Raw genomic sequence first — 121,896 nt, 5'->3', positions numbered from 1 at the left:
CTAAAATGCTGTTAAATTACAGAGGTAAAGCCATCATCAATATATATTTTATTTCCACAGTGTCACTTTGTTCTTTTCATTATTGGTTGATCAGTCCCCTTGAACAGAGAGTGGTAGGGGAAAACAGTTTTGAAGACTGGAATATATTCTGGGTTTGATTTACAGCAGAAGTCTGATGCCTCCTTGATGTGGCCCCTACTGTCATAAACAGATAGACAAACATAAAAGTGGGTAAACAAATATCAGGGGGTTTTATGACATTCACAGCTTGCCCCAAATGTTGTTCCAAATCCTTCAAGCACATATTTATGTTCCCAAGTAGGCCAGATGTTGTTTTTTTGTCCAGGTTACCATACAGCCAGTTAAGCATTTTTTTACTATGTGATGTACCGTGAGAGGGTTTTCTGTGTGAGATGTGCCTCTGGAGCCCATTGCCTAGATGTATACATGACTCTTCATCTGAAGGTCAGGTGCAGAGCAGAAACACAAGGGCGATGGCTGGCTGGCTTTTGTCACAGCAAGGGGAATGAGGTGTTTCTGGCTGCAGTTTCCCTGGCCTAGAAAAATTGTCTGGGAAAGCCTCTTCTCATTTTCCCCCTGAGAAGGACCTTTAAAATTCATTGCACATAATGTGCTGCTGGCTGTTGGCAGAAACCCTGGGAACTTCAGACAAGTGAAGCTTGCAATGCTGCAATGGTTTAGGCTGCAATGATCACGACTGCAGGGGAATACAGAGCGAAACAGTGCATTGTGCAATATGGTTTCTGGGCAGTGGCATGGAGATCATGATGGAAGTCTTATTAAACATCCCTGGATAAGCCACACTAATTGAGATTGGTATTGGACTCGTTACCGGGAGCTTCAGAATTGCTCACAATGCAGCATTGGCTGTGGGTAGCCAAGTTAATAAGGAACATGACTTCAGGACAGAACTTGCAGCAGTTTGTACAGAGGATGAAAAAGAGGCATGTTGTAAAGGATTTGTTGCCTGAACACACATCTCTTCAGGAGGCAGTGAAGCGAGTCGTCCTGTTAGTTACATTTCCATCCAGTTGATCTCTCCAGAGCCTCCTGCTTCACTAAGGGCATGGGCATACAGCAAACCATTAAACGTTGTCTGCGCAGACATGATGTACGTCATAGCCAAGACCTTCAACTCTAAAAGCACACACTCCTGTATACCTGAGCTAAAGAAGCAGCTGTTTGGACTTAGCATGAGGTTGTGACCAAAAAAGGAAACCACCACCATCTTAAGGGCTTGTAGTTCTCTCTGGGTGCAGGACGGAAGTCCTGACTTGGTAGTAGCTGTTGAGAACACCATTTCTAAAATAGCAACTCCCTGTCAAGACACTGCTCATTCCTTTTTCATCCTCCTTTGTGTAGCCAAGGTAAGTTGCAAAGGAGAGGGGGGAGCCTGGATTTCTCCTTTGATTCTTTACTACACCTTCTGACTAGAATTCCTAGTGAGGTAATTGAGTGGAAAAGTTAGTGTACTTGTCCTTTTCTCATTCTGTGCGTTCTCATCAGCTGTCAGAATTAGCAGAAATATATCCAAGGACCAGATTCTTGTCAGGAGCCAGCTTGGAGAGTCCAGTGAGCCAGCTGTGCCCATTTTTCATTCCACTGAAATAGCACACACAGCGGAAGGCACCATGGTGGCCCATGCATTGGGAGGGTCATCTGTGCTTTCCAGATGTGGCCCTAAGTTTCCCCCTCCACCTCCAAAAAGGGAGAAGAAAGGAGCAGGTTGACATTCTTTGGGGTCTCCGTTTTTGTTTTTTTTTTACCTTCTTGGGTTGGCTCAAAAACAGGCCAGGGAAGACATGTTTTATGTCTGTGGGTGTAGGAGGAAAATCTGAAGGAAATACTGACCTTCCAAACAGATTCACTCTCTTCTTCCTTGTGCTCAGGAAGACCATTTCCCCAAATACAGCCAGCAAATGTCAGCTAGGAGAGAGGTTCCCCAGGGAAAGTGGGAGAGAAAAGGAAACAAGGAACACTGCCTAGGATTAGGAAAACTGAGAGGGGTCTGTACCAAAAAAGCACCAATATAGTCAAGCCATCTCTGCATTTGCTTAGTAGCTGCCTCTAATCACCACAACCCCATGCTCTTTTTGACCCCAAAGAAAAGCCACAGTAACACGTTCATTTTCTAGGTTCTTTGTTATTATTTTCAAGAGCAGGACAATCATTCAAGCTCTTAAATTTGAGTACTGAAAACAGGTGGTTGTAGAACAGGAGCACCTTTCATTTGTCCTTCACATGAATTAGAAACCTGATAATTACAAAAGGGGTGGATCTGAGTGGAGTTTGTTGCTGGTCTAAGAGATGAGAAAGTTGAGTTCTGGCTCTGGTTCCTTCACTGGGTTTGGGTGATCTGTTACTGGGGATGGGAAAACCCAGCCAAAACAGAGAAGAGACTGATGGGCTTAAATGGGTAGGGGAAGAGATAAAAAGATAAAACAGTTCCAGAGAAGGAACATCACAGTATGTGCACTCTGTCCATACACATGCTCTCATGCCTGAGAGTGTCAGCAGTTCTCTGTAGATCAAGGATCATGGAGGCCCCTGGAGGAATATAGTTTAGTCACCACAATCCTCAGTTCTGTGCTAGGGTTCACAGTCATTTTGCCAAGCAACTGTAGTGGTAGTCCTTGGAAAAGGGACTGAAGCAGAAAGGGTCTTCCCTCCCCTGTGTTGTCTGTTGAAGATACAAACCAATGTGTGCGAAAGCGCATGTGAAATAAATAGAACAAGAGAGCAGGGATGTTATTTGGGGACAAACTGGGCAGTTTAGACCCGTGTATGTCTACAGGTTCGCGATGTGCCTGAGGCTGAGGGGGCTGCAGAGGTGGAAGGGGACTCCTCATCTGTTGTGTCCCCTTGTTCCTCCTTGTGGAGGCCAAGGCTGATGTGGCTCTGCAGGGCTGCTGGGGTCAGCCATTCCTTGGGGAGGCAGCTCTGGAGGAAGGGGATGCATGAACTGAAGTAGGCCAGGCGGTTCACCCAGCGGGGGATCTCTTTCCCACATAATATCTGTGGAATAAACCGAAAAGGAGCATGGTTAATAGCACCAAAACAAGTGTATAGGCAATGTCATCCCCATCCCCACCACCACCTCAACAGGGCAAATTCCCTGCTACGCAGACCAGAAAGGAGCATCTCCTGCAGTCAGGAACAGCTGTAATTGCCGATGTCCACACAGCTCCCTGACATGCACAGGGTCCCCCACCAGCTGCAGGCCTTGTCAGCATCATAACAGAGACCAGGAAAAAGAGTTAATGGCCCTCAGTGGCTTTGGTGACTCTGTTCTCCAAGCAGTCCATGGGTAAAAGAACAGGCCTGCTGGTGCTTCTCAAGCAAGACAATGTCATTCCTTTAGCAAGTAGCTCAAAAGGTCTGGAAAAATATTTAAGCTGATGCGGGACAGACCTTGAGGAGCCCAGAAGCTGAGTATGACTAGGTAGATGGAGATGCCTGAGAAGCTGTTCTTGTTGCTCCCTTTTCTTCTTTGGGCTGACACAGTGGTTCAGTCAAATTATAGTATCTGGGGGTCCTTTTCCTATCCTACCATACCACCCTCTAATTTCTCCTCATATTGTATTTCCTAATATGGTGGGAAAAGCAACCAAAAAAAAAACCCAGCCTGGGTTGTAAGTATCTCTGTTCCATCGTAGATGCTCCTGGAACTTATTTGGATTACACTCTGCTAGCACAGATACTGTTTTCCAAGGTCATATCAAATTCAGCATGATGGAACAACTTGCTTCATACTGCAGATCCTCTCTTCTGTGGCTTTTAACCATGCAGACACACAGGTGCCAGATTTTAATAGCTGTATCTGGCTTAGACCACATGAAGTATGTTTCCCTTTATATTTTATTATGTTCCTTACCAGACACAGAAGAGACACAGGGACCTGATCAGCAGGCATGCCTCAAGAGCCTCTCTTTAGTAAATTTACTGCCTGTGTATATAGGCAGTATACCTACACTGGTATACTAGACCCTAAAGTCCATAGTAGGTTCAGGAGTCATATTACCTGAATTCTCCTTCCCTCCCTGTGTTGTTTCCCATGAAGCAAGAGAGACAGAGAGGAAACTCCACCAACCAGACCTTGTTCCACAATTTACATTAATTAGTGGTTCCAGGGTTGTCCATATTGTACCTTTTGCCAATACTAAATTACTCTGCTCTTCCTCCCACCCTCTTTCTGACTAAAACCACACTTAATTTAACACTAAGTACTGCAAAAACTCAAAGGGTGTTTGTCTGGAGTCCACTAAGAAGATGATCTGGTGAAAAGTCTCTTATTGGCAAAGTAATGTAGGGCTTAGAGGTTTCAAGAAGTTTTCAGAGAGAATGGAACATTTTCTAGAGGATGAGCTGTGCTGTATTACAGCTGATGAGCAGCTGGTTCTTTCTGCATATGGCCTGGGCAGAATGCTCCAAGTCCCACTCCAAGTCACCTTGAGCATAAGGGAATTAGCTTGCTCCCACAGTGAGGTGTGTCCAATGAGGTGTGGAGAAGGCAGCAAACCTGTGACTGTGCTAATTTGACTACAGAACTCACTTTATTTTGACGCACATTGTTTAAAAATCAATGTGTGAAATTGGAGACATTATCATTAGGTCTCAGAGAATCAGCAGAGCCATTTAGCTGCTAAAATTACTTGCAGGCATAAAGTGTTCTTTACCTAATACACTCCAAGGACTTCTATTTCAGTTCATACCAATGCTGCATTCCACTTAACCTTAGACACAGCTATATGATCTGTATTTTTGAAAATTTTATCATACTTTATTAGCAATTTTTTATCACCATTCAAATTCCCTGGTTTCCATCGCTGGAGCTATTGACTGAGCCCAAAAGTGGATAACCTCTCCACATATGCTTGAGACTCATTCATAGAAAATTTGCTGATCCGTTTGATTTTCTCACCAGACATATCAGACAATTTTTCACAAGAATACTGTTTAAGTCTGTATTTGATATGTTCTACTCAAACATTTTCACCTACACTACACTACACCTCCACTGACTTGAGCCAAAGTCACAAATTGCACTACAGTTCCCCTCAGATTTTGTAGTATTCCTCTTCTTCTTCAGGAACTTAGGGATATTGTCATAGAAAATTATTCAGTTGAGGCTCCTTGTGATGTATGCGTGTGAGTTTAGTTCTCAAGCAGTTTGAAGTTTTAGTAAAGACTTCCTCACAGATATTAATAGATAGAACAACTAAACCAGGCTATGATTCTTTGGAAAAGTAGCTGAAACAACAGAAAAGCATAAGGCAAGATAGCCTGAAATGGAAACACTGGTTTTAAGAGTTGGGTTTATTTTCTAAGCAGATCCCCTAGCAACTGAAATAGCACTTCCCAATGTGGAAGAAATGCTGAGATGTTTGCCTTTTTCTTATAGGAGCTTCTTCACCCAGAATGAATCAATAAGGCAAGGAAAAGCCAGAAAAAGAATGAAGATGTGTGGGCATCAGGCCAGTGATGGCACAACAAAGGGCAGTTTGTGGAGCTCCAGGATAACGATGAAGTCAGATTGGTTTCCTTTACCTCAGTCTTGCTTGTCACGTCACCTCTTGTCAGTGTAGCTTCATTACTATTCCATGGCAGAACACAATGTTCAATAGGAGTAAAAGGGCAATAGCAGGGAATGCTACCAACACTACAATCTGCTTCTGTACTTTTCACTCCTTGCCATAAAGCATATTGTGCTGGAGCATCTGGCAGTGCTTAGCTAATGGAGAAACATCAAATGAACCTGGCTGCCATGGGATTAAGCCAATTGAGTTTAAATAAAACAGCACAAGCAAGATGAAGTGGGTGTTTTCCAACTGCATATGATGTCACAGAAAAATCTACCTACTGCAGCTCTTCTGAGAAATTCTCCACAGGAAACCACTCACTAGAATGATAAATTCACTGAATGCTGTTACCACCCATTGTTTCAATCAAGAGAACCCTTTTTCAGATGTTTTTAGAGTTCAAGATTTCACATGGCTTTTTTTTCTTCCTTGTCAAATAAGTGGGGGTTTTCTCTGTTGAAGGGAATTAATTTCTCTGTGCTAGGTCATGTACTAACTCTGGCAGGAGATGTAAATAAATAATCAACTGTTACAGGTCAGAAATTGGAGCAAGCACAACTTCTGATTGCCTGAGACCAAGTTCTCATTTCAGGCACTTGGGCAAAGGCTGCAGGTACTTGCAGTTTCCACTAAGCAGCACCTGCTAACAGAAAGCCAAGTCTCCCATAGCTGCAGCTTCTTCTGGAGACTCTGGGTAAGAATTATGAGTGACCCAGCCAGCACCTGCAGAATCAAGTGGAAACAGCTGTTTAGACATCCATGGCTGAAGCTAAATGGGCAGGAAAAATGGGACCTGACAGTTTGGGTGCTTTTTCTAAGCAGCTGTCAAATCCACACCAGGATTTCAACTCATCAAGAGATAACTAATTAGGGATATGAAAATATCTTCCAAGCATCCTAAGCTGTATCATTTTACACTAAACAGTCACCAGTTAAAATGTATAAACTGCCCTGCACTCTGTCCCCTCCACTAAGTGTCCTAGGAGCTACCTGTCCATGCTGGGCAAGATTTGAACACTTCCCTGTAAAGCTTTGCATTGGGCAAGGGAACAGCCTAGCAGCTGAGCAGTGTGGGCTGAAATGCCATCCAGCAATGGAAGATGCTGTCTCCTTTGGTTCTGTGGGCATATGCTAGACATTATCTGAGTTGTTCTAATAGGCTGAGCCCCTTTCAAAATACAGAGAAGAGCTGATGAGTTGTAGATCCTAAGAGAAAGCTCTCAAATGCAATAGGTTCTGTGCTGTGCTGGATGATGCAATTGGGGAGATTCAAGCCATGCATAGAAGTATAACTCAGGACACTGAGGATATTTTTTGTAAGCCCTCTCAGTGGCACCATGTAGTGCTCTAATCCATGAAAATCAAGATGAACAGAGGCAACATAACATTCCTCAAACAATACAAGCTAATTACTTCAATTCTTATCTTCAAACAGAGGCTTGGAGAAGTCAGCACTGAACATCTGCTGAACCACCCACTGCCTCTTCCACTTAGCAGCCTTGCTAAAGATGAGGTGGTGTCCACATGGGATGCATATCCATTTAAGCTACTGTACAGAATTCCCCTAGGTGTCTCTTAAAGAATGCAGAGAGGTTTTATTGGTATCTGAGGAGTCTAACACACACCTCAGAGCAATTTAAGAACAAAGGATTTAGGACTCCAGGGGAATCATTACAATATTTGCATAAAATGGCTCCTACAAGGTCTATACAATACATCATAGATTATCCTCATCAGAATTTCAGAATAAGGCCATTAGATACAAACCAGCACATCTGCCCAGGCAAGGCCTGCAGGCTATGTTAGAGCAGCCAAAACACAGAGGTAGAAAGAGAAAATAGCAATTCAATCTGTTTAGTTCTTTGACACCCAGAATAAACCAGTAACCCAATGCACAGGGACATCTTTTTTGCCACTTCACAAAACTAACCTGGTATCATAACTGCCCAGTGCTGGCAGAGCTAAGGGAGCTCAACAGGGAACATACCTATAGCTCTGCACCCCAATCAGTTGCTGCACATAGTGTGTACACTGAAAATATAATTACTGAGAGAACGTACATAACCACCTTCACACAACACACCTGAAGGTACAGTCTCACCTTGGTGGAGTTGGCATGCTAGGATCAATTGCTTGAAGCAGATTTGTAGTATACTTACTGTCTAAAAATCACAGTTTCTACTCTGGGGAATTTAAGTAGCACGTGTGAATCAATAGAATAGATGAAGTGCCACTGGGCTGTGAAGCTGCCTGCAGCACACGTTCAGCAGAGCCAGGAATGGCCTGTGACTTACAGAGGAAAAGGTATAGCTGAGAAACTGTAGATGAGGATAAATGAGCTCAGTAATGAAGCTGTGTTCTGGGAGGTAGCAGCCAAGTCAAAGGAATTTTAAATCATTTTACGCAACTGCCTGAAATGCCCCCATTCTCCTATGCAATCATTTTTTGTTCTGCAATGGGCAGGGCACTGCAACTCCTACACATCTTCTCCAGGACCATGGGTCTTGTAAAGTAGAGGTAGCATCTGCACCATTTATCTGAGACTAGGCAGGACTGAGGAAAACAGGAAAGCATTTAAATGAGGGACTAATACCCATGGTCTTGCTCCCCTTGTGAAGCTAGTTGGAAGCATGTCAGTCATCTCTGTGGACATGTGGTAGAAAGGCAGAGTTGTCTTTCTGCAGCAGTCTGTGTGCACAGTTGATGGGGTAGGTAGCTGTGGGTCAAGTGAGACAGCTGGCTCAGCACTCATAGCACTGTTTCAGCTTCACTGGCCAGGCCACCAGTGGAGAGACATAGTAGCTGCAATTGCGACATCTTGTTGAACCACATTCAGAGTTGAATTCTGAGTGGCATCACTGATTAGTCACATACCAACACTGGAGTATGGCAGTGCCCTCTTGAGCATTTGTAACAAGCTCTTGTTAGTACAGCCAACAGCTGCAGGGTGTTAGGGTAGGTAGCAAGTGGCCTCAAGCAGATGTCCATTTGGGGAAAACTGAGTATAATTGAGTCTGGGCCTGTCAATGACATCTAAAATAAAGAATCTCCCACCAAATGAATGAACAAATGCAATTCATTGCTATTATCATAATGGGTTGAAAAGGAATTGCCTTCTCCTAGCAGATGTTGTTTCAAGACCAGTGGCTGAGAAGAGCTAGTGCTGACCAAGGTTGTATTTTCAGATGTTGTGGACATGCTGAGCATGACCAAGCCAACCCATATGCATGGAGGGATAGACATTAAGAGTGTATTTTTTCTCCATAGCTAACCAGAAAAATTTGTGTTTCAGTCTCAAGCCTTGTTTCCTAACATTAGTGAGAAGCAGGTTGCTGCAGATGGGGATAGAATGAGAAGGGAGACTACAGGAACTCAGAGAAATGGAGAAAGAACTTCTGTATGACAGTGTTGGCAAGACTCTTATGGAAAAAATTCCAATCTCAAAAGCCTTTTAACATATTCAAACAGTTCATTACACTCTTCACACTTTTCATTTATTATTGGGCAGTGGTGGAAAGGACAGGGTTTTTTTTTTGCCATCTTCATTCATGGAAAGGAGGCACTGTTCTCAGGCATTTGCACACATACAGACTCAAAAGTTCTATGAGGGTGTGACTAGGAATGAACTCCCCAGACAGTGTGAACTAACTTAGCCCCAAGGTATAATGCTCATTTATAACAGATAAGGAAGCAGGGGCTTCAGTTTGGTAAGACAGATGAAAAAAGCAGGCAAAATAGCAGATAAAATAGATAAACCCACCACATTTACACCAGCCCCATGGAGCTCAAGATATTTTTCTTTTGTCAAATTTCCTCTTAAAATAACACTTCTATATCACTTTTTAAAATATCACTTATTCATTTTAATTTTTTTTTCTATATGGATCACATTGCAGGGAAAAACTTAAAATAGCTGCAGAGATATATACATTGTGACAAAATCAGGCCTTTTTCAAAAAATTGATGTGCTAAAATCTTGCCATTTAGGGGGGTTGATATCTATGTTCAAATTACCTGCCAACTCATATCATTCTCCTGCACAAATAGATAAATGGGGAAAGAAGATGGATTGAGATCTGAAAAGTGCATATAAAAAGTTATCCCAGTAATAATTTTTGTTGGGCTATTCAGGATAGCAAGGCTAGAGAGGTTAACAATTAGGAGGAAAATAATATTTTTATAGAAACCTTCCTTCTGAGGAATTTCCAAAGACTTAATAAATTTCAACTTATACACTACCTACACCTAGAAATGTTATTTTACTGTTGCAGAGACACCACATCAGGAATGCAATGCAGCAAGTTTTCAACTGCAGTCAAAACTGTGCATGCATACAGGCAGAAGCAAGATGAAAAATTACATCCACCTGAAACCATGAGAATAAATTTATGGATGCAGGGCATCTTTATAAATAAGCTTCTTTTAAACATATGTGGCATCTAAAAAACAAAACAAACACAGCCTGTTCTCCACTCAGCTAACAACATCCAAAGGCTGCTGCAATGAAGCAAGTCTTTCCATCCGCTTCACTGAGGACTGGCTCAGGCACCAGGAAATAAAGCTTTCCTAGTGTTCTTTCATGTCCTGTGGCTGTTTATTTGTTTGTTTCTTCATTTTCTTCTTTTATGTCTGTTGGGAGCATTGTCTCTCTTACCATTAACAGAATTGCACATAGGTTTTCACTCAACAAAACACCTAACTCCTCTGCAACAGAGGCAACCAAAAAGCAATTATTGACTAAAGAAGACATCAGCATTATTAAGGATTTGCTAAATACTGGTTTATAAAAGCTTTTGCTGCTTTTGACTGTTACTCAAATGCCACCTGAACCTCCTTCCTCTGGTGTTGAATCCTTTCTCTGTGATAGCTTTCAGGCTAAGGGGAGCTTCCTATATTTTAATAACTTGATGATAAGAAGTCACATGAGGAAGTGTGCCTGGCGATGGACCTGAAAAGCTTTAGTCTTGAATTATTCACTGATGATTAAAAAATTGCCCTTATTTGATCCTTATTTCAGAGAATTTGCTGAAAGAAAGCAGGATCCTGATGTAGATTTGTTATATGCTGTCAGTTTTGCTGTGCCTGAAAAAGGATGTGTGAATATTCAGAGAGAAAATAACATGTACTGACTACCATCTCCTGTCACTTCAGCACAGCTCCACACTCTCCCACAAGTAAAATACAATCCCTCTGTTCTACCGAAACTCCAGCCATATTGACAAAGGACAGCTGGGACAGTCATGCCATCAGGGAAGTATACACCAGACATAGCTGTACAGCCAATCACAGAGATATCTTCTGCTGCACTACAGTCACAAGAGATGCATATTTCCTGCTATCACACTGATACGCAATGACAATGTCTCCCTTGCTATTATCAATAGGACAGATCTCTACCAATAATACAAAGGAAGGGGTAAAGAAGCCTTGACACCCATCCTAGACCCAGTGATCTGCCTGCAAGCAAACTTGATTGCACCAGGATCATCCCCTGCCTCTCAAAGAGATTCAGGTGTATGCCTTCACCAAGCATTTCCATTTGGCATGCAGGTGTAATAATATCCCTATGGTGTCAACATCAGTCATGACTATGCTGGATGCTTGCTGCAGTCCTCACTAACCATCAAGATCCACTGTGCAGACTCCATCTGTTAATCTTCAGGGTATTTCCTCTTGGAGACCATCCTTTTAGGCTGATTTGAGAGAGTCCTGGTCACTTCAGGAGACTGGAAGATATTTACCTCCCAGGCTGAGCATTGTAGGGCTGCAGGTCTAGGACTCTAGGCTGCAAACTACTTAATTGAGACAGGGTTCATAATCCCTGCCTTCTACGATCCAGGCTCATCTAGGATGTGAAAGAATTTTCCAAGGCTGATCTCAGCCACGTCAAATGTTTAGAAGGATCTCTTTCCCTCCTTTGTCAACAAAGAATAGGCCCAGCTCACTTTGATAACCTCCAGATGTATTTTCGAAGACTACTTCAGCCTAAGAACAGGATCACCAGTTCTCCAAAATAATTTTCTCTTTCTAGAAACTTCTGAAGATTTTAGAGCTTCAAAATGAGCTTCAAAAACAACGAGGACAAAACTTCCAATTTAGGTCTCTCTCTTCTCCTGCTGAAATGTATCTCCCTGTTAATGTAAATAATTAAGGTAGGACAGTTCCCAGAGGGAGAGGCTGAGGGATTCCCTGCTTCAGAACATTTTGTGGCTGATATTTAGGAGAACTTTTCCTGAAATATAGGACAAAAATAAATCTTTAGTCCATCTTGCTCTCCTGCACCTCAGCAATCTTCTCTCTTTCAATTACTTGAACATGTCTCATCAGCTAGAAGTTCTGTTTGAAACCATAATACATCCTAGCAATAGTTTTATTAAAACTCTTAGATCCTTCTAAAAGGCTCTGCTTCTGAATACCTGGTTTACTCCAAAAATGTTAGTTCAACTCTAATAATTAGTTCAAATTTTAACCATGTATCTAGATGGCATCTTTGAGCCCTGTCCTTTAGATCCAATCATTTGGATCAAGAAATGCTGAGCAATAAGGAAACATTTACTATTTAAAGCAGTAAAGGTGTGAAAAGGATCAGTAGGTACAAAAGGAAGCTAGACAATGAAACACCAGTTTGTTTTGCCAAAGAGTTTTTAATTCCTGAAATCCAAATGAGGTTGCATGGCCTTCTGAAGAATGATCAAATGTGGTCACTAACTTCACAGTTGGGTCTGATGTTTTTAATAGGTTTCTCTGGATATAAGAGAAAGATGAGATAATTTGAGAAGCAAATAGGGATTTTTGACTGTGCTTCATCACCCCTCCATGATGTAGTGAGATCCTGCTTTCATAAACTCGGAGGGAATTCATACCAAACCATTCAGGTGTTTCTCAGTATAAACAGAGGGTTTTGATCTTTTCTAGTATTTAAGATAAATTACTCATACAAATCAAAAAGAGATCTTGCCTCTTTCAAAAGGATGAAGGAAAGATGAGATGCAAGAATAAAATCTTTTTCCTCTGCCATCCTCGGCTCCAGGATCAACAATTTCTAAGGTAAATCAAATAACTGCCTCTCAATTAATTTCCTAACTATAATGAGCATCGACTTCATATGTTATCAAAAGGCCCCATAAGACCCACTGACTTCATTGCTTTCTCACCACTAGTAGGGCTTTTGGGGACTAAAAGGGGCTGCCTTCCCTGATGCTTAGAGGCCACACTTCTTTGATAATGATGTGCTGTATGTCCTATAGCAAGGTGCTGCTGGGTTTTCTTAAATAGGGATAGTTGCTCGGCAGTAATCACATTAATGAAAGGAGGAGTACTTTCCTTGAGTCATTTCACTTATCTTGCAGTTATGGTACTGATTCTGAGGTGTTTTTCTCCCTTCCCCTGGTGATTTGTCCTTTTCTGAGATGTGTTGTAGCAACTGTTGTCACTCTGGTAAGAACACAGCTCCACAGCTTATTTTTAAAAATTTCAGAAGCATAGAAAATTGCTGGTGGGAAGTCAAATGAGTTGTCTTCTGTTTGTGAATGTGCTAAGAAGCAAAAGCTTTTTCAGAGTCTTTAAGATCCAGTGACAGGTGATCCTTACACTCAACACTGAGGAATATCACCAGACTGGGGAAGAACCTCAAAGCAGTAAATCTTCATCCTCCCTCTGACCCTCTAGTTGCTGTAATCTTCTGTGCAGAAGCTGGCCTCAGGCACTGTACACTCAGCACGTGCCCACCCACCAAAAGGACTCATATTCTTATGTGCCCAAACTGAAACCCTGTCAGTCAACCTTCCACTTTCACCTGTGTTTGGAAGTACAACCTGTGCCACGTATGCTTTTGCCTTTCCCAGGATCTGCCTTCCACAAGTCCAAATTCTGTTGTAGGCTTGCAGGGAAATCACGAGCTGTGCTCCTGCACTGAAAAAAAGCAATTTCACAATTCCCTGTGTTTGCATGCTCCTACCCTTACTTATGCCCAAAAAACAGACTTGGTGACAAAGTGTGTAAGTACAAGTCTTTCTTGGCATCTCACATCACAGTTTGTTGTGACCCACTGCTGCAGTGACCAGTGCTTCCGCAAAGCAGTGGCAAGGATAGGACTTAAGAGCTTCGGGTCCTCACAAGGGAACTTACAGTGCAGGAATTTCTTTGAGTTTGGCTTTTCCCTGCCTTTATGTCTTCATTAGAGCAATCTGTAATGTCTCCCATTTTCTATCTCACATCTCCATGTTCTAAAAGAATCAGGAAATTCAACAGTTCACATTATGGAAAGAACTAATTATTTTAGCCTTTTTTGTTTTGTTTTAAAATATTTTTCTAATGTTCAAAAGCCAGTATTTTTTTACCATATGGCAGAGTTTAAACACCCTTTTTCATCAGCCAGGACAACTCAAAGAACAAATATTTTGTAATTACTTGAAGAGCCCTTTGAATGTACTGCTGTAAGTATACACTGGGGAGGATTGCAGGAGACTGTTAGGAACAAAGTAACTTAAAATAGATGATCAAACAGATGGGCTTTTTCCAATCTTGACATAGTCCTAACTGAATTCCCCACTCATGCATAACTTCATCAGTATGAAACCCCACTAGAGTACTAAAGTACAGAATGATACATAAACTCAGAACAGGACAGGAAGTTCAGGATCTGATTATGATGACTTCACTGATTTTGCTTTCATAAATTGTAAGCATAAGTCCTTCAAAGGCATTGCCCATCCTCTTGTACAGTTTCTTCAGAGAGTATGGTACTACTTGATTTTGGGACTGTCAGCATAAGCAACATGAAAGGAGTAAGCTTCTTGTAGGTAAGTTGCTATTCCCAGTTGAAGGACTTCTTCATTTCAACCCACAAACAATTTATTTAAGAGATTTTCAAATACAAGTATAATGACGCCATGTTGCAGGAATCAAGTGGCTGAAGCAACCTTGACTAGATTTTCACTACTTGAATCAAGGTTCTCTCACATTTCCATACTAACAAAGATGATGAAGGTAAAGGGAGGCTGCAAAGGGGCATAAAAGTGGTGTGCATAGAGTGACCTTAAATTGGAGCTAGGCAAATATACAGGGAATGCATCAGATTTCTTTTTTATGATTATCCACCAGGAAATTCTGTCCTGCTTTATATCAGAACTTCCTTCAATACTAATCAAAATGCTGTGCAGATACTTATGTTTTCTGGTGGTTCTTCACTTCTTGAATAACCCAAAGTTCCTGGTGAAGAAGATTCCACAGGAAGAGACTCCTGATCCTGCAACATATGTTCTCTTACTGAGAAAGCTGCCATAAAATGGCATTGGAGGCAAAGTCTCAACAGCTGTAGCTGAAACTGCAGCATTCTTTGTTTTCTTTCCAGAGAAGCTGCTTTGTGAGTGGACCAAGCCATGCCTCTTTGTTCCAATAGCTGCTCATTAAAAGTCCATAGGGAACTGGCAAAGCAGGGAGAGAACTAAGTCTTGGGCAAGTTAAATGTGCTTGACAATCTGCAGTAGGTAGTAAGGAAACTAAGAAATCAGAACTAAGTGGCAATGAGAGAATAACAAAGAAAGCCCCCTGCATCTTACAAGTGATGTGGGCAGGAAGTTCAGAAGACTCAGAAGAGATGCATGGATTCAGGGAGAGGCTCAGCACCACAGCAGCACACAATGAGGCTGCAATTGCACTGCAAAGTGAGTTTTTTCACAGGTAGATAGTAATCAAAGGCATGCCCAGCCTAGCTGCCTGTGCTGGAGTTCCGTAGTCCAGGGATTTTTCAAGGCACATGGCCAAATGACAGAGTGGCAGTCATAGGTCCAGACATGCCCCTAACCATCAGCAGTCAGTCTGCATGTAACTCTTAAAAACTGTTACTAGTTATCATGGTGAGACCCAAGGCATCATCATATTAAATGTGAATTTGACACATTTGACGAGATGTAGATGGAAGATTTTGGAAGGGATGTTTTATTTGCTGAGAAAGCATAAGTAAAGGAAAAAAATCTGAAAATAAAGTCTGATTTCAGCAGTCTTTCTGAGGATGAGGAATCTGTCCTACAAGTCCTGGCAAACTGGATATGTGACTGTTGTCTCACAGCATGATCCTGAGGAAGCTGATCCAGGAGGGAGAGCCAGCCTTACATCTCCTTTCCCTTCCCTCTGCAGAATTGTGACCCCAGCCAGCAGCACACATGGCTACATTTGCCCTCAGTCTATATGACCAGATGGCATTTTCCTCCTAGCCCATGGTGCTGCCACAGGGACAACCTCTGTATGGACACTAATGAGCAAGCTCACAGCCAGCTGAGGAAATCAAGGTCCCTGACAGAGCTTCCTAGCACAGGGGCTACAACCAAACCTCAAGGCCTGCCAGACAGGTCTGTGTGAACACACATGGACTCAGACATCACCACTCCTATAAAGCTCTGTCCCTGGTTTTGCATGCTGAAACAGAACAATTCAAGCCAAAAACCAGGTAACTAATGCTGGCAGATGAGAGAGCTGTCACCAAAAGATCTCAGAGCCTTTTTGAAGGAAGCAAATAGCCCAGTGTGCAAGGAGACACAGCACAGGGATGTGACCTACCTGGCATTGCCCAGGAGGCTCAGAACAGCCATCACCTTAACTCTGCACAATGGTTTATGCCTGTAAGCAGAAAAGCCTAAAAGGCTCTTGGGAACAGAGCTGGTCATTCCCTCTTTCATGTGAAAAAAGCATTCCTCCACCTCAAACCTTCTCTGGGGTGAAAGGGCATTGTGGTTCCTATAGCATCACCTTTCAGATGGGCTACAGCAGCAGAGAGATCAAGAATTTGCACACAAAATCCTTGGCTTTTTTTTTTTATTTTATTTTTTTTGTGGCTGGACTGAGTTCCAGTGCTTCATTCTGTTGAGAAAAATTTCTACATATTTTCTTTTAGTTCTTTGGATAAGTTTTCCAGCTTAGTGTCTTTTAACTGTCACATAACATGAGTATGCTGTAATAGGTGCTAAATATTTTTGTTGTTATTATTACTCCTTCACAGATGACAAGTCTGAAGAAAAGAGCAATACAAATACCAAAGAGATGCATCTCAGAATTGATTTTTGGGCACAAATATAATTTCTGTTTTCTGGCCTATATGGTGACACATATCTACCTACACAGACTTGTGAGCCAGTCATCATGTAGCCAGAATGCTCTGTGCATTGTGATGATGCATCTTGTAGCTCTACATGGAAGGGACTGGACCTTCCCAATAGGGTGATTCTTTGGTTTGTTTAGTTTTACTGGGAACAAAAGGAAGAAGACGAGAAAGCACTTAGGCTGGGAAGTAAAGCAAGCATTCAAATGTTGAGAATAGAAACTTTTAGTTCTGCTTTCAGTTCTGTCTCAATAGATTTCAAGCAGACTTCCTCCAAAACGTCAGAAGTATCCCAAGATAGGCTATGCTACTTCTCACCCAGCTCCAAATTGCCAAAATGACTGTACTTACCAGAATGGATGGGGCTACCTATTGTAAGGCAGCCAAACATATTCCTCATGTTGCTGACTGAGGCTTATTGAATGGCTGGGACTTTTGCTTAGTGTCATAGCACCAGCTATTTTTATCAGAATTTCAGCTCCCATTTTCTGTATCTCTGTGCTAGAGACTATCCAGGACAATCTGCTTCTGGACCTGCTGTCCAGCTCCTCCAGGTTTGCATTTGTAATGCATTAGAGAGGGTTGATAAACACAGGCATATGGGAAGAGCAACAGCAACAAAAAAAATCCTGCTTGACTATGAAGAGCTTATTTAAACTGACATAAATCTTGAGAAAATTCTGCTCCTGGGAGCAGAAGTGTCAGAACCAGCCATTCAGGTTTTTGCTTTACAATCTAGACAGGTTACAGGGCGATGAATGAGCACACTCTGAGTCCACCAAGAAAGATATTGCTGGAAAACTTAACCCTAAACTCCACTCCTATAAAGATTCCTGCTAAAAGCATATTGAAAACAAAATTTAAAACACACTACTAGTGTTTCTATAACACCTCTTACTTGACTTGTGCTAGTACAGCTGGACAAGGAAGGGGCAGTGAGGGATACACACTGATGTGTAGCAGTAGAATCAAGGAAGAATGGCTGAGCTTATAGCTTAGAGACAAGACAGACATTTTACCTTTCAAAGTACATCGTAAGCCGTGACTTTATTTCACTGCTGCAGGTAAAGGATTTTGTTTTATCTTTTCCTAATAATCCCATATCTGTCTCCTGAATTTCCTTCATATTTTTTGAAGTTCCTATTTTTCATTTTAGTAATTTGATATTTTATTCCAAATTAGTAGTGTGACTAATATGGATTTACTCACTGAACTGCTTGGAACTTCATTCCAACTTCATTGAATTGTACCAATTCAATTCCTTCCTGTTCATTTTAATTTGCTAACATTTGCAGAAAGGACTCCATATATAATTAATAAGGATGGAACCAATAGAGAATCGGTGTTCCTAAGAGCCTAAGAATGTCCCTTGTAAGCTATTTGCTGGTTTTCAGATTCACTTGGTATTTTCTTACAAAATCATGCAGTACTTTTCCTGCACATCTCACATGGGATCCATGATGGGCTTGTTTGAGGATGAATGAAGACTTGTGGCAAAAAAGGTTATTGGCATAGTACCCTTGCCTCGTATGACAAAGAAAGGAAAGAGATGTGTAATCAATTAGGATGGGGATTCCAGTGGGAGAAATTAAAGTTTCACTGTTACTCCAGTCCTACCCTATTATGACAAATTATATTCTCTCCTTGAGTTTGCCATAAAGCATGTATGGAAAGCACAGGAAGAGTTTTTATGGAAGGTCATTTCCATTTTGTTTTTTTCCCATCTTTTTCTGACACTGGGTTATGATCTGGAAATCGGGTTCACACAAATGCTGAATATTCACACCCTAATTGAAGCACACTCCAACCAGCTCATCTGGGAGTTGAGAAGGAAGGCAACTTCCCCCCAGAATAATCACATTTTTGGGAATCAAAAATCAGATACCCCAAATCAGCAGATAGATGGAATAAAACTTGTGTTTCTCTGTGCTTCAGTTGTCTCTGAATAGAAATAACAGCTCTGTTACATAATTTCTCAGAACTCAGTGATATTAAGAACATGAAAGTTAATAAGCACCAAAGACGTCTACAAGAAAATCAATTCCTTTTTTTAATAGGTTTGGATGGTGCAGATTAAATAAAGAAAATGAACACCCACTCTCTGAACACTGCAAATTTTTGTTTCCTGAACATTGATAAACCATTCTTATGCCTTTGCAGATCATACACTATTATTTATGTTTTTTATAAAAGTCATGCACATTTGCATGCTAACCAGGTCTGTCCTTTCAATTCCTGCTCAGTGCTTGTTCAGTGAATCAAATTACAAACACTCTTATTTTCCCACACAGTTTAGACCAAACATGTGATAAACCTGCCACATCTCTACCTCCTGATCCCATCCCTTTCAACAGCAAAGGGCTTCCAAAAATATTAAGGGTAGAGACAGTCTATTTGGCTACGGGCTCTGATTTGGCAGGGTGTGCTGCCTGTGTGACCCCACGTCCTTTTCTGTGAACTTTACTACAGATCTGAAGCAGTAAAAAATGAATAAATAAACCCTGTTTGTGCCCACCTCAGCCAGAGCGGAAGAAAAGTGATTACAGTTCTTGTGCATCAAGTGGTATGCATTTCCTTTGTATTCCTTGCCCAGCTCTTCCATAATCTTATCCACGTCCTCTTCTGTGAAGTCTGTAGTGCCCAAGGCAATGGATTCTCTAATAAAAAACAAAATATACAACAGGAAAAACAGAAGGATACAGTGAAGAGTGTGATACATACCAAAGGAGAAGGAACAGATATTGGCAGGAAGGACAGGCTTAAAATATTATGGACATGCATATCTGAGGCCATCAGAGACTCTCATTAAGACAAAGGCACAGTAATGTCCACAGCTTTTCCACAAAGCAAGTTATCATACAGGTAACAACCCTGAGATCTTCTTGCACCAGGGAAGTCTCAGCTCTGAGCATCTGCTCCTACTTTGCCCATCATCCCAGAAGAGAAATGTCTATTACAAGAGAGGGGATTTTTTTTTCCACACCTGAGAGGGTCCCTGGTCCAGGAAGGAGCAGACTGAAAACTTTATGCAGAAACCTATTTCTTCTCCCAGTATTCACTCAGTAGCACTTGCTCTAAAATAGCCTTCAACATAAACTGGCAGTCTGGCAAGGTCAAGCTCCCCTGCCATGGGCTTTTCCTTGACCCACAGTCCGAGCATCTTGAACAACACAAGAATGCAGCATCCTCTCAGACTCCTCCAGCAGTCAGTCTGTCCCTTGTAACAGAGCAGCAATAAACACACGCAATGACTTCAGGTACTCTGTGTAGTATCCACACATAGGGGGTACTCATAAAAGGAGAAGTCTTATTTTTTCCCCTGTGTAACAGGCAAAACTGGGAGCACAAAAAATTAATAAAATGGGAAAAGAGAACTGCACTCATTTGTAAACGTGCTTTTAATTCCTGACAAACACAGCTCATCATTGTTCCCTGTTTGCTCTACACACTCTTTTATCCATCTCCAAAGTCCCTGCAGGGCTGCCTTTGTATCAGGATCATTTAAAGGATGGCAGTGAGGGCACTTATGAGGAGAGTAAAAGGAGGACCCAGAGGACAGGACTTCCCTGCTCCCCCTACACCAATGGCTACCAGGGTCAGAGGGGATGATGTAGAAAAGGGCCCTTACTTGAATTTAAAGGTCTCTCCAAGTTCTACCGCACTGCCAGGTGTGATCTCGAAAATCCCACTGAAAGGGTAGGGATGCCCTCCATAGGCAAACTCTGATAAGGAAAGAAACAGACTGTGAGTAATTGAATGAACGCCATGTCAGGAAAAAGTCTATGGCAGCTGTCTGCATGGCTCAACATCAGCACCAGGGGCTGGGATATTGCCATAATCTGTTTCAGCCAGACTCTGAAAGCTGTTTTCGCTGCCTGGTTACCTTTTGGACTAAGGATGCCCTCACAGCCTCTCTCTATCCTAGCACTACTGCTTTCCCACAGCCCCAGGAAAGCTCTCTGAGGATGTCTCTGTCCCCATCCAGGTGGCTGTCTTTCAACGGGAAGTTCTGCATTGAAGGCATCTGGATAAACAGTGAGAGGCTGCCAGTGGTGCTACTGAGCTGGAAGAAGCTGTTTCTAGAGTAGGGAGAAATCAAATCTTCCAGAGGGATTTACATGCAGAGAGTGGGAAGTCTTTGCAGAAGCCAGGCTGATTGTACTCTGCTGCCTCAGCATACAGATCAGGTCAGGCCAGGGGGTCCCTCTATGTCATACAGGCCACCTTGCATGGCCTGTGAAACACAGCCTGTGATCCTCCTGGTGTCACACAGGCCATCTCACAGGGCCTGTGAGAGCCTCTGTGCTCAAGGTGGAAATAGCACCAACAGGGGTTATGGCTACTGCATGGAACTGCCTAAAAGTACCATAAGTGAGTAGCCAAGTCATTCCCATTTAATGCTGAAAAAGGAAACAAAGTCTGTCATGCTAGTTCATCCTTCCCCACACTACAGATGTTTTCCAGATCCCTTGACTTTTGAAATGAGTGGCTCTAATCAGCTTGTACCCCATCCAGTCAATTTCAAAAGTTTTACATGACATTTTCCTTTCTTTGTAACTCTGCTGTTTCAAATCAACAGTTTCCAATATCTGGAAACCAAGATTCCAAAATTTCTAGACCATACACATTCATAAAGAATTACTGGAAAAAAAAAATCCTGACAGGGAATTAGCACAAACATCTTCAGGCCTTAAGACAACTTCTGATCGATCTCTGTTACCCCTCCCTCATTTCTCCCATTCTCTATCCCCCTCCTTCACTACAGAATGGCTTTCCAGCATTACTCCTCCTGTCTGCCATCCTGCTACCCACCTGCACAAGCTACATAGGCTGCAGTTACAGGCTGAATAAGAAGGACTAGATGGTTCATAATGGAACTGCACGAGTTCCTCCTAGACTTCACAACGGACTCTGAAAAGAGAATTGGCTGAGTTTCTCAATTTTCATTCCTCAAAATATTCCTTGCCAAAAGCTCTAAGTTTTGGGTGCTTTTCCATATCAGACTGGCCATACAGTTGTCCCCGTGTTCTGCAGGTAGTAAAAGGGAAACACTTCATACCTCTGCCGTAGATCTCGATGCCAGAGTGGAAGACACCAATCCCCAAGGTGGAGGTGTACTCGTTTATCCAGTACTACAGTAAGAGAAAAGCCACATTGGGAAGCATTAGTGGAAAAGAAATACATCTTGGTCTAGGGTATATCCTTCATCTCCCTAACTCCTCCTAAGGAGAAGGGTGATTTTGAAATTATCTTGAGACAAACAAATTGAGACTTTTACACACCAACAGAAGCAGGTACTGTGTTTATTTAGATGGATTGGATTAGCTCTCCAAAAAATGGTCATCTAACCCTTTCCACCTAAGGCACTAACCTGTATTAAGATAGAGCTGGACATGAATCTGCATAAACCCAGCCACTAGAGGATGTGTGATTATTTATCTATCTTCTCATCTAATACCTGACACTGAGTCAGTTTTATCAATTCACTTGCCTCATTTGATCTTTAAAAACCTCAGTAAGAGAATCCCCAATTGTTTTCCACACGCCTTGTAACATCACCTCCCAGCACCCCTATTTATTATTAGTTTGTTTGTAGGCAAAGAGATCATAGAGATGGGTGTTTGTTGCCCCAACAGGTCAGACAAATTTTCAAGAGGAGCTGTTAAGTTACTCCATTGCTCTGGAGCCCAGCATTCCCCTGTTACATTTAGAGCAGAGAAACACTGCAGTCCAGTGCACGCGTGTGATGCTCCTCACCAAGAACTGCGCAGGGTTTGTTTCCACCACACCGTGAAGGACAGTGCAGACACCCAAACAAGTCCCAGCTAAGCTAATTCCAGAGTGAGAAGCTGTACAGCCATGCCAGGGCAATGCTGCATTGGAGATGATTAGCCCTGCTCAGCATCGATGTTTATTAGGTCAGCTACAGAGCTGCACTGCTACAGAAATTATTTTATCAGGCACTGAGGAAACTGCCCATGCCTGGTATATTTACAGCTCACTTACAGCTGCTGTGCAATGAAGATATATCTTCTAGTAACTCAGAGCAACTAAATTCTGGTTTCAATCTACCACTGCGAGGAAAATGAGCGTTGTTCACTTGTTCTTGTACAAGGACATGACAGGGTCATTAAACTAGTATTCTCTTCTGGGTCTTGTAGCAGCTTCTTGTTGAACCAGAATAAGGTGCATCTTCCCTGTGCCTGGTGTCATTGAGCTGCCATGGTATGAGTAAGAGCCCCTCTGCTGTCAGGCAACCAGAGGTCTGGCATACTCCAACAACTTGCTTTCACTACTTGCTTATGTATTTATGATGACTGCAGTAGCTCTGTAAATCACTTGAATATGTTTTCTGCAAAAACACTGCTCCTGTGAAAAAACACAGTAGCTTTGATATGAAAGCCACAGTCCCAAGCCTGACTTAATGTATGGCTAATCTTGATATCTTAAACCATGTCCCGAGAAATGCTTGCCTCTGGTAGTGCAGCAGTTCAATTTCCCTCCAAAAAAGGCTATAATGCTTCTTGTTCTTTGTGAGGTTTTTTGGGTTTTTTTTTTATCCCAAATGATGTGTTGTTGCAGGAGGGCAGCAAACTGCCTGACCCCATCTGGACCTCTGCCAAATTTGTGTAACCTGCATTTACTTCACTTGAATTATGCAAATGTTTGCAAAATTGTCTTGTTTTTAGGGTCAGGTAGCTCTGAGCCTCTCCCAGTTGGATAGCACATTAGCAGCGAACCCTGGGTTGAACACCATGCCTGGTATTTAGATGCCCCTGCCTTCTGCTGCCCTTCCCCACAGTTCTCTGTTGCCTACTTCTCTACAGCAGGAATATCTCTGCTCTGTCTGGGGAAGAAGATAAGAAGTGGAGGCCACACATAACACCATGGTACAAAAGCCTGTCTCCCCTGGACACAAAACCCTCCATTCAGTTCCTGAATCTCCCACACCTCACAGAATCATAGATTTTTTAAGGTTGGAAAATACCTCTAAGATGATCAAAACCAGCCATCAACCTAGCACCACCACCACCATTTTCACCACTAAACCATGTCCTCAATGCCATATCCCCTCATTTTTTAAATACTTCCAAGGATGGTGACTCCACCACTTACTTGTACACTCTGTTCCAATGCTTGATAACCTTTTCTGTGAGGTTAATATCTAATTCCTAATATCTACTCAGCACCTCCTTTTACACAACTTGAGATAATTTCCATCCTGTCACTTGTTGCCTGAGAAAAGAGACCAACCCTCACCTCACTACAGCCTCCTGTCACATGGTTGTAAAGAGTGATAAGGTCTCCCCTGAGCCTCATTTTCTCCAGGCTAAACACTGTCAGCTCCCTCAGACTTGTGCTTCAGGCCCTTCACCAGCTCTGTTGCCTTTCTATGGACCTGCTCCAACACCTGAATGCCTTTCTTGTAATGAAGGGCCCAAAACTGGACACAAGATTTGAAGGGCTTCACCAGTGCTGAGTGCAGGGGGACAACCACTGCCCTGCTCCTGCTGGCCACACTATTGCTGATACAGGCCAGGATGCCATTGGCCTTCTTGGCCACCTGGGCACAGCTGGCTCATGTTCAACTGCTGTAGACCAGCACCCCCAGGTCCTATCCTGCTGGGCAGCTTTCCGGCCACTCATCCCCCAGCCTAAAGCACTGCCTGGGGCTGTTGTGACCCAAGTGCAGGATCTGGCATTTTACCTTACTGCACCTCCTATGATTTGCCACAGCCCATTGATGTAGCCTGTCCAGATCCCTCTGCAGAGCCTTCCTACCCTCAAGCAGATCAACATTCCTTGGTCATTCCAGATCAACACCAGCTTGGTGTTGTCTGCAAAGTGACTGAAGGGGCACACACAGGTTAACTCCTCAGATACTCTCAGGTAGTCTCAATGAGCTTCAGTGAAACACTGATTTCTCAAATCCTACTGAAACAACTCCCAGATGATATGGTAAGTAGGTTGTCTTCTTCCCTCAGGCTGAGCTGTCGCATACAACCAAAACATGCCCAGGTCACGCCAGCTGCTTTGCTTAGAGAAGTAACTGATAGGAAGAGAAGGGAGACCTTTTAAATTGGAAATACTCTTGCCAGTTATCAAAATCAGGGCTATCTGCAGAGCTTCATCTGCGTCAGTCTGTATTTCAAACAAGGAAGTTACACTGAAAGCCACTTGCAGCTATAGCCTTTTCTACTTCCATATTAAGGGTTATGTTGGATCCAAACAACAAATAATCAAACAAGCAAGGAAAAAAATCCTCCTTTTGATTGACTACTTGTTAGAATAATATTCTGAGACTTGACCACCTCATACATGCAGAGCAGTCTCAGATCACAAGCCTGCCCTGTCCCACAAGCTCTCTTGTTTGCAGCACAGAATTTCAGCCCCTGCAACCCATCCTGCCCAACTCCAGGAGCAGAGAGACAGGATTCAGGTCAGCTCTGAAAGCACAAGTGATGAGGAGGCTCCTCCAGATATAAAGAAGAGAGGAGCAGAAGTGTTTCTCTGGCTGATGCCAGGTGTTGCAAGATTATGACCATCACACAGACATTTCTGTATTTAAATGGTGTATTTTTCAGTATTAATTCCTTTAAATGAGCTATTATGGATTGAAGTACAACAACCTTAGCCATACCTGAATTTGAACTGAACAGGAACTATCCTGATTTAGTACTTTCTTCCAAATCCTTTCAATCACACAAGGGTGTTACTGAAGTGGGGTCTGATTTGCATCTTGGTTCTATTGATACAATACTGATATGATCTACTCACAAAACTGAAGTGCAAGGCAGCTCTGAATCATGGCTGTACTGTCCTCATCTCACCTCTGTCTCTAGGGTGCTGTAGAATCTGCCTCCAGTGTGTGACTGAACTCACAGTGAACGACTCACAGCACTTTGGCACAGCCCCCGGCTTGTCTCGGGAGGAAGCTAACCTAAAGTGAACATGTCAGTCACTTGCTGAGCTGGAAAAGAGAATCCAAGCCGGATTTGAAACCAGGTTTGTACACACATGCACAAGCTGGCCTTGTTTTCCACGGGGTTTGCAATTCTGAGCATAAGAACAGCAGCAACAGTCAACAAATACTCATCTCTGGAGTAAATTGGTTATTGCTTAGATTAAAAACAAAAATCTGCAGCCTGTTCAGTCAGATGAAAAAAAAAAAACAGGGAACTGAATACAGCAGTATCTTACAGGGAGTTGTGATTCATGCTTGCATTGCATACTGCGTGAAAAATTGTGCCCTAAACCGTACAGACAGGGACTTGGAGCATTCTGCCTCATTTTCATCTTCAACAGAGATGGAGAACAGCTCAGATGATAACAGAGGCATGGAGGAAGGCTAACCAGGCTATTATCACTTCATAACAGCAGCAGACAGCCCAGAACTCACAAGTCAAACCCAGAGAGGAACCTCTGCATTTAGTTTGCATTTTATTAGTTAATAGTTTTTAATGAAGGCCCCTGATGAAGTAGAATTTGAAAGCTTTCAGGTTTTATTCAGGTTTTCCCTGATTTTCTGTTGGTTTGGTTCAGAGACCAGAATACCTGGTGAGATAGTTTAGATTCTGGAAGGTAGTCTGAGTCAGTTCTTGTGTTATTCACTTCATTTATCTGTCATACAGAGGTAGAAGTAAAAGTCTTACCAGAGAGTAAACTATGCCACAACTTTCCAGAAAAGAAAGAAATTAAAAGTTTTATTGTATTGATATGCATCTTTTAGGTCTAGAATGGAGAAGCAGATGATGTGATACAGGCAGATTATATCATCCTGGGAGTTTTCAGAGCCAGAGTTCCCAGGAACTCATGCCAGAAACATGAGTTTCCAGATAGAAGAGGCCCATCCATGTAACCACTAACTTCCACCATCAACTAATATTGTACTGTAACATGGAAGTTTCTGCCACTAACTCTCTCTTCCCTACTTCAGACCTACTTCATTACTTTCCATAATGTATCACGAAAATCTTTTCTGCATCAGTGTGCTGAGTAGTTTACCTAAACAGCTCCCCAAATGCTGGGGACAAGACCTCTTTTATGAATATCTCAGATATTCTGAGCACTTGATACCTTCTCTGAGCAGTCAAACGCACTAGGCAATATTCCATTTATCACCCCAATACAGATTGGATGGATCTGGTGGAGTGGAATATCCACTACTGAACAGATGCTAAGCCTTCCTTCCTTATGATTTGTATGAACTTACGGAAAAGAAATCCACCAGCTGTTAATTAGATCTGATTTCAATAAATAGCTGCAAACTCAGAGTACCCAGTGTCATAGACCCTTGCTGAGAGCTCTGCTCTTCCCCAGCTATCACACACAAGCAATGTCTGAGCCAGGATACCAGGCTAGACAGAGCTTGGCTCTGACCCCATCTGGAGCTTTGATGTCCAGGTATGACCACACACTACTGTGACCAAGACACCTTTACCAAGGGTGGGTGCAGATGATGAAACAGTAACTAACTTCTCTGTATCTCCTCTCAAAGCACCATCTGCATGTCGTTCAGAAGGATTACTTCCTTTTCCCTGTGAGTTCACTGCCAGAGCTTTGCTTCTAGGAGAAGGGAAAAAAATCAGTAAAGAATGATATTTAGACATTGCTAGGGAGCAAAGAGCATGTCAACACAGGTCCCATAAGAGACTGTCAGCCCTACCACCTGAGCTTGATTTTAATCCTTTCCTTCTTGAGGGTCAAATCACACACTGTACTTGGCCCTTTACAGGCATCCTCCTCTAGGATGGGGAATCTGGCTTGCTGAAGAGACCCTTGGCTCAACAATTCCAAGTGAAGGACACCCAGGGCTGTGTTTGCCTCTGCAGTCAAGTCACCTAAGCAGCCTCATGAAGACATGCAAAGGACTGTGTGCACTAACAAATACTCTGCTCAGTCATATCTCGAACACCAAGAGAATGCTCTGCAATGCTAAATCTCAACACAAAAGGCAGTCCTTTTAAAGGCAACATCAGATTGTTGCAGGAGACCAGCTAGGGAACATCAAAGTAATGCCTCAGCATTATGTCCTGAGATGCATTGATCCAGAAATTTGAGAGGACAAAAGATAAAACTGGAGGGGAAAGCTAGAGAACAGCGTTTCAGGAAACCAGAGTTTGTTTCCCCAGTACATCTTTCTAAATCAAGATCCAGAATCTTGGTCCCAAAGAGATGGAAAGAGAGGGCACATAAAATTATTCCCCTAGTAATGCTTGCAGGGGTGAAGGAAGCTTTACTTAACTACAGACATGCAGGACAGGGGGCTTCCTGCAGATCCAGGGTTCTTCAGTCATATTGCAGTAGTGCTCATTTCTGTTCCATGGCCCCAGGCATGCACACAGTCCTGCAATATGTCCCAGTCCTTTTGCTGTTCACCCCTTCTGCCCTAGAGCTCTAGTGATAAAAGTTCACTATCATGTGGGATGACATCAAATTATACAGCATGGCTACTATTAGCAAGTTTGTTTTTGCAATTGAGTGAGACCCAGGCTCATTTCAGCGTGACCCATGTCTCTTACACTCCATTCTCCAGGGGTCCAAAGCTCATATATTCATCAATTCTAAAATGCTGTTTTCCAAATAATACTGTGAATACTGATAAGGTGGGAAAGGGTTTAAATACATGTGGGCAGAACAACTAAATAAAGCTTAACAGAGTATTGAGGAGTGATGACACAGATCTGTCATTGGCACTTCACACCTGGGAAAAGCAACCTGAGTGGGTCCTCACTCCAGCACACACAGAACATGGTTCTTCCCAGCTGAAGGATCATCTCCTGTACCAGATCCTCTTCACTGTTGGCAAAAAGCTATCAACCTGCACATCGTGGACATGGGTGTGAAAGCCCAACAGGTCACTCCAAATTCAATCAGCCAAAAGCACCAGCTTCAGTCAAGTATGCTAACTTTCAACTACGATTCCAGACAGTGTTAAAGAAACAAAATGGTGCAGTAAAGAGATCTGTGTTTGCAAACAGGCACAGCCTCCAGTTGCAGTAGGCAATAACTTTCAAGTATCAAGAAAAACAGTTCCCAGGGTATAGGCATTGGCTTGCTTGCAAATAACCTGACTGGCAGAACTGATTAAAGCTCAGGAGCTATGGGTTTTCTTCCAGGAGAGCCTTCTCAAATACTGAGAAATCTGCAGCTTCAGTGCAGCAAGAGAGCTTGATGTAGCTTTGATGAGGCAGGGATACAGGGTGACACAAGGACCTCTTTCAAGAACCCTGCTTCATACTCTGAGAGGAGAACTGGCTGAAGAACAGACATCTGAGGAGCAGAGTCACAGAAAGAAGAAAAAGACAATGCATCCTTTGGCATGTCTGCCTCTGCTCTGCTGCATTTTGAATGAAAGGAGCTTCTGCTAAAGATACTTCTCCAGCCTTCAGGTTAATGCACTCTAATGGAACAGGAACTTCCTGGGAAATGACAGCCTGATAGTTAAAACTGATACTGCTAAACATATTCCCTCCTGCAAAGCCACTAAGATATGGGGAGAGGGGACCCAAGGCAAGATGCTCAATTGCAGCCTTGAGAGGAATGAGAGGCCAAGTCTCTGTGGGACTGCAGCAGCCAACTCTATCTCAGCAGCTCTTCTATTTCAGCCAAGTTCCACTCTTCAAAGGATCTTTTCCTCTCAGGTTGGGTTAAATACAAGCTGTCTCCTCGGGAAATATTTCCTCAGAGCTTACTGTAGCTTTTCAGACATTATTATAACATGCATCTGAATTGCCTGATGCATGAGCTAACAATTAAACCTTTACAATCAAGAAGCATAAAGAGCTTATTTCAGAGGCTTCTAAAATGCTATGTGTGGATTAAAAACTGATGCTGCTGCTGAGAGAGATTGGAAATCTACTTATGATTCAATGTTGTGATGCAATGCAATTTTACTAGAAGAATACAGGGACAGAAGAAAATATTAATCATGCTGTGGAAAGGAAACAGTAAGCATTTCAGAAGTTAACTTTGTGTGCACTCAGAATATTTTTAATTAAAAGTCATAAACAAGATTTAGCAATGGGATACCTCCAGTGTTTCCACTTCCAGCCTCATCCTATATATATAGCCACATCCTATATGTGCCTAATGGTAGGCACAGTTCTAGCTCAGTATACTGGTATTACTTGAAGTCTCTTACATTTTCTGCTTTCTCCATTACTGTTTACACTTTCTACCCTGTTACACTGCTGGCAGGTGTTGTCCTGAGCAGAGCTCCCTTCCTGCAGCTACACCTGTGAGGTGTTTACAAGTTTACTGCTGTGTATTACTTTGTGCTTTACTGAAGCTACTAATCAGAAGGCATCTGACCCAGTGTGCTCTGCATTAAATACAGTTCTCTTGTTGAGAAGAGTCAACACTCATCCAACTCATGTTTCAGTGCTTGAGTGGGAACCTGCCTCACCAATGGAGACAATAGGACAACTTGCTGGCTAAAATAAACTATTTTCTGTCCCTGCAGAATGACCATCCCTGTCTCTTTTATTTGTAGCTTCACACAAAGCCAGCCCAGCAGGCCAAGGGTTTGTCATGCCAGTCATGACACTGATGGCCCATCTTGGTTGTCTGCGCACACAACATGGTATATATAGCAGACTGTTTACAGCATACAAGAAGCAATATCTCATTTTTCCAACCTTCACATGTTTCCCTGAACTTCATTACTGACTGTGCCTGAAGGAGTCAGCTCAGTGAGCCAGGGTGGGACTGGGGACATCAAACAGAAATCACCAAGGGGGAGTTGCTGGAGAATGTGCCAGTGCCAAGAGCCTGCCCACACAGTAATCTTATAAGCAACCCTGAAGAAGGATTATCCATACTATTGCACACCGTGCTATATGCTGTATCCCCTTAGTTCAGACAACTTTTATGAAAAATCTTCACCTCAAGTATATAAAGCCAGAAAAAAGGGCATCCATTTGCAGGATTACACTGAAATACATTCATTCATGGAATGTGCCTGAGAAACTCACACATGTTAGAAACTTAAGGAATTGATAATACCTTTGCTTTAGATGCATTCAAAATGACAAATTGAGAGGTATTGAAAAATAACAGTAGCAAAATGATCAGGGAAGTTGTAAGACTGACATATAAGAATTAATTAGAAGCACTAATAGCTTGGCAAAGCAATGACTGCAAGTGACAAATCTGCATACATTTGAAGGGTTGACATGAATTATGGGAGAATACTTCTTAAAAATGATACAAAAGATTCAAGTAGGAGCAACATACTCAGTTTCAAAAGAAGAGAGACTTTGAAACATACTCAGTTTCAAAAGAAGAGAGACTTTGACTAAGTGCTTAGAAGATTCCTGGCAGCAAAAAAAGAACAAGAAAACATTTGTATGACTCAAAGCCAGATATTGAGAAAGTCTGTGTGCAAGACAGAGTATTGAATGGTCTGAAATGTTTTGCTCTGCTAACGTCAAGGAGGCTGGTAACATTCTCAGCTGTGGTATTTCAGATGCTGTACACCTATCTGCATTGTAAGCCCTCAGCCCAGACTGTCAGTAAGTATGCTTCCCATCAAAGGATTCAGATGAGTTAAAAAAAAAAAAAAAAAGCAAGGGGATAAATACCCAACAGCTTGGACAGAAGCTGATCAAGAGTTGTCTGAACCACAGTGCAGGTGCTTTGGCTCTGGAACTAGATTGAGCCTGACATATCTACTAGGGTCAGCAATATGGCCTTAGGGCTCTCTTTCCTTCATCTTGAAGAAAGGATGTAACTGAGAACTGTAATAACAAATAGGGCTGTTAAATGATTTTTCAGATGTGGAGTAATGCTGGAGCCCTGCTAAGACCAAGAAACATTAATATCTTCTTTTCCTTGCTGGTAAGGATCCTTTGCTGTCTCCTGTGAACCTGTAGCAGTGTTTGTCTCCAAAGAAGAGGCTAACCCTATCCTGGTGCCCAGCATTACAGAAAGAAAACACATTCAGTGCATCCTTTGCAAACACACTGCAGTTGACACATCAGTCCTGCCTAGGCCAAAGCATCTGTTTTGTTCAGAGTATTGGGCTGCAGGTAACATGCACCCCGAGTCCCCCACAGCACAGCTGATTGACAAGCAGCTGTAGCATATCCCCAAAGTGCTGAAAAGCATAGCTCTTCTCTGCTTTGGCAGATTATTAGCAGAAATTTGAACTTCAGTCTTTCAAATCCAAGATAAATACCCTAATCACCAGCCATAGCTTCTCCATCAAAGTGATGCATGTGCATGTAAACTGCCTGGAAGAAGAGAGGGAAAGATTCATGCCACCAAATAAACCAGCAGCTGAGACTTTTCTACCAAAGATCCCTGCTCAGGTTCCTGCATTTCTCTTCCATGAGAGCAAAATGCTAACATGACACTGATTCTTCTTTATTGACTTGCCCTCCTTTGGAATGCTCCTGCCTGGGCAAACACAAATGCCTACTTTTTGGTTAACCCAGGCACACCAACACATACATGCCTGATCACCTGAGGCAGATTTCTTGTGATCTCTTCTTGGTTTTCTAATGAGAACATCCAAAACATTAATCTCTTTCAAGCTACAGTATAGTTTGAAACACCCTTCACCATGCTGTTTCTATTCATAAGTACTTCAGGATCCAATTCACAGCCACAGCCTTCAGAGCCTTTGAGGGAGAAAATTAATATCTATGACAAAACAGTCTGTCTGCTCATCCTGTTAACAAGGCTTCATGGCTTGGTGGATTGGGGAGCTCACTCCTTTTCCTGAATGGTGTTTTGTCTTCTTTTATCCTCTGACAGTGGCTCACACCTATCAGGTGATCCAGACAAACATATTAAATCTTCATTTCATATCTTAAGCCTTGATTTCCTATCAAGATCATTCTTCCTTTTCTCCTAACCATATCTAGTCGATAGCAGAGGAAGGAAGGATCATCTCCAAAATTTCCAGGCTGTGACCAGCCTGAAGGAATGGGATGCAATGGACTAACAATAAAGTCCCTCTTGTGACACATACGACCTTGAAAATTTTAATCAGCAGCATGCAGGCCAGTTACAACTTTCTTTTGTCAGAGATTACTACCAAAGGGAAGCAATACCTATATTTGCATTGCAATCCAATTTATTAATGCTTTCACCAAGGGCAACAGCCTCCAAGATACACAAGGCAGGGGCATCTAATCTCTTTATGCCAAGAGAGTATAATAAACTGGTTAAAATAATTTCTTACTTCTGCCAAGTTTCTACATAGCTAACTACTTGGAGAAGACTGAGGTAACAACAAGGTAATTGCAACTACAGCCATCAAAAGGGGATAAGAAATCCGCTTATGATATCACAAAAGGACTAAGAGCACCACAGGCAATGGAATAAATAGTTCTTTCTGTTCCATCCCACTAATGTAGAGCACACTAATATATTGTTTTCAACCTGTTGTGTAGAGAACCAAGGTAGACAGGAAACAAGTTTAAAGAAATCTGCAGGCTAGCAGGAGTACATTTGTTAGACAAAATGTTTACTGACATTTTCTATTTTTTCTTTCTGACATTTTCTTACTTTTTTTCTACTGACATCTTCAGTAGAAAAAAAAAAAAAGGTAAAATGAGAGGCACACAAACATTAAAGGAAATAAAATTATCACCCAAAAAGAAAACCAAGAGAAAAAAAATTATGGATTCAAACAGGAGATGGAAGCATATTTGAATATCCATAGACAAACTGATGAAGGATAGTTCCATAGCTAGGATGCCAAACAACTTGAGAGGTGTTCCCTGCTCTGCTATGGACATACCACAGACTTACTCTAGACCAGGTCAAAACTGAAATTTCATCAGCATGATACTATATTGACATTCAAAACTGTGATCCTCCGAATTCTTCATCAAATTCCCATTTACCCTGAAGTGTTTTACACCATCATTATCAGCAATCTGGATGGAAGACCTTCCCATTCCACTACATTCCACTACTGAGTGTGAGCTCCACACTCAGATAAAGAGAATCCCCAAAAGAGATGAAGATCCAAACTCTCCTTTCAAACACTGTTTGCTGCTGGAAGCCCACAAAGTAGGACTCACCCTGAGGTTCCTAATGGCAGGATTTGCAGCGTTTGCCAGGAGTGAAACCTACCCACAGGCAAATCTGGATCCTTATAGAAAAGTAAAAAAAGAATGTAAGATTCCCCAGATTTTCTCTCTACACAGCAAGGGCTGTGTAAAGTCAAAATTACATGTAAATTTTCACTCCATCTCACTGCCATTCACTTGCCAAAACCAGTTGTGTCTGTCCTGTGGCCAACAGCAGATCAGAAAAAAGCAGGGTAGCGCCTGTTAGAACTAAGGAATCTATACTCCATGCTGGCATTAGTGGCACATATTCAAAATGCCAGGTAGTGTCCATGAGAGAAATTGACTGCATGCCACTAACATTAGTTTGCTACTGGAAGGAGGAAAAAAAAAAAATCAATATTTGTCTCCAAGCTTCTGAGAAGAGAATCTATTCTGCAGCATAGATGGGGAAACCCTTTCACGATGTGAGCTGAGATTTTTTCCTGGAGAAGTTCCAGGGCCCTTGCCTGGCTGGCAGGGTGCCTAACCAGCTTAGCTTAGAAAAATACTGGGAAATACAGATTCCTCCCCCTAGAAACCTGCCCTTTTACCCTACAGTGTTTGTCCTGTCTTAGACAAAACTCTTCAAATACAGTGCTAATGTCATACAGTGTCTCATCTCTCTGCACTTCATACAAGTAAATGGGTACGTGTGCGTTTTTGCCATAATTGTATACTCTCTCTCTGGTCTTCCAGCACAACTACTGAAGAATCACATTGCAGTGATATCTCCAGGTTAGAATTTGAGGAATTAAACAGAAAGCGAGGGACCTGAATATAGCAATGGTAAAATTATGCTGTGCCCTGGAGATTCAAATGCATCTTCCCTCAAAACCCACTTCTGCTGGTCTGAAGAAAGAAAAAAAATAGAACAGTAAATCAAGGAACATTCCATTGAGAAGGGAACTGTCTCACAGAGGGGTAGCTGTATTATCTAGCTCAATGCCAAAATGGGTTGTTGGAATAATTAGCATCTACAAGGCACAAAACTGATACAGAAACATCAATCAAGGAAGTTCAGAGAGAAAATAGTTTATAACCCATGACCCAAGGGCTTCTATGCTGAGAAGATTATAGCACTATCTAAAATTACCAAAGATAGTAAACATGAGTAGATTAGGAAATGACTAGACATTTCTTATCGTTAGTATTTACCTACTGGATGCTGACAAAGTGTTTTAAGGATATTTTTGCTCCCCACATACAAAGATGCAACAGCATGATTAATATGTGCAGCATGCCACTGTGTCTAGGAACAAATTAAAAAGCTGTGGATGTCTTAACAACTCTGATATAATGTGCTCTGCTTTGGTTTGGCTGGGGGCTACAGGAGGTTTGTTTTTTGATTTTGTTTCCAAGAATTCCCTCTATCTTTATTTAACGAGCAGTACTGCATGTGCAGCTCTAAAAGCATTTAATAGATATCCCTTGCTGAAATGGCTGTTAGGAGCAGGGCCTGGCAAGGAGTCATCAACATTTGGTACTATGAAGATACTGTTTTGTGTGCAAACCACTTCAGATTAAAATGTGGGAGTTTGTCCCTTCACAGGGGCAGCCTCTGTGCTTGCTTCTCAAGTGTGTCATAGACACCATTGCACAGGGAGAGGCACAAACCTGACAGTGAAACTTCTTTGGAAAACACTAGTTTCCCTTTTCTTTCTTCTTATCCCCCCGCCTCATAAACAGCACAGCATGTGTTGGACTAGCATTCAGGCTGCCCGAAATATTTCCTTTCTTCTGGGCACAATAGTAATTTTACACTTGTATTAAAGAAAATCTTCTGTGCTAGTCTGCTGTATGTTTCATACATCTAGAAACAGACCTGAAATGGCCCAAGAGACTCAGACAACTGCTTCCTTCACAGACTTGCATCTTACAGTAGCTCCACATCTGAAATGTACCCAATAAGATCAGGAATTTAAGGAAAAAAAGGGAAGATAAGGAAATACTTCAATAAGACCAAAGGGGAAAATTTACTTTATGTGGCAAGTTTCCCTGGGAATATTCCTCCCTCTGTCTTCTACTCACCACCCCCATTAGTATTTATTTCTATAAAAATCCATTAGATATTGCGACTACATCTTGGCTCCTATTTTCTTCAGTGAAAAGAGAAAGGGTTGTGCATTTGTGCCATGGAGTGCAAGTGCTGTTGTCTGCCAGATCCCTTAGAGAGCTGCCAGATATTTCTCCTGCATGCAGAGCAGGTATCTAATCTGAAGTGTGACCAGGCTGATGTAGGAGAAAGACGTTAAGCACTGTGATGTCTCACCTAGCTCACAACATTCTCTTGTATCAAAGACCTCTGCTCTCACCTTAAGTTCTCTGCCTAGACTGGCCTTTCTAAGAAGCTTCTAGATGCCCAGATACCTATTGTACAAAAACAAAGCCTTATTTGGCCTTAGGAGGTGGCCCATTGTCAGCTTTCTCAAAAGCAGATTGCAACTCATTTCTGGAAGTGAAGAAGCACACTCCAAGCACATCCCCATTTTGATTACTATCTAAAATAAGAGCACGTGCTCTTAATCAGGCACTATACACAACTCATATTCCACAGTGACGAACCAGAGACCTAAAAAAGTCATCACCCTCTTTTTCCAGAGTGATCCATAGTGCAGAGCAAAGACAAAATCCCATTCAGTTGGTTTCAGCTTTGATATAGACATGACTTCCTTAAGTGATTATGGGTATTGTGCAGCACATACAGATTTCAGCTACCTGGAGTTGCTTTTCTGTAGGTTCACTCATGCAAGCTAAGGAATACAATTGGTCGTAAAGCCATAAATTAAGTTAATTATCCAGTAAAACATGAGAAAATAAAGATTTCTATTCCTATATAGCAAGGAAGTGGTCTGGACACTCTAGCAATGAAAGTCATGCAGGTGATGAATGGATAGGTCTGAGACCATTCAGTTCCCACTCCATATATCTGCCTTCTCTCGAGTTAGATGGATGCATGCAAGAGGTAAACAGATTCATCAAACAAATAAGATCAGCAGCCCAGCCTATCTCATCTTATGTGAAGTTCCATTTGCTCTATGAAGTACAAGTTCAGTAGAATTTTTTGCAATTCATTTTACTGTGCCTCCCTTTAACACCACAAAAATCTTGTTTAGCCTCTCTTATTGGAAGAGACCACAAAGGGACAAAATTCCCAAAATAAATAACAGAAAACTGCATCATGATTGAAGGACTGCTTGCATGACTGGGAGACCTCAGGAGGGGTTAGTGTCACCAGATGGAGTTCATAAACCAATCTCTCTTTACATGCTTCTTCTCAGATCTAGATGACAGGTAGCTCGTAATCTCTTTGGAGCCAAAACTCTTTCTCTGGCTCCTATTTACAAAGTGTCTTTGTGAAATATGACGGAGTCCCAGTTCAATGGCTGAGGCTCAGAGTTGGTATCACAAATGAATCATTAACAGCAGGACAAGTCAAACACCAGCACATTGTAAGCAGGAGAGTATTACCTCCTTCCACAGGAGAACATTGAGAAAACTTCACAAGCAAACAGGACATATTTGCTCATGCACCATATATGCAAAATAGGTTCAGTCTGTATGTGTACAACAAAGCCTTAGAGAACAGCAGTGTACAAAGCCAACAATCAGTCTCCTTCCACATATTAGTATTTTAGCTATTTTAGTAATCAAGCCAAGAAACAAGCTCAGTACTGCAGCATAGGTGCAGAACTGCAGATTGGTTCTTGGCAAAACTCCTTATAGGAAAAATTTTCTCCTAATCATCCTCATCCAGAACATGGTAACTTACACAAACATGCTGCTGAACCCCTAGGAATGCCTTTGCTTTCTGTGGCAATAATTAGCCTGCTCAGAAGACAGACTTCTTCATCAAGTAAACTACAAAATATGCAAATCTTTAAACTCTTAGCTTACTTTATCCTCCAAAATGCATTTGTACATGGTGAACAACAAGAGTAAGCACGCAGCTTGGTTTGCTACCCTGCAGCAGCATTGTCCAGGTAACCAAGCATGAAAACAGTGCTGGATAGAGAAAAACTAGCCAGCAACACACCTTTTTCCCCCTCTCTCTTTGTAAAAAAAGACCACCTACTGTGACATTAATTTCTATTCTGTGTAATTGTGTAGCCATGATTTCTACCTCACTTGAACTCTAATACCATGGAGTTTGTGCACCCCTATTTGCAAATACCTTCTTTGCTTTCCCTTCCAACTCAGTCCTAGCAAGGCATATCCCCCTCATCTGCTTGATCAGCTGGCACTACAGAACAGATGTGAGCAAGACCAGCATGGCGCCGAATTGCTGTGCAGGTGCCAGTCCTAAAGAAAAACACTCATCAGAGAAAGAATGCCAGCTAGGTTCAGCAGAGAGATGAGGTGGAGAATAACAAGATTCACATCACAAGAGACTCTTTGGAAGATAGTTGAAGTAAACAGGAATCAGTCTTGAGTTTTAAAGCCTTAAGAGCAGCCAAGATTTTGGAAGCATTCAGATGCACTGTTTCTTTGGCATGTGGAACTGCTTGGCATTGTGGCATTCAAATCTTAGTTCAAGTGCAGTCACAATAAAGATTTAGGCATCATGAACACACAAATTAGGGGTGGGAGAACCTGAGTGTCCAGCAGAGAGCATTCTTACTGATCATTCCTCACTCAAATTGTCTCAGGACCCTGTCCTTTCAAGAGCAGATGAAAACATTTGCACTTCTAGCTTCTAGACAGAAGCTAATAAAATAGAAGGATAGCCTCTCCAGTAACACTTATTTCTTCAATCCTTCCTCCACCAGGTCAGAAGAGAACTCTTTAGGGCCAAGTGATAGCAAAGCTGCAAAAGGAAAACTCAAACCTGACACCCACTGTTGCAGAAATAATAAATTGAATCTTTCCCTCAGTTTTCTTGCTTCCACCAAAATAAAACTGGTGAGATTCCATGCTGGAACCTTATTTTTGTAGGAAGTAGGAAGAATAAGGAAATCAGAAGAGTACCTAGCTTTTCACCACAAGGTAGTACACCGGCAAGCTACCAGCAAGGGCTGTTGATACAGAAGATAACATTTGCTCCGGAAAAGTGAATGGAAGAGAGAGCCACAGAGGCCTAGTAAAGAAGCAGAGTTCAAGTTCAGAGAAGCCCTAGAGCTAAATTTGTGTGACTGTGTTAAAAGGAAGTGTCATATATGGTTGTGCTGCTCCATCTCCCAGCTGTGGCCACAAGCAGGTGGTGAGGGAAGTACAATGAAATTGGATTAGATATATCCTTGGTCTGAAACAGTCTGTCCATTCTTATGTTTGTGTATTCTTTTCTGTGAATAAGAATAAAAATATGGAAAGGAAACCTTGGGAATACAAGGAGGGGAGGTATTTTAAAGATGAGCTTTCAACTGTCTGAAAGACTGGGCAAGCCTTATGAACCTGTGCAAAAGAATCTGCCTCACGCTTTGATAGAACACAATTTAAGCAAAGGTTTTGAGATTATGCTGTAATTGCCCAATTAGCTCTTGCGTGCAAAAGGGATTCTCTTCTATTTATTCATATCCAGCAGGGCAGAAATCCAAAGCTTTCTGCCCACTGTGGATTTGCTCTTCCAATTCATTAGGATTAATTTCTTCACCACCCACACAATTCTCTGAATCTCTTCCTCCCCTCCTGCCCCACTGCCACCTGTCAAAGTTATAATGATGATTGGTGCTCCTTAAAAGCAGCACAGAACATCTTTATCCATCTATTCACTGGCAGATGCTTTCCCCCCCCCCGCTCCTTTGCTAGACTAGCTCTTTCTAAAAGCCTGCAGTCTGTCAAGCTGTCCCCAGAGCACATATGTGCATGCAGTGTTTAACCACATCACCTCCTGTAACCCCAGTGTTCTTATCCCCCCAAAATGCTAAGTACCATTTTATTTTGTCGAGTAACAAGGTAAACAAGAATATTTTCAAATCTGTTAGCCATCAAATTAAATTATAACCTGTGTAAACAGGTCAGCATAAAGATTCCAGGGCTGTCTAGAGCAATTGTTTTTATTTCTACAGCAGAGGATAAATTTTGGTGGATTAACACAAATGTAATCCTGTTGTCAAGTCATTGGGCAGAACTGGGACTGGCTGTTTCTCCTTTACCTCATCCTATCTCATTCCAAAGCTTATACTGAGTCATGAGGAAAAAAGGGGGACATTAATTGTTCATGGTCGGGCTCATTTACCCCTGTTTACTAAGTGACACCTTTTCAGAAAGCCTCTTGAGTTGTATTACCAGAGTTGCTCAGTAAATGAATCGGTTTGGAGAGAACCAGTTCTGATCCTGTTGGTGTCACAGTACAGTCACATGAAATCCTAGTTTTCTTTTAAATGGGAAATCATGATAACAACAGAGGGCCTGCACTTGCATTTTGAAAAGACTGAGTACTGGAAGAGAGCTTCTGACCCACAGTTCCATTCAGTGCTGGAGCTATCTGAACCCCATCAAAGGAGAGCACAGGTAAACTGGGAAGCCTCAATAAAACACTTTGCTTTGAAATATCTATCATAGTCCTTAAAAAGAAATCAGACCATTTTCAGCAGCCACAGCTGGAGAAGATTAAAAACAGTCTCACAATCCTAACTCCACATCAAAACCCAAGGGACCGTACAACAGGTTACCTAATCATAGAGTCATAAAATATCTCAAATTGGAGGGGACCCATAAGGATCTTTAAGTCCAACTCCTTGTTCCTCCCAGGACTCTAAAACTAAACTATAATGACTAAAAATGTTGTCCAGACACTCCTTGAACTATGTGAGGCTTGTGCTGTGACCACTTCTCTGAGGAGCCTGTTACAGTGGCTGATTACCCTCTCAGTGAAAACCTTTTTCCTGATGTCCAGGATGAACTTCACCTGACAGCTTCATTCAATTCCTCGTGTCCTATCATCAGACAAGTCAGCCTCTCTGCAAGCTGGTGCCTCAGCTGCAGATTTGGAATAACATTCTTTTCCCTCTCTAGGGAAATAGTGGCAAGTACATTAGAGAAGACTGAGAAAGGATCATGACCTGGGGTGGAAAAGGCCAAGCAGATCCCTTGGGTATCCTGTTTCAGCCCCTTCAACAGCAACACAACATGGAGATACATTTGCTTTAAATTGTCAAGTACCATCAGCAAGGTCCAGGGCACAGAACTGCTCAGGGGGAGACAACGTATCCTGTCACAAAACACAGCACACAGTCCCCTCATGCTGCATTGTTTTCTTACCCACTTCTTCTGTGCCTTCCATCCCTTGAACAACATCCACCATGCTGTAACTTGTGTGTTTGCAATTCACACACTGTCATCTTGAATTTCCTGGGCTTTCCTGACAGAACTAAATGAAAAGAAAATTGAGCTCTGTCTTTCCCTCCCCCTTATTCACTCTCCCCTCACTTTTGTATATGCTGAAGTAAAAAGCTTCCTCTGACTCAGATTTCAGCTGTCACAGATTTCAGCAGTTTTCTCCTAGGAAGTCTGGATGCTAATGACAGAAATAGCAGCTGTCTCTAAATACTTCGTCTGTTGTCTGTGGTCAAAGGGCAGTGAAAGCCAAGGCCAGGAGCAGGTGTGGAGGATGGCTGCTTCAGAAAATCCTCACCCTCACCAGGCAGGCTCTGGTGAGAAGGGATTGGGACCACCAGCCCCTGACTGACAGGAAGGCCTGGGACAGTTGCCAGGGCAAGCAGGAGGGATTGGAGCAAGAAGGCTTGTGCTCACCCAGGTACAGGTAAGGCAGCCAGCTGGATGCAGGGCTGCTGCCCCTCAGCAGCCAGAAACCCTGCTGCTGCCTCCCATTCCTGTGGGAATTATGTCCACCCAGGCAGATATAGCCCAGGTGCCAAAAAGCAGTCAGAGTTTTAAACACCCAAGCATCCCATAAATAGGGCATCTTACAGGTGTGATGACACAAGGCAAAGAGACTGAAGTGGCTTTCTAGACATGCAATTGAGAGGGGAACTAGGACTAAAGTTTGGGTATTTCTATTTCTCAACATCCAGTGCTTTATTCAAAATGAAGGTTTGGTTGTTCTTGGCCATAGTCCAAGGACATGCTTTGTTGGCAGCATGAAACAATCTGTTTAGAGTTTTTTTTATCTCCACATGTTGAAAACACTTGTACTTTCCACTAAACATTGTGGTATCATTGAACACAATGTTATATTTGAACTTAAGTGAGGGGGGGTAATCTCCATCATTACATGCAAATAAGAATTGGTCTTCTACACAGTATCTTAGAGAAGAATGAAGGAAGATATTGCAGTTGAGACAGACATGACTGGGACCATCACCAGTCCCTTATCTTAAAAACTTCTCATGCCTTCTGTCTGCGGACCTCTCTCAGGCAACTCCACACAGCACTGACTCCTTCTCCCCTTCTCTCTGCAAGTTTTCTTCTTCCTTCTGCATGACTGGCTAACCCCAAGCTGTCCCTTACCCAGCCACCTAGCCCTGTCTGTCCCTCACATAGCATCTTCTTACCTTATCTGTCCCCTGCACAACCACAAGTCCCTTCCTCCTCACAGCACAGTCAGCAGATTCCCAGTCTCCAACATCAACTAACTGATGACCAGCTGCCCCACTCTTTTATAGCACCCATTCTCATTGACAAGAGGAGACAGGCAAGGCTGTCTCCACTTCTCAGCAATCAGTAAAGCTGTAATTCGTTGGGAAATATTGCCTTCTGCACTATCCTTACAAACTATCTTCCCACAGGAAGAGTGAATTTCACCCTTGCTGATTATTGATAATCTACCATCAGTTTACTCAGACAAAAAAAGAATCCCATCAGATCCACTGTAATTTCATTCACTCTGCATGAAGACATCCTGGGATAGAAGGAAGAGCAGAGAGGAACACAGAAGTACCTGAGGACTTAATAATTTCCTAAAGAGCACATTTTAAGTCATGTGTATCATCCTGTCTTAATGGGTTCACTTACCTGCAACAGCCAAGGCTTCCCACAGAAGGATTTTAAATGGTAGCAGGAAAGTGTGATATTGCCTCAACCACAAAGTGCTGGTGCCATTCCATTTCCACTAGAATTGTCCCAGCTAGAAGGAGTTGGGTGTCAGGTTCTCATGTCTGAATATTCCCAATAGTAAGTGCCTTGAGACAAGTTCAGTGATTTTTCTTCTTTCATGCCTACTCTTTGGTCTGTCCCTTCTCAGCCTCTGTTTCAGAATAGCACAGAAGCTGAATCAGAGTGCAGGTAAGTCCTACAGCTCCATACAACCTCAAGCATCTCTTTGATTCTAAGCAATGACAAACAGCAGTATATCACAGAGAGGCACAGCAGCCAGCCAACACTCACAAAAAATTAGTTGTGCCACCCAGGATTTAGTAGCCCAGCAGGTGTCTTTTAGGGAAGCTAAATACTGAGATATGTTCCTCATAGGTAGGTGTGCATAAGGGGCAATATTCCTATAACTGCAGCAGCATTCTCACCACATGCAATTGTACAGCACCAGTTCTGTTGTCCGACCCATGAAAGAAGCTTAACTTTCTCTTGTGTTTTCCCAATTTGCACATTTATTGCCCCTGATAGTACCAGGTCATCTGGTGTGGGTTCAGATAAGATAACTATCACTTCTGTGGGCTTAAATTCTTTGACAGAACAACAGCTTTACAATAGTGAGTGGCAGAACACTAAAACTTTCTGACTCGACTGATAAAATAGTTCTCCATGCTTCATGGGCAGTTCAGATGCTTGACACAAGGGATATTGTGAAGATTAATAATTAACTGACTGGAGAGACTGAGAGCTCAAGGACAGATGCTTCCCATCTCCAATCTCCTGGAGCTGAGGCTGCACTTTTCAGGAGGGGAGGGGAGCTGACAGGGTGAAAAGGTGACAAGGCTGGTGTGCCTCTGGAAGTCAGCAGCCTTTTCAAAGCTTGTATCTCTGCTTGTATCTCTCAAAATAGAAGAAGGTATTATTCTGCACGTCTCCAAGTTGCTTTCACTATCCCAGGCACTGAGGGACCAGGGCTGCAACAATCCCTGCCATTTCCTGGTGTCAGCTCACCTAAATGAGATGCATCATTAGAAGCTGCATTCATGTGTTTAATAGGCGTGAACATAAGCTTTAATGAGACACCTCTGAAACCTCAGGAGAGGTAACAGACAGTTAGAAATATGCTTCAAAATCCTCTGGGTATGAAAAATAAAATCCTAGTTCAGAGGTACCAAGTAGAGGATTTTTAACTACCTGATGTGTTAGAGACTATTAAATTGTTCTTTACACTAGCTTTAAAATTTCATCTGCATAAATTTCTTTGATCCATGAATGGCTTTAACTGCATTAAAAATGGTCGGAACAGAAGCTGCAATAGGCACCGAACTGCATATCTCAGAGTAATTACACATTACAAAGGGAATCCTTGAAACATTTCAATAACATGCCATATTACAAACAGCACTTGAAAAGCCACAGATGGATGTGTGAGACTCCTAGCATAATTTTACTGCAGAGATGAATTTGGATGATAGAATGTCACCTTTCCTCCAATCTGCTTCCTTGCCTTTCTCTCAAGAGTAGAGGGCACTTCAAAGAGAGTTGAAAAAAGTTTTAGTTGATCCTGTGCAGTTAAAAACTGAAAAAGAGACGTGTAAGATGTCTCTTCCTCCCCACACCTGTTCTCTTTTACCTCCCAGTTCAGTTCTCTGGTGACATGTTCCCTCCTACTAGCTATGCCTGAATAAAAGGGACAGAAGAGTACATGCTCAGCAATCAGGAGGATGTATAGCCAATCCAATTAACACAGTGCTGGGATGACCTCCTGTCTGTCCTCCCTTGCCCTCCAGGGGTGTCCTGCCTGTTTGCCAAGGCCTCTGGCTATCATGATGCAGAGCATCTCCTGCCAGTAGCACTCTGCCTGGGGGAAGAGGCTGAATTTGACCCAGACAATAAAAACAATTGAATTTTTTGTGGATCCATGTGGTTTTGCATTTTTTTAATCCTTCCAGAGGCTTTTGCTCAGCAGAAGTCACAGCTCTTGTTTGTATTAAGACACATAGGAAATACTATAAATCTTTTTTTCCCCCTTTCTTCTGGTCCCAAGAACACCCAAACTTGAACTGGACCAATTTAATTTGCTCTTGTTTCTTCTTGGCTTACACTGGAATTCATCTGTTCTGTTTCAGTTCAGTACAACCTATTCCTCAATGCCCTTTCCCCCAATATTCTTGCAGTAGCCAGCACACAAGGCACAGTGCTCCAGCAGCATAAAATAGGTCTATTCCACATCCCAAAGAGCTGCCAAAGAGAAGATAGCCAGCTGTCTTGAATAACGAGCAACCATAAAAATTAGAGTGAATAAAAGTACAGCAAATGGCACTGCAATCAAGAACAATGAATGTTAGAGCTGGAGACAGATGGTGGGTGGATTTCATCTTAGGACATGCATTTTTAGCTCTGGCCTCCACAGATTTGGAAATCTTCAGCACTGCCTTCCCCTCTTTCCACAATGTCTCCATCACAGGGTTGCTCGAAAAGTATAATAGCCCTTGAATTCTTAGTGCTGGAATTCAAGGGACAGACTCAGAAAAAAAGCTCCAGAAATAACTGCAGGCTAGGTACATAGGTAAGGAAGAAAGGGCAGAAAAGATCCTCTCAGCACAACAAAGCCTGACATCTGTCTAAAAATGCCCTGCTTGAAAACAAACCAGGAGGAGGAGGGAAGAGCAAAGCTGACCTCTTAATTCCCAGGAGGAGCAAGTGCTTTCTGTTTCTAATAACTAGGAGCCCAGACACTTGTCCAGGAGGGTACAAACCAACTTGCTAACAACCTCAGCCTGCCAGAAGGAATTTGAATCTCCATCTACCTTAGAAAGAAGCAGCCTGATTGCCCTATCATAGTGAATCTGGCGTCCAGCTTTCTCATTTCTTTGTGGTGAAGCAGTTTTAGAATTGTATAAAGTAGAGAATAGATTCCTTTCATATAAAATACATGCTCAGTAGGCCATAGAACATGTATGAGTAGCACCATAGCTTGGCTCCAGCCTGGACAACTTCCTGGAACAGCTAGGATTGCCTGGAAATATTCATTCTTCTGCTAAGTGAGCATTTCAAACAATACAGAAATATTTTCACACAAGAGACCCAGAACAACCAAATCCAGAGTTTCCTGCTGTCTGCTTTTCTGGCAGACCTGTGTGAAGGGGCAGTTGTATTTGAGTCCCCCAGGGGTTTTAACCTGGTCTCTGTCACCCCAGATGCATCAGCACACAAAATGGTAGAAGCCAAATGCAGAACTAGTACTGTTACTACCCCAGCACATAAGCAGCACTCATGACGGAACCTCTGCATGTCATGCCATCTCAAATGCCTTAAAACAGTCAAGGCATCTCTTCAAAGTTGATAGCTGTGAAAGAGGATCAATGAGGGAAAATACCTCAACCTTTCTTGAGAGAAATCCAGAGGTCAGCCAAATATCCTAAAATGTCCTTTTATATTGATGGTTTGATAGTAGAGCCTTTCATTTTCTAGATAAGTGATTTGCTAAAAATGCACCGAAGCCTTGCCTGAAAATACCCACAACCTAGGCCTCTTCTTATGCAACCAGAGCAGACAGCTGAGGCTTTTGCCCCAGGTGCTGCCCAAGAGTAAAGATTAATAACAGAGGTAATGACTTATCAGATTAAGTCAATGGTTAACCTCTGCTCCTCTCTTTCTGTCAGTTCTCACATTCACCAGGCTAGTGCAGAGCTGGGGGAGATGACAAATACAGGGCAGTTACAAAATCATCAGCTCCGAGTAATCCCAAAAAAGAGCAAGAGACACAGATGAGCCGAGAACAGATGTCTAGGAGAACACCGTGTACCTAGGGAAAGCTAACCTAAAGCAAAGCCTGTAATTCACTCTGGAAGGCTTCATTGGGCTCCTCATACACTCTAAACCACAAAGCAGCAGTCAACATCTAGGAAGCTTATTTTATTGCAGCAGGATTCAGTTTAAGTCACTCACTAGCAGATATTGAAGAAAATGGCAAAGGGGTTGATAGTTCCTTGTGGGTTTAGGTATGACCATATGGAAAGCAAAGTTAACAGATCCGTGGCTGAAGGTTCAGCAAACCATGTAATCAACAGCTTACACTGTGCCAGGTCCTCCCTCTCCCAGAGATGTGGATCTATCAGGAGTCACATGGCATTCATGTGTTGACACACAGAGTGAAGGCATTAAACAGGCTGAAATGCTTTCAGCATTTCTAGCATCAGACACTTGCTTCTGTAGAACAGCATTCCTACCCACCGGAGATCATTTATTTCTCCAAGATTTTTTTTCTTCCCTTATCATTGCTTTTCCAGACACCTTAAAATTATTTGTTTAAAAATTAAGTTACCAATTAAGACAATTTTCCCATCTTAGTACGCAGCCTCATATTTTCCTCTGACATGAGAAGTCTCACAGACTCACATGCTGATAGATAAAGCTCTGTGAGTGAGGAGACACTTGCTTTCTCTGCTCTGGATCTTTCATACTCAAAAACATCCAGCATTTCCCTAGAATGGTAACAAATACTTTTTTTCTTTCCTAACAGCTTGAGTCCACTTGTTAGAGAAAGAATCATTGTGAATTTTGGTTTCTTTCTTCCCCAGTAGAAATATAGATTTTTTTTTTTTGTATTGATTGGTCTCTGCCTCCCTCCCCAGCTTCAGCTATGTCATCTTGGGATAATGACAGGAACAAGAGGGACTGAAACAAACAGAGAATTAGAATACGGGCAACTCAGGTCACAAACATAGCTTTCAGCCCTAAGACACCCATTTAAATTCAGTTCATTGCACTAATGCACAACTATATACCTGCTGATCACCACATTTAGAAATGGATCTGACAGCTGTTCCAACACAGTAATGCTCAGCTCTCCCCTACAGAAGCTCCCACTGCATGTATAACTTAGTCCCTGTGGGCTGCCTGAGTAGGAAGCTGGATGACCAGCTGAGACATGACACCAGAGCAGCTCAACCTATACACTAGGGATGAGGTATAAAAGCCAGAAGGGGCTGCTTTGCTACTGCTAGCATAAATTTGTTAAGAGAATGACAGTCTCCAGTACTGTCAACACATCAGCTTTCATCAATAGTAAGAAGGGTTTGTTTGGTTTGGGGGCTTATTTGTTTGTTTTAAGGAATAGCCAAGTAAAATGAGGAACCTTGACAGCCTAGTAAGCCAGAAGCTAAATCTTGCTGACAGAAGTGTCACGTTCTAAAAGGAATATGCCTTTCTGTAAGGGGAAAACCCAAAAAGCACCAGAGAAAAATCAATGGAAACCAACTTCCATATGGTTTCAAGAGGAAACAATCATTTCTCAGAGCTGCTCAGAGCCAGGCCAGGGGATTGTGACTTTGCCTGTAGACGGAGTTAAAGAACAGCTTCCAGTAACAGCAAAAGTAACTCTGGATCTTCCAAGCTCTGGGTTAGAGCTGACCTTACTCTGAGCCCCTGGGCTTACACCTGAAATCCTGCACAGGGGTCTCCTGACTCTGCAAGATTTCAGACTGCCTTGAAATGAGTACTTTAGAGACACCAAGTCAGACTGTCACCTGTGGGAACCATCTCAAGAGCACTGATGTGGGAACTGTGGGCTAATGACAGGATCTGTGGGGCTTTGCTCCAGAAGAAGAGTTCACACATTTTTACACTGTTTTTAGCTTTCCTAGACTGTCCTTAGATTTCTTACCCTTGCTGATGTTGTGGAGCAATTTTCATAAGGCAAACAGGACTAACAGAAGTGACAACTCCCATGTTGCCCTGGATGAGTCAGTTCAAGTCAGTCTACTGGGCAGCAGAACACTGGTTCAGTGAGCTTGCTGATGGGATAAATGCCATGGCTGGAGAGAGCAATGCCCTGTGTACAGTCAAGAGACAGTTCTTCAGACATCTCATGCGTAAGCATACAGGAGCCAGTGACAGGGCTGCAGTGTTGGAGAAGATATGCAGTAACATGAACAGGTATCCAGCTTGTCACCCTGACAACATCCAAACATGTGTTCCCCTGATGGATAACATCTCCAGGCTGTTGCTAAGACAACAAAAATTCACATATTATGCATAAATGGGCTCACTTCCTTGCTGCACTTATTAACTTGGGCCATGCCACTTACTCTTTATCTTCTTAATTGATTGAAATCAGATGGCATGTTTGGATTCCTTCTTCTTGAAGGAAAGGACTCAGCTGCAGCTCAGTGTAATAGGTTTTTTTATCCTTTCTTCCTCCAATTGATTTTCTCTCTCCAAAAACACAAGAGAGAAGGGATGTCTAGCTGCATTTTGTCATCTTCTCACAGGCTTGAAGCAGGCACTGACTACAACTATACTCAGCATCACCAAAGTGCTTTTCTTGTCCCTCTGCTTCTGCATTCAAGCAGGGCAAGGGAGCAATCCCACTCTTCTACCCTGTCTGAGGTCTACCTGTTGTCACTCAAATGAAATTGATGCAGTCTAGGAGGAAAAATGAAGCAGAAACAAAGCCTAGTTTTCCTCACCTGCACACATTGCCAGGCTGTTCAGTCTGATTTATTTGAAACCTCTAATGTACTGCCATCAAATTTGCCAAAACAGCTTTTTATTTTAAAATTATTGATCTTTTTTTTTTCAAAGTCAAGAGCATTTGCACTGGGAATTGTTGTATCCAAGAAAACTGAAGCAGTCTGGACACACCTCTCATATCTTGGGCTCAGGACGCTGCTGTTATCCAGTGAGAGCAGCTTTTTCTACTCTCCTCTCTCATTCTGAGCAGTGGTCTATTTAGGCTCTCTGACCTTTAACCAAGAGTCTTCCCAGAGAGTTTTTGGGCCCATAACAGAAAGTACCACAGTATGACACAGGACTGATTAGGAACCCTGAACCTATTATGCAGCATATGCACAGTTGAATAATCTAAACACAGTTCTAGCAAACAAAGAAACAAATCCAACCAAACCAAACAAAAAACCAGCACAGAAAGCCCACTCAGAGCTCCAGCAAGATGCAAAAACCAGCACCTGAGGGCTGCCTGATCCTCACACTATGACCTTTGAGCAGCATTATGTTGGACTACTCCTACAAAAAAAGAGCATTTAGCACCCCTGTGGGATCTGCTGTAGCACTGTGGGGAGTCCATTTCCAGACACTAGGCCTCTGTTAGCTCACCATTTAGCTTTGCTATCCAGTACCCTGTGCTGGATATGGTTGGAAGACAGAAGAATGAATAAGAATCTGGGTAAGTGAAGAGTCAGTGATAAAGTAAAATGCCAAACACAGAATCTTTGAGCTTACCTCCACAATAAGCATGTCAAGAAGATTAAAGCCCCCCAGATTTTCCCTAGCCAGTTTTCAATCATGGGAGAGGGACTTCTTATGAGTTCTGACTGGTCACAGAACAAATAAGAATATGGTATACCTACCATTCCCTTCCAAGATCATGGCAAACTTTTGAGTGAGCTGTGTGTTTTGGAGAACTGAAATTATTCAGATTTGACTAGTAATTTTGGCCAGAGATGACTCACAGATATTTGAAGGAAAATCAAAGCATTTAATTTATATATATATTAGGAGTTGCCAAGGAGTTGCCAGAATTTAATTAAAATCTCCCAAAGGCAATATTTTGCTCTTTGCTCTCTGTTTGTTAAATACATTCAGTGTGGTCAACATATGAAGGAGGAAAAAAAGAAATCCCTGTGACTGTCCATTACTTAATCTTTCAACACCACAACTTCTACTATTGACCTAGAGCAACCGTTCAGCTCATCACAGCAAGAAATTTCACACCTATCAACTTAATTGACAAAAAATTCCCCTTTCTCTCCATGTGCCTTCCTGGAATACCAAATAAAGTCAGGTGGTGCTGTGCTTCTCCACACACAGCAGCTCACAAACAACTAACAAGCAGCGCAGAGATGAGGCCACCACCTGCACTAGGATTTTGCACTCTTCTGACTAAGCGAGCTAAGAGCCTCTGAGACTTTCACCTACACTAAGCACAAACATATTCATATTTTTCTGAGTAACTAGACTTATTCTTTCCTCCAGAGAGATAATGGCGTGCTCCACGATCTAGTCAATGCTTTAAATAAATCACAGAATTAAATGCTTTGCATGCAATCCTGTTGCTGTTTCTCAAAGGTTCCTTGTACTGAAGATAGAGGCACAAAGCATCTCTCTTCCTTCAGTCCATCTACAGTTACCTGAACATTACTTCCCTCTCCAGAAGGACTGACAAGTAATGTCAGTGGAATCAATGGAATAACTGTGGGACAAGGCTGAGTAAGAGGCCACCCCTCTTGTTCAAACAGACCCTACATCACTGCTCCCTGGCTCCCTCCCGAGCATTCTGCTCTGCAGCACATCTCAGGAGCTCATTTTCCTCAGCAAAAGGAGTAAGCAAAAATGCCAGTAGATCAAAACAGTTTTGTATGTTATCAGCTGCAAAGACAGGGGAAATTCAGGAGAATCTCAGCTGCAATAAAAGAAGGACAACAGTGATATGGATATCTTTGCCTCTAATATGAGAGCATGAATGTGCTATGCAATAAGCTGAAAATAAGAGAACTCCCAAACTTGAATCTCTGCCAAGCAAACTATTTTTAGTGGAATGTATTTACCTTGTTAAAGATTTAGGCCCGGGAAATAATCACAGTTACTTTTCTGATTGAAGTAGGCAACATTTTTTAATGTACAGTGACTAAATAAACTATTATAATGTAAACCACAAAAACTTAAAGTGGTGAGGGAACAGGATAATATCCTGACTAAAAAACATCAACCCTGTGCCTGTGATCTAAGTAAGATCTCTTCCAAAATAAACAGCTTATTGAGCCAGACTGGAGGGAAAAGAGCTGCAAGTTACAAAAGGGAATTTGATTTGTCCCTCTGAAGGCAAAGTGGTAACTGACTAATCTCAGCAAACTCAGTCATAGATTTTATAGACCTAGTTATTGCAGGTCTCCAACCAGCAGATGGTTTAGATTAAGTCCATACAAGAGCTGAATTTGGACAGGCAAAGAGATTCATCAATGATTAAACCCATGATCCATGTTGTTATTCTCTGTTCACATTTACATATTAAATCAGAGTTCAGTATCTTGCATATCTACTCTTTAAATTGCCCTAATTGAGCAGCAAAGTCCACCTGCCCTGTCTGTTTAGCAAGTGTCCAGATGTGTACAAGCTCTTTGGCAAGACAAATGATATAACCACCCTGTGCACTGGGGGTGAAGAAAAATTACTTTTGATGACAGTATTCAGAACACTTGGAAAACCCAGCGATTTTTGCTCCATTATTTTATGCTGAAGAAAACAAGCCTACAAATAGATCCACCTGCTTCAGCAATTTGTGCAAAACACCTCATTAAACAGCAGCACTCTTTTTCTTAAAGAAGCCTGCTTCATATACAATGGGTAAAAGGATAAATGGCTATAATCTTTGAATACACATGACTATACAGAGTGGGTATTTCATAGCTGCACAAAGCCCATAATTGAACTTCTGCCCTAGGGATAAGTTTTCCCGCAGTGTAAGTGCCTCCAGTTGCCATACGAGGGTCATGCTCTTTGTCAGGAAAGCAGAGCTTTACATCCAGTTAATTGTTGTTCCCAGCTGTCTTTTTTTGTTGATGTTGTTGTTGGGTTTTTCCACTGAGGCTGGTTTTCCAACAGTCATTCTAGCAAACGTGCTCATTTCCCAGTTCCCCCGCAATTCCCCACCACAGCGTAACAAAGTGCAGATTTTGCATGGCTACATTCCAGGCTTCGTGGTGTTAAAATCATAGCAGCAATCGAAAAGCATGTAGCCTCAATAGTCATAATGTATGACTTGAGCTACAGGTGACTCAGTGGTAGTCAAACAGATGCTGTATGAAAATAGAACGGTTTCTGTGTACAGACTGGTTAACGCATGGAGTCAGTACTTACACATGAAGATTTCCATGGTTTGCTAAGCAGCAAAAACTACTCAGTCTGAAGTAAACTGATTATCTCAATTCTGTTCACTGTGTCAGAGTATCCATCTCAGAACACAGTGACCATGAACAGCAAGCTCCTTCTGCCTTAATTACTTAAGGTTTCATCGTTGGTGTCAATCAATCAAACATAAAAAGGTTAAGACCATGTCCATCCATTATTTGGATCTCTCCAGCTCAGTGGTGAAATAGTCACCAATTTGGGATGGATCAACAGTGGCTATTGGGGAGGAAAGCTTGGGCCATACTCTGCTGCAGAACAAACTAAAAAAATTGCAAGGAAGTCAGTGGATATCATAAAAGGACAGAACAACTCCTTTATTTTCCTCAAAAGATTAACAATAAACTCTTGCGCATGCATTTACAATTTGAGTCTCTTTTTATCAGACACTAACTACTACCTATTTGGGTTACCAAACCTGTTGGTTGAAGAATATCTTAAGGGAGTTCACAGTTCAGGCTGCTAAGCAACTGACCAATAAACACTCAAGACCAAAGTCTTGGGAAGGATTTTATACCAACTTGCTCAATTTTACCAATAATAGCTCTGGAAGAGCCAGCTTCAGTCCACTGTACTTGTGCTTTTTGAACTGCTCACCAATACAGATACAGTCCTACCTAAATAACCCTTGCAACTCACTCTTCCTTCATAAAACAACCCACCTGTTTTAGTTCATAAAGGTCCCTTGATCCTTATGATAAAAAGACATTTGACTTTTACAGCAACCCACTCCTAATCTTTTTGAGTGTCTGTTCTCTGGATTTCCCCAACAGGGAAACCCACACTTTTCTGTGGGCTTCCTGGTAAAAGTTGTCACTGCCTGATGATAAAAAGTAAATGCCTGCTGTAATCTTAAAGGTCTGGCGCTGGATATTTAGAGCTCAGTCAGCACCTGGGCCTTGTAAGGTTGTCTTTTCTCCAGATAGGTTCATTAAATTGTGGAAGATATGAAAAATACATTTTTTTAATCATTAGTTGGTAATCAAAAAACAAAGGTGAAATATATAATCATCAAAACACTCCTCATGTGAACATGCCTCTCCTAAGCTTCTGTCAGACCAGCAAACAAATAGGCTGTGCCAAACCACCTTCTCTTTGGGGGTTTGTGCCAAATTTTGGACCTTCTGATTTGCTAGCATAGAAAACACCCACTCACATTCCCTCTTGCAAGAAGAGGTCGAGGAAAACCACTTGCTGCCCTGTGAGCTTTCAGGAAATATTGCTGAGCAGCATGTGCCCATGCACCTTTCTGTGCTGAAACTTCACCAGACAATTTCTTACTCTTGTTGTTGCAATTAAGCTTCAGAGAAAATTATTAATGAAAATCTTACACATATGATGAATTGACCCAGATTATTAGAAACTATGTCTTTATTGCAACTCTACAGCTGTTTCTCCTCCTTAGATGAAATCCTGACCCCCACCCCACAGCCTGGTAATGCTTGCTCACTCAAAATTAAAGGACAATTATCTCTAACACAGACAGAGATAACCACATTTTCTTCCTTAAGTGGGGCACTGGAAACTAAAAAGTCCTCTCCTCACCCAGTGCTGCTCCTGAAAAATCCTGCAGAAAATCTGGAACAATACCTGTAATCTGGCCCAATATGCTAACCACTAAAAGAAAAAAAAAAAAAAAAAAAAGCAGGGTCAGCATCATCTCTGACATGAGAGGATGATAGGCTTGGAAGAGGAGTTTGGGCCAAGGAAGAGAAGGAGGGGGAGGGAATCAGCCTCTCTGGGGATCTGTGCTTGAGTCCTCTCTGTACAGTACCTGCCCTCCAAGCATGAACTCCCACCCAGCCTCACTGCACCCCTTCTCTCAGTAGTGTTTCATACTCACCATGTCATAAACATTCAGAATCACTGGTTCATTTGCCATTGTTGATTGCAGTAGAGGCTGGATTAAAACCTTTCAGTCCCTGCCAGATGTGTGTTGATACCCCCAGGGTATGCTTTTACCCTGAGCCACGTAGAAGAAAATGCCTCATCCTACAGTCGCTGAAAGTAGGACCATGGAGGGAGGAGGAAAGGAGGGAATTCTCACGGTTTTGTGTGTGTGTGTGTGTGTGTGTGTGTGTGTGTAAAGTTGGTTGCAGGGAGGCAGGAAGGCCTGGGTTGGTTTTGCTGGTTGTGTAGGGTTTAATTTTAGCCCTCCACACCGTTACAGATGCAAGGTTTCTTCATAACTCTGTAGTGCACCTAAGGGTCTGTAGACTCATACACCACTGTAACTAGGCGCCGTCCAAGGTCTTAAATCCTGATCCACAGAAGACAGATTCTGAACCCAAACACAAGCCCTCTTCTGGCACCGTGAGCAAGGTGGGTGCAGAGCGTGCGGGGAGATTTCTCGGCAGAGCTGAGTGCCGCTACCGCAGTGAGCTGCCAGCAGTACGCAGGAACCGGGGGCACCAAGGCACGGAGAGGGCTGGGGCGGGCACCGAGCTCCCTCCCTGCCGCCGGCGGAGCCCGAGGGCACCCCGGGATCTGTCCGTGGTGCTGGGGTTGTTCCGCCAGGAGCCGGGATCTGCCCGCGGAGCTGAGGTTGTTCCTCCCGGAGCCGGGATCTGCCCGCGGAGCTGAGGTTGTTCCTCCCGGAGCCGAGATCTGTCCGTGGTGCTGGGGTTGTTCCTCCCGGAGCCGGGATCTGTCCGTGGTGCTGGGGTTGTTCCTCCCGGAGCCGGGATCTGCCCGCGGTGCTGGGGTTGTTCCTCCTGGAGCCGGGATCTGCCCGCGGAGCCGAGGTTGTTCCTCCCGGAGCTGGGATCTGCCCGCGGAGCTGGGGTCGGTCTCGCTTAGGCACTCGGTTGAGGGTTCTCTGCTCCTGGCAGGACATGGTGAAGAGGCTGTGCCAAAGCGATTCCAGCGCGGGGCTCGGCAGTGGGAGGAAGAGGAGGCTGGCTGCCCCCGGGGCAGAGAGGGGATGCTGCAATCCCCATCCTGCCCACGACGTGCAGGCAGAGGTGGCGTCGGCTCCGAAGTTAGAAGGCAATTCTTTGCGGGAAATGACGCGGGATTAACCGGACTGGGGCTGGAGGGAGGAAGATGCCGAGCAGGCGATGCTTCCAGGCAGGGTACGGGGCCAGGGCTGGACACCCGAGCTGTCTGTGCTCTGCTCTCCGCAGGGCCAGTCCTTATTTCGCCATCAGCTCGTCCCGAACGGGGCAGCTCCTACTGACTGACAGCCGAGGGAACCTACCCCGTCCTCTGCTGGCTGGATGCATCGCTGCATGGCACACGGTGGGAGGGCGGGGAAGGCACCAAGCGACCGGGCAGGGCCAGTAGTTTCACTTCTGGCAGCAGCAGAAGTGAAAGAAGCAGTAGCTTCTTCCTGGAGCTACTTTACACTCGTGTTAGGACCGTGAAGCTCTGCAATGTCTTCCCAGCAAACACTTCCCTCTAACCTGGATGCCAGAATCAATTATAAAATGCACTGCGGTAAAGTCACGTTCCTTTTGCTCCTCCTCTCTCTTTAAAGGGAGAGCAGAGTCTGTGATGGTGCCGGGAAAGAGTGCAGCTGGGAGAGGGGACAAGGGACTTCCTGGTCCCAGAGATTTACAGTGGTGTGGAAATTACCTTAAACGTTCGTACACAACAGACTTCTGAAGCAGGAGAGAAAAAAAAAAAAAAGAAAAAAGCAGGGATGACCTCATCTGAGTTGGAGGCGTATCTGAGGCTGAGGCTCTCTGCCAGCTCACAGCCAACCAGATCTGAATGAAAATTGCAGGAAGCCCGTTACATCAGCAAAGCCCAGCATGCCTCAGCCCTGGCTTCAGCCACATGGGAACCATCCCGTCCGGAGAAGGGCTCACCTCCCTTTGTCAGGAGTGGAAGGACAAACCATAGAGCTGCAGCCTTGTAAAGGACTTGTTAAACAGTGTGCAGAAGAATTTCTAGTGAAGGCAGGCAGTAGGGAAAGGAAGTGAGCCCATGTCCTGCATAGCTAAGTGCCATCCCAACAAAGTCAGGTTTGTTTTTTTTTCTCCAGACATTGCCAAAGGACACCCATAACTGCTTTGCCCTAATATGTATTTTGAAAGTGCAAAGCCACAGCTCAGTCTTGGGCATGATAACATGCAACGTGGCAGGGACCCCAGCACAGTAATTTCATCTGGACTAGTACTTCTATGGGTGGGCTGGACAATTTCACACACATAGTACAGGGACTTGACCAGCACTCTGACTTCACCCCCATCCCTAGCTCTCCAACCCACCAACTCAATCTGTGACATTAACCACCTGTCTCAGCAGCCTGGGTCTGAAGAAGCAGTTTGTGCAGGTGGGTAAAGGTGCTTCCTTCTCCTTACCATCTCGGAGCCCAGATATTCCTTAGAGGGTAGACTGAGCCCCCACTGTCATTTTAAAGACTAAGGACCAATGGAAATCTTCCTCTGCAAGAGGCTAAGCTGCATCATTCATGCCCTAACTTGTGAGACAAACCACCTACTGAAACCCAGAGGCTCCTGCTAAACTGTCACAGATACCCTGAGCGTCACTTTTGGATATGTGTCCTGCCCTAGAGAGGGTGATGTTTTAAGGAGACTTGTAGGAGAGGGAACAGCTGATATTAGGCTGATGTAACTAGAAAAGAAAAGCAGCACTACAAGGTCTTCCCAGACTTACCCACACGTTTATTTGTGAAATTAACTCCAACGACTGCTGTGCTTAGTGTTCACTAAAATTAATTTGAGACTTAGATCAGATACACATTCCAGAGACAGACATCTATAAAGACAGATATCTGTAAATACTTAGGATTTGGGAAAGGTGCAGGCAGCCACAAGATTCGATGTTTTGTCCTGTAAACATTTCAAAATTAATCTCGGGGGGAAAAAAAATAAGATTACCAGAATTCCACTTCTAAACTTTAGGGATAGAAGGGGGGGGGGGGGGGGGGGGGGAAATTAAAACCAAAACGTATCTTTAAAATAATCATATTGCTTCAAGAGATCAAAGACAGTTGAAATGTGCATTTGTTATTTAAAGGACTTTTGCTGTAGAAGAGACAGTAAATGCCACTTGCACATTAAGACCTGAATTCTCTCCCTCTAACTTGAAACAACTGTGAGAGCTACATTACAAATGTCATTGCCCCAGGCTCCCTTTCCTGCCCGTTCACAGAAAGAAGTTGCTCTACGTTGTGACTTAGCCTCATCAGTGTTTCAGTGAGCCTTTGAAAATTCCTTTCTTTACTCCATTCTATTCTAGACAACTTATTCTAGCTCCAGATAGAAGGATTCAGTCTGAATTCAAAGAACTCATTAGTATGAGTTGTTTTACAGTCACATAAACTCTTTACAAGGCTTGGTTTGCTTTGGGCTGTGTTGAAGCGTTTCATCAACAGCTCAGGCTGACACCAGTTGAGAAAGTGAACTGCTCTATTTCAGGAGCATGAGTACAATCCCACAGATAGCCTCGCTGCCTACAGGCACCAGAGCCCATATCTTACTTTGCAAAAACATTACAATATAAATTAATTGCAAATACAGAAGAAAAGGAGATTCTGCTTGCTACTTGTTAGAGCAGTTGGAACTAGAGTTTTGGGTTGTGTTTTGAATTCTTTTTTTAAGCACTTATGCTGGTTTTAGGACAAAGCAGACACTTTTTTTTCCATTTATATACACCTAAAGCTAGACAGCACCTTCATTCACATTTAAGCAGCTTCTTTCAAGCCCAAACTTTCTCAGATTCTCCACATTCCTAGCACTCCCTTTAAAGGGATTCATGTATTTATCTGTGGTCATCCCCACTTACTCTTATGGTATAAGTATGCATGCAATGTCAAGTATCAGTGTCTAGAGGAGACAGTGTGGTCTTATGTGTGTTCTTTGATTAATAAAGAGGTGAAAAGGGTTAAAAGGAAATTAGTGCTGCTATCCAACATGGACTAAAGAACAAGAATCAGGTAAACCTTAAGGAGTTACCTGGTACATTAAGCAAGGTAGTCAGCAGCTGAGAACTTCAGCCACCTCCTCCACATCCATCACAAAAGTGGCATTGCTGGGCATTGTAAACAGAGCTGAGACATTCCACTGGGGGTAAGAACAAAAGAACAGCCGTGCAACAGAGAAATAATGGCTGCATTAGAAGTGATGGCCTATCTGCAAGTTTGTCTACTTGTGTTGCTATTCAGGAATTCTAGTTTAAATTAACACCTTTCCTTAATCTACCCTCATGCACTTCCAAAGGTTCAGAAGCAACCCAGCAGGCAATGGGGCTTTCAAGCATGTTTCATAGCAGGGCTGCCCAGTTTAAACTTCAAGACACTGAATGGTCTTTTCTCCACATCAGGTACACCACCCCGGCTGTCCATTATATTTTTGGACAACTTGTCATTTTGAATTGTATAAAATGCTTCTACGCCTGTCAAGTTGTCATTATTATCCCATTCTGAGTACATCAGTCAAGAGTATCCTTTATAAACAAAATATAAAATAGCTGTTGAAAAACTAGAGATGATATTTTCTCAGATCCTTGAGAATGGTGGAAGGCATGCAAGAATGAAAAAGGAGTTGCAATTCCTGCTTTCCATCTACAGGAATAAATCACCACCTGGACAGGTTCTGGAGAATGGTAACCTTATATTGTGAGTATGAGAGGAGGAATTTTGATTAAGGAGTTTGAAGGAGTTTAATCTTACTTCTAACTAGGGCACTTGCACATACCAAGGATCTGACTGATTCTGGTCAGACCTGAGTATGGGCTATAGGAAAAAATGGGGAGAGAAAATCAGCACATGATGCTGGCAATGTGCTTTTTCCTTGTGTAATGCAGCATGTGAAATATTTAACTTTTCATTGCACCACAAAGGGAAAGAACAACACTCAAATTGGATTACTTCAATAATCGAAAACATTTCATCCGAGACTGTGCGGATTTGTAGCTCAAAGCTAGATGTATGTTAGTAGAAGGGAGGAACGAAGTTTAATATTTGCATTGAATTGCTCACTGAGTAAATCCTGGTTTTACATTTCATCTCCCTTCTCATTGCAGCTACACTTCACAACGTTTTCATATAAAGCCTTTTGTCAGGGAGCAATGAAGGCTGATAGCTCCTAACATGACTGACAGGGCAGGGTCTCTGCCCTGTCCAGATCTCTGTCCTGCAGGCCATGAGCAAGCTGTGCAGGGCAGGCCTGCAGATGGTCACCACATTGAGCCACAAATCCAGATCATCAGGCAAGTTTATAAGAATAAGGCAAGTCTAAGGTCAAGCCAGGACATCAGCCCATGGTGAATGGCAAGAGAAAAGATACATCATTAACCCCATGTCACAGAGGTATGTGAAAGCAAAGTGATCAGACTTCAGCTAAACAGCATAATCTGCTGTACAGTGAGGACCAAAGAACTGAAATGACATGCAATGCCACACTCATAAACAAGATAGGAACAAATATCCTAAGATGTGACCCAAAAACCCAGAGTCTGCTTAACCCTGAATGTGTCTAAGCTGCCTCCCTCTTGGACCAGGACAATAATTTGAGCCTGCCCAGAGCTACCACAGCAGAGGCACTGTGGTTCTTCATTCCTGCTGCAGTCTGACAGAGACCCAGCAATCAGCATGGTGGCTTGCAACAGCCCCAGATCACTTAATCTGCCTGATGTGCTCTGATGCATCCTACTGTGTTGAACACAGAACCTTGAAAAAAAGGCCATGCTCCTTCAAAAACATCCTGTTGGAGCCACTGAACATCTTTTGTATAATCACCTGTAAGTTAGATTAGAGGAAACCTGAAACCTAGTCTTATACTTGACATCCTTCTTGCTCACCACACAACAAAGCACTCAAGAGGCCTGGGCTCCATTCCCGAAGTATCTTATGCATTTAACACTGGGTGAAGACAATTGACAGAAAAGGAGACAGAAGCTCCAGCATTTGTTCCTAGACATATTCCCCCAGCTACTAAGCAACACTGTTCCAGCACTCTCAAGCTGTCTATTGATCAGTGTCCAGGGTCGTTTTCTAAGTCAAGCTATCATATTCTGCAGAAAAAATGATCAAAGCTAGTGGAAAAAGCTAGAGATGCATATACTCATCACAGCTTATTCACAGTATTTAGGTATTCCTTTTCCTATATCTAAACCTCTCTTTGCAGTCCTTTTATAGAACCTGAACTTTTATAAGGGAAATAAAGAAATCACAAAAAGTATTAAAAGGTGTTTCAAAATTGGTCCTAATTTTTACCTTTTCTATTACTTTTCTAAATTGCATGTTCAAAGTAGGGTAAAATGCAACTTGCAAGAGCTAGTCTTTACAGCTTGTTAATAGTAGATAGTAATTACAGGTGCTCCACTGTCTTTTTGATTGCATGAATTCCCTTACAAATCACTGTGGTTGGTTGCTGCAGGTTTTTTTTTTTCATAATACTACAATATAATTCCCTCTCCTTATTTTACTTGCTGCTCATGTTGGATGATTAGCCAGTACATACAATAGAATGCTGTCATTCTCTGGGGCTATTATAGCATTCCAACAATACAAGGAACCTTTTAGCTTCTAGAATAAAGCAAACACCACAGCCGACAGCAGGTGCATGCACAAGTGCCTTTTGATAGTTTCAATACTACTATTACCACCACACTACTATGACCAGCTTTAGCTGGTTGATTGTTTTTAGCAATTTTAACCCCTCATTTAAACTCCTGTTATTTTTAAAGAGTGAGCTATCAATCTACGCCTAAGCAAAAATGGTAGCTCTGTAACTCTCCAGGAGTATCTCATCACTTGTTTGGTTAGATACAGAGACTAGGCAGCTCATTCTCTTAGAAAAGCAAGAACGTATGGCTTTAGTGTTAGACTTTTAAGTTGATTCATTTGATATCTGAATCTGGATAGCTTTTTACAGCTTTACAAGGCTTAGTGATGGGTTTTGTTTAACCCAATAAATTCTGTAAGGCATGCCCAGAGAGCTCTAACAGGCCCATTCATGAAATCCACATGAGCAAACAGGCTGTGTCTAACCATTAGACATGTGTGCACTTACAAATGACTCAGTCAAACCACAACCCACTACAGTGCCTTCTCAAACAAAGCTTATATATAAAAGCATCATTAAACAGTGAAAAAAAGTCTGCTGATAAAGAAGAAAATCTAGTAGGATTTAGAGATGAAACTCAGTAGATCCTTTTCATCTCATTACTCCCACCTCAAATTATCATATAAGCCTTCTGTAGCACACATTCCAGGTACCAGTGCTTTTGAGCACAGCTATAATGTAAGCTGAAATTCATTCCAAAGAAAACCAGTAGTGGTGTCCCATCCCATCCCATCCCATCCCATCCCATCCCATCCCATCCCATCCCATCCCATCCCATCCCATCCCATCCCATCCCATCCCATCCCATCCCATCCCATCCCATCCCATCCCATCCCATCCCATCCCATCCCATCCCATCCCATCCCATCCACACTCATTGAGCTAAGTCCATGCTCTTACTTGGCAATGGCAAATGAGCCCACTGTGCAAAGGCAGCCTGTGGTAATGCATGTTTCCCATTTTCTGCCTATTCTCGTTGGTATCATGAGAGTGGCCCCATGTTTATTCACCATGTGCAGATTTTCACAAAGGACCTATCTGCTAATCTCTCACAAGTCTAAATGAAGGGAGATTTTGTTTAACTGTGCCAAAGCAAAAAGCTGTATTTGTTTCTACAGAGCTACTGAAACCCAAAGCTTCAGATTGAATACATTTGTTATTTAGGAAGACAGAAGCTATCACAGATGTCATGGGAATGTATTGGTCAGAAATTTATTATTTTAATAGATCTTCCCCAACTTACATTTATCAGCAATCCTGTGACACAAGGCAGATCGTCATCTGAACAGCAAAAAAAATCTGAACCCAGCCACCCAAAAGGTGAGGAGAAACAATCCTGTTTTGCAACAGTGATGAAGAAGGTTCAGCTGGAGGTAGGGCAGAGAGGCTGAGAGAAGCACAAAGGCCTCTTGCAAAGTTGGTGGAGTTCATGGATGTAAGGATATGTTTCTTACCTTCACTAACTTAATTCATCCTACCAGATTTTGGGATGCTGTTCCTATCCTGCATCTTTGCTAATATTTCAGTCTCTTCCTGCAGTTCCAGGACCATGGCTTTCCATAAACACAGCCAAATGGCTATGCTGTAGTAGCCACTGTCCAAACCCAAGCACACCAACTTCTTTCACCCAGTAAAGAATCAGGGAAGAAGGAAGAATGGGAAAGCAGCAGTTGTGGATCTTGAAGGCATGCATGGACAGAGTAGGCATCAGAGTCTTCATTCCCCTTTCCCAGGGCCATTTTTCTCCCCAGCAATCTTCCTGTGATCCACCCAAGGACAGAATCCAAATCTACATGACTTCTTCAGGTGGCAGAGATGATAGTATCACCAGTCCAGCAAAACTACATATGCTGCCTTCATTACCCTGCATATTTTTAACTCATGAATGCTATGAAATGCCACAAAGCACTAATGGTATGTCACTAACCACTTCAACTTCACCACAGAGATGGCAACTTCTGACAGGACTACTATCAGTAGTCTCTGAATCATTTTGAGATGAATCAGACTGTTCAAAAATTTAATAGTCATGCACCAGCTTTCTGCTTCCTTACAAGTTATGAGTAATACTTGTGTTGAACAAGGAACTAACATTTTGAAGAAAAATAATCTCTTATTCTCCCTGTTTTTTTCTGCCACTGGCTAATATCAGGGCAACAATTTTCAGACTGCTAATTAAAATTTTCTGATGAGAAGTTATCTTTAAATGATGGGGGGGGGGCAGATCATTACATTAATGTTTCCCAAGTAGTTTTTGTCTTTCTAAATATTCCTGGCAGGCTACCTGCTCCCCAAAGGGAGAGGATGAGGAGGCTAGGTGGCACTGCAGGCTAATGGACTTACATTATTATAGGAATTGATTAAGTGAATTTGGTGATCTTCTCAACAAGATCCATAACTAACATAGATTTCTTCAATCCTCAATCACAGAAGAAATTGAAGGCAAGGGGCCTAAGCACACAGTTTTGTAAGGTCAGTGCTGGAATGAAAAGCCAATGGGAGAGAACCCACTGTTCATCCTCGTAACTTCACTTGATGTAATGGAGTAAGGATATAAAAATACTGCTTTAGTCAATGTTGCTTCAGACATATATCAGTTTGTCAGTTCTGCCAATTCCTCATATAAGGATCATGAACACTAAAGAACACACACTTCCACCTACAGCCATAACCTAACAGAGAAAGTGATATTTGCTTCTTTCTGGTTAAAAAATACCTTAATAAAAAATTAAATAAAGTTTAAAATAAAATAATAGTGGTTTTCTTCCTTGTTGCCTACTTTGCCTAAGCAATATGTCAGTATCTGAGGACTATCTATGTTCCTATTAAGAAAAAATTATTTTATCAGTAAAGGTGTTATGCACATTATCATCCTGTTGGCTCCAAAAATATACACAACAATCTATTTCCATCAACAAAGAAAAAGCCCATAGCAGGCTTGCTCATCCCTGTGTTTTGCTCTGTCAGCATCACACCCAACACCTTCTCTCTGTTTCACCTGCTCCACACACACATGTGCATCTTGCTTATGACAGAAAAAATCTTTCAGCTTCTCAGATTTGACACACCTACTTCTGTAGTGTAACTTTTTTCCTGCTTTATGACTAGTGTTTTGATTGTCATGTGTTAAATCTAGCGTTACAATATGCCTTACAATGACACGAGGTTTGTACCTTTCAGTCTCCAGTAGACCTTGTCTAAAGAACCTGGGAATTTAAATTATGCCATCTGCTCTTTCATCTGCTTCAATAGGATAATGTTGTGATCCTTAAAGCACATCACACCTGCTACCTTGATTTCATATGCACTGTTGTTGCAGTGACACCCGAATATTTAGTAAAAATTTAGCACCATTGCACTTAAAGAGATAAAAGTTTAAGGTTATCATTAAGCTAAAGTTCCAAAGATACCAGGTATACCCAGACAACACTTGTGTCCTTCATATGTCTTACTGGAGTAGAAAGGTACTAACTGCCTCCTCAGCCATCCCTTTCTCCTGTCAGAGGGCTGTGAATTCCCAGACCAGCAGCTCTCTTCCTTTCTAACTCCTAATGTCACTCACCAGACGTAGGGAATGGCAGAAGGGGCAAGAAGTGTGCAAGAAGAAATAGCCTCTACATATCACCCCTACCCCTAAACAAGAATCATTGTCCTTTCTCATCAACAGGATGAGAAAATAACTTCTGTTTTCTAGTCTTATCTATTTTCCTCCCAGTTTCCTCTTGCCACACAAGACATCTTTGAGTCCAAGAGGAAATACTGGCCAAAGAACTCATGCTGATATGATGATTTCAACATCTCCTCTGCAAGGCCAGAGGGCAGCCCCTCTGGTTCTGTAACCCTGAAACAGCCAGAAGAGGGAGATGATGTACAGAGAAGCTGATGGGAGAAGGGGAAGGAGAGGGGAAAAGGCAGAGGCAGCAGCTGAAAACTGATCCTTGTTGAACCATCCACACCAGGCTCAGTTTCTTATCTGTTCCCAATCTCTGTTTTGATTTGACTATGAACTCTGCTTAGTCCTTACCATCTATTATTTGATGAAGGGTAGGGAACTAACTGGGCTGCTGGCAGAATATCTTTCTATTTTTAGAAGTGATAAAAAAATTGGTGGGAAAATACATCAACTGGGTTGTAAATCAGTTGAGTTGAATGGGCAGTCCTTGTTGATCTAGAAACCAAATATGTCAAAGTAGCCATGGAAATAGCAACTGTGTCTGGTAATCTTCAACAGCTACAAAGCTCAGTTACAGTACTGCAGCAACACCACCTGTGTTCTTTGTGAAACAGACTCAGATGGTGTGTCCTATACATTTTCTGCTCACCATTAAATAAGAAAGATAAAAATGGCTGGCAGGAAGCAGTGGCCCAGCACAAACCCTTTTTTGGCTTAGATGTGCCAAGGAAGCAAATGAGAACTACACTACCTTAACGCTATCATCAGAGCACCCTGGCTGGCAGACACACCAGCCTGCTCATGTCTGGGACACAATTCTGACTGAGAACCAGCAAAGACTGCAATTAATCTATTTATACCAAAGGGAAATGCTACTAGCTGAGTGAAAAATAAGAGAGAGTTCTCCCAGTGCCAAAGCAGCAGAACTAAGCTATGCAAGGCTCTGCTATAATACAAGGGCATGTTTCTGACATAGAAAGAACTATGGAGTGACTAAGCCAAGGGTATGGCCTCAACAAAAGGAAAACAATTTTAAAAGGCACAATGTGAAAATATGCTGAAATGGGTGGGTAGAGGGTAATGAAGGAGAAACATGATTAAGATTCATAAGGCCTCCCCCATCCTGTCCTGAAATTACCATCTGAAATGCTCTGGAGGCCCCTCTGGGATGGCAGAGACTGTACCAATTTCAGTACACAAAGATTCAGAGATTATAGGCCCAACACATCACCAGAGAATGAGGGAGAGCGCAGTCAGACAATGAATGGGTTTAATACAACATAGAGACTGCAACTGTCTGAAGGGCAAACTTACAGGTACAGATTTTGATTACCCCCAAAGGAACATGGATTTTTAGAAAATAAAGGGAAAGTCTAATTAAACTAAAAATAGTGGCAAGCACATTTTTCTACAAAGATGTTCAGGCTTTCATGAAATATATATGCAAATAGGTGTATATCCACATGTACATACAGAATCACATGCATTTAACAAACTTCTGACTAGAGCTCAGTGCACTGCTGTTCTCTATATAACACTTCGCTAGAATCCTTTGCTCACTCTCCTGAGTCTCTCCCTGGAAAATGGAGAAGGGAATTCACTTCCTTTGGTAAATCCCACTGAGACTGCATGGGAAAAAATGTTTCCTGGAAAAGGAGAACAAATAAACAAGCAAAAGATCCCAAACAACTAGCCTTTTGGATGAAAAAGACAGTCTTTACTGAAAACATATAGCAGTAGAACAAGTGTCAATACAAAGACAGGAAATCCTTGCAAAATGGAATTCCAGGAGATCAACTTATCTTCTTCCCCAGCTTAAAAGCATCACAACCTCATCAAGCATTAAGGCCTCAATGGATTAATTCCTTAGAAATCCAGGCAATACAACTCCCCCTTTAGCTACCAAGTAACACACACCCACATCACCTACTCAAAGAGGAATAATACTAATAATGCAGGGGTGTTGGCTGTGTTTTATGCTCTGGGCATACTCCAGAGAGGCTCTTGAAATCTTGCTATGCTGATGGAATTCAGCTTGGCCTCATTTGCAGCTGTTACCAAGATCCCAAATGGAATCAGATACAGGTTAGTGTTTTCCATTATACTGAAGTGCATTGCTTTTGAAATCTCTGTTAATCATACCCCTTGTACCTGGTATGAGAAGAGAAATTCAGGTGCTAGATTCTAAAACCTGTTGGGTTTAATGGAATTTCTTAAAATCTGATTAGTGGCATCTCCTGTCCCTACCACTCAGTTAAACTTATCCAGCTCAGAAATGCATCCTGACCCCAGCAGCTGAGGGACATTCAACAATATCCTTTGCTCCAGTTCAGCTGTGGTGCTGCCAAGATACACCTGTATCAGCTCAGAACAACTGAACCATCCATCTATGAAACCTGCTGCTAGCAGAAAGGAAACCCCCACATGTGAGGTCTTTCAGATATCCATAGGGTGTGTAACAGCAGAGAAGTAACCCTACTTTCCATTCCAACAGCATTTAAATCAGGCACATCCCCATCTCCCTTGTATTTACTTTATTCCACCACTCATCACTGGTGAAAGATGAGCCTACCTCCCTGGGACTACAATGCGAGAGGGAATCAATCATTTCTGTAGGAACTAAAGAATCACAACAGGACATAATCTGAAAAGCTCCCTGGAAACTGTCTTATGTTGTCTCATCACAGCTCTAGAATCTGGGAGGAAGGAAGCATCCAGAAAGAAGCAAATAGGAAATAGTTAAAAACAGAAAGTAGAAATAGTTCAAAACCACCATCCAGCAGAGTGCCAGACTTTACAGAGACTGGCTAAGGACCACAACAGCACAGAAATGGTCTCACAACAGCGGCTGTAAGTAGAGGAGGTAGGCAAGAGATGAGGGTTTAGGAGAGACAGACAGAATACAGAACTATGGGAATCAAGGTACAGCTATAAAGAGGCATGTTTCACATGTGCATAATGGCATCTCCAACCACTCAGGACTATTAGGGACAATATTTGTACAGGTGCTTGCCACACCTTGCAGCTCTACTCTTCCTTGATGTGTGTTCTACAGGAACAGTTACAGAGTCAAAATTCTTTGGTAATCTCATTTTTAGATTTACTTAAGAGTTACACCTTATCCAGTGTCTGACTTGCTCAGATCAATCTATAAAGAAATGAATACCTTTGCTCTCATTCATACCCACCCTGTCCTTCCAGTATGCTGGCCCAATACTTTGTTCTTTCCTGCAGAGTTAGTAAAACACCAGCAATACACAGGTCTTAAAGTTATGATGGTCCTTGTACCTGGAGTCTCCCAGTCTCACTGACTTACACTAGTTTCTCATGTGAAGGGAGAGCATGCATAGGTTCAGCAGGAAACATTCTGGTTGGGGTTTCTGGTGGATAGAACATATTTCCTGGAGGGTGCTCCACTATCAGTGCTGCAATCATGATGCTGTTTTCAATCATCTTCCCATTTCCTCTTCGACCAGCTCATATTCATGCAGACACTGCCTAGGAAGAACAGCGCCCACTTTTGAGCAAAGTTTGCAGACTGCAGATGTTGCTGCTCAGAAGTAGAGGGGGGAACACTTCACTCTCAAAAGTCAGCACCAAGATTGTTAGATTTATCCCCAGAATAAACTCTCTGCGCTGACAGAAGTGAGAGGTTAAAGAGACCAGATGAAAACTCCACAGGGAACCATTTCAGAGCCAGATCTTCTAGGAAACCTTTTGCCTCTCTCAGAGAAGCCCTGGAAGATCAGGAGAAATAAGCTTAGCATCAGATGTCCTTTGTTCAGCTTGAATGTCAGAAGTCTCTTATGTTTGCTGGAAAAAGGCCAGGCCTGAGCTCTGAGCACTGGCAGGAGAAACCTGCTCCCACTCAGACAGGAAGACAAAGACAGCAAGAGGAGAGGACACGGCCACAAACATTTTTCCTTATGTGAAAAAGCCCACATTGTGTCTCCAAACTGCAGAGGTGACAGGCATGTTCTGCTTACTGCTTACTAGAAGAGTGCCAAAGAGAAAGGATTCACTGATCGTACCTTCTTCCTTCTCCACTATCAAAGAAAATGCAATTTACCTAAATTAGGAGTAGGCATTCGGCCACACCAGACAGCAACAGGATGGGTGCTCAAAGAAAAGATACACCCAACTGAACAATGCAGAATATGTAGAAAACAAGCCTGCTTCCTGAATAAGCCATACCTACCAAACAAAATATCTTTTTCTGACACATGGTGCCTTTGACATTTGCCTTCAGTCGTGAGGAGACTTACAATTCCTAAGTGCCATAACCATATATAATTTATCAGCTGTCTCCACAGGACTGAAAAATAATCAGATCAAAACCAAAATCTATTTTGAACATGCTTATTTACATGTTACTCAATGTGCCAAATTAATTTTGCTTTGTGTAGTTAAAGGATTCCTTTTTTTTAGGATTTTTTTTTGTTTGTTTTGAAAGCACTTTGCTTTAAAATGAATTACACTTTAAAAGGGAATTCCTGCTCAGAATTCATATTGGTTGCTTTGCTTTTTTAAAAACAACATCCTTCTCCCAGTATATTAAAACTGTGGACAGAAGCCTCACTGAACTCAGAAGCAAAATCAGATCCAAAAAAGACATAGGAGAGTAGAACAGACTGCAGCACTAAGAAACAAGAGCAATTTCACAGATCTGGGAATCATGGCATGGGGGAAAGAGGAAGCGTCCTACCATGCTGGGAGAGCAAGGCAAGGTACAGGAAAGAAGGAAGAGCTCATGTGCCAGTCAAACCTGGATAATGAGGTGCAGCCCAATTCTGCAAGGTGCTGAGGGCATCTCACAGTGATGGGAACTTGTGGTGCCTAGCCTCTGATCACCAAAGCCTAAATGCTCCTATAATGTTTGTAAAAAGGAATTGCCAGTGATTCCTCCCACAAAAATAAAGAATATCCCTACTCTCCCTGCTGCTGGGCCTCCTTACAGTTTTCAGTAAATGCCCACTGGTTGATGCCCACTTAGCCTATCTGAACTCACCATGCTGTTTTATAGACAGCAGCAGAGTCTGGATGTGGCCATGATTCCAAGGGGGAGGACAGAACAGGCCCTGGGCAGCAGCGGCTGTGTCACCTCACCAGAACTGCATCACTGTGCACATGCTGCTCCATAGAGACCCCTGTCGCTGCCTCTACTGATTCCCACTCTGCAAACATGCTTCCCAGGAGGCTTTGATTCATGGGCTCTATGTGAGCAGTACCACTACACTTTCTAGAGGAGTTTGTAATGACTAACTCCTTTTCATTCCTGAAAAGCTGGGGCACAGTGACAGCTTGCCCTGAGCACTACAGAAAATCAATTCAGTACTTTTTCACTGTCATATGATTCCATTTCCAGGCAGCCCCGGCCCTGCTTCCTCCACCCTTCCAACCCCAGAATTCTGTAATTGCTCCAGTTCTTTCTGCTCTGCTTCTAGATGGCTGGGTACTGAGATTCAGGGACCCCAGGTGTCATCAGCATTTGATGGCCATTCCATCACAGGGGATGAATAAGAGATCCCAGGACTAGAAGCTAGCAGGGGCCAAAGTAAGGTTTCTAGCATCTCAGTGCAAGAGGCAGCAGCTGCAGTATTCTGGGATGCCCCAGCACTAAAAATAGTAGTGACTCTAGAAGAGCTGTTCTATTGACACTTGCCACCATACAGCTTGACACATGCTGAGTTGGTCATACTCACTGCTGCTTACAGCAGTTGTGTTTATACCTGCAACCAGGAAGGTATTTCAGGATTAAATCCAAAGTCTGCCACCAAACACAGACCCAGACACACATTCTCATACCTTACGTGTCTAAACATTGACTTTTGAATTGTTCTCAAACAAATGGATTTTGTAGGTAGTTCATATATAATACAGGCATGCAGAAGTCCAGATACTTAATTTGCAGGGGATGCTTAGAAACAAAGCTGAGTGCGTGAAAATGGAGATGAAGCAGTTGTCAGCCAGAAGTGACAGCCTTCAAACACTATCACTCCTGGTTTAACTTCTATTAAAAATGACAGGATAAAATGGCTCTCACAACTCTGGTGCTGTGAGAAGGAACCACTACCAGTGCAGGTATCTCCAAATAGACAGTAATAGTCTAAAGAGGAACTCAGATTATCAAATTTGTGTAGTTCTACTCCACTTAATTAAAACACTTCTAGTAATTAGGGAACCCCACTGGCTTTCCTCCTGTCTACCTCCAGATCCTCCTCCTCCTCCTTGAAATTCAAATTTGAACTGCCCTGAAGCATGGAGAGTGTTTAAACGCTGGATTCATTTCAAGTTAATAAGCAGATGATGCCAAGCAATGGAGTTTGGATTGACACTTCAATTAAAGTTCAAGAGAGTAAGACTGAGAGCAGAAATATGTATTCACCTCCATTCACAGGCAACTATGGACATTCAGCTTTTCAATCACATCAAGAATGAATCTGTCACATTAGACCTGGAAAACCTGAATAATTTAAATGTGTGCTCAAATAAAGGTAAGTTACCAAACATTGTCACTTTACTGGCAAATGAATTGTAAAATGACCTTTTTAATGCTGTAACTGGGAACGGTCTGAGCTAAGGAAACTCTCAGCAGACAAAAAACGAATGGATTCAAACATAATATAAATATGTCAGACAAACAGTCTGCAGAGTAAGGGTCCAACAAAAAACACAACAGCAGAGGGGATTAAATACAAGTATATTTGAAATCAAACCCTGGAACATTAAATATTAAATATTTAATTCCACAGTTGTCAAATCTACTTCACACACACACACACACACACACACACACACACACACACACACCCTTCCTTTCATTTGTGGAAAACCTGCAAGGCTAAAATAAGGGTATTGCATTAAAGCCGCATGAAGAGAGGCAACCAAAATGTCGCTCTTTTTTCCTTTGTGAAGTAGTCCAGAATCAACAAGCAACTAGGTTAGACCAAGTTTTGCAGCTCAAACCATATTTTATCATTTTGTTCTGAAAAAACAAATAAATTGGGAAAGCCATTTTAAAACCCCAAATGATGGTTTCTGCATTTGCATTCATCACATTTGTTCAGCTTTGTTCGAAGATCTAGCATGAGCAGTATCTCACCTCGTTAAATCCAGCTACCCTGCAAGCTCAAAATGCACTCTATGCCACCATTAGCAATGCTACTGCAGTTCTACCACTGTGATGCTGAATTCAGGAAGGATTCCAGCCTATGTTTCTGCCCATTAGGAACACTGCCAGATGCTTATTTGCCTCCAACCTTCCTGTTGCCATAACAGTTGATGCTTGAAAAAGGGAAAGATAAAGTCAAGGAAAGGAAAGGGCATTTAGTGGATAAAAGAACCTTATCTGCCAATATCCTGAAGTGATCTTCAGTTCTGAACAAGATACAAGAGTGGAACAACCTGGAAATGGAAAGCAGCTGTTAGAACACCACTAATTACATGGTTCTCCCCAGAAATAAGATAACTACCTCTAAGGGATGTATGTATTATGCCCTCAACACTACAGGGTCATTATAGCTTTATTAAATTGTCCCAGAAAACAATTCACTTGCTTCACTGCAATATTAATAATAGATCACTCCTTCCTGAGTCTTTCTCAGTGCCACCATATGTAAAGGACTGGCTCTGACCACTGTACAGCTTCAGAATTTGTGGGAGGCACAACCCAGTCCATGACTTTTGAATGAGCACTGACAGCTTCCCAGAAGAATCCCTTGAAGAGAAATTCCTCCTAGAGGCAGTCTTTTGGGTTGGCACTCTTTTGACCTGCAAAGTATCAGCAAAAAGACTAGAGAGTTAGTACAGCTTTCCAGTGGCATCTCAACTAAAAATCATACCATTTCGTATGATCAGCTTCTGCTCTGGAGGACAGGAGCATAGAAAACACTGTAATGTCACAAAACAGCACAAGAAGCAATCTGGAGAACTGTAAGCAGAAAGAATTTCACTTTAATTTCTGGTAAATTGGAGTGGTGGAGGAATAGGAAAACCTGAAGTTCATGGAGGAGTGGAACAACAAGAATCTCTACCCAGAGCTCACCTGCAGAAGGAGAGACTGGATCTCTCGCTTTGGAACAATCTTTGCATTCAATGACATATCACCAGCCATATCAGCACCCTAAAGCCTATCTCCATGTATGGAAGTTTAGCTGACTTGAAGTTTGATAACAAAGATAAAAATATATCATAATCAACATAGTACATATTGAAACTAGTAGAAAAGCTAGGAATTATTTAATATGCTCTCTGCACTCCAAATGTGAACATATGTCAGTGTCCAAAACAAAGGCATTTCTAGGGTTACTCAAGCACTCTAGAAAAGGGACTAAGGCTTACATTGCTTTTGGTAGAGGGCTGCACATACAGAGCTGCAGGAGAGTGAGAGACAAGTCAGGAGAAACACCACAAGAACCAGGAGAGTAGGAGAAGAAAGCAAAAAATCTGACAGAACAACCAGATATGGCTTGAAGAACAATTCAGGAAGGGAGTGCTGGTATGAGATCTGGGTAACTCCTTGAAAGAGACAAGGAGGAAGCACAAACACTACCTTCTGTACTAGATGAGAAAAGGATCTTAAATAGTTTTTTTTAACTGGAAGGTAACATCAAAGATTCCTAATTCTATTATCATGTTCTTTAATATTAACAACCCAAAGGGATTTGGGCTACGTGCAGCAAAGGATGAGGCCTAGATTTTGAACTTTTAAGTTACTAGATACACAGTAAAAACATGCAGCCTTATCAAGAGCAGCAACTCTTCCAGAGGAACTGGATAACAAGCTTACTTTACCTAATTTCAAAAGGTTCCGATAACAATCTGGGCAAGTTAGACCTTGTTTACTTTCTTAATAAATCAGCTGAATGGCTCCTAGAAAGCAGACTCATGAAGACACCCTGCAGGATTATGGTACAAAGAAAAAGCATCCTCTATTTTAAATATTTGATTTTATCAATAAAACATTTAGCAGGAAAGAACAAGGGAACAACTCTTATTTTTGGAGGCATCTAGTGAAGCTCCTCATGGTGCAGTAATGAATAATTTTTATTTGAGTTGCAAGAAGTAAAATTTGATTATTCCGACCCATGACTGAGGGCAGAAAAAGGGGAATAAATGAATGATTTTCTCTCAATGACAGAAGGGCAACAGCAGGATCCATCATCTTTTACCACTTGGATGTATTTTGGTAAAATCCCTGAACAGCATTTTAAGTTATATCATTATGCAGATTTTATACAGGGAGGTGATACCCTTTACCTGACTAGCTTAAAATATAAAAGTGTCTTAGTAGGTTTTCTAGTTAGTGACTTAATTTTCCCTTCTGCTAAGCCTCTAATCCAGTAAAGAATATCACCTATCTAGTTCAACCACTAGCTCTCCCTGCTGAAATATTTTCAAATATCCAAGAGGTTTGATAAGGCTTTCTCATTAATTTCCAGAGAATGCAAAGCAGTTTTATACTGTTAATAGCTAGGTTGTAATCAAGAACCATTTGGGAAGCCAAGTACACTTCCTCCTGCAGCATTTCCCTGGTAGAAAACCTAGTAGCCAAATTTTGTTATCATTTCGGATAAAAATTTACTCCTCCACAGTAAGAGAAGCAGAGTTTTATGAAAGAGGTACTAAGAGTTTGTCTTGTCTTATGAAACCAAATTCTTGCCTAGAAAACATCAAAAGCTCTAGATCTTCACGGTGTGTTCTTATAGGTTGTGCTAGTAATGGGCAAGAGAGCACCTAAATATACATTGCATATTGTTGACTCTTACAGCACGTCAGTATTCTAAGGCTGCTACTGTAGCAGGATTTGTGGCCAGACAGTTGCTAAGTCTGGCTATGTCAGAGTAAATCTTCATTGTTACTAGGCAGTTGTGCCTTTCCCTGAGTTCCTATAACCATCTGAGGCACCTTTTGCAATGGCTGACCAGAGGCAAAGTTATCTGTGTAATGGCTTTTTCTACTCAGAGAGAGGACAGAACTTGAATAGAAACTCTCCAAATCAAAAAACAGCAGGGATTTGGATAAAGACCAGATTCTAGGAAATAGTTGGTGCCTGTGAACTATCGCTCAGAGAGCTACGGCATTGTCTTCATTCTAAACAAAACACTTGGACCAGCTATGCATACTTGAATTTGTATGACATTTGGAACCAGTTCTTGTTTGGAGTTGTCCCTACCATGCAAATATTGATCAATATCGTCCTAAAAGAAGTACAATCAACGCAGCCTCTTCTAAAAGTGGGGAACTTTTTAGGCAGTGAAAGAAGTGAAAGGCAAGAAGAGCATGCCCTCTCTTTCACACAGGTAACTCCACTGATGGGCAGATCTTCCTCCTGCTATATGTAACTAGATACTTCAAGTGTGCCACTTATTATGGTTTGTAAAGCTAAACATGTGCTGGGTGAAATATTAAAGCTTTCTATTCTCTGCCCTCTTTCTTTTCTGCTTTTTTAAGTTTACTTCAGTAATTGACACATATCCTTTTAGCCAAAGGAAAACAGTACAGCCAGCTCCTGGTCCTGGAATAGATCATCTTGCTGGAGAAGATCTCCATGCAGCCATGTGTGCAAGCAGCTGTGAGCAAGTGGCTACGCGTGTCAGCTCTTGAACAGTCTGTGTTGTTAAAGCCTGGGGATAAACATACAGGCCCCCAAATGATAAACTTAAACCACACTAACAACTGTTTGAGAAAGAGTTCCTTCATCAATAACAGCTATTAGCACATCCAAGTCTGACTCATCCCTTTCACCATCTGCATGATGTGTCATTTGCACTGATCTCTCATTTTCTTTGCTCCATGTTCTTCTTAGCATTCGTACTTCCAAACTTGCAGGAACATTTGTCTGACCCTTTTCTGTAAGACAACAACCACCAATGTGTATTTAGATAACGAGAACATTGCACTGATTTGATATTGCCACCTTGGAAATCAATGGGTGGAGAATTGCTAATGAATCACTAATGCTCAGTGATTGTATCTTCAACAGGCACTGATTGCACAGATGGGTCATTTCTGTATTTACACAGTATTACTGCATTCTTCTCATCCATACTTTGCTACACACTTTAAGCTGTGTTCAGATAGACTGATGTATCCAGTGCCTCATGAAAAGTACGGGTACTAAAGCAACTATGCATTGCACAGCATTTACCTGGACAAGTGTTAAATGACAGAAATATGCCATCGCTTCACAAAACAAGGATTCTACTTTCAGCACCTTAAGAGCTAATTCATATGGGAGATGTGTGGAGTACCTTTAAAAGGCATGTGAAACAATTTGAGTTTCTCTCTGAATCAAAATCTCGGGAGGACAGCTTTGTGGAACACTTGGATTGCCCTCCTGCTAATTCATCCCTGTCCCACAGCTTCCATTTTGGTGCTTTTAAAATAGATCAGCATTTGACAAGTAACAGCCATTTGACAACTATCTGCCATCCTTCTCCTCCCACCTCTCCCCACTGCCAGGGGAATCATGGTGGGAACACCAGCTTAACACTGGGTTGTTTTTTTTTCAGTGCTAGATGCTGAACCTCTGTATCTTCTGCTGCTTAGCTCCACATCAGAAATGGTTGTTATGCCCTTATTAAAGGGCAGTCTATAATCTCACCTCCAAAATGTTACATGTCATGGCTGTTAGAATCCATTTCAGTCAGTTGAAGCCTTTGAGAACAAATCCCTTTAAATTTAACTGCTTCAAAATCAAGGCTTTATGCAAAAAAACCATGCCTGCGTTTTGGGCAAGTAGGACCTGCTTTGCAAAGAATCAGCACAGATGTTTCCAATACCTTGACAGAAGCACAAACTTTGTGCTTTAGCAGCAACTGTTGAATCCTCAGGGTTATCCAAGCCTCTCTCCCTCTCCAGCACATCTTCCATAATTAGGGCCTTTCACACCAGCCCACATCTCCATACTGCACTGTTCACCTTGAAGAGCAGCATACGTGTTCTGGCACCAGCACCTGAAACAGCATTTAGAAGCAGCAGTAGCAAAGTGCCTTCTCTGAAGCAGCATTTTGACTAAGTTTTCTTGTTTTATAACCACAGCCGCAGAAGTCCATGTGCGGGTGTTTTGATTTATACCACAGCTTCAGAACCACAGCTTTAGAACCACATATTGAGCTGATCAGTGCTCTTACATCTCCTGTTTAGGATTTTTAGAAGTATTTATGCACTATGAACACATTCAGTAACGAATATGGGACATACCAGCAGTTCAAGGAAAGATTAATTAAAGCTTGAAAAACAGGGAGAACTTGAATACAGAATGAAGAAAGCTTTCTCCTCCTCATCCCAGCATGTCTAAATGTCCATGCAAGGACATTTAACATCCTTTTTCAACCTCTGAGCAAAATGCAGTGTAGCCCATAAAACACTGTGTTGTGTAATTTAAGTACAGATTCAAACATTCTCTTCTAGTTAATATTAGAAGAAAATTAACAATTTGATCAGATTCCTTGACCATATCCTTGATCTACACAGTGCTCAAATGGTTTATAGTTAACTGGCAAAAATAGGACCACTGCTAGGGAAATAATTCAAGCAATTTAGGAAAAAAAGGACCCCAGAGCAACATTTCCTTGCAGAACTGTGATCTTCAAGTGCTGGCCTGAAAGACAAGCTGGCTTTTTGTGGCATTCCTGCCATAAATCAGCCATGTGACAGCTCAGTTGGAAATTGGAAAGCCCACACAGCTTCAGGGATTGGGATGAAGGGGCCAAGGAGTTTCGTTTCTGCAGTGTGTCCCACTCCTTGCTTCTGTGCCTTTTCGGAGTTTACTTCATAACCAATTTCTGCTTCCTTCCCATGCAACCCCAACAGGGAAAAGCCAAGGATACATGCACACTTCCCCTCTCAAAGAGCATTTTACAGCCCAAGGCATTATCTTTGCTGTCAGGATGTGTGACCAGCATGCCTTTTTGTGCATCAGCCAGCAACAGTCTGTGAAGGACCATAAGCAGAACTGCATAAAGTCTTCTTGACATTCACTACAGCCCCTTTTGAAAAGTATTATTTACACAATGAAAGAAGAAAAACATCATATAGTAATGGATTACTACTCACCTTTAATAATTAAATTTCTGAACCAAATTCCAAAATTTTGTATTAACTTGCTATATTTAAAAAGAAGTAAGTGGAAGAAGCCTCAAATATTACAGTCATTTTATGCCCTTTCATACTATTTTTTTATTAATTCAGTGATTTATAAGTTTACTAAAACATGCTGAGGAGCAATGAATGCAAAAGACCATCTGTAAACTCACTGTTTCACGTATTGCATCTGAACTCCCATACAAGCTATGTACTTAAGTGGGACAGCAAATATACCACTAATTAAGCAAGTAATTCTTTCATTCTGTCTCTAGTTCCCCTGGGAATCTCTATACTAACAACTTAACACCAGATTGCTAGTATCTCAAATTTTCTAAATTCAAAAAACATCCTTAAGGATCCAGGCCTTTTCCTGCATGAATGAATGTTAATAACCACAGAATCATCTAACTTAGACTATTTCCCATTTTACAACTTGATCTCTTTCAATTAATATCAGCAATCTGCCTTGAAAACTGTGAACCACAAATTTACAGTGATTCAGGGAAATAGGTTCTATTCTATTTGTGCTACTAACATCCAGAGCAGCTCTGTGGTTCATCAAGCACTTATTACAAGTTAGGGTAGCTGAAGCAGGCAGCTGTGTCAAAGGTGAAAAATCAGTGTAAGTTTATCACTTACACTGCTACTTCTGCATTCCCAGAAAATACTGAGTGCAAATCAGCCACGCCCAGCTGTGTTCCCCAACTTCCCCCTCTCAGCCCTAGCAGTACAACTGAACCAGGTTAAGCTATCATTTCTTTTAGAGCTGATTTTCTTTTCTTTAGGAGCACACTTTCCTCACACACTCACTATGAACAAGAACAAACAGGTTTTCTTCAGCCCTTTTCATTTTTCATCCACTTTAAATCTGCCCAAAAAGCTTTTCCCAGGAATGTTAGCCACAGACAACCCTGCTCTCTGGCACAAGAACAGCTTTCTTTGTGAAACTCTGCTTGCTTTTGCTGAACTTGGCTTAAATGTGCTTTGCACTTATCCATATCCTAACAAAAAAAAATAAAGTTTGCAGACAAAGATGGTACTAAAAACTCCTAGTATGGGGCACTGGCATGGTCAACAGTGGGACTCCCACGTGGTTGGGGTGTTTGAATTTTACGAAGCGATACAGAAACTGTAAAGGGTGCATAGAACCACAGAAACTACTAAAAGAGAGAAAGTACCCTACACAGAGAATCTGAAAGGGCTCAGTTAGCTTCATTTCTTAAAAATAATGTGAGAGGTAAGGCAATTACAACACATAAATCCCTTCAAAGGGAGGGACTATCACTTATTAGAGGCCTCTTTAATCTAGCACTGAATAACCTAACAAACCAGTTGCTGGAACCTAAAGGCAAACTGAAAGCAAGACACCTCTCCCTCCCACACACTCCTTTCTGGTTTGTGTTAATTAAAAAGTGCCAGAAGTAGTGCATCTACCAATCTTCAGATCAAGTTTGGCTGCTCTTTCTCACTGTTATGCCCTAGTAAAATATATATTATTGGTACATACAATTCTGAAGACTGAGACACAAATGCCTAGAATATACAGAAAGTCACACTAGACAGATTTGTCTTTAAATTATGGACCTGAAAATCCATTTTTCAGCAGATCAGCGCATTCACAATACATTTGAAGAAATGGATGAGAATGGGAGAGAATCATGGGTATTTAAGAGTTTCAGCTGCCCTCAGTATTAATGGCACACAAGTTCTTAAACAAAACAACAAACTACAGTTAGGATGCTTTTTGTTTGTCTTCAGGATTTCAACTTACCTTTTTTTTAAAAAAACAGATTTAAGTTGCAACAAAAGAAAAAATTCTCTCTGATCACTTGTATTTACAAGTTGTCCTTTTTTTTTTAAATTTGCTTCTTCTACAATGATAGAAAATGTATATACAGCATCTAGTGAGAAGATTAAACTCAAGGCTTCAGAAACCACATGGTGGAAAATGCCTTGGAAAACATGGAAAGGTTAGGTGAGACAGTCCAGCTGCTGCAGGAAAGTAGTATGAGCCAGAGCTCACAGGAGTTTGGGGCTGAGGTATTTTCTATTTGGGTTTTGTCAAGAAATGGGACAAGTGGTGGCTGGGGATTGGAAAAAGGATTGTTTGGTACCAGGCAGGTACACAAAGGTGTTACCCACTTTTAGACTGGGTGGTTTAAACCCTGTGTAAAAACTACTACCCCACTTCTGAAAAAGCTACTGAGTGGCAGTTCAATAATTGTGAACACTATGCACCAGAAAGGCCTTTTCTTTTCTTATAAGCTATGTCAATTATCTGAGCATTGGATACAACCCTCCCCCCTCCCTAATAAACTGCCCACAATATAGATGGCAATCATGTCTGAACAGCATCAAAGTCCCAAACAAACAAACAAACAAAAAATCCCAAAGGTTTTGCTTTCTCTTACTTCAATGGGAAATGACTAGAACTAACCATTACTTTTCACAAATTCTCATCCTCCTAGACTGTTCCACATACTCCTCCTCATCACAGAAACTCAACTCAGGCAAAGACTAACAAAAAATTTCCTAATGTCTGCATCTTTATTCTGAATACAACAGCATCAACTTCTAATCATCCATCTTAATACACACATGTGCTACACATGGACACCATAGCCAAATATTCAGAGCAGATCACAAACAAGCTGGTTCATGCTATATCTGCAAAGTGTACAGAGCAGCCCTTCTGCTATCAGGCACAACTGGTTTGCAGGCTAAGGCAAGTCACTGCATGCCTTAGCTCAGGCCAGTCAATATCAATATTGTTCCCAAAGTCCCCTAAGAACATGGAGCAAAATTCCTCCTATTTCCTCTTTCCTTTACACTAGAGTAGTCTATAGGCCAAAGCAAAACTTCACATTATCCAAGTGCTCTGAAACTCCGAGGTGATTTAGGAATGCCTCGTTCAACAGCATCACCACTTTTACCTCCAGCAGACAGCAGGAACATAGCCCTGAGCAAACACAACAATTTCAAAAACATCAGCAATGTCCTACTAGAGTAATAGAAAACAGAGATACGTAAAGCACCAAGACACAAATTTTTCTTTGAAAACATATATTGCATATGTGATCTATTTTTTGGCATCATACAGACCAGAGCGTGTGTTTTGCTTTTCTTCTACAAAAACAACAAAATGCATTGCTTTATTGGAGACAAGAGAAACAGGTCTTACCCAGAGAGCTCCTATCAGCTGGGGCATTTAAAACTATTCAAATCACAGTGAGGAGATGAGACCCTGCAGGTAAATGCAGCCATATACTTTCCAGAGGAGGGTCTCTTCCCTCTGGTTTCACCTGCTAAGCTTTACCCTGACTTAAAGCTGACAGCCTAGCTCGTGAACATCACATAACTCTTCACAAACAAGCAAAAGCCAGGACAATTCCAGCCTGCTCTCAGCTTCTCCCTTTCAATAATCCTAAGATTCTCTTGACTGCAGAGTACAAGTTAGCTGCTACAGAAAACTTTAGCTGAAGTATTCCCTGTGCAAAAAATAACCCCAAAACCTCTAACCTGAGAGATGCAAGCTTCAACCCACTCGATGAATGGAGGAACTATTGTTTCACTACTAATTTAAAGACTCTTCTGAAGCTTCAGCAGGTCTGAATCTCTTGTAGCACTTATCTTAGCGATTCAGTTGTCTGCTTGTCTCTCTCCAGTACCCCAGCATTTGTGGAAAGCTTTCTCTTGCAACCCTGACCCAAAAATAAGCAATCATTTTGACAACCAAAATCTTCTAGCAGCAGGCTACCTTCTATCTTTCCACAACTGGCAAAATACCTCACCAATACTGTACATTGCTGTTAAATCAGCAGCTACATTGAAGATTTTACCTGCAAAACCACGGATCAGATTTCACACATTTAAGGCATTTATTTAGCAACAACCAACAAAACTTCAATGGGAAAAATAACATACCCTTTGCATTGCTTGTTTTTATTCATGGTTCAGATGGAATTCATTAGATTAAAGAAAAAAAAATCTTTGGAAACAAGGCAACGTATCTAGAAAATGTTTTTGATTTAAAACCATCCCAACTCCCACTCCCTTTAACCAAAAGTTAATCCTTAAAATGTGGAATAGGTGAGTGTGTTTCAAAGTTCGTGGTGCAAAATAGAGGAGGATGGCAAAACCTCCTCAGATTTGTCAAAAATACAGCTATCCCACTCTTTACATAAACACAGACCTCTCCCTTCCCTTTTATCTCTCTGCTTCTATCCACTCTGCAAGACAATCACTGTATACAAACATCAGCAGCAACTTTGATGATAGGCAATGATCCTTTTTTTGGCATCAGTCTGTGACAAGATTGTTGATTCTCTATCTTTAAATTACATCATAGCTGTGTAAAATACGCAGTGATATCCCAGACATGAACTCTTCACATCCGCTGTCGATACCTCAGCAAGATCCAGACTGCTGTTGCAGCAAGCGCCAGGCCTGGCACAAGAATGGCTGCCAGAGGAAGCCCACCTGAGTCTCCATCTCCTCGATGACTCACAGGGCCATTCTGTGGCTGCAACTACAAGGAAAAAAATTATTTATGTCAGAACCCATAACAAGAGAGCCCACAGTTCTGTGTCTGGACCAGGTGCTTCGATAAGAATGTTCAAAATAGTTTCCCCAGGTACCTGCAGACTCCACACATGGGAGAGTTAACACAGCTTAGGATGGACGGAATTTAAATGCAGGGTGCCCAGTCACTACCAGCACCTTCATGTTTCTCTGCCACTTTCCAAACTAGTACTCAAGTGGAGTAGGACACACCTCACACAGCACAAGAAATCACACACATACCCAGCCAGTCCTTGATGCACTTGCAACCACACCATTTCCTGCTCTCTTTGCCAGGAAAAAGACATCAGTAATTCTCTCTGGTTTTCTTACCTGCCTTATACACTTATCCAGAAGACTTACTCCTTCATTAAGGGAGTATAAAAGGGATCTCAAGCCACCTCTCCCCACCAACATGCTTTGGGTAGATCAGTATTTCTTTAGTCCATGCCAGCTGGGAATTAAAGGTTCATCTCTTTTTACCTCTAAAATTGTGCCAGTACATTTAAACTACAGTAGTCTGTATTTTCTATTATTGTAAAATCATTTATGTTGGAAAGACCTCTAAGATTACCAAATCCAACTGTTAACCCAGCACTGCCAAGTTTGCCATAAAATTAAGCACCACATCTTGCACATTTTTTACATGCCTTCAGGGACAATGACTCAACCACTTCCCTCAGCAGCCTGTTCCACTGCTTGACAACCTTTTCAGTGAAGAAAATCCTAATACCAATCTAAACTTCCCCTGCTGCAACTTGAGGATGTCCTGTCACTTGTTGCCTGGGAGAAGAGGCCAACCCCCACCTGCTACAGCCTCCTCTCAGGCAGCTGTGGAGAGCGGTAAGGTCCTCCTTAAGTCTCCTTTTCTCCAGGCTAAACACCACCAGATCCCTCAGCTGCTCCTCACCAGCTTTATCACCCTTCTCCGGACATGTTTCAGCACCTCAATGTCTGCCTTGTAGTGTTGGGCTGCACACACATTTAATCACTAACATGAGTGATGGCCACTGAAACAAAAGGAGTTCCATCTCCAGTAACATTTTGGCCACTGAAATAAAGCTGGGCAACTTGAGATTCTGTCTTCACACACAAACCTTTAGATCTGAGAAAGGAGATCAGTGAGCAAACACAACATACCCCAGCAAAACAAAGACCTCAGGACATCTCCTAACTCATCTTTTCACTGATACAAAGGTTACATTGGTTACAAAGTAATACAGAGACAATTACAGCTGAGGCAATGAGAGAAGGCCACAGTTCAAACAAAATGTTTATATGCACATATCACGCTGAGCACCTGGACACAGTACTCTTCTTCCTCATGAAATAGCCACCAATGATAGAAATCAGTCTAAACTGAGCCAGAAATAACCCTAAGAAACAGGTAAAACATACCCTGCGCTGGATTTTCAGAGACACGTGATAGCCTGCATTCCTGAACAGCTCCACAGCATCCCTGTGCCGCAAATCCTTCAAGTCTTTGCCATTGATCTAGAAAAAAGGAAAAGGAGAGTCAGATACTGAAGGTAAAAAAAGCAAATTTTTAATGATGCAGGCTAACATAAGAAGGATAAGAAATAATCTTCATGTTTCACAAAATTCTGCATTTGGGGCATGATACTATAATAATAAAGTTCCTAATTAATTAATTAATATTATTATGTATTTTTATATGTTAAGACAGAACATGAGAAACTCCAAGCAAAAACAGAGAGGTACTCAGAAAAATTACCCAGAAGCAAAATAAGAATAAAAGACCACAGTTGTGTCAATAGCAGCTTCTGATGCTGTTGCTTTACTGGAAACAAATCAAAGGTGTGATTCTGACAGCTAATGAACATAAAAGAGCAGCTACAGCAAAATTATTGTTTTGAGTCTCTTCCCTTGTTTCCTCTACTGGTGTACCTTTGAAACCTCTCTATTTGAGAGACTGTTGTAAATACATTTTTATAAGAACACTGATGTAGCAAAACCAACCAAAAAAATTACCTGCATACTTATTGGCATCCACTTGCAAGCATTAGGATTTTTATTAATTTAAATACTATATAGTGGCACCGGGTTTATAACCCACTTGATTTCATTTACTGAGTGAATTCATCTTAATTTTTCATTCAGCTGTATCCCCCAAGATCACATCCAGTGCCTCCCTTCTGGTTATAATTAGACACACCAAACACAAGTACATAAATATTAAACTGTAAAGGAAAAAGAGAATATTCTCTGTTTAACTTAATATCACTTTCTGGATCGATAATAGGCTCCAACTAGGGCAAGGAAGTCTATAGAGGCTAAAAAGATCACATGTGGAGCATGACAAGCAAGCATAAAATAAAATTAGGGAGTACAAAAAGGTTGAGTATCATACTAGGAGAGGCTACTTCTTCACCCATCACTCTGTAAATCTTGTTTCTTGCATGAATGCCAGCTATCTGAAGAACCAGTGTGTGTGAACATCAGACACTTGAAAACAATTCTCAAAAAGGAGAAGCAGCCTATGCTATTCTTGAGGAGCTGAAACAACGAGAAGAATATTACAGCCTACAAGTTTTATAGCCTAAAAATCCCCCTATGCAAAAGGATCAGAAATCATGGATTACCAGTCAAAAAATGGAAACTGAAGAGGTGGAAGACCTTTATTTACATGTGTGTAAATGATAAGCCATTGTGAGCAAGAGAAGGTCTGATGGTTTCTAAAACCTTAAGGAGGCAAGTCAGAGAGGAAAGACAAGCACAGCACCACAGAGCACTTCTGTGGCAAATCAAGAAGGCAGAAGAGATAAGCCCATGTGTAGAGGCACTTACCTCCCTAGCACTCAGAGCTCTCCCCAGATCCCCAAGACAACTCCTCCATGGAGTTTGCTTGGGAACATCTAATTAATTCACTACATCCTTCCTCTTTATGCACTGTGGTGGAAAACCTCCCTCTCACATGACAGCACTGATCAAGAGCAGGGGACAACAGAAGAAAGGGCTTACCGCTAAAATTTTATCTCCTTCTTGTAATCGGCCATCAAGGTAAGCTGCCCCATCCTTTTTGATCCAGCTGACATAGATGCTGTTGTCATTGGCAACGTACTGCTGATCTGTCCCACCAACAATGTTGAAGCCCAACCCTAAGGTAAGCCAAAGAGAAAGCTGATGAGAAAAAGCTCAAAGCTTGAAGCATTCTTGCTGTCTTGCTTGTTGGGGACTGCACCCTCGCACATTATCCTGCTGTCTTCACCATACAAAAACTCAAGGCACGCAAATCTGCATCATCCTTTTCAACCACCTTTCCATTGTCCAGAAAAGCTATTCTAATGAAACGGGTATTGAAAGCACAGGAGAGACACTAAATGCCTGAGGACCCCAGAGACTTCATTACACAAAACATCTGTGAGCTGTTTTGGGTGGGCGCTGGGGAACACTGAGGGGCATGACATCATTTCTGAGATGCCAATTCAGGCCTCAGCAGGAACACACTTCTGAAGCACAACATGAAAGAAAATGAAAGTATTCTGCATCCCACATGAGGTTATAGTAAATCACTATCTTTGAGCTACAAGAAATCACCTCTGACAAGCGTTTCCTGAGCTAGAAAACAGGGTAAGGAAAGGCGAGGAGCGTTAGACCCTGTCTAGAGGAAGCAGGCAAGGAGAACTGTGCTACCAGCTTGAGGGCACCTGGAGCTCAAGAAGGCTCCCCTTCCACATCTCAGGAGCTGAAATGGTATGCTTTGCCTCCAGGAATAAGATTAGGCTACATGAAGCTATTTCAATTGTACACAATCACTTTGTACTGTTTCATGAATTCAAACATGGTAGGAAATAAAGACAAAGTTTGCAGATTTAATGCAAAACAGAAAAGAATACACATGCATTTATTAGAATCGATGTCCACTTCACATTTTTGCCATTTTTTATTATTCTTTAAAGGAAGCCTCAGTTACAGATATCTAGCTGGATCCAGCTTCTGGATTAAAGTTAAGACTTCTTGTTTCAATGAAACCCTGAAGAACAAATTGAATTTGAAGTCTGGAAACCCTAAGGTTATGAGAGCACATTCCCCACTGTATATGAAGCTAAGTTTCTCTTAAAATAAAAATGCATTACAAGGGACAGGAAAGATTCCCTAAGAGGCTTGCAATGAAAAAAGAAAGAAAAGCCAATGAAAAAGAAAAAAAAATCAAATATGCAAAGTAAAAGGAAAAAAACCCAACTCTTTTTTAATTTTTTTTTTAAATAAACCAGTCATCCAAATCTATTGTCAAGAACAGCTGAGGGCAAGTTCTGCCCACGTTCAGCCAGAATGATTTATTTGTTTTTGTTTTCTTTCTTATTTTCTCTCTAAGTTGGGACTGGAAACCTTGGGAAGGAGAGTTTCAAATGAAAGTAAAATCACCTTATGCCTGCTGGGAAGCAGCATTTTAAATTAGTCACAGGAGATCAAAGCATTTACAAAATGAGTCATGGTATTTTAAGTGTGCATCTACAGCTGGGAAGTAAAGAAATATTAGCAGCAATTTTGCCATACCTTTTTTTCCCTTCTCTTCCTGGCAGCTTCAGACAAGTGAGAAAAAAAATAAATCAAGGGAAAACAGAAGAAATACTGACATTTCAACTAGAATAATATCTATTCCAAGAAGGGCCAGTTGTGCACAGTAATACACCTTTCAATAGAAAACGAAAAGAAAAACCAATTAAAAATCCCCACTCCTAGAAATTATTTGCAATAAAGGCAATAACTTAGGAAAGGGGGAAATCAATACTACAGAAAGTATAAGTTTTAATCAACACTTATTAAAAAGCCAGAAAAAAAGGAATCAGGATCTCAGAACACACTGATTCTCTCTCATATATAAAACCCCTAAAACAGATGTGCATATACATATATATATATATGAATAACAGTATGCATTTTGCAACTTTTTACCCAAGAACAGAAAAATAATAGTCACAGCTTTCATCAGCAGAGGCAGATCTTCGTGACAAAGAGGCAGCAGTTCATGCTAGACCAAGTTAAGTATTCACAGGGCATTTCCACTCTGCCTAAAAATATCTCCCCTATCAATCCTCAAGCTCTTTGCTATTCTCTCCCTTCCAGTTCATGCAGCCACAGAAAGAGACACAGCACAGCTGGAAGAAAAGATGCAAAGGGAGAGAGCACATAGCACTAAACCTCTTGTCTATAAGGGACTAGAAGCAGAACAGCAGAGCTTTAAAAGCAGGCTCTGGGCTAAATTTCTGACTCTCCCTGAGTCTGCAGACCTCCCTATGGCTCACTTACCCTCTCTGAACTAAAAAAGTCCCTCAAATACACCTTAAAAAAGTCAGGACTGGAAGGATCAGGAAATGAGAGACTGAATACAAGAAAATTTGAAAAAGACAAATATACACTGTCCACCAGAAATACAGTCACAACCAATGCAAGCTTTTTCCAGAGATGTTTAGCATCAAACCTATTTTAAAAGTTGCAGTCAAAACTCCAAGAGATTACAATATCCAATTGTACTTCACGGATAAGTGTTTTGTTCCTTCCACAGAAATGAGTAACAATTCACATGGCAAGTACATCAAGGCCGTAAGGGGCTGTAGGACCTTTAAATCAAGTAACATAGTTAGAAACCTAAATTAAAGATGCACAGCCCCTCTCAATGAATGGACAAATGCTGCTCATGGTAATCGAGACTGAAGTCACAGCGGTCACATTCAAGACCATTTCCAATTCTGCCTTTTAACGTTCCCTTACACATTGCTTAAAATTTTAGCTCCCCAGATGTATGGAAACAGCCTTCCCATCAGAACGAGCTTCATTTGGCACAGTTTCCCCTGACAAGCACAGCTTCATTAGTTTAAGCTCATGGCTATGCAGGTAGGGCTACACAGCTTTCAGACCAGAGGCCAATCTGTTGAGCAGGAGAGGCAAAGGGCTGCTCCCCGGGCTCACACCCTCTGGGTTCTGATCCACCAGCACGAGGGCCAGGACCAACACCAGCCCTGCACAGGACCTACCTCCACCCCAGAGAAAGGAAACACACACGCCAACAAGGTGAGCGCTGGGTCTCTGGGGAGCCCCTGGAGTAAGGCTGGCCAGCAGCCGCACCCAGCAATTGTGCAGAACAGAAGAGCTGCCACGTTTTCCTTCCTACTCCTTTTAATTAAAGAGAAAGCCTCACACAGCAAAGTACAACTCTAGCTGCAAAAGCCCTCCTGGAGTCTGCCATTCTCTATAGCCAGGATTTTGCTTCAGACCGGTACCTTTCGTGCCAACTTCTGAAAGTGTGATTTGAACGGCACCATAAATCCTGTAAAAATGTAAGGTTTCCATGAGAACACCTGCTGTTGAGACAGGAAAAGCAAAGCCAAAAAATGCCCCCAAGAACCGCCCTACTCCCTATTCCTTCCAGCCTAGTCTCCCCTCTCCCACCACCCCAAAGCCTCTCAGGGTACGCTGCACAACGAACGCCGAGCTGACAGTACAGGGGACGGCCACTCGGGCACGCGATTTCCAAATGGCCCCTGACTCAGGGTATCCAACGCGGCTGGGCGCTCAGCGCCTGCCGCCTCACTTGGAAGCAACAGCTCCAGCGGAGATGGCAACTTCCTGGGAAAACCAGAGCGACTTGTCGGCAGGGGCACAACCTCTACCGGGGCTCCCGAAGAGGACGGACCCTGCCTGATCCAGCCAGCTCTCCCTCACGCAGGGAACGAGCTTTTCCCACAGCAGCGTATCCGCCGCGGCTGTTTCCAGGGGGAGGCCCCTGGGCCCGGCACCCCTGGTCGCTGCCCTTCTATCCGCGCCGCCGGGACCCTTCCTCCGCCGCCACCCCGCGCTTCCGCTCCGGCCTCCCCGGGGGCTGCGCGGGCCTCGGCGCGGAGAGGCCGCCCCCGCCTTACCTGAGGGTCTGCGGGTGAGGCTGATGATCTCCTCGGCGTAGCCGCCGCCCGTCACGCTGCCGTTCATGCTGCGGCCTGACGGAGAACCCGGCTCCCAGGACGGCCGCTCTCGCCTCCTCGGCCGCCGCCGGGCCGCGCCGCGGAGCGCTGGGAGTTGTAGTCCCCGCGGGACGGGGCTGCTCCCACCGGCGCTCACCGCAGAGGCGGAAGAGCAGCGGGCCCAGGGGAACCCAGCACGGCGTCCTTCTGCCCCCGCACCTCCCCTGGCCCCTGCGCGGCAGCTGTGCCTGGCCCTGCCCTGCTCCCCAGGCTGCAGCTGGTTTCCTTAGGAAGGTTAAGGAGTAGTCCATATTTGTCTGGGGTAGGCGTAGGAGAGAGGAAGGGAGATGTGCGACCTGCTCCCAGCCCTTTTAACTGTCCTCACAGCAAACTGGAAAACAGATCAGACCGTGCTGGGCAGGAGCAAAAGCCCAATACAGACAAGTAGCACAGAGAGCATCCATGCCAACGCAGAGTTACCCTGCGGTGCAATAAAGTGATCCAGATTTAGAAACGCAAACTCTGCACAGAATCACCGAGCCCCTGCTGGAGCAAGAAATACTTAACTAGGTCCTTAACTAACTACTTAACTAGGTAGAGGGTGTTTGGCTTGAGGATTTGAGAAATTTGCTCAGAATTCTATATTACTAGGTAATTGTCTGTTCAAAAGGGCAAAGTAGTTCAACTTGCTGTGTAACAGAAGAGCCATTTGAACCTGGGACTCTGTACCTCAAGGTTTATTGAACCAATAGATTAACGGGAAATAGAAAGGAAAAATTTATCCTTGTCTATTTCAGCACATGCTGTAAGTGTGTCAATACAGACAATAACAACAGGGAAGAATGAAGAGGCCTGATTCAGTTGAACCACCTGACTTCTTGGCATTATGAGCCCAGCCACATCTACATGTTACAGGAACTTCCCTGATGAAAATGAGGACCAGCTTATCTGGTCTTCAGTATTACACTACCATTTTGTTTGTTTGGTATTGCAGTAAAGATAACAGATGTTTTTGACTGCATTCGTTCCAAGATTATCTGCACTTTTGGATTCCTGAATTTTCTAGGGAGAGACAACCTGGGCACTGGATCCCTGACTACTACAACATTAACACTTAATGCTAAACTGAGTGTTAGAACACCTGCCTCGGGAGGTAGGAGACAGGCATTCAAGATCCAATTACACTTGCAATGATGAACAAAACCATGACTCGTGTGATAGTCATGGTTGATAGTTTTTGTTGTTGGTAAATACGATTCACCCTAAGTTCAGGACTTTTCAGTGCCTCATACTCTGCCAGTGAGGAGGTGCACAAAAGCTGGGGGGAAGCATGGCCAGGACAGGTGACCTAAACTGAACAAAGGGATATTCCATACCATAGAATGTCATGTCCACTATATAAGCTGGGGAAGCTATCTGTAAGGGGGCCAAACACATTCTGGGACAGGCTGGGTATCAAGCAGCATGTGGTGAGCAATTGTACTGTGCATCACTTGTTTCTCTTGGGTTCTGTTACTCTCTTTATTATTATTATCATTATTATTATTATTATTATTATTATTGTTGTTGTTGTTATTGTTATTATTATCATCATCATCATTATTACTATTATTTTAGTTGTTTCAATTATTAAACTGTTTTTATCTCAACCCACAAGGTTTACCTTTTCTTTCTGAATCTCCTTCCCACTGGGAGGGGTAGGAGAAGAGCAAGCAAGCAGCTAGCTGCAAGGTACTTGGCAAACTCGTTCAAGATACGCAGTGTTCCTTAGCAGCAATTTAATGTATTTTAGAAATGACAGCCTTGGCTTAGAACAAAACCAATTTTATCTTGATCTGAGATAACTGCTATATTAAGTGTTTTTAAAAGTTTTCTTTAGCCAGGATGAGATTTTAAACAAGAAACGTGGGTATATTGTAACTTAGTCCTAGGCAGCTCCAGACTTCACCTATCACATCTAGCCTGCCACATTAACAGCCACCTAAGACTTAATACCCTCACTGCACTGGCACAGGCCATTTCACAGAATCAGAGAATGGTTTGGAAGGGACATTTAAGATCATGTCATTCCAAACCCCCTGTGATGGGGTTCCACTAGTCCGGGTTGTGTCTTCTGGTTTCCTCCAGCACCATTTCACATACTACAGTGACCCACATCTCTTGGGGAGATGGTGCAGCAACACTTGCAAATTGCCTCTTCACGTACAAGTGACTTGCATATTAACCAAGTTCTCTCATCCATTTAAAGCATTTTAAAATGCAGTTAGAACCAGGAGGGGAAAAAAAAGGGAAACCAGAAAGATGAATACTGAACTTAGACTTGCACCTTCATAGCACCCTCAGAGAAGTGGGACATTTCTAACAAACCACCAGAAACATCAAGATTTTCATTGCTGTGTTGAAATCAGAAACAGCAATATTTTCAAGGAGAAAACTCCAGAAAGGGAACTCATACATTTTATAAAACATAGACTGGGTTTGTTGAGGTACATGTTTGTCTTGCTCATATGGCCCAAGAAGAAATGGGAGAAAAGTATACAGAAATACTCCTATCCAAACTCACTAAAAGCCTCCTCCCAATTAAGTCCTGTTTTTTCAGATCAGTATTTAAGCATAGAAAAAAACAATCTACAGCATTTTATTACTTTATCTTTCCCAAAATGGCATTTGCAAGTAAGTTTTCTAGCCTAAATTGTGTTTTTATTTACACCTCTGTCTCTTCACTATGCAGGTCTGTAAACAGGAACTCCCTGACTCTGGTGTTTCTCTGTCTCAGCATAGATCTATACTTAGCAATTTATAGTATACTATTGATGAACAATGGCAGGCCATCAAGGTGGCAACCTGAAACTTCTGCTACTCTTTTTTGTATTTAAAAAGCAAAATTTAAAAAGTCTTAGTAGGTACTAGTTGTGCATAAATAGTTGGAAGATGCTGGGTGTAGTGCTTCTGTTACTTTTTATCTCCATCTGTCAATTAACCCACATCTCCCTTGTCTGTCTTCTATCCCTTGTTCACAAAATCTCTATTACAATTGTTATTTCTCAGAGGACACCCCTCCCACTCCCACAATGCCCCCCCTGGAGAAGGTCTCTGGTTATGAGGAATAAATCTGTGGTGTTAGTCAAGGGGCAGTTACCTTGCCTTTTGACATAAATGCAGGATTAAGTTTTCATCATCTAATCAAAACCATCCGTGTTCTATCATTACAATAAGCACAACCTAAACAAACAATGTGTTACCTCATTTCTACAGACATCATAGATAACTATTTAAGGACCCATTTGCTCTAGACAAAAAGCTGTGAAAAACTGAGAATCACATGCTTTGTATTTCACATCCCATTATAATGTAATCGTCCCTTTTTGGATACAGGACATGAAAAAATACACATAAAAATTACAGGAAAATGCATATTCTAGAAACAAAAATTATGTATTTGGGAGGTAGCAACAGTTGATTGTCATAATTTGTAGAGTCACCAACATCTTTCTTCCCAAATGTTCACAAGTGTTGGGGTACTTATTCTGCCCTTACAGAATATTTGCCAGAAGTGTGCTCTCTGCTTTCTAAATGCAAATAATTCTTTTGTTAGCAGACAAGTACATTATAGCCCTTTGTCCTTAAACACCTTTTAAATAAAGTTTTCACTGTGATCTGAACTACAGACTCCTCTTCATGCTGATCTGATAGAATCCTTACTTACTTCCATAACAGAATACATTCCATGATAGAATACTTACTTCCATAATATAAATAGTAACAATAAAACTTATTGAATGGTATTTCTATGTCTCTAATATTTTTCAGAAGTTAAACATTTTATGTTTTGTTAAAGAAAATAAAATTACAATGCTTCTGTGTGGCACTCCATAGAGCTGCAAGGACGCATTCAGTTATAGCTGAAGAAAGAATCACAGAGTAAGCAAAGAGAAACCCCTGAGATAGTCAGATAAAGCATGAATCAAATATTGCAGGAATTCTGGGTAGGGGAGACTTGCAGAATAATTCCAAATACTTTAGAAATTCAGTTAATTTGGGGAACCCCACTGACAGCTCTTCTTAGCAACAATAAAATACACAGCACTTCCCAGAAGCAGCCAGCAGTCAAGACACTGAAAAATTTCCAGAAAATAAAAACAATTCGTTCTTGTGAAATGCCAGATTTGGTGTCACTACACTGTTGACATATATATTACAGCTCAGAAATGCAATGCTTACTGGTTGTGATCTGGATAATCCTTCTCTACTCTTTCACAGAAGGAAGGCCCTACTCCCTATGGTCTACCTCCCTCCTGAAAGGCTGTTCCCTGTAAACAGCTGGAAGCACTTGTGAAACATACGCCTGTGTCTCACTGCAGTACCTGTTCCTTGCCTGTCTGTGTGTCACAGATGTGCATTAAATCACAGAGACACAGAATGGTTTGCCTGGAAGGAACCCAGTGGAGACTGCAAGTGCAATTTTCTTCCCTTTGGTTGTAAATGAATGACAGAAGATGTTCACAAACATCTCTCTCACTGCACTGAAGAAAACATTAGGTGAAGGAGGAAATTGAAGCAGCTTATCTACACCTGTTTTAAGACATTTGCATTTTTAAATTGTTGATACAAAGCATAAACACAATATCTGCAGTTTACTTAATTACATCAGTTTAAGAGCTCAGGGTACAAGGAAGAGCCTGCCTTACTGCCTGCATTTATTAACTTAAAAGAAAACGTAGAGAGATAACATTTACTCTGCATTTAATGATATCACATGAGATTAGAGCTGTTCAGAACCTGTTGAATCATTCTGATGAGTTATCAGATAGTTCTGCTAAAGGGAGATTTCAACAGCATCCAAATCTACTGCTTTTTGATCTTTGGTGGATTTTGTCTCACCAGCAGGTGAGTTTTCTTTAGGAACTTCTGTTTTGTTCAGTCTTTGAAACAACTCCAATATTCTATGGAATTGGGCCTTTTTGTTCATAAGCCATCCCTCTATTTCCTGTCTATAATGGATGGAAAGGGCTACTCCAACGATACACATAGAAAAAAAACCAAATAGCATTAGTCTTACTTTTGCTCTCTGAGAAATCTTCCTGGCTGGAGGGGGTCCACTGTCAATGCTACCTCCAAATCCTTCCAATTCACAATATGGAGGAGCCCAGCCATACTCACAGTGACAGTTCTTACGATTGTTACACACTCCTCTGCCACGACACTTTGTCATGTTGCAGTCGTATTTCAGCACCAATACACTCATACAGGTCCTGTTGATACAAAGCATATCAGTACCACATGGTGTGCCATCTTCCACGGCTCCCACGTCTGCTCTTGGCATCCCCATGTGATAGTCGAGACCCCAGCAATTTTTATCTCGAACAGGAGTTTGGACTAGTGTTACATGGTTCTGCAAGAAAGGCACTTTGACTATGTTTTCACACTGAATCCTACCACATAAGACATTCTTAGTACTGCATTTTGTAAAATAGACATTGTCACGAATACCACAATTCCCAAACCGGTCACCTTGAGTATTCACTGCTTTGAAGCAATCTAAAGGGGCAACCTTGGCTTGTTTGCCAAAGAGATTCTGGCACTGTTCACTGTGGGAAGAACATTTGCCTTTATAGCAATAAATACCATCGTTGCAAGGGGTTCCATCTTGCTGGTATACATCCAGTGGGCACTGAGGGGAAATCCCATTGCAATACTCTGGCAGGTCACAGCTGCCAGTACTTGCTCTGCAGAGTGTTCCTGCTGGAAGGACCTGACAGTTCTTGCAGCATTTTCCAGATGCACAGACTGAACCTGCAGTAAACGTACAGTTTGCGTGGCAACAAGAATCCCTTCTGCAGTTTGCTGGTGAACCACAGTCACATTGCTCTCCACTTTCTACTACCTTATTCCCACAGTATTCACGTTTCCCAGTGTAGAAAGTGCCAGGTGCTGGGGGCTGACGAAGGCACTGAGCACCATTTACAACCAGCCCAAAGTACTCTTTGTAACTGCAGTCACTGAACGAATCCGTTTTAGCATTGTTTTCATACATAATGCATGTCTTGCGCCTGCAATTACAGTCTGGTTTATCATGGAGCATCCCGAGATTGTGGCCCAGCTCATGGACAAACGTGACAAAAACTCCAGACAACTTTTTCTCAGTGAAGGAAATAACAGCTGATGACCACTTGCTATCACACACTGTCCCTATATATGCTAATCCCAGGCTGCTCCCAAACCGCTGAAATGCAAATAAGTGAGCAACATCGTGGTACAGACGATCATAGAGGTTTGACTTTCTCCAGTTGTTAAACTCACCAAGTACACTGGGAATAGAGTTAGAAACATTTATAAAGTTGCTTTCAGTCCAGATCTCCAGTCCTATAAGAAACAGCTGGACAGAAAGCTGCTTGTACATAACGTCCCCAACATTGATGACTTGCATGACGTCCTTCAAGACTTCGGATTTGCTCCTGCCTGACTTCACAAACCGCACGTGGTCCACGACCACTACCATCTTCACATACCTGATGTGCGTCCACCAGTCCTTCAGCTTTTCGTTCTCCTCCTCTGCCTTGGGAGCCTTGAACCAGGGCAGCACAGCCTTTTGCTGCTGCAGCACCTCCGGCGTCAGTTCGCAGCCGTGTCCCTCGGGGCTGTTGGCCTCCTCCATGCGGTAGAGAACGTGCCGAAAGGCAGGATCATTGGGGACGGGCTCGATCTGGTAGGTATCATCCTCCACCCAGAGCACGCCGTGGAGGCCCCTGCCGCAGGTGCTCAGGGCTACCAGGGAACCGGGGCTCCCCAGCACGTCGCCCTGGTAGAAGCAGTTGTCCCGCACGAAGGGGTACTCCTCCTGGCGGGCCCCGTCCCGGCCGTAGGTGACCAGGGTGAAAGGGCGGGAGACCAGGCCCTTCCTGGGCTGCAGGCGCAGCACCCGCGGCCGCCCCGCCACGTTCAGCCAGAAGGAAAGGGCCGGGGCGTCGTCGCCGGCCCGGGGGCTCAGCTGCCGCGGCACCGTCACCCACACGGTGCGAGGCTCCGCGGGCCCGGCCCCGCGGCACCCCCCCACGCCCAGCAGCAGGGGCAGCAGCAGGGGCAGCAGCAGGAGCCCCGGCACTGCCCCCATCGCGGCCGCCGGCGCCGGCCGCCCCCGCCCGAGCGGGGATAGAACCTGGGAGGGCCCAGCCCGGGCGGAACCGCCCCGTGGCTCCAACTGCCGCCGTGCGGGCCGGGCCGGGCCGGGGCCGGAGCTGGGCCCGTTCCCCGGGAAACGGCACCTGCGGCCGGGGCGCATCGCCGAGCCCTGCCCGGCGCCTCCAGACAGCCCGCCCTGCTCCTTGAGCCAGGACAGAGGGTCTCCTAAGGAACCGATAAATTTGCCTCCCTAAAACGCGTTCCCAGCTATTAATAATCTTCATTTCAAATTAACGGGTACTTCTCCTTCTGAGCAGACACAGCGAGGACAGCCCCAGTTCAGCTTCACACTCCTTGTCACAGCTGTTTTTGTGGAGCAAAGGGATCCTTTGGGTAGACCACAAGTGGGAAAATCTGTTTTAATCTCAAAAGATTGGCTTTTGCCTTTTTTTTTTTTTTCTGCTTTCATTGCAGGATAATTTGAGTGGACATCAGAAACAAGCTATTTCAGCCCAAGGAAAGGCTTAGAGGCTGAAATGAGTAAGTACAGAAATAGTCCCTGTGGTGACCTTAGCATGTCCCTTACTATAGGTACTACAGCATACACACACGCCACACCCCCCCCTAAGAAAAAAAAGGCAGAACCAAGAGGGAAATTCACTTCCACTACATTCTGTAATATAGATGCAAACTAACAGTACCAAGTGTAAAAACCTCAAGCCTATCCACACCACAGCCGCTACATAACTTCATCAATGCAACTTAATTACAGACAGCACTTAAGCAGCAGCCATTTTCCCACATCATGTCCTTTGTAAAGACTTGTAGTTTCATAGCCATGGGAAGAGAACACTTACAGGTACATCTACCTCTTGGCTACCATCCCCATTTTGAGTACAGCTCCAGCAAGACACAACCATAAGACAATGATCTGCATTAAAACAGGATGGTAAACAGGATGTCCTGCACAACACAGCTGTGCACGCTGGTTTTTTGGCACATAGTGCTGGGATTCAACGTAGCCAGAGCTGTTACCTTTTGGGAACTCTTCACAACTTTCTTTTCAGCACCACAAGCACATTTGCAATTAAATCCAACCTGCTATGGCCCTTATCTTTCTCAGCTGCAGGAGGTGTACCCTTCTACCATCCCATATAGATCTCAGGAATCCTGCTTTTTGTCAGCAACTTCCATGTACTGACCATCACCCTAGCACAGGCAGCAACACTTAACATTCCAAACTACAGGACATAGGCGCCGCCCTTCAGAAGGCTGGGCAAGAAAGAAGCTGGCAGAATGTTCAGAGCCTCCTTCTGCTGCTTCATGCCCCAGGGTCCTGAGTGGGCTGGTACCTCACGCTGGGCACATGGCAGGCCCAACTAACACCTATGGAGGTTACTAATTGTTGTCCAAAGGTGCTTCAGATTCTGTGGTTTGGTACCTTGGTCATTCCTTGCAAGCATGGCCAGCATTAGCAGCATACACCTTGTAATACACTACCTCAGATTAAAGGAATTAATACAGGATGCCTGCTTCTATTACGATCCATCTAGGAAGATCTTTCTAGATACCCATCCAAACTCATGACCTATCTATTTTAGCCTTATTTTCTTATTAGTTTTAAAATTATAGAAACTGTTTCTTATGAAGTCTTTTATGTGCAGCTAGTTGTTGAATGTTTGTCCACTATTCAATTATCAGCTTTGCATTTCAGTACTGTGAACTACATCAGATTGTCTCTTGAAATAAATATAACCCAGACCACAGTAATGGAAAAATTCTGTTACATAATCTGCATGCAGTCTGTAGCGCTATTTTTAAATGCATACTGCTGCTGTGTGATCACTCCTTAAGTTATACGAAAGACCCTACTAACTCCCTCTGCCAATCAGCAATTACCACCCCTTCCATCCCCCAGCCTGAAGTTGCCTTCTTACTTTCTCTCTTAAAGTAAACATAGCTATACAGTTAAGACTAGAAAACACTCAGGTCTCAAAGTATTAGTATAAAGCTAATCTATCCCCTTTGCCTTTTCCCTCTTATTGCCTATACCCTTCTTGCTCCAAGAACAGCTTGCTCTGGCAAACAAAATGTACTGACTGGCCAGATGGCATCTAACTTTCTTTGCTAGGAAAAGGTTACCAAAATATGAAGTATGGGGGCAGAGCAGCAAAGAGCAATGTGTGAGAGCAACAGATAGCCTGGTCAGACCTCACTTAATGAAAAGATGACAAAGAATTTCTGCTGCACCTGAGACACCATTAGCTTTACACAGCAAACTGAGGTAGCTAGTGTGCCCCTCCTTCTGACAGTCTGTCTGGATTTTTGCATGCCTGTGTACATATATACACATGTACATACAAATATGTGTAGCTGTTCATGGGAATGCAATCATTTATACTTTCAGGCTCTGAGGAGAATTGTTTCTATTAGAGTTCCAGGTAATTTTCAGCTCCCACTACCCCATGATTTAGGCAAAGAAAAGCACTTTTGAAGTCTGAATAGTTATCACCTAAGAGCAAAAAAGTAGAGATATTTCTCTTGTTCAACCAAATCTCTCCTTTATACAGAAGAAAGTGACACACAAATTTCAGAAGTGCTTGCTTCTTTACCTTTCATCTAAAAGCTTTACAAATACTGAACATCCTTTGGACAGACTTTGGACTTCACAGTCAGACTCTAAACCAAGAGAGGAAAGGTTTAAACTCTCATGCACTGAAAAACATTACTGACTACAAGATACCTGCTTAACATCTCAACAGTAGTGTCACTTCAGTAAATTAATATCACAGCTCACTTCACTGATGAAATTATTGTAGAATGTCTGGTCAGCAAGTAACAGGATCAGAAGATCTTTCAGTCCCTCATACAGCAAACCTTCAGCACTGGACAGCTACTAAGAAATCGACACACTGCTAACATTCCTTACTACTTTATAATGTAATTTGCTCAGGGAAAGATCATTCCCCTGGAAAAGGCTTGTTGCATTCAAATGCTTGTTTCATGATTGGAAGGCATTTGCTATCCTCTCAACAGCTTAGATGCTGTCACTTTAACTCAGATGGGATCAGACCAGGAATCCATCGTTTTTAACACCCTTTGACACCAGCCAACACCAGGTATTTCTGCAGAAGGCAGAAAGGCTGCTGAGAGATACAGACGTGAGGACACTCTGACCCTTCATATTCCACTCTGCTCAGCTCAAATTCTGAGCATGGAATACAGTGGTTCAGTCCAAATCTAACTCCAATTCAGTTTCATTTACCTGTCCCTCTATTTTTGTACTACAACACACACCAAGTCCTCTACTTTCCTACTTGTTTCACTGCTCAGTTTCATAAAGACTCACTATTTGTCTTTCCAGAGTCACCAAAGGAAAACTCCGTCCTAAACATTTTACTGCCCTTCTTCAAACCCTGCTACTTTAGGGGATTTCCTTTTCAGACATTGAATTGTACAATGCATTTTATTTCAGGTGAAGTCCAGTGACTGATAGAATATTTTGCTCATACTGTATTCTAGCATGCATTTTTTTGCCACAGCTGTATGTGCCTTCAGCAATAAGCAAGCTTTCATTCTGCTAGTAGTGTTAAATATTTCCTTGGTGCATGAGTTGATAATTTTTCTCCATTAAACAAACCAAACCAAACAACTCCACCAAAAAAAAAAAAAACACACAACCAAAGCCCAACATCCTAAATCTTCATTAAATGCTGTGTGCCATCTCTGTTGGCAACTTTTTCCAAATGACATACAGGTTCTCAGCTCCTTTAATAGCCATTTCCAAGGACTTTATTGTGACCACCAACAGCAAGGACTGCTGAGGTGCCTCACCATTCATGCCTAATTTCTGGAAATCCTGGGTTTCCTCCATGGTGGTGGATGAGGCAATGGCTTTGGTGCTTCTTCCACTACTTGCTTTCACAGGAATTTCTATAATACAAGAAAGACCAACACTCTTTTTTTCTAAGTATATTCACACCACCTTGTTTGGTTTTGAGCATCCCAGAATAACTGCTTTCTATGTTTCCACTTGATCTGATAGCTCACACTAGTTTCTTATCTACTTCTATCAACATTTTGAGAAATGGCTGTTCAAACCTGATCCAGGTATGAAATAAACCTAATACACACTCAAGTATATGATGATATGAATTTCAGATCAGTATCTGCATTAACTGAGAACAGCTATTGGCATATCTGTATCTTTTGACATTACAGCTTTGGATTATATGGCAAAAATGACCTGGATCTTTCTATCATTCAGTAATAAATAGCCCTGACAGGTCTTTCTATCATTCAGTAATAAACAGCTCTGACTGGAGAGCTAAGTTACTGAAAAAGAGTGTCTTGTAACCTGAAGATAAATTTGACAGAGCTTACTTTAAGCATACTTTAATCTTTCTGCCTATCTACATTTTGGTTGCTGTGTAAAAACTTTTTTTTTGCTAACTACACTTTACTGCATGAAAGCGGGTAACAGTTGTGGAAAGAAAGCAAACTATTTCACAGTTCACTCCATTACTTCAATGAGAAACCAAAACCAAACTAATAGTTATTTATTTTCAACAGATGATTTCTAGTTTTTCTGAGGAAAAAGAAATATTTATGTAAGCAATATGCTCGAGTAAGTGTAGAGGTGTCAGTGATGTTTCTCTTTCACTGTCCCACTTCCACAAGTCTAAAAGACACATCTAATGCAGGAGCAAGGAAGTGCCAGGAGCACAGAGGAAGAGATGTGATTGATATACTGGAGTTATATTTGATTGATATCTTTCAGTGAAAAATTAGAAATATAAACAGCTTCCCTGAATGTGCAACATCAAGAAATTTTAGCCTGTTTTATGTCATAAAATCTCTCTCCCAAAACATGAACTTCTGTAATAAACTATCTGCTTAACCATTAAGTAAAACCAGTGTCCAAGAATATCTAGAAACTGAGACCATTCTGACATCTAACTACATGGATTGAGGGTCCAGTTATCAAATCTCTTATCTTTATCCCAAGCACACTAGAGGCACAGCAATTTTTACTCAGAATAGAACACAATATATTCCAATGTCCAAGAAAAAAAAAATGCTGCCAGCACATATGACATTATTTGTTACTAACAAAGTCTACATTTAAGAAAGGTATTCCAGCAGCTGGGAGTTTTATTTGCCAAGAATTCCACTTCCTTTTTATATATAAAAGGCTTTTTCTTTTTACATAGGAAACCTGGACACAAACAATGCAAGAGTTTGTAAAGATTTCAAGAGGCTGCTGAACATGTCCATGTAAAAACCATAGAAGCCAGCATTCAAAATAAGATGAAGACTGAAAACACCTCCTTTGAGGCAGCTCCCATTACATTTGCATGAGAGGTTTTTACAGAAAAAGCTGTTACAGGGATCTCAGTCTCCGAACTGTCAGTCTCAGTGGAAGAGCTTAAATATAAAGAAAAGGGAGCAAGAACCTTCTGTTTTGCAGGTACTGACTAATCCAGATGTGTAATAGCTTCTCCTTTCATTGGAGTCTCATTCGTTTTTCAGGTGGTCCTTTAGCACCAGCACTCTGAGCATTCTTTACAGTCTCTTTTTCCTCTGGCTTGACAGCTTCAGGGACTGGTTCTGGTTCCTTCTTGATTTGATCCACTAAAGATGTAACAGCAAAACAAAGTTAAACCTCTGATTTTCATTCCTAAAACATGCGTCAGAGTATTTAGAAAACATTGTTAATGTCAAAGGGCAACATTCATTTCAAAGGTGTAAGAATAAAAAGCAGAGAATAAATTCATACTTATATCTGTTAAAAGGTGGAAGAGATTGAAGTTACACAGCTCATGCCTTTCATGGAGGTAGCCCATGATCAACTCAAAGTCTTCACTCATATCCATTACTTTGCACAATTAGGTAATGCCAGAATTCCAAACCACCTCACAGAAGCAGCAGCAAGAGCTTACAAGGCAACTGAAAGATACTGCATACAGAGTCTATTTTTTAAGTATTGTGAGAATATTACAGTTTTACCTGGGATAGGCTTTTCTCCAGGCTTTTGCTGTGGGGGAAAGAAAAAAAAGCCAACACATCAGTGGAACCAAAGCTGTAATTCTCAACCCTTCCAGCCATTAATTTAGGCATAAAATGCAAGTAATGCATTCTTATATATAAGAGGTGAGGATAAAATGGGTCATTAAATGCACTTTAAACAAAATCCATTTAGCATTTTATAACATCCAGTTTTTCCTCTGACAACTGAAAACATTAAAGACAAATATATGCAGTTGGCCAGTCTTTCCCAGGACTGGCTGAGGAGCACTTTTGAGAGATGCTGTAAACATAATTTCCTTTGCTCCCAAACAGAAGACCTTGTGGAACAAGTGGCTACCAAAGATAATCAGAGGTAACCACAACTTCACAGAATGCAAGAATTTCCATGCTAGCTAATCAGTCCCCCAAACAATGGAGTAACTAAAACAAAATACTGTGATGGCTTGATTGAGTTCACAAAGCAGGAAACTGGAAGCAGCAGTAACATCTGATAGTTGAGAACAGACCCTCTGTGATCAGATAAGGAAGGTGTATAATAAAATTCACTCTCATAGTTTTGCCAAGGTCTTAATGACTCCAGTGATTACAAAGGGAGATCCTACACTCTAATATAAGCCTTCCATGTCAAGTTTATTACCTAATCCATGTTACTATTGCAGAAATACATGAAATTCCCATTCAGTTTCAGCTGTTTAAATACTTTGACTATGTTTTAAGTTCTAAGTTACAGTAAAACTTCAGTTTTTGAGTGTCATACCTGAACAAATTTGGGTGGAAACTTTTGTCTTAGGTCTAAAAGCAAAGCATCTACCCGTTGCCTCTGGAAAATGGAGCTTGGTTCTTCTTTCTTCTTGGCTTTTGGTTTAGTTTTGTCTGCAAGTCACAGAAATATTAGAGAAAAATGTATTAAAATTTATTTTCTCTTAGCAGCTCTTTGTTGTATGACAAGTTGGTATTTGTCTCTCTGAACTTCACTGTCTTACTGACAGATTTTCTTTTTTTTTTTTTTTTGGTAGAAGACAGATTAAGGGTGATTCTTACCCCCAGACAAACTGGTTTTGCTTCTGAAAATGTGTTTTAGTCCCCAGTATGTTGAAGAGTTGCCCGCTTTGTTGACACACAGTTCATTATTTTCATCTCCCACCCATACCTCGATGTTCATTCCCACCAGCACAGAAGGGCAAGATTCTTTTCACCTGGTAGAGAGCCCTAATTTACCCTTCAGCCACTTCATCTCACCTCTCCACCATCACTGTGCATTGCCTCAAGCTTTTCCCTACATTTCTTTCCTCTCCCAAAGTATGCAAGAGAAACTAGCAATCATACCTCGTTCTTCTTGATCTTTGAAGTGCCACCAGTAGCCCTTGGATGGGTGATAGCGACAGTAGGACATAGCTTCTTCAAAAGCAGACTGAATTCCATGCACTGCAGTGAGCTTTCAGAATAAGAATGTAAGGAAGTGTTCAGAACTCAAGGAGAAAACCCAACATAAATTTTTGAAAGGAGGTATTTTAAAATTATCATTCTATATTCATTTTTGTTCTGGGAACTTGGAACATCCAGTTTTGGACTGAAAATGTAATTTCTTTAACAAATTCTCACAAGGCTCTTCTGAAGTGATTTTCAAACTGGCAAAAAAAGCAAAATCAACAGTTTACAAGAACAGAAGGAATCAAAACAAACTTGAGCATCCAATTTAAGAAGAAATACCACATTAACTTAAAAACATAAGCCTCATTTAAAAATAATTACTACATGAGCTTAACATTAGTGTTCCAAAGCTAGCTTCACTGATTATGTATTTAATTACAATTTCATATGCATTTGTCAAATAATTTTTTAAAATTTTTATTATTCAAACTTCATGCTGTTCTGCCAATTAGTGTAATTTCAGTTATTCTGATCCTTCATCCTTAAACAGCGTATCCTGGTTTCTGGGCAATACTGCACTCTCACAAGATTTTCCATTTTCATGTGGGATGCACAAACACAGTACTAACCCAGTGGGGTTTGTTTTAAGTTACTGCACTGTTACTACACAAAATCTTTCCTCAAAACAGTGAAGGAGAGATTTAAACAACCTGGGGGACAACCAAAAGTAAAAACTGATATAAACCAGTATACATCAAATGCAGAGAACACTTACAACTCTGGAGTTAATGACAGACCCTAAGTCAGGTGCTTGATAAATCACTCCAGCAATAATATAGTAGTCAGCCAATGGCATAACTGTGGGAAGGAAAAGAAAAATGCAGGATCATTTTAAAGCTCTGGCTGAAGACTGTGTATTTGTTGCTGAATTTTAGTCATAGCAGCAGAAATTGCAATATTTCTCTTATCTCTTGTTAACTTTTTCCTTCAAGGTGCTTTAATTTGCACCTTAGGCACACACTAAGGAGAGAAAAACCAATGTCTGCTTTACAGATAGAAAAGCATCAGCTTTAAAGTCATGTCCTACTGCAAGCAAATGATTTGCCTCACAAACTGAGGCAAATCTGAAACTGAGGTTTTCAGAGTACGCTAGAGCTACTACTAGTCAAGTGAACTGCTCTTGAATTAATTCCACTAGCCTTGGTTAGCAGTAGAAACCCACAACAATGTAAGAAGTCATTCTTTTGGACTCAGCTTTCTCTAACTTGTACAGTCCTCTCAGCTATATTTCCCAGAACCAATGGAGTTAAGCACACACAGAGCATGCTTTTCTAAATTAATAACATTCTGCCAAAAAAGACTACCTTCCAAAGGCATTTGATAAATCAGATTTGGAACTTCTACTGACCAATCAAAAATTCTTGTTCATTAGAGCTGCGGTGCAGAGGAACATTACAGTTGCCTCTGTAACTCTGCCAAACATTGTTCAACTGAGAAACCATAGCAATGCTCTCAGCTTCACATTCCTAAGGACATTACCTGTGCACACATGTGTTCCAGTTCCTCCATCTCTACCAACAATTAATCCAGGACTTGCATTTTATGAAGCTTAGACACCTGCCTAAACTAGCAGTCCCAGACAGGTGGGTGTATATTACAGCCAGTACCCACCTTTCCTCTAAAGAAAAAGGATGCTTCTTTACAAATGGAGCAAGACACAGAACAACAGTTTTACTGTCTCACAGCTCTATACCAGGGCCTACTCTCCCAGACAGGTAACTCCCCCTCATTATTGATCCAAAGATTTTTCTAATATCCCTTCAAACCAGAAAAAAATTGTCTTCAAGAATTTCAAATATAAATGTATCTGTTTTAAAAACACACAGAAGTCATAAGACGAGCCTGCATCAGTTGCATTTGAATATTCTACACTAGTTATGAACTCATTAAATTTCAGTTTTACATCCTCATTCCCATGTCTCAAATATACTAATTTTTGTATCCTGATGAAATAAAACACATGCTAACATCTGAGTTAGGGAACTATGCAAGGTACCCAGCACAAACCTTACAGTCACAGGGAAAAATGTTACCAAACAAGTCTCAGTCAAGTTCCACCAAACACACTAAACACACATACTGTGGTAGCTTCAACTTCAGTCTCAATCTGAAAGGTGTCAAAACCAGAAATTAAGGGCTGTATGATAATTCCATAATCACTGTTAGAAGCTATACGAAAAATCTCTAATAAACAAATAACTCAAAACTACACACTAAAGAATCAATCATAGATGTTTTCTCAATTTGGAACTGCAACGTAAATGGACCATTATTTGATATAAACAAATAAGAAACATTACAAGACAAGGCAAAGTCCTATACAAGACCAAAATGTACAATCAGAACCTAAATCCCTAAAAATAAAGAAGTTAAGAAATAACAAGCACTAAGCCTGCCTTTCTTTCCTACAAAGCTTACTCTGAAATAACCTATATTATTTTATATGAACATGTGGTAAACAGGTATGACAGTCCAATAACTATTGAAATGTGGCTACATATTTGATTAATCACACACACAAAAATTCAACGCTAAAAATGATAATGAAGACAACTGCATGCAGATGGGAAAAAAAGCTAAAGTATTTGACTTAAAAACTGGGAAGTGACACTGCGGGAGGGAGTGGTGCTGTCATCACAAGATGCCGTCACAAGAAGAAATGGACACTCTTGCATAGCCCTACAGAAAAATACGACATGGAATGAATGCTATTAACGATTTCCCGTAGGAAAATGTAGCATAGGGCAGCACTTTCTTATTCGCTGTTCCCATTTCCCCACAAGATGGCACTCCCTGCTGCTGACACACTGCAGGGAACTGCAGGAGAAAGGATCTCCCCACCTCAAGGTCTCATAGCTTCCCAGTTAGACTGGAAATTAATACAGAAAAGCAGAAGCAGAAGTGCTTAGACACAGATTAGGAACTTATAAAAACAACTGGCAGGTTTGGCTTCTCAACAGAGGCAAGAAGTGAGTGATTGTACCTTGTGTTGGAGATTGCCTTTGCTGCTTTCGGATAATGAAGAGAATGGGCTCTTGAGCATGAAGGAGGATGTACTCCACTCCAACCATCTGGCTGAAAAAGAAGCAACCAGAGTAAGTATCTTCCTCGAAGTAAAATCTGTCAGATGTGAAGAGTGACCAAAGGGCCCAGCAATAAAGTAACAAAGTTCTGATGCACTGAAAGCTCTTCTTTATAATGTGCAGTAAATAAAGGCAAAGGATTTCCTGAGCTAGCTATCAAGTCCTAGGTGCTTAGACAAAGGAAGTTATAACAACCTGACACAACACAAGTAGAACATATTAGCAACAGATAAATAGCAAGAAAGATAACAATCTATCATCATGGAAATGCCTTTAAATACAGCAACAAAGAACTGGTGTATGATGTGACTATCTGTGCGTCTGAAGTAAAAGCCTCTCTGCAACCACACTGAGCACAAGTGACTTTACCAATGGACTTCCAGCTCTGCTTGCAAACTCCCTATCATATTGTGGAGTCTTTAAATAGTTCTCCAACAACTCACTTGTACTCAGCATAGCAGATGGGGAACTGAAAAGAAAGTTAACTTGCATATGCACTCTCAATACACAACCATATGTAATAAGTTTATTTACAACATTCACTACTCTTATTATCCAAACTAAAACGCCAGCTCTTCAGAGGAATTATGTACTTATTATGGCACACAGCCAGCAGTATATGGAAACACAAACTATTTATGAACTCAAAGTATCCCCTAACATGAACCCTATTTACTGCAGAAAAAACATTTAACTACATTACATTACTCAGGTTCTGTTTAGCAGGGAGGATGAGAGAAGACAGCTTTTCTATTTCAGAGAAATATCTATAGGGTGATTTACTGGCATCTTAAAAGATACACAGAATCCCTCATGCTTAACACCTCCTTGAGATGTCCTAAGATGAAATTGAAAACAACCAAGTTCAGAAAAAGCTGGGCTCCCTGGAAAATGGTGGGACTAAAAAGCACAGAACAGAATGAGCATGCTTCCATTCCATCACCAAAGCCTCTGAATGGAAGGACAAGGGATACTGCACAGGAACCAGTTGCAAATTACAACTTACTTCAAATGGTCCAGGGTCATCCGCTGCATTTTGACGACTTCATTGTTACATGTTCGGTCATAGAAAGGGTTACTTCGCTCTGAGAAATAGTCCAACACACTCCCATTGTTTAATATTGGAATCCAGGAGCTGTCAACCCAGGAAATTCCCAACAGATTATCTGGGAAAATAAATATAACATTAAGTATCAAAGCAGTCAAAAACACTACAAATACATCCAAGAGTAAATTGCCACCAAGTAACAATTATAGTAGAGAAAGAAGATGGAACACAAACACACCAGTTGAAATTAAAGAAATATTTCATAGAGTTCCAGTAATAATTGATAACCTTTAACCTTCTGCAGGTCGCTTAGCAGTATACAAAAAAGAAAAAAAAAAAAAAAAAAGAGACCCAGAAAACAGCAAAGATGCTATCTTCGGGCAGATGCTTCCCAGTAATCTTGAACAAGAGATTCCAATCCTGACTATAAAATTAATCTGCCAAATTGCCTGCAGCAAATTACTTGTTCCATAACTCACTGGATATTACAGATATCTAACTACTGAACATTACTAATTCTATAAAAAAAGCAAGCTTTACAAAATGAATGCACTTTAGAACCCACAAGTCATTACAGGCCAGTTAAATTCTCACAGATTTAGGGAAATATGAATTAAAGTCCCTGCATTTTGTTATCATGCTGCTGCAAAATGTTCCTTGGGCACATCAAAGAAACCAGTGCCAACAACCAGTTCCACAGGCAACAAACTTGCTAACATTGGAGATCCAGGAGAAACCTAGAAAAAACCCCCTGAAATTCATTGATTTTAAATCACAGGAGCATCAAATCATTTCCAAGACATAAGAAAGCAGGAAGAGACATGAATTGTTCAGAATAAAAAAACTGTAAGTGATGAGAAGTCATTGAAGACTGACTGCAGATCTGAAATTCCCTCCTCACAGGAACCACTCCCTAAAGTTCACACGTTATATACATACCCTCAACTCCCACTTATCATTCCACTAAGAATATTTTACTTCTGTGACAATTCAACATGCTCAAGGATCATAGGATCAGTTTCAAAAAATGTCAGGTCATACACTACTAGCAGCTTCTCTGAGGAAGAGTTAATAAGTAACACTACCTGCTTAGCAAACCAGGAAAAACGCAACAAAAATAACTACATGTAAACCACTTTTCCTTGCTAATCTCAGAATTTCTAGCCCATCTGTTTCATGCAGGGCAGGGAAAGGGAAGGAGAAGTCTAGAGGCATTCATGTTATTTCACACAGATTTCTTTCTCCTCACTACGGAAAAGGAAATATCAGAAACATAGCACTAAGGTCCGTTATTAAGCAGCCAAGTTATGGTAGCGCTGTTTATTCCAAATGCCATTCAAATCCAAAAGAGCTCTTCTTTCAAAAAAGAAATCTTAATATCTTAAGCACTTGCATTCTTCTCATAATAAACTCTCACATCATACTTCAAACACAAACTTACTTTGTTTGCAGAGGAATGTCACGCGAGCTTTAGAGAGATCTATATATCTATCATGCTGCATATAGACTGATAAATGTACTGTAAAATGGAATATAAAGTTGGACTCTAAGACACAATTATCCACAGCTGCTTAGCACCAGTATTTATAATTGCCTTTATAATTAGCAAGATTGTTCTATTAACTACTCTTGGAAAAAAGGAGAGGGAAAAAAAAACCAAACAAACAGTGAACCTGACATGGCTGTTATACCGAAGGATGTACTGTTTATTTTGGGTATAAGAAACGATGGCATTCCTGCTTCCCTGTTCCTTTCAAAACCAGGACATTTTGCGCAAAGCATTTCTTGTGGAATTTGCATCACAGATGCAAAAGTAAAGTGCTTGTGACAATACTGCCAATCTGTCATGATTTTCAAGACAATTTGGAAGACAAGCCAGCAACCCATGGCAAAAAAGAATAGTAATTCACACAGTGTGCTAAACCTGGCCTTGTCGGCCAGGTAGCCCAGCACTAGGCTTTGACAAACCAAGAGGAACAGTAAAGTAGCCTGACAGGGTATTGGGTTTGCCTGACCAGGTTTGGTAGGGGAGGTTGCAGGGTTGGCTTCAGTGAGAAGCTGCTGAAAGCTTCCCCATGTCCTACAGAGGCAAGCACAGACCATGGTAAGGTGGCAGTCCCCCTACAGCCCGTGGAGATCCACAGTGGAGCAGAGATCCACCTGCAGCCCCTGGAGGACCCTACACTGGAGCAGGTGGATGCCCGAAGGAGGCTGTGACCCCAAGGGAAGCCACGCTGGTGCAGACTCCTGACAGGACCTCTGGTCCCTTGGACAGAGGAGCCCAAGCTGGAGCAGGTTTGCTGGCAGGACTCGTGACCCTGTGGGGTACCCATGCTGGAGCACTTTGTTCACATTTCTCCTGATGCCGAGTGCAATGCAAGCCATGCCAAGCAGCCCCACAAGTTGCCAGGCCCTGCAGAGCTGCCAGGTCATGTTCACCTGGGCAAAGTAGCCCCAAAGTTGGCCCAGAGGGTAGGGCAGGTCAGCGGCCATGCTTGCTGTGACAATGGGCACTTGTCCTTCCTGACCCAACTCTGTGGCTGCAAGGATCTTGGCAATTTTGGAAAAGTGAGGGATTGCATGTGTAACCAAGCTAACCATCCTGCACAGAAGGTACTTAAAAATTGTGAGCAGGTTGGTTTAAGTGCCAAATACTAATCTGCATTATTAATTCTGCCAATTTCAGAGACCTAGATGAATCCAACAAAATTTCTTGATGACCTGTATTGTAGACCACACATGGCCTGATTTCAAAAATTTGTGGAGATAAAATACTCTAATATTTTTGGATTGGTGAAAATGCTGTTGTTTTAGTTTCAGTAGTATCTATTTCACATTTAAATTTTAGTGTCACGTGACAGTAGGCCCAAAGGGATACACAGTAAAATTACACCAACAATTCCATTTTTCAGAGGTGCAGAATTTAGGCTTTTTCACTCCTTGTTTTGATGTGTAATGCAGAGAAATCTGGGATGCTTTTCTGTAGGCAGACCTGTGGATCATCCAGCATTCTACCTTAATTTCTAAAGCTTTCTGTTCCCTAAATTCAGGGAGTATTATTACCAGCTTCACTCTTATCCGAGTCCCAGTCATTTTTAAATACATAACCGAAGTGGCTAGGCTTAGGTCTGTTTTACTGGAATGTATCAGCTTTTGGAAATTACTGTGTTGACTAATAACCCTAACTGGGGGAATTACGCAGGCTATACTGAATACCTTTCTACTGTGAAGCAGAAGAGAATGGTACTAGAGAAGGTGAAAGGAGAGCAATAGGTGAGGCTGGGGTCTGAAAGGGCTCCCACCCTTTGGCCTGAATCAATGTCCTCTTTGTAGGCAGGAAGGAACAATTCGATGTGAACATTATTTCTGACTGTGAGAGGAGGGGACTGGTGGAAAACATCAAGGCATTCCTAGCAGACCTCGTAGCTCCAGTACAACCACAGAATGAAACAACAGACTTCTGATCAACAGCAGAGCCACACATTCCTTGATAAACAGATGCAAGGGCCTGCTTAGTAAAGTTACAGTACCAACTGTTGGGGCAGCAGGAAGAAGGGGTTTGTGGCCATTTGGCAGCTTGTGGATTGTCCCAATTGGACATACTAAACTGACTCATGAGTTTCTATATGCCAGAATGTCCCCTTCCATTGTGAGGGAAAAACTTACCATGCAAGCTAAACGCTTGAGTAACTTTTTTTGAGAACTGTGTATAACTATGCATCTCACAGAAAGAAAGCACAAATTTGCTTATCAATGAGCCAGACCTTGAAGGAACTTGATAATAACATCCCGGACACAGTACTGATTGCTGCTTAAGAGTATCAGTACGAATTTAATAACTGTAAAGAAGCATTGTTCTCATGAGTATAGGCCGGTACAGGATTTAAGAGCAATAAATCAGATACCTCAACCCTGTTGTGTGGATAGGCTTTTTGTGCCAGGTAAAAAAGCCTGTTTTGGGACAACAGCATTGGAGAAATTCTTGGAGGACTGTCTCCTGTGGGAGGGAACCCACCATGGAGCAGTAAAAGACTGTGAAGAGTCCTCCTGCTGAGGAGGACAGAACAGCAGTGTTAACACGCATGAACTTATCACAACCCCATGCCCTGTTCACCTTTGCTGTTTGGGGGAGAGAAGTTAAGGCATTTCAGAGTGAAGTTAAGCCCAGGAAGAAGGGAGTGGTGGAAGTGGTTTTAAGATTTGGTTTTATTTCTCATTATCTTCCTCTGATAACTGGAATTATATAATAATAATAAAACAATAATAATATTAATATATTTAATAAAACAAGTATACTATAATAATAAATATAATAACATTATTAATACTTCACTAATTGGTAATAAATGTAATTAATTTCCCCAAATCAAGTCTGTTTTGCCTGGGACAGTAACTGGTGCGTGACCTCTCCCTGCTCTGATCTCAATCCACAAGCCTTTCATTACATTATCTCTCCCCTGTCTGGTTGAGGAAGGGGGTGATAGAGTGGTTTTAGTGGGTACCTGGCACCCAGCCAGGGTTAATCCACTGCAGATAGATTTAAAATAGAAATATGCCTCAAAATATACTTAATATATTGAACTATATTAGACAAAAGATTTGAGGGAGCTTAAAGGTTCTCACATCAGCTAATAACTTAATACAGCACTCCTCCGTTAATTGTCTACATAGTTCCTTCGTGTAATCTCAAACAAGGAAGTTAGAAAAACACACAGGACTACACATAATCATTAAGAATTTGAAAACAAAAAAGGAGAGAAACCTCTGTGGCATTATCAAAATGAGATGAGATTTCCCGAAAATGAGATTTCCCGAAATGCCTGCTCATGTTCATTCTCTGAGACTCCAACACACAGGCTTCTGATGTTATTCCATTCAGACACTCTTATGCAGAAAAGTAACTTCCTCTCCTGTGGCCTCTGAACTCCGCTTCTTCCCTCAAAGCTCAAATTTTCCACAACAATTTAAGTTCTACTTTGTTTACAATATGTATCTATTCTTTAAACACTTCATTCAAATACCACTTCTTCACAACATAACCTATTTTTATTCACATCCCTGACTTGTCACCAAAACGTTTCTCGTTTTTTGTTACTTCACCTTTCCTAACACCTGGCCTGTCTCACCACACCCACCTGAACTGCTCTTAAGACGATCAGTCCCACTCGCTGCTCTGGTCCTGTGCAAGTCCCACACGCATGCCAGCGCTTCCCACTTTCCCCCACGCTTCAGAGCTGAAACTCTTTTATAGTTGTTCCCTTACGTCGCCATCTCACCGCAGGACCTCTTTATACCCCCTGAAAAGGCAGAGCCTACCAGAAGGAAGCTTATTTTTCCCAGGCGGCCCTGAGCACACGCTCCCAACTTGCCGCACATCCAAGAAAGCTTATTTTTGGGCAGCTTTGCCGTCCGGCCGCTCCAGCTTTCAAGGACCATCACAACACCACACCGACCCCCTCCTGCAGCCGGCCCGCGGAGAGCTCTGCCCCGCGGGCGGAGCTGAGCCCCGGCGGGTGGGCAGGGCCCTGGAGCCGCGGGGAGCGAACCCCGAGCGCCGCCCTCGCCCTGGGCCTACCTCGGATGTCCACAGCAGCCATGGCCGCGCCGCGCACGTCGTGAGCGGGGCAGGGCGGGGAGCAGGAAGCGGCCTTGGAGCGGGCCTGGAGGAGGAGCGGGCCGGGAGGCGGAGCGGGCCGGGAGGCGGAGCGGGAGGGAAGGCGGAGCGGGCCGGGAGGCGGAGCGGGCCGGGAGGCGGAGCGGGCCGGGAGGCGGAGCGGGCCGGGAGGCGGAGCGGGAGGGAAGGCGGAGCGGGCCGGGAGGCGGAGCGGGCCGGGAGGCGGAGCGGGAGGGAAGGCGGAGCGGGCCGGGAGGCGGAGCGGGCCGGGAGGCGGAGCGGGCCGGGAGGCGGAGCGGGAGGGAAGGCGGAGCGGGCCGGGAGGCGGAGCAGGAGGGAAGGCGGAGCGGGCCGGGAGGCGGAGCGGGCCGGGAGGCGGAGCGGGCCGGGAGGCGGAGCGGGCCGGGAGGCGGAGCGGGCCGGGAGGCGGAGCGGGCCGGGAGGCGGAGGGTTGCGCCGTCCCACCACAAGTCAAAGTGACTTGCGCTTCAGCTGAGTGATGCGCGACCAGAACGACGGCGCCAGTGCTGAAAATCGACATGCTCATTCGGTGCTGCTTGTTCAAAAGGGGAGATACGAGAGTTTTGCAGCCGTTTTCACCTGACCTTGGCCCGCTGGTATTTGCCTGTCACTTTCAAAGTGAAAGAGGTGTAGGCTGTAGGTTGCTGCTCAGCATCACACCCATAGATCTTGGGCTGGCTGGGGTAACCCTAACTTACGTTTGCCATGTGGGAATAGTAGATGTTTTGAGGTCGCATCATCAAAACACTCTATGGTTCCTGTCCTGAGGTATGGTCCTTGGCATCTTGGCTCTTTAGTGAAATCATTGGTCATTTAGAGTGAAGAACAACACTCAGTGGGTAGAAGAATACACATACACTGAAGATTAATAAGCTCCTTATTTAGATTGACAACTACAGTCTACCAATATGCTGTACAGAGTGTCTAGCCTCCAGGGACTCACCATGCCTGAGCCTTTGCTGCCAAGATCAGCCATCCCCTTGCTGGCAGCAGCAGAGTCTAAGCCTGGAGTTATCACCTTGCTAATGACACATGATCATAGTTGGTGATGGAATCTCTTCCCCTTCCATTAGAGGCCTGTGAGAAAAAAGTATAGGAAGTACTTTCCTGTATATGAAGTACAGGCAAGAGAGCAATCAAAAAGTTAGAGCAAAAGAGAGATGATGCTGTTTATTTGCTCTCTCCTCAGTCCTCTCATACTAATACAAAACTGCATGCTCTTTTTTTTCTCTTCCCAGGATTCCTGTCTCATTCAATATGTTAAAGTCACTATATAATTTGTGAATATTCTGGGCTTGTTTTCTGTGAAGAAGAGGTGCCTGCAGAACACTTGCTTTACATGTTTCAGGTGTAGAAAAATGTGGAGGTATCAAGCAAAGTTTACAGAAAGTGACAAGGTCGGGCAGGAAAATGCTGGTTTGGAAAACTGGACTCTAGTCTTGGCAGTGATATAGTCATACATTAGATTAATGAAGTTTTTTCAGACTCTGATTTATAGATGTGCTGAGCCCTTGATACAAAGAAAGTAATGCTGGTCATGCTTTGTGTGTTTTGTAATTCTCTGCACACTGAGATGTTGAATTCTCTAAAATATCTCACAGTTTAGTTAATCAAAAGAAGATTTTTTAAATCTCAATGCCTCACGGCTGCATCTCTAAAAGAGAGGTGATAACAGGCCCCTTGGGTCTGAGTGGTTCAAGAAAATAAATTTAATAATATCTGCAAAAATTCGAGGCTAGGATGGAAAGATTTCTGAGAAAATTAATCTTCTCTTCAGAAGAAGATTTACTTAATGGGCAAAAAATAAGTAAAAAAGATTAAACAGTGGAAGAAAAATACTGAACAGAAGAGTAATGTCCAACTGTAACACTGAATTCAGAAGAAAGCCATGAAAACACAGTACTTGGTATCACTTAATAGCACAGATTAAACTAGATTAAAAATCAAATCTAACCTTAATGTTTCAATTTCATGATTCCTGGGTGTTTGTCACTGAGATATTATTTTGTGTAATATGTGTTTTTCCATGGAGTAATTCTCATGTGTGCACCCTGCAGATCCCCATTCATCAGTTAGCTGCTTGTTAGCAGTTTCTACCTTTGCCAAATACATCTCTCTAGTGTTATCCACACCAGAATGTTTCCAAATAATACTATGATAAGTTGTCATTCTAAATCAAATACCTCTATATTCCTGTCATGAACAATCCTCCTGGAGGGAAAAATGCCACCGCCATGACATAACAGCCATCCTTCTGGAGCATCTTTGATGGCCTGTTTCATTCTATTTTTGTGCAAACCATTTCTTTTCAGTAGCAAATGGAAACTCAATCTGTGTTTTAATTATTCATGTTGTCCATCTTTCCTGCTGACTCTGCACCTCTCCTCAGCAAGTGTGTCTTCGGATGAGCAAGAGGCTGAAAAGTAAAGATTCCTGGGTAGGAACTAATGGGGCTTGATTGCTTACAATGAATTTTCAATTACATGGTGAGACTAGCCAAAGCACTGCTGGAAAGAATTGTTCATCTGGTAACATTTTCACCTTCTGCTATGGCATAAAAGATGAGGTCTTTTTCACTTGGCTTCCTCTAAAGGGAAAGTCCCAATGAGCATTGCAGTTCTGCCCCTCTTAGCAGGAGGTGTGCATTACAGAAGGAGAGGTAATGAAAGCTATCATGTAAAATGAGGAATTTATGCACACTACTTTTGATGTCAAAGAAAGGCACCTTAAGCAGTGAATATTTAGACATATTCATTCCATTTGTGCACTTTAAAAATGCATAAAACACTTGGATAAAAACTGACATCTTTTCATGCTCTGGTGTTTGGATGTCATTTAGCATCACTCTTCCTGCAGTGGAATTCTTTTTCTGTATTTCTATGGTCAGAGCTAATGAGGAATCTCATCCCACTATGCTCCTTTATGTAACAGAAGAGACTGTCCCTAATTTACAATGTTTGTCATCTCCAGTGGATGCAGGATTGGTAGCACTGAGTGCTCCAAACCACATTATGGGTACAGCAGGGACACTGCCAAGGACTCCCTTTATAGTTTCAAACAAGCACAGCTAAACTGAGAGTACTACATCTAAAAAGGGATGGAAAACCATCTCTGTGCACATTTCTAGCAGTTTGCAGAGACTGAACAAACAAGCCAGTTATATGCCATCAGGTGAAAAGTACTGTTTATGTATCATTTAAACTCTAGGCAGTTTCCAAAATGTAATAGAGGCGCCTGAACAAGGATGTCATCACAGCACCTCATATTCTGCCAACCTGCATTTGAACTCACAGATTAATAGCAAATACCTCCAAGTTCCATTCTGTGTTCTAGTAAATCTAGTTCTGCAATTAAGCACCAGGGAAGTTTAAATTCTTATGCTAATGAAAAATTACTGAGCTTGAATTACTTATCAACTGAGCAATTTGCTACTGGCTTATAATAAATAGGAAAAGGAAAATATTCTTTTAAATCTTTATCTTATGGTTTGAGGGAAAGACATAAACAAACCAAGGAGAGAAATGTACAGGCAATGCAAAGAAAATGCTAAAATCACAAAATTTGTAAGGGGGGAAAGGAAATGTTTGAGGGAGCTACCATGAGTTCATCACCCATATTGTGTTTTAACATTTTTCCTTGTGAGGTTTCCTTCTTTCCACCCTGAAAACACTCATGTTGCTCGTATCTTCAGACAGCCTTACACATGCAGTCATTCACAAAATAGCTTCCATAGGTCTCAAAAGCCATCACTGAATTGCACTTTAGAAATCCACAGCACATCCAAATTGCAAAATTCTGATTTTTAAATCCTTAATCAGGCACTTTTGCTGACTTCAAAGTCTGCTAATTTCTCCTTTTGCTCAGTGCATCTGCATGTTCTTTTCCTTTTCCTGAGATGCTGTTTTCTGCACAGTTTTTATAAATACTGCTAATCACATGCATTGACTATAAAAAAATAGCCAGGCTTGTAAGCTCTTTTTTTTTCCCCTGGAAAAATGCCACTGGGAAAATCTAAAGTGGCTACAGAGATGGCTGCAGCTGGTGCCCTGCTCAAAACTGTGTCCCCCCACCTTGTTGCAGAGAGCAGAGAAGCTGGGGGACACTAAGAGTGATGTCCCTGGCATTCTCAGAGCATTTTAATACATTTCATCGTGCTTTATTAGAGTCTCCTGTTTGAAAGAATGGGAAAAGAAAGATGAAACCCTGCTAAGAGTCTAAAAGCTTCCTGAAAACAATTAATCTCCCAGTAGGCCCCAAAAGGCTATCTGTCAAGAAGTTAATAAAGATGAAATGTCAGGATGCCACATGGCTGCTAACAGCTGCAGACAGGAGAGGAAATGAGCTTCCAAGAAAAGAAGCACAAACTATGTCATCTTGCATATGATCATGTATTAAAACCAGTACTGCAGATGTTGACTTTTGTGTCTCTGCAGACATCTCTGACCTTAGCATCTTTGCTGCTGCATTGGCTTTGTCAACTCAAAAGCCCATGACAAAGAAGGATGCTGCAAGTACAATCTACAGGTGTTGGATCACCCAGAGGGGACTGGTGGGAGAAGCAGAAGCTGCCCCATGTCCCTAGAACTGCACAGGTCACATACAGGTCGATGTCCAGCAAGAGGCAGATGAAGCTGTCAGGCAATTTTGGAGCACGGCCTCCATTCCATACAGCTCTACTTGTGCATATTTTTTTGCTGGATTGGGTGTCCACTGATGTTTTATTTCCCCCTAGTTTCCAAAGGGCAGATCAGGGCCCTGGAATAGAGCCCTGGTCCAGTCACTGCCAATGAGCATTGTCTGCTGACAACGAAGGTTTGCCCAGGACAGGGAAGGAGAGAAAAGCGAAACAATGTTCTCACCATACATCCTGTTTGTTGCACGTGTCTAGCAATCTAATATTCCCGATCTCAGCACTGCACAACAGCCTTCATGTTTGGTGGATACCTCACAGTAAGTTTGGAATGCCATCACTTTACTGTGCACTGTAACCCCAAATAAGCCCAAATTGCAAAGTCCTTGATTTTTATGCCTTTAAGTCAGTACTTGGCTGATCTGAAAGAGTTATTTAATAAAATAGAATCTCTCTAGTCTGATGAAAAAATCAAGATTTGTTTTCCTGATTTACTATTGAAAAACAGAGGGCTTCAGTTTGGCAGTGAGCCCTGGGCTTCCCAGTGGGAGGATGCAAAACATGGACAGGCTGACCAGATCAGGAAGTGAAAATACTTAATTTCTATGTTTCAAGATTGGAGAGAGCTACAAAATCCAGAAAGCGGTCATGGTGACAGAGCATTAGCAAAACTGTCTAGCAATATCTCTGCTTCAGCAACTGCAGGCCTCATAATGCTAAAAGGGGTCTATTTCACTTTAGTGAAGAATTTTCATTTCTGCTCATCCATTGAGTCACAAATGCTTTTTCTCTTCACTTTACATCTATCTAAAACAGATATCTTCACCTACCATTAAATCTTAGTGTGCACATTTCTTCACTTTTCTCAGGTACCTAATGGGCCAGCCAGGTCCTTAATTTGAGCTCTTTATCCCTCCTCTCCTTCTGCATTATTTTTTTTACTGGTGTTGGTTGCCTGTTAACTGTAACATCTTTGCTTTCTTCACTGGAATTTTACATGTCCCCACCTCAACAGGTACTGAAAAAAACACATTATTTCCACCCTGGCTGCATTGTTCTTCTTCATCTGCGCCTCCACTGTATACAAAGTTGAAGCAGGCAAGTGGCCCAAGTGCTGAGCCCAGGTAATGGCTGCATAGGCAGGGCTGCTCATCCCTGGGTCAGGAGCAAGCAGGAATTTAGCACTAATGTCTCAGCTAACCTAAGGAGGGCAATCTGGCCTATTTGCTGGCCCTGTGAAAAATGATCTATAACAAAGTGTTCCTTCCCTGCTGGGTAATACTGCATATATCAAAGGTTATATCAAAGGTAATTGGACACTCTTCCAGAGAGAAGAAAGGCCCAGTTTGGTAGAGCTGGCATGAGTTTATGGGGGCCTTTCATCTTAACACCTACATGGGTTTTCGACTGCTTAGTCTGATCAAGGTATTTTCAGAGAGGGGATTTCTTAGGACACTGCAAATGTGGCTGAAAAGGTGTGTGTTCTTCTTCCCTTCTCTTCTGAACTGGCTGCAGAGGGTATCATTATAGGCTTTACTTTGTTGCCTGTAAGGTGCAAGGTCCTCTGTGGGGCTGGAAATTACTAGTGAATTGGTGATCAGCATGGGCTCTGGGATCTGCAATTTATAGAGAAATCCCAGTCTCAGGAGCATCTATTCCTTCTTCCACAGGACCAACAAAATTCCTATCACAGGCTACGTTAAAAATTCCAGGTTTCCCTACCTGAATACAGCTTATCTTATACTTTACTTCAGTAGGGTCGCAAAGAAGCAAGGTAGATCCCTTGGGTATCAGAACTGTATCAGCCCATCATGCTGGTGCTGCACTGTCCATTATCAGAGACTGAGATCAGAGTTGCTATGCCACTTCACAGAAACTTCCAGAGTCTGTACTTGTGATCCTGAGCTCAGGATGTACAAAGCTGGGACAAGGTAGCTTAGTAGGAGGGCACTGTCCAGTACATTTTTTGCACATGTGAGAATCTTCCATCTGGGATATTCTCTCAATATCAGCCAAGAGTGAGCCAGTTGTAAATACTTTACACCAGGTTTTGGTAAGAAAGAGTAGGTTAAATTAATAAAGCTCGGAACACAGAGAATCAGCATCTGCTCCAAGCAAGTGATGAACCCACACTGATAACAGAGCCTCATCTGTGTAATGGAAAGAGCCATAGCACCCCTTTGCTTTGTAGATCATACTGAAATCAGCAGGTATGTGGCAACTTACAGAACACGCTAGGATATTTGCACACCCAGCAAAGAACTAGTTGTGTTTTTCTGTCAGTACAGTAGAGAGTGGAGCAAGGACGATTGTGGATTAAAAATCAAATTATCTTATTTGATCATTCCCTCCAGTCTCTTCTCCTCAGAGTTTTAAACATTCCATTTGTTGAACAGAAAAAAAAATAGAATAGAAAGGCAGGAGATACATGAATATAGCTGATCTACTGGAGTGAAGCCAAACCAGCAAAGCCAGGAATTTGTTTCTATAGTACTTAGCACAGTGGGGCTGCACTGGGACTCAGAAGCTGTTGTGATGCAGTGGTAAATAATGGTAATAGGAACATCAGGAGATGAATACAGACAAACTGTATGTCCTACAAATCTGTCAAAAATTAACATTTACCATCAATGTACACCACATGACTGTCTTTCACAGCTTGATTCAGTGCCATGAAGCATATACTGTTGTTTGAGGGAAAAAAATCATAAGGCAGGGCAACGATCACCCTTCATCAATAGGGCTGTTTCTCCAGGATGGGCTTCCCCACTACAGGACAAATCAGCTGCAAAGTATTTAGTTTACATATAGAGTGATGCATCTGTAAAAAATTGCATTTGTGAGAAATTGCTTTTCTTCCCAGCAGGAAATGTCCTTACATAATCATCTGGGGCTCTGTATTGAAAAAGGACAGCTTGAGCCTTACCAAGCTATGCAGTCTTATGGAGCTGTACAGCCCCAAAATAATCCTTGTTTAGTGTCTGATATTTTAGTAAGTCTCTCAATCATGTTAATTTTATTTTTTTTATTTAAAGTCATAACAAGGTTTGGATTTAAGGAAGGTTGGGTTAAATGAGTTTTCTTGCTTTTGTAAATCCACTATCAGACCTGTGGTGAAATCAATCTTTCAGATTTTAGCTCCAGGATTACTGGAGTGTCTTTTCCATTCATATTATCCATCTAATCAACTCATTGTTGTTGTTCCTTCCTAAAAAGGAAGGGTGAGCAGAGAGGAACATTATATGGGTAGTGACTTATTAGTCTTTGAGATGAAACCTTGGACTCTATTCTGGGCAGAATAATAGATCACTTCAAACTGATTCTCAGGTGAATGTCAAGGATACAGAAGAAGTAGCCTGAATTATTGTGTTGCTCATGGGTTTTCTACTTTCTCATCCATACTGGCTTTTATGGTAGATGAAATGTCTCATCTGTCTTTGAGCATTTATAAAAGTGGGCATGGAA

The 121,896-nt window shown here is 42.2% G+C and overlaps 4 protein-coding genes across 4 annotated transcripts; all 4 read right to left on the bottom strand.

Moving 5' to 3' along the window:
• Positions 1-2,793: 2,793 nt before the first annotated feature.
• Positions 2,794-76,942, bottom strand: LOC134045551 (deubiquitinase DESI2-like). The gene is given in 6 exon segments (XM_062495372.1): positions 2,794-3,036; positions 19,211-19,352; positions 20,324-20,417; positions 21,755-21,827; positions 76,688-76,800; positions 76,924-76,942. Coding segments are annotated over 6 exon segments (684 nt in total).
• Positions 76,943-81,829: 4,887 nt separating this feature from the next.
• On the bottom strand, positions 81,830-89,531 carry SYNJ2BP (synaptojanin 2 binding protein). Its single transcript, XM_062494460.1, has 4 exons — positions 89,417-89,531; positions 85,518-85,654; positions 83,934-84,029; positions 81,830-82,503 (listed from the first exon to the last, which is right to left on the bottom strand). The coding sequence occupies exons 1-4, from the start codon at positions 89,481-89,483 to the stop codon at positions 82,363-82,365; spliced, it is 441 nt and encodes a 146-aa protein (XP_062350444.1). The 5' UTR covers positions 89,484-89,531; the 3' UTR covers positions 81,830-82,362.
• A 3,242-nt stretch (positions 89,532-92,773) lies between these two features.
• LOC134045550 (disintegrin and metalloproteinase domain-containing protein 21-like) lies at positions 92,774-96,752 on the bottom strand. Its single transcript, XM_062495371.1, is given in 2 exon segments — positions 92,774-92,947; positions 94,305-96,752. Coding segments are annotated over 2 exon segments (2,604 nt in total). The 5' UTR covers positions 96,735-96,752.
• A 4,884-nt stretch (positions 96,753-101,636) lies between these two features.
• On the bottom strand, positions 101,637-113,815 carry MED6 (mediator complex subunit 6). The gene is made up of 8 exons (XM_062494810.1): positions 113,742-113,815; positions 108,125-108,284; positions 107,019-107,110; positions 104,751-104,833; positions 103,931-104,039; positions 103,362-103,477; positions 102,584-102,611; positions 101,637-102,208 (listed from the first exon to the last, which is right to left on the bottom strand). The coding sequence occupies exons 1-8, from the start codon at positions 113,761-113,763 to the stop codon at positions 102,081-102,083; spliced, it is 738 nt and encodes a 245-aa protein (XP_062350794.1). The 5' UTR covers positions 113,764-113,815; the 3' UTR covers positions 101,637-102,080.
• Positions 113,816-121,896: the final 8,081 nt, after the last annotated feature.

The sequence above is a fragment of the Cinclus cinclus genome, chromosome 6, assembly GCF_963662255.1.
Source record: "Cinclus cinclus chromosome 6, bCinCin1.1, whole genome shotgun sequence".
NCBI classification, from domain to species: Eukaryota; Metazoa; Chordata; class Aves; order Passeriformes; family Cinclidae; genus Cinclus; species Cinclus cinclus.
Note: the sequence above shows the minus strand (reverse complement) of the source record. Positions and strands in the feature narration are given on the sequence as shown.

Coding starts and splice junctions, on each gene's coding strand:
- SYNJ2BP (XM_062494460.1), bottom strand. CDS start 89,483: ATGAACGGCAGCGTGACGGGCGGCGGCTACGCCGAGGAGATCATCAGC. Junction 84,030..85,517: donor AAGGAGATAAAATTTTAGCG/GTAAGCCCTTTC, acceptor CCTTTTTTCTAG/ATCAATGGCAAAGACTTGAA. Junction 82,504..83,933: donor CTCTGAAAATCCAGCGCAGG/GTATGTTTTACC, acceptor TTTTCCTTGTAG/TTGCAGCCACAGAATGGCCC.
- MED6 (XM_062494810.1), bottom strand. CDS start 113,763: ATGGCTGCTGTGGACATCCGAG. Junction 108,285..113,741: donor GGCTGCTGTGGACATCCGAG/GTAGGCCCAGGG, acceptor TTATTTTCCCAG/ATAATCTGTTGGGAATTTCC. Junction 102,612..103,361: donor TTCCACCCAAATTTGTTCAG/GTATGACACTCA, acceptor TTTCCCCCACAG/CAAAAGCCTGGAGAAAAGCC.